The sequence below is a fragment of the Coturnix japonica genome, chromosome 1 (genome assembly GCF_054131305.1).
Source record: "Coturnix japonica strain WE chromosome 1, WE-NBRP24, whole genome shotgun sequence".
Classification (NCBI taxonomy): Eukaryota; Metazoa; Chordata; class Aves; order Galliformes; family Phasianidae; genus Coturnix; species Coturnix japonica.
The window spans coordinates 121,945,521-122,048,639 of record NC_140663.1 but is presented as its reverse complement, the minus strand read 5'-3'; the positions used below and the strand labels follow the sequence as shown (position 1 = coordinate 122,048,639).

General features: G+C 43.2%; 1 protein-coding gene across 6 annotated transcripts; it reads right to left on the bottom strand.

The window, feature by feature from the left end:
* Nucleotides 1-1,900: 1,900 nt before the first annotated feature.
* NPAS2 (neuronal PAS domain protein 2) lies at nt 1,901-91,437 on the bottom strand. 6 transcript variants are annotated; one of them, XM_015850382.3, is made up of 21 exons: nt 90,544-91,437; nt 47,860-47,913; nt 43,195-43,343; nt 40,594-40,685; nt 37,277-37,366; nt 33,362-33,482; nt 32,267-32,380; nt 23,402-23,520; nt 21,650-21,732; nt 20,972-21,078; nt 19,671-19,818; nt 19,013-19,094; nt 18,481-18,622; nt 17,375-17,481; nt 17,103-17,195; nt 13,434-13,580; nt 6,900-7,094; nt 6,368-6,534; nt 5,911-6,003; nt 4,237-4,423; nt 1,901-3,250 (listed from the first exon to the last, which is right to left on the bottom strand). In XM_015850382.3, the coding sequence occupies exons 1-21, from the start codon at nt 90,822-90,824 to the stop codon at nt 3,074-3,076; spliced, it is 2,748 nt and encodes a 915-aa protein (XP_015705868.2). In that variant the 5' UTR covers nt 90,825-91,437; the 3' UTR covers nt 1,901-3,073. The 6 variants fall into 6 exon arrangements, with proteins under 6 accessions (XP_015705868.2, XP_015705909.2, XP_085407842.1 ...); XM_015850423.3 differs by lacking the exon at nt 90,544-91,437 and adding an exon at nt 88,896-89,054; XM_085551716.1 differs by lacking the exon at nt 90,544-91,437 and adding an exon at nt 64,273-64,370.
* Nucleotides 91,438-103,119: the final 11,682 nt, after the last annotated feature.

Sequence of the window (103,119 nt, the reverse complement as noted above, 5' to 3'; positions counted from 1 at the left end):
CAATTCCTCAAAGAGATTTTCTTTTCCTGTGGCTTCTGTCAGAGTAATTGAGATCCAAGAGTCATAGAACCACAGAATATCCCAAGTTGGAAGGAACCTACAGGAATCACAGAGCCCAGCTCCACACAGGTCACCTGGCATTCAAACCCTGAGTCTGACAGTGCTGTCCAAATGCTCCCAGCACTGGGGGCCGTGCCCACCGCCCTGTGGTGCAGCCCCTTTCCCTGACCCCCAGCTGCCCCTCCCCTGGCACAGCTCCATGCCGTTCCCTCGGGCCCTGTCGCTGTCACACAGAGCAGAGCTCAGCGCTGCCCCTCCGCTCCCTGTGAGGAGCTGCAGCCGCCATCAGGCCTCCATCAGCTCCTCTGCTCTGCGCTGAGCACACCGAGGGGCCTCAGACGCACCTCACACATCTTCCCTTCTAGACCCCTCACCATCTTTGTAGCCCTCAAGAAGTGCTACTTCCATGGGTGTTTTCTCAGAAGTGCTTATACTCCTTCATTACCGCTTCCCTTCACGAACTTTCTAGCCTCCGAATGGACAGATATCCCTTCCCATTTCTGAGAATAAGTGGATGGCATTTGTGAAGTGAGCCCCTACTTAGTTAATGTGCCTTCACTAGGGTTTGCTTAAAGTTAATGGAAAGAAGTTTCCTCAGACATCAGGTGAAAGAACCGTAGGGTTTGGTGCTTTAATCTTCATCTGGAGGGGTCACTCTTGCTTCACCAAATGTAAGAACTTAAACGTGAGCGCAGTGACTCAGATATCTGGGAGAGGTGACTGAAGCTAGTGGTAGAAACGTTTTCTTAGAGACCAGATGTAGGCTTAAAACACTTCCTAGAGACACATACTTACACATACATACTTGATTCTCTCATCTGCCTTCAGTACAAACTAAAATACCCGTGTACCAATCCTTGTTTCCAGCCAGTCCTGCTGTGGAAGCAGTGGGGTCATTTTGCCAGCAGGTTTTCTCCAGGAAATTTTTAGCTTTTTGTTTGGTTGGTTTTTGTTTGTACAGAATGCTTTTCAGAACCCAGGGCAAGTGAACTTTTGAAAGTTTCCTTTCACCTTTTGCAATTATCTCTGTTGTTTCTGTAAGGCATAGAGGTCAGAGATGAAGGCCCTGTGCAATCCCTGGTGCAGAAGTGTGGGAAGGAGAGAATGATTTGTGCTCTCTTGAAGGTTAGGCTGTGTCAGGCAGATACAGGCTGTCCTGAGGGGCTCTGGGAACCATCCCTTCAAACCTGCTGTGGCAGATGAAGACATTCCTACACCTAGTTGTCCACGTGTTCTCTGTTGGAGCTTGCTGCTCCTGCAGCAGAATTGCAGGGGGAAAGCAAGTCTGTGTTTTGGCTGCTCCCTCTTGTCAATTTGAATTTAACACAGAAGAGTCTGCACACGGATGCCCAAGTACTAAGTACTGAAGCTGCTGCATAGTGAACACGGGTCACAGCCTGGCTATATGCTGCATCAGACTGCTGTAAGCTGCTTGCTGTGCCCTGCGTTTTGTCCCAGTCTAAATCTGTTTGGTCAGAAGTACAGAGCAATGGCCTTCAGAGTTATAAAAGAATGTAAAATTAGCTGTCTTGGCTAGCAGCTATTTTAACTCCCTAAGCTATCATTCTCATTGTCTATGCCATACCCCAGATCCCATAGGATATTTGTTTTTGCTAACTGGATGCCAAATACCCTGTAAGGCTATAACTAATACTAAAAAATCTAAAGTGAGTCACGTAGTTGAACAGCCATAGGAAAATGTGTGCAAGTCCTGCAATAAAGCCTTTTGGCTATTTTATTTTATTCTACAAATAAAGACATTGTCCATTATTAAATGGAAAAAATAATAGCTGGAGATGTATATAGCATGAAACAGTCGTACCCTTCACAAAAAAAACCATTTCTGATTCATTAGTTTATTACAAAATATCCACTCACAAAAAAGCACAAGCACAATCTTTATACTTGTGAAATGAGTTGATATTTCATATACAAAATAATTTCCACATAATTCCATATAATTTTATTTTATATAGAAATAGGTCATTATTACAACAGCTGTACAATACACTACTTTTTATTTAATAATTACATAAAATCTTTCTTAGAAACATATCAACAGAAAACATACAAAAAAAGCGAAAAGTGCATTTCTTCTTTCCCCCCCCCCCAAAGGAAAATTCAACCCTAAATGTTATAATGAAGGAGATATGTAATAGTCTGCAGCATCCCGAGTCAGTGGGCCAAAACACAGTGCATATTTCTTAGAGACTTGCAGTGAGTGAGTTATTCAGCTTGAAGAAGGATCCATCTTGTGTTACGGGAGAGATGCGTGATTGTGCTTAGAATTTGAGTTCACCTTTTGCAATCACAATTGATACAGAAAACAGTCCAGTGTTTTTTTGTTGTTGTTGATTTGTTCTCAGTCCCGAAGAACAGTTAGGGTAAGCTGCATAATACTTTTCAGATTCTAAATCAAGGGTTATGAGCTGTAGACCATCTTCACCAACGACCAGGCTTTCTTTTCCATTGGATGTGCTAATTTGGCCGCAAGGATAAGGAAACAAACTTCTCTTTACAGAAAGTGCCTAGGTTTTGTCCTCTGTGCAGTTGTGCAAAATAATAACAATAATCATAATAAAAATAATCTCTTGTTCTCTCCTCAATAGACCTTTGACGCAGTGCTTTTCATACACAAAAAGAAGAACTGAAAGATTGAAGGCCAAGTACCTCATGTGTCTGTCAACAGTCTTTTGGAATTGCCGGACAGCTTTCCAAGTGACACACCAAGCTGGAACTCCTCCTCCTGTGCACCCAGTGATGATGGAGTTTGCACAGGATGGTGTTCCTCTTTGTTTCGCTCTGCCAGGACGTGCTGTGCTCACAAGACAGCACAGACTGAATCCGGGGTGCCGTCAGTGTGCTCTGTGCAGTAGTCTGTCCCCTGTGGCATCACAGAGCTGTGAAACAAAGGCTCGTGCAACAGCCGAAACAGTAAGTACAAAGTCATTCTCTCCTGCCCCATGTGCCCATTGGTTAAAGCTAATCGTGCATTGATTGTGCTGGTGGGACTCTATCGCAGTGGCTGTGATAAATCTGATGATTCTGATAAGCTATTGCTTCTTCTTGGTAGTTGTTGCTGCTGCTGCTGCTGTGTCTGATGATACCCCATATTTCCTTGCTGTGGTGAGTAAGATGGCAGGAGCAAAGAATCAGTTTGCTCATTGTGCAAAGAACTTGGTGTTTGTACCTACAGATAAAATAAAATTCACCTTGTTGTTTGATTCTTTCACACGTTAGAGCTCGTCGTCCTCAATGAACAGCATGCCTAAAAACATTACTCTTTTGCTGGCTTTTATTTCTGGGGCTGTGTGCTTGGCAAGGGGCTTGCTTACCTATGCTAGGAGGAATGGACTTGAATTGCAGCAGAGAAGATTACAATTAGGCATTGAGAAAGGCTTTCCAGTAGGCATGCCCTGCCTAGGACTTGCCATTTTTCTGTTTAATTATTTGAGGTCGATGATACTCTTTCAGTGATTCCAGTGGAGTTGTGATCAGGTTTTATACACTCAGTTCAGCTCCTTTTCAGACACCTAGAGAGACACATCTTCCTTCCCCCCCCCCCCCCTCCTCCCCCTTCCCCTTAGCTTTAGTATGTGCTGAATTAGGTAAAACAAAAGAAAACAAAACAAAACACCATGGTATTTTTCATCTTCGAATCACCTGGTGCTTCCAGGTGATCTGCTCCAATTCATCTTCTTTGCCTCGTGGAGTCGAAGAAATACTTTAATTTATGGAAGAGATCTGGATATCTGATCCAGATCTTATTTTATGTTGGTGCTGGTAATTAAAAATCATCTTTTGACTTGTAAACTAAGCAAATCTTGTACTTAATAAAGAGTACAAAATAAATCCTAAGGCAGCAATTTTCTCCGTCTAGAAATACACTTGAAATACATCCAGGATAATCTGATTATGTTTCCAATATGCAGGATTAGTAATTTCCTTTGAAACGGTCTGACTGTTCTCACTGCTCCCTCGCTATACTGGAAGGGTACACGACACTGTATCAGTGTCTTGCACATTTCAGTATCTCTGAAATGGCCATCTCAGCCGTGATCAGGCTCCCGCTGAAACTTACAGCTTGGCAAGGCCTGCAGGCCCTGTTTGCACAGCCCATTCGCCTCATTACTCTGTGCATGTGTTTTACACACTGTCTTCTTTGTCCTTCCCTACCTGCAGGTAGCGTTGTTGCTGATGCTGTTGGTGCTGGAGTTGCATAGGTGGCAGAGAGGATGACTGGGAAGGAGGAGTTGTGGCAAACCCTTGGTTTAACACTGCTTGTCCCATCAGAACGATTGGAGAGCCGCTGCTGGAAGTCTGCACTTCCAAGCTTTGAAACATTTGTTGGTTTTGAGAATATCTGTGTGAGAAAGAAGGAAAACAAGCAAGAATAAACCAGTAGAAACAAAGGCCTTTTCCTAGGATATGAGGTGGACATCAACAGTCTTCATAAATAATGCTTAGCAAAAGATTCCAGTGCATCAGATCTGTGCACGTGAGAACCAGCGTCACTGGCAGCACTGCTCTGCTTAATGTTGTGCATGAGCTGGACTTGCAAAGCAGAACACACTGCACCTCAAAATCCAGACCACAGTTTAGATTCATTAGGGATTTTAGTTTATGCGTGTCTTCAGCCACAGGTTCACATCTCAGGCTCATTAAAGCAAATGGCCTTTGATTTTTTATTAATAAGTTCTGAACTGCGGCAGCTGAGAAGTAAATACATTCCCTGTTCTGCTGCCTGTGCTCTGGTATGGCTGCCTGTGGTGGTGGGAATCTCCTGAAGAAAGATGGGTAGGTTTCATTACTTTCTAAGGTGCTTGCAGACATACTGTCAAGTATGGTCAGTAGCTCGTAGCTCCCATAGCTGTGGACCACATTAGAAGAACACAAGAAGCCTCTAGAAATCCTCTAGAATGAGAGACAGACCAAAACCAAAACACTCGGCTCCTCTTGCTGGGCTGCTTTTGCATAGCAAATGCCAAATATGTGCTGTTTTGCAGAAGGCTCAGGGTAAAACCACAATGGAGCTACTGCCAACCCAGCCTAATTCTGTTTATCCTGTAATGGGTGGTGAGATCATACTGTGCTGTGTGTTTTCTAACAGCTGTTCAAAATTAGGGGTTAGTCAGAAATGCTAACGTTTGGGCACTTAGGAAAGGATGTGAGCTCTGAAAAAGGGTCCTGTGAATCAGGCAGAGCACTTGAATGGGGAGAGGTATGTTTGAAGATCAGCCCTATTTATTGAGAGGCTTAAAAGCAGGTCTCAACTGCAGGTCTGTGTGTTGAAGGTTTTAATTCAAGGTAATCTTGAGCAGCAACAGTTATGTTTGAAAAAGAATTACTGAATACCTGCACTCCTGAGGTAACGTATGGAATCGCTTTAATGATGTATAAAGAACTGATCGTTTTGACAGCTCACAATTAAGGATGGTGACCACAAAAACAAAGAAGCGAACAGCTAAAGGGGAAAAAGATGTGTTTAATGACTGACATTGGTGTTACTCCAGTACTTCCCTGTGCACAGGGGGAGAGCTTTCTTGGTGCTGGTTATTTCAGCTGGGTCAGGACCGACTTTCTTTGGGTCAGAAGTTTCAGCACTGAAGTAAGTGCTGCGTGAGGAAGAAAAGCTCCCCAGCCTGGGCTTCTTAAGATACCACTGACACATTCTGTTTCTCTCTGTAATTGTTAGTGATGTGACCAGGCAGGTGAGGTTGACCCTGACGCTGGAAAACCAGGCTGAGCACAATAACATGCTCCTGATTATATCTATTTTGTCATCTTACTAAAGAAGGCTGTTTCCCCTCAAAAACAACTTTGGTATTTTATCTTTAACAAGCCACATACTTAGCCTGGGATCCAGCCATGCTGAGGTCTGAAGGGTGTCTTGCATTACAGGATGTGGGCATCATAGGCTGAATAGGCTGGCTGAGCAACAGTCTTGCACATGGAAAAAAAGAAAAAGTGATACTGCTGTAAGATAAAGACCATAAAATGCCTTGTTTTGAAAACCAGGACACTTGTAGATAGGACACAAGATTGAGCATAGGAGATGTAACCTCAGCTCTGCTGAGCGGAGGTTTGGGGCCGTGCGTTCCAACTGGGGTCACATGTGCGCCCTTCTGAGGTGCCGGGTTTCAGGAGGGGGAAACTTCTATCATTCCTGCTGGTTTCAGTGGGAGTGGGTTGTATTGCCTCAATATACTTAGTTGGAACTGGAACCTCACCCCCTCCCTCACTCCCACAGGGCAGCCTGAGGCGTTGGACATCTCAAGGCCATGCAGCAGTCTGTGTTGCACCCTACCTGAGCTGCTGGTCATGGCTGCAGCCAGCAGCGGATGCACTGGGACCAGAGCTGGGGCCAGGGCCTCGGCGGGACAGAGGGGTGGAGGGGCCAAACAGTGTGGCCGTGCTGCGAGTTGGGCGGCTGCTGCCTGTTGTCAGCTCAGTGTTCCTCTCTGCCTTTGGGCCCTGCAAGAGAGCAAGGAGGCGGCTGAGGGTCTGCAGTAAGACAGAACTGCTGTGCCAGGATCTCACAAGTCTTGGTTACAAACACTTGATGCTGTGCTTCCATTTCCCCATGCATCTCACATCAATATCCAAGCACTTCAACAGTATGCCATCATGGCAACCAGCGAGTAACTCTCTTGACTGAGATCTTAAAAAGGGGCTTAAGGTGAAGTAAATGCTGTAGGGACACACTTATAATCTGCATGTAGACAGAATAGGGAAGGAAATGCATCACTGCAGGACTGATGTGATTTTACTTGCTTGTCTTGTAACAGCTCAGTGTCTCTTTTCCATATGCGTGCTTCTGTAGTCAAATAAATGATTACCTGGCTCGATATCACACTTGCTTCCCTCAGTACTTGCTGGCTCGGTGTTTGTGGAGATGCAATTTGCCCTGGGAGCTGAGGACTGGGAACAAGCTGCTGCTGAGAAATGACCCCTGATCTCTGCTGCAGTGGCTGTGGCTCTGGTTGCTGAATATTGCTGAAGCTCAGGGACACCGCTGGCTGCTGTAGGAACATCTGGGAAAGAACAAGGGAGATGTCTTAGTGACGTAGACCAATCGTTACACGTAATGAAGGTAACGGATTTAAATCTAGAGATATTTCCTAAATTAATCACAGCTCTGAATTCACCGTGCATTTACTGTTAGTTGGAAATAAGGTATTTCCTGTGTTAATGATTCTGCTGTCTCTGGTTTCTTTCTTTCTCCTTCTAAAAGTGCATCATAACTTGTGAAATGTGTCCTGAAGGTAAAAGCCTTCACTCCATGGGGCAGGCAGGGCCTTTCTGAGGGCAGTTCACTGTGCATTTATCATATTCTGGGGCACCCTGACCAGAAAGCAAAGAGTAACTGCATGTGTTTTTAATCCTTTCATTTTTCCTTTCAACAAATCAGCCTGTCTTTCAGGCAAGGCTGCTATTGAATTTGTCTCGGAAAATTCAACACCTTCTGTACAGTTGGGTCGCTGAATGTATTTAATGAGGCCACAGCGAGGCCAGAGTTGTCCGTGTTGAATGGCTGTGTCCTTATCATTGAGAAGATGTGTAAACAGGCAGTCGCTGTCATTTATCTGATTTCCCATCAGGAAGCTGTCACCTGGTGTTCTTCCTAATCATGCCACGCATTCAGCTTGTGTGGGAGAACTAGAAGCCACTCTGCAATTGATTTACTCTCCATTCTTGCACTGCAAGATGAATCTTTCTTCTTCAAAAGCTGCAGGGCTTTGGAATCTTTTTGCTTTTCTAGAGGCTATTTCTTTTACTAGAGCTATACAAAAGAAAAAGGCATCTTTTAGAACTGCTCATAATTAACGCTACCAAGATATCTGCACAGTATTTCAAATCTATCCTCTTGCCATCAAGGACTGTACAAAGCGGTGCTTCCCAGGTAGTTGAAGGCATTTTTGGTTCAGATTCTGGTTCCACGCCACTACTACAAGTGTGGAACTCCATTAATATAAGTGGAGCTACCGAGAGTTTAAATGAAATCAGAATCACAATTGTTCTCTTCATTATTCATCCATCAGTCTCACTCACAGCAGTACGTCTGAGGTACACCCAGTAATTAGTACACCTTTATGCAGCTCATTGCTATATTAGCAGTTCCCTAAACTATCATGTCCCCTGTCATTTCTTTTGGAAAGAAAACCAAAAACCCACACCTTTCTCCAAAGAACCAACACAATGCATTGATTTTCTTTGCATAAGTGGGGACTGATCTACCATATTTGTGCTTATTTATCTGGCTTTAAAAACATAGTTTTAATTCAAAGATAATGAATCTCTGCCTGCCAAGATTTTACTCAGAAACAAGGTAGAGACAAATCTTACGTTAATCAGTTACTTTAATGAAAGAAGTGGGTGATTAATGAAAATGTTAATGGACCTCAAGCAACGATGCGGTGTGTTTCAGGTCCTGTAGACTAACTAAACTCAAAGATGCTTGACAGAAATAAATGGGTCAAGTCACAGAGTTGTGTCTGCTTGCAGCAGGTCTGAATTAGCTCCGAGTGTTTTCCTTTAAAAACCCTGCTCGCTGAGTTTGGAGCCGTTACATACCAGCAAGACAGATGGTCTTGCAACTTCTGCCAAGTAAATAGGTCTTATTATGAATAAATCAAAGGCAGAAATTATGAAAATTTGCTTTCTTGTTTATTTTTGTTATATAGAAGCTCAGCTTTGGACACGTTTGGTAAATGAACTTGATTAACTCCAGCAATGAAACCACTCTCCACTGATATAAAATGTTTGATGTAAAATTCAGAGGAGGCAGAGAAAGTGGCCTGATTCCAAACACGTCATGTGGACTGTGAGCCCACTCTTCCCAACAATGCTGGCACAAGGTATGATCTTAAGGAGCAACATCTTAAGTGTCCTTCCTGGATATGGTGCACAGTGTTGGTGAAAGTCCATCCAATGTGAACTCAGTATCCATCAATGCAAATGTTGGACAGGGTGGAACTTGCAGCAGATGACTTACTCTGCGGTGAGCTGTCTGTGTGCCTGCCTTACTTGGAGGCAAAGGCTAAGTAGCTTATCGTTGACAGGAAGCAGAGTAACCTACTTTGCAACTACCAGAGTGTGCCACTGGGTAGGAACGTGCACAGTTGGCAGCCACACTATGAATTTACAACCAAGTTTATTGCAGTAAGCCAATTTCTTTTGTTCCCGTGTTCATGCCCGGAGAGGCCTATGAGTGTTTTGTATCGAGGGATGAACTCCGTTGCGTTAAAATGGACAAAGCAGCATTATTACTGACTGAACACAAACGCCCTGCAAAAACAAGATGAGGGCAGGAAGCAATGGTATCATTTAACCTTTATCCCTACAGAACTGGAAGGCTCAAGACACCTCATAAAATAAAACTTAACTTGAGAGAGTACTGAAGTAGGGAGCTGCTACCTGCAAGTTAAGCCTGAAAGCAAAAACGTACTCCATTTGTGCAGAACAGTTTTTTCCTAATGTATCTCTTGTGATAGTCCTGCCTGAATTCCTCTGAAACTCTGCAGCTTTAAATAGCAACACAAACCCCATAATAAAGAAATCTTTTCCAGTCGGAACAAATCCAAACAGATAAATCAGCGGCCCCATAACTGCGCTGCCAATGATGACATGTCTTGTGGCTGATTTAGTGAACTGCAAGATCAGAGAAGCATCTTACAAATATTTTTTAATTGGCCAGCTTGTTAACATACGCAGCAAAGCTGCAAGGGAGGGAAGGGGCCCTCTGACAGCCCTTGAGATAGTCGTTCTCTGCAGCTAATGGGTGAATTGCACTGGCAAGATGTGAGGGAGACAGCTCTTTGACTCTTTGCTGCTTGGATAATCAGGTGATGACAGCTCTTTGTTACAGGAATCAGGACTCCCTCAGTAAAATACCTGCAGAGGAGAGAGGTGCAGCACTGGGGATCTGAGATTCACTGACTTTGAAGAGAGATTGGCTTGCAAATTATGGGTGGATATGTATGCTCTCATTTTCACTTCTTGCAAGCTGCTCAGTCTCAGCTCTTCTTTCTGCCTTCCTTTCCATCCACAATTCATTAGCCAGACTGTTCAAATCTGGCACAGAAAACGACATCCTTCAGACTTCTGAGGTTACTCCTGCTGCTGCTGCCCTTAATGCTTTTGTTGGTCAGGAAAGCAGTACCAGGGACTTAATGGGGTTTTGAGCACTTTGTTCGGGGCCTATGGCCCTCCTGCTAGCTTCATCTTTCATTGTGCAAGGCTCTTGGAAATAGTTACACATGCAGACAACTGAGCTTGACATCTGTCCGGTTGGGAAAGTGCTTTTGGTGAAGTGCTGCACTACATCTTTGAAGACCTCTGAAGGAAATGGAAATTGGGCTTTAATACCCCACGGTGCTACCTGTACGCTTTGGGACCATATGCTAATAAAGGAGCTAGTGAGTGAAAACCAGGGAACGCTTCCCCCTTTGTGTCCAGCCCACGGCACTCCCCCATGCTCACAAGCAGCACAGCCCCGTTCTCTCTGTGGAATATTAAGATGACCAGAAATGTGCTCCACAGTAAGGCTCTTCTGTTTGCTGCTACGCTTTGCAGCCTTGTTAAGAGACACGGGTTGATGTCTGCAGCCATGCAGCTCCCTCAGTGATGAAATCTGTTTGGCAGAGCACATGGTTAGGTTTCCGACTTCACAGTTTACTCCTGTGAGTCACAGAAGTGCTACAAGTGAAATTGTGAGGCTTTATTTTAAATTGCCCCTAGCCAAGTACGACAAAGCTAATCCCCAGACCCACTCCATCCTTGCAATGGCACAGTAATCTCTTTTTTCAATCTAAAGAAAGCAGGAGAAGTAAAAGCGTGACTGCCCGTAGCTTGCTGCCTCATGAGGTTGTTTTTGGGGGGACAGAGAGGCATTCAGATCCCAGAGCAGGAAGACCCTCCCCATCCAGCTATACAAAAACAAAATCTCCTTTCTGCATGTCAGAAGGTGCTCTCATTTTCTATTTTTTGCCTGGATTATGTAAAAAAGGGGAAAAGAAGGATCAGGGTATATAAATATTGAAGACTTCACAGAGGGAGAGCTATGTTTTTTTGCACAATTAGAAGGAGAAGTGAAAATATCACATCTCTTGATATTCATAATAACAATAACAGCTTTCAGACACATGCCAAGATTCTGAATATTCTGGACAATTGCAGAGGGACTTCTCCTTCCTGCTAGTCACTGTCACTGCAGAACCAATAGAGGAAATACACTGAAACTAAGCCTGGTCTGCCTGTATGTTTGTATGGGAACACGAACAGGGATCCTGCTTCCAGGATCTTTCACTGCTGTGCTGCCTTACAGTAAAGCACGTGCAGTATCTTAGGTGGCAATGTTTCAAATTTGGCTTCACTGATCCCTTAATTGGCTAAACATATAATAAACATATAATCCCAAATGGTTTTAATACGTGAAAATGCATTTCACAGGTGCTGATGAGAGGTGAGATTCTATTTCTGTGCAAGTCAGAAGCAGATTTCCCATTGGCTTTAGCAGGTCCCATGTTTTCATCCTGTGCTTAAAATGTTCTTTGAGACTTTAATTTCTGTGACAGAGCTTGTCTTCCAAAAATCTTGATAGCACAGTGTTCACAGTGGGTCTCCAGTGCAACTTTTCTAGCAAGGGTCATTTAGCCTGTTATTCATAGTTACATAATACAGGAACAGAGAAGTAATCAACCTGCTTTTAGGAAACCACCATAAAAGTGGATGATTTCTTACATTTGTCATTAAAAGAAACCTGAGATGTACTAAACTGAACATGTTGGTGCAGTAGGGATTAGAGGCCGTACAAAGCAGACATTGTACCAACTCTGTGCAGAGGATATCGAAGACATAAGGACAGCAGCACCGCTGAGTTTCACCCTGAAGGCTTGGGCTGGTCCAGTGACAAATACACTTAGACACCTCCCAGCTGTAAAGGAATGAACAGCAGCAGAGGTTTTGGAGGTTTTAATGTGAGAAGGGAATTAATCTCCTGTACTCTGTGTCCCAGCTGTGGTAGGGTTGGGGAAACAGGGAATGAGTGATCTGAAAGAGATGAGCCCTTGGGGAGTGCCTGAAGGAGGGCTGGTGACTAAGGGAGGGACAGACGTGATACTGAGCACCCTTGATGTCCCCATAAAACACACAATGGATTGATGGAAACTAATGAACTGGAGAGATACAATCAGTGCTGAGTATGAATGTGAACACGTTTCCATTACAGCTGCTCACTCAGAAGACTTAGCAGATAAAGTATTAAAACATTAGTCTAAATGACCCAAATTCTTCCACCCACCACTATGGTTGAGATATTTCGCCTCTTCTTCCAGAGAGCTCTTAATCTTTCCTGAAGTAGGCCACTCAAGAGGCTTTTGGAGTGCAACATCCTCATTCAGGTGAGTTGGCTTTCTCATGTCCACATGCCATAGCCCCAGCATGTCCGATCCATGACCCATGGGCTGCATGTGGCCCGGCACAGATCTCAGTGCAGCCCACCCCCTAGCCTCCCTACCCTTCACTATAAAGGCAGTGGTTCTTCCTGCTCGGCTGCACAACCATCACTCAGCAAGGACCAAACTATGTGCTGTTAACCATATCTGGGCTGAAACCAGGGCATGTGGTGCAGGGCAGTACTAACTCAAATGATAGCAAATAGTGTTATGGATTTTGATACACTGGCTTAACACAGTCTTGTGAACAGCAAAAAGTATGCAGCCATGCTTTCCATTGTGATAAAGGAATCTGAGAGCAGGTTTCAAGATTGCAAAAAAAAAAGAAACAAACAAAAACAAAAGGCATCAATGTTTTGGTATATTTTCAACTCCATTTTCAATCAGCACAAATATATTACCTGAAAAATTTCAAGTGGAATGTATAGAGTTGCAATCAGATACTGAATTCAAAGATCTGATCGTGTCTCTCTACTGGACTTTCATAAGCCACATTTTAGCAAATATATCACCACAGTGAGGTAGTGGGTGGGTGGGTGTTTCATAGCAGCTGTGGAACAGCGGGTCACCTCCTCTGGTGCAGATAATTTGGAACGCTTCTTCATGGCTGGTAAAAATGTGTAACTAGTGGTGCTGACTATGATGAAAAATAGTTTTTTGTAGCCAAGAATCAGCTCTATTGAACAGTGTTATTGTGCTCATTGTATGGGTTGTATTTACCATGGAAATAAATAGGAGGCATTACTTGTGAAGCATCCTAAGCATATGTGGCCCAGGGCAATTCCTCTTTACTCAATGCAACCCCAGCAAGTGAAAAGATCGGACACCAGTGCACCTAAGTCCTGGGGCTAATTTTAAGTCACCAGCCCTATCAAGTGCTTCACAGGAGGATACTTAGCCCTCCCAGCAGCAACGCACCTGCACACTGGAATCCTGGACCAGGCAGAGCTGCTCCTGGATCTTCTGGAGCTCCTCCTGTTGCCAGCGGATGTTGGCCTGCAGGATCCGCGTTCGCTGCTCTAGCTGGTCCTTGATGGTCTGGAACATGCTAAACTGGGCAGAGAACTTAAAAAAAAAGGAGGAAAAATTAGGCTTTACAAAGAAAACAGGCCTTCATGCAACACTATTCTGTAAGAAGTTATTAGTTTTTTGACCGCAGAGCACAGTCAAAGGGCTAAAGTATGTGTTTGTAATATACTACCATCTAGGCAGAGATAAATCTTTTCTATTTTCAATTTTACGCCCATATATTAAATTGCTTCACTTACAGTGATCTGCTTACAACTGACCCTGTTCTGTTAAGGAATTATCGGAATGCCCATTTTTGAGAGTACGCTGCTTTAGAATATCAAGAGCATCTTAACTGGATGGCAAATGAGTGCATTTTTATCACTGGCTTGTATTTGGAGCCCTTAGCACAGCATAGCTGTCTATTCCAAATGTGTTTTACCAATACTTTCATTTTTCCATGCAGGAACAGCTGCATTGCAATGGTTTATTCTGCTGTTTACTTACTATAAAATCATGCCACAGCTCGTCACAGCAAACGTTTTCTAGATTTCTGCCACTGTGCAGTGGCCAAGCTGCAAGAAATACTCATTAAGCTATTTTTACACATGAGGTAGAACAAATAGCTCGGCTCAGTGGGAGAAAGGCTATCCTAAACAATAATGTAGAATGGAGATCGCTAATGAGGGTCAAGAAGAAAGTGCGGCCTCCATAGCAGCAATGCTTTGCACCAAATGGAATGGCTCCATAAACAAAGAGGGGACAACATGGCCGTAAATACTCCGTTTTCTTTGGTGTCTACATGTATAACTCAATGTCCACCAAAACTCATTATAACTTTAATTGGCTTCGGAACTGTTGCATTGCACAACTTCATATTCCAAAAGTAAAAAACACACTTTGAGACAAACCCACAGTGTTACGGCTTCAAAAATAAATCAGTGTGCTTTTCTGTTATCAGGGCATCTAAGAATCCAAATTGTCTTTGAAAAGACGCAGTGCTGGAAGCATCCAGGAGAAAAGAAAGGAGAAAAGGAAAGAAAGAAGGCATTTTGCTATGACTTGTTGAACTCGAAGATGGCGCATTGTTCCCATGGCTGTTTTTTGTAGCTCTATGCTGGTGGGTGAAGCACACAAAAATGTATTGCTGTTGATTTTAAGTCATTACTCCATTGTTTTACTCAGCATCTTTTATAAGTAAGATATTTGGTTTCTCATTTCCCACTTAACAGCAACAGTAGTTAGCTGGTCTACCAGATGAAAGCTGCTAAGGAAAAGGGTGAAAAACTCCTTCCTTGCTTTTTCCTACCCTAAGTTTACCGATAATTTTAGTGTTGATCCCTGTGACTACAAAGCTTCTATTGTTTTTGTGCGGTGAGAAATAGCAATTGACCTGTACCCCAAAGTATTTATCTCAAGATCGTCGACTGCTCTACTAATTAAAGGAGAAATCTGTAATTATATAATACATTAAAAGAGCTTAACGCAAAATGTTCCACAACAAAGCACTGCACTGCTTTAACTTTGCCATTAGCATCAGATAAAGTTGATATTCATCTCACTTAGGTAATAGCAAACTTCTTGGGATCCTCAGAAAAGTGCATGGTACAGGTGACTGTACCAGCTTCCCAGGAACAGTCAAACACGACAGACTTAACCTGTGAGATATCTATTATTGCAGAGGATCACAGTTTAATCAAGGGAGAAAAAGATCCGTAAAGAACCACGCAAGCTGAGGTGTTCCCTCACTTGCAGGGTGCTGAGCAGAAGAACAGATGCCTCGAAGACATTCTGTTCCTGCAAGTTTCATTAAAACGGTAGCTGGGTAAAGGCAAGACACTCTATTTTTTGCTTGGTTTCCTAATGAAATGAACCTTTCAGTTCCTTCTGCCTTCCTACTTTAAGCCCAATGCTGGAGACGTGCAGCAGAGTTGTGAGAGCCTCAACAGCACCGTGCTGCCGTGATGCCATGTGAGCTCTGGCCAGGCAGTAGGAAGGAGGACCCCCTACTGCACAGCCCTGCAGGGCACAGTCCCTGCAAACAAGGTTTCATTGGCTTTGAGGTTCACAGAACAACTCGTTCATTCTCGCTGCTACCAAACAACACCTGTGTAATCCCAGACGGAGTTATTAGTGCTGATTATTATTCAGTCATCAGCATCCGCTGTGTTGTAGGGGATTTAATTTATTACAATGAGGGAGACAAACAAACAAATATTCTAATAGGGAGCACTTTGTTTAAGGCAAACCACTGACACTCAGGCAGCACCTAGTGCTGTGCTTTAAGGTTTGTTCAGTAGGCAAGGTTTGCTTCCCCCAGTTCAGAAATTGCCAAGGGACTGAGCCTGTAACCATGCAACAGAATGGCACCAGGGTCTGGTGGCAAAGATGGAGCTGCAGCACCAAAAAGTGTTGTGCTGGGACAGGGAGGCAGCAGGGCCTTTGGTTAACAACCAGAAAGCATCCCTCCAGCAAGGGCTGCGGGATGGGAGAATGGAAAGCAGAAAAAAGTCATGCAGAACATGCACTGGGTTACAATAAATAAACTAATTGATGTTTGAAAGTGCATTAATGAATAAAGGAGAGGGATATCTGTAAAAGAAAATGAATGCTCAGAGCAGATAATTGATATGCTGTTTCTTCACCGCATGCTGGTGTGGAATCGTGAAAAGAATATTAAATACAAAAGATAAATGAGAATTTGTTATTTTAGAGCAGGGATCCTTTTTATGTTTTATATGCTACTGGAAGAAGCACTGAGATCTTGCAAGATAAGACCATACACAAACAGCAGCAGCAGCTTAGGTCCAGGACTCTGTCATTTCTGAAATCAGAGGATGATGGGACGCTCATCACAGCACAACCACAAGGCACAAACAATGAGATGGGAACACGGTGCGCCAATTCGCTCCTTCAAAATCTACTGCAAATCACAGAATCACAGAATCATTAAGGTTGGGATAGATCACTAAGATCGTCTAGTCCAATTGTCAACCATCAACCCAACCAAATGAGACACCAAGATGGCTTTCTGAGCCATCACCCACATGTGAGATACAGGCTTAAAGATTTAAGAGGAGGAATTTGTCAGTGTGGAACATGTCCTGCTGTTGCTGGCATGCTCACAAAATGGGTGTTCTTAGTGTGCCCCTTACTGCAGGCTGGTTCTGCCTCTGTGCAGCCAAACAGGTGTTTTAGGAGGGCCTTAGTTAGCTTTTGTTTTTTTCATTTTCATTGTGACCTTGATTCTGAAGGGATGTGGAGCAAAGTTGAAAACTGATTTCCCATCTCTGCTTTCTGTCATCCTGCAAAGTAGACGTGGGAACCTATATGCACTTGGACTTCTGCTGAGAATGGATGCAGGAAAATATTTAAACACACAAGTGTACAGTTCAGATTACTTTCCCACAGCATTTTGAGAGCTTGAGAGCTGGTGGATTTTTGTTTTTAGCTACGAAAGAGATTGTCTAAAAACCCTCAAGGACCTGGACTCCTGTAATGAACTTACTTATTGGATGAAGGGAAAAAGCAGCAGGAGAGAGGCAAGTGACCTATTCCACTTCCCACCCCCCAACTAACCTGTGCCAGTGGTGCAGGCTGACTTTGCAAAGTTGCTTGAGGCAGCAACTGTTGTGGGAGAAGCTCACATGAAGGTTGAGAAGGCAAGGGAGCCTAGGTTAAAAACAAAGCAAAACAAACAAAGCAAAACTTTATTTATAAGTTTGGCTCCTTTAAATTCTATGTTTCTTCTAATGACCTGGCATTTGTGCAAGTTGTTTGGATTTGGTAAGCTGAGTACATGGCACGTGCCTTCTGCCTTCTGCCTGTCCCTATGGTTCTCTGGAAGTTACCTGCAGTGCAGTAGGCTGGCTGAGCCTGTGTGAAGCTAAGTCCTGCTGCGTGCTGGATGTTCTTTGCAAGGGAGTGCTCGCCTCTGCAGTTAGCTTTGTTGGTGTAGCTGCAAGAAAAGTGAGTTCTGGTGAGTTCTCACAAACTGCAGATCATTGCCATTGGAAGTCAAGATTATGAGACCTAGCTAAAAATGGTTATGGACTGGCTGAATTCCAGCTGGAGCTGAGACTGTTCTTGTTGGCTTCAATAGCAGTAGAATTAAACTGATAAGGAGAGTCTAGGCAAAGACAAAAGTCAAAGAGACAGATTATGGCTCTATGCTCCAATAAGTGGAAGAAAAGGACCCCAAAGCTCCCTTTGTATGGACTGAATAACTAGATTTAGCTCACTGGCTTTTCTTCTAGGCCAAGAAGCAGAAAGAGCACATAAGGTGTACCCAAGTCATGGCTGGAGCATCCTGAATCTTAGCCAGAATTCTTGCCTCAGGCTGCTATTACTCAAGTAAGTCAGGAGAGGCCTTGCTTTGCTCATGGAGGCATCCTCAAATCTGAAGACACAAGTCCTTATTTTCATAAGAGATCTAAATAGCAAGTCTCATGGCTAGTCCTGCTATACATTTTCCAGTGTATGGAAGGTTGCATTAGACCTTCCTTCTTGTATGTTACCATTGCATTTCACTGTCAGTGAAACACATGTATCATCAATACCTCAACAATAACTATTACATTAGCAGCTGTGGCATATAGGCACTGTATGGGATCTGTTGAATCACAGCCTGAACCTCTGATTGGCCACCTGAGGTGAGCAATGGGTCAGCCATGGGAGCGCAGGTGAAGGCAATTCAGCTGTGTGACCGGAAGGGGTGGAGTCTGGCTCCACCTCTCCTAGATCCCATTTAAGGGCTGACTGCCACTGGGGAAGAATCTGTTTCTGGAGATTGCTCCTTTTGGAGTTTTCCCTGTGACCTTACATGGGTGAGCATTTTTTATTTATTTCGTATTATTCCTTTCTAATCACACCACTCTATTTATGTTGATTCTATAGACACACGTTCTATAACTTGGCAAAATGTAAAATAATACAGCAACCCAAGAAAACAACTCACATGCTGGGTCAGACTTGGGTGTGTGGGAAGATTTTGGTGAGCTCCTGGATGACACCGAGGGTGTCCGGCTAACACTGAGGATTGAGGCACCAATATCAAGCGTGTTAAAGTGCTGTTCAGGATCCAAGCTGGAGCCACTGTCCTAAAACAAACAAAGAAGACAATAGCTATTGCATCTGTTGGGGAAAAACATTTCAAAATGCACCTACCAATACTTGCATTCTCAGTTCTTTGTCTTGCCTCTATGACTTGAACAGAGCTAATCACAGGGGGGCCAAGAGAAGACCTGGGCAACAGTGTCTATGTCCCTTCCAAGCTGCACCTACTTAAAGTGCTGTCCAATGAGCTGTTGATGAGGTGAGCTTTAATGAACGTATCCTATTTAATTTAAAATTATTCAATTGAGCAATGAATTCTAAACTTGTTAGGGAACCTACCTAGAAAGACAGTGCTGAAGTCTTCAGTGATGTTAGCATAGGGAAAAAGTTGTGATTCCTGTATGTATTCATGAAAAAAACCTCTCTCACTGTACCTTTAGTGCTGAGGACACAACCTCTGAGGACACTTCTTCCAAGCCCATCTCCTGTCTCCTCTCCACCCGCACATCTGCATAACTGAATATAAAATACAGTTCTGTGGATCAAAGCAGTGGTCATAAAATGTGCTTCGAGCAAATAGAGGAACGAATTACTGTAAAATTTTACAGGCTAAATGAACAGTTTAAAAACTCACTTGCATCAGATCAAACTGCATAGCATTTGAAAGACTACATTTTAATTTTCATTTCTTCCTCTACCTGTCTTCTTGAAGTCAAGAACTGGATTAAACAGGTGAGGTCAAGTTCACATCCTAAGGCTAATCTGTAACTTCACTGAAAAGTTTCCACACATCTCTTAAAACACATCAGGACTTAAGGAACGGAATAGTTGAGGGATCTGTCTGTTCCCTGTTTTTGCAGATAATGGAAAAGTGCAACAGTTACTCTACTCCTAAGCTTGTGGACAACAGATGAAGCATAGCATGTAGTAATGCTTAGTCCAGTTGTCTTTCTGCAACGAGCATTTTGTCTTTCAGAGAGCTCAGGATTCATTTTTTGTTGCACAAAAGACAGGTCTTGTATTGAAGAGCAAGAGTTTGCAGTTGTGAGGATGCCTGTATCTTACTCTTTTATGCCCCACTGTTTGACATACCTTACCACCATATGTGTGCAAACAATGAACTCGGGCTTGGAGTTCCACTGGTGGTATGTGATATAGTAATGGGTCTGGAGCCAGATCCACTGCTGTCCTTTGGTCAGAAACCGATAGCAGCACGACTTCCCCTTGCCAAACTGCATCACTGTCAGGAGAAAGCAGACACAGCTAGTAGCACAGTCATCAGTGTGAAAAGGTCATGAAAGCTGAGAAGTGGGACAAAGCTGTCTGTGGCCCCACTGACTCCTTAGCATCTTTTGGGTACCTTCTTCTGGCAGTCTGAACAACACATTCTTTAGCAGGACAATTAGCTTTAACACTAATGGGCACTAACACATTAATGTCTGCTACAACTTAAACATAACTCTTCCTGGCTTATGTGCTGATCGCACACTCCCTAATGAGGCACCTGGGATTAGTTCTAGCACTGATCATCTGAAGACCTGTAGCAGAAAAGCACCGGATAAAAACACTTGAGGAGATGAGTTTTCTGTACAGATAGATGCTAGTGACTGTACAGAATGAAGTGAATACAGGAGATAACACTGTGCAAACACAGAAATCATTTGATGCTGGAAGGAAATTCACAGATAGTCAAGAATTTGAAGGGTAGTAAACTGTGGTGTATTATAGACTTCAAGGACAAAATTAATCTCTGCTTTTGTTCCAAGGGTTTCAAGGGGATCCCAAACATGCATGTATTTAACCTTTCTATATTTTAATGTCAACTTATACAAACTAATTTTGGCTGGATATTTTCAGGCCACCCAGAGGCAGTGAGACTGAGATGTTCCACTCAGATCTATAAACAAATATTTGATTGCCTCCTTTTCTTCACTTCATAGAAGAGCTTTCCAGTTAAATCTTAGTAGATTATATTTAAATAATCACAGGTAGTGCCAAATACATGGTGAACATAATGGTAAATAGTCTGCAGGAATTGTATCTCCTCAGAGATTGCTTGAACTATTCCTGTATATTTCTGACTAATAAAGCAGGAGTCAAATCTGGCATATTTTATCCATTCAGTTAGTCTCACTAACTTCTGCTTGGAATAGAGAAGGCAAAAGTGTTCTCCTCAGAGATAAAGGAATTGGCCTCAATCACAGCTGATCATCAATGATGCACCCAATCTGCTACAACTCCACTAAGGCGCACAGCCATGAAGCAAAGGTGTCATGGCTATATGCCTGTCTACCTCTCCCTGTCTGAGTTCACATCTACCTTAACAGCAGCTATATGTCACTGAGAAAGGTATCCTGGTTAATTCACAGGAACTTGGGCTACGTGATACTTACAGTGTTCGTGGCACCTTGCGAGCAGCTCTAGGTCATCTATATGGTAATAGTCGTAGCCAGAAGTACCCAGCACTTCAAAAGGCAAGTATCCTATGATCGGCGGTGCTCTGCATTTGGGCACAACAGAAGTGAACCCATACAACCACAAAACAAACAGCATTTCTGCATGTTGACAGGGATGTGACAAAAGCCCAAAGAGGGAGCACCTTCCCCCCAGTACAAGGCCTGTGACAGCCCTTCCTTTACAGGGAAAAAGTGCTTGTGGAAAGTAACTTGGTTTCTAAGGGGCCTTCACATGAGGACCTTTGGTATGGGAAGTCATAACTAATTGGGAACTGCACATACAAACATGGGCTGGATTTTGAAGGAATTATTTCCACATTTCTATGATAATTGTATATTTTTGCTGTGGTACATGCTTTGTTCCACTGGTATTTTTAAAACAAACAAGAACAAGCTAATCCCAAATGCAGCCTGGGAAACAGTGCAGTTTGTTTAAGAAGATGGAAAAAAATAAATGCAGGGTGGAATAGTAAATGTTAGCTTTTGTGTTAGCGGTAACTCTCCCATTCACATGATTTAGATGTGAAACATGACACCTTTTGAGATAACTGTGCTCAGGAAAATAGTAGTAAACAAACACAAAACACAGTCAGGATCACTCTTCTTGTCACCCACCTGTGATCCAGGAATAAGAACTTCCATTCCAGACTGTGTCTTGATGTGAATTCTTCTAAAGGCTCTTCCACGATGCACATCTCCTGTATGGTGAATAAAACCAACTTAGTGAGAGTTGCAGCTTCACACCACTACTCCTTCTAGGTTTGCAAGCTATAAATACACAGTACAGAAGAGATTCATACATTCCCTGCTAGTTCCAAAGAGCAATCCATCACACTTGTTTCTGTGTCACTGGTCCCATTCCCCTCAGTACAGTCTTATCTGACTGCAGTTCCTCCCACCTCATCTGATATCTTCACCACTCCCACCAACCTCTCACTGGATGTTGCCTTTGTTGGGCATTTGTCCCCTGTTTCTGAGTGGGGGAAACAAGGCCTGGGTTCTTCCTGGCTTCAAGCACAAAGGTATGGGATGACACTGGCAGTGAAAGTTTCTCCTGTAGATGAGTCCCCATCAGTGCTGTTCAGGACTGCCTGTCTGCTTTCCCCTGATGTCCCCCTGCTTCTTGGTACCGTATCCCACTGGGCCATGGGCTCAGCAATGCCTTCCCATCATATCCTCCACCACTCCTCTCTCTGCTGTTGCCTCCAGGGTCAGAAGTTTTTCAGGCCACCAACTCCCTTTGAGGGGAGAAGCTGATGTGTGGTGTCATCAAGCATTCCTTTTACACTTATTAATGCTGAAGAAAGTGAGTAAAGTTGTTGGCCGCACAATGGCAGAAGGTTTCATGCATAGCTTCAGTTAATCTCTCGCAATTTATGCCCAGATCCATGCTGATGCAAGGAATACAGTTCAAGAGTTGCTCAGGTGCAACATGAGAACACTGTTATGCGAAACCAAAGTGCTCAGCCAGTCAGATAAACAGTTCTGCCTCCATCTGAGAGGAGAGAGTCAGGACCAGGAGTTAAATGACTCATCCAGGTGACCTGGAGAGATCAGCGTTTAGGATTTCCTGGGTGCTTTGGCAGCTGATGTCTCCCTATCCTTGTGTCACTTGTCATCATGTACAGCCCGTTTTGATTCTGTGTGCCTTTTAAGATTCTGGCAACTCAGCAATGAGGGAATTGCTTTCAGTGTTCTCAGAGAACCACAGCTCTGTCCTCTGCTCCTAGCATGACTACTGTGGTTAGATTAATGGGAGGTGTCCTCCTACAACCAGCAGGGACCCTGTGTGCTGGAAGGGCCATGAATCAGTCAGGAGAGCCCTTTGAATCTCTGTGCAGTGACGGGGCCATGTGAGGGGGCAGTGATTTCATCCAGACCATGTCTCAGATGGGCTTTTTAACCTCTTAACCCCTGAGGACAGGACACCTGATGCAGCAGCTCACATTTGTTAATTAGGGATCCATGGTGTCAGGCATCAGGTTGTGCTGTCTACTCTTTCCAGAAACAACCATTTAACTATGTAGATCTGGGAGGAGGTAAACTATGAGCAGTGACCTGAAGACACCATGGGACACAAATGAGAACCATCTGTGTGCTGTCCCATCAGAGGAACAGAACACAAACAGCATATCTGCAAAGTGACGTTGTGGTTCCTCACGCAACCAGGATTCACAGTTCCTGTATGAGAGGGGCAGAAGAGACACCACTTCTGCAGATCCCAACTCACCCTGATGATCCTCTTCACTGGATTTCTGTGCATGAAATGTGACAGCTGTGATCCATTCAATTAGCAAAGTTGAGAATTTTTGCACACCACCATTTTGATAACTCCAGGAGAGTTTGGGATCAAGGACATGCCCTTACCTTTAAAAACTGAGGCGTTGCCAAACGAACGGTAGCAACAAAGCAGATCTGCTTTCCTGGTGATGCTCTGTAAGCCCTGGGAACAGCCTCATCAAAGCCATTGCAGGTGGAGTTAGGCACTGGCAGGACAAAAAGTGGGACCCAGAGTCATGCTTCATACAAGATCTGCTCTCCCAGCATATTTTGCATACTTGAAGCATACTAGTTTTAATTTTATTCATGGAAGTGCTCTAAAAGCTTTTTAAAGCTGATATGCATATATATATATGCAAGTCAGTCATGTTAGGCAGAAAGGCATCAGACCTTAACTTCAAGTATGAATCTTACAGGTTAATCCTGATAAAAATAAGGCCAAAGCTTATCACAGAGTATAAACCAGCTTTCTGCAAAGAAACCCCATACATCCAATTGCTCTTTTTCACCACTCACAATACAAATACATGCTATAGCAAGCCTAGTGTGGACTACTCCCATGAGACTGGGAAAAAGGCATTGGCAAGAGAGGTGGTGGAAGCGGTTCTTTATGCTGTCAGTGGACAAACTTGGAGGACCAATGCCAGCAAGGCTTCAACAAGCAAGCAGAGCCTGCCCGGGATTCTCAGCTGATGAAGTGCTTGTTCCTGTTCTATTTCTGTTCGTGTTGAAGAAGTACAATGAGCACTTCATATATGGCACTATCTGCCAGAACTAGGCATTTCTTGTGGGTCTACAGGTGTCTCCTAAACACTGGGCAGAACGAAAAATGGTGTGATGCAGCCAGAGTATCTGTGTTTTTATCCGTCTCTCTTGATTGTATGGTTTTTGTGTTACATTGCATGTCTGTTAGTACATCCTACCGCAGAGATGTATTGCCAAAAGAATGTGTTGCCTTACACTTGCCCACAGTCCCATGTTAAAATGACATAATGCAAATTCGTCATCCAAGTTTGAGCTGTTTAGTGATGATAATCCCACTCCCATGGGACTGTAATCAACTGTGTGATAAGCTGCAGTGAAAACTGAACTTGCACTGTCCCACTTGGAGGCAGATGGTCCCATCCAGCAGCCAGAGGTCACCAGTAGGAGTTCATCTAATGCTAATGGTGATTAATGCTAATATGGAGCTCCTTTTCCGTTATCCAACTTTACCCATTCTCTTTTCTTTCTATATCCAACTTTATAAAATAGTTTTCTACTGTTTATTTCCTTTTCATAGGGATGAGCACATCAGCTTCTGTGAAAATGAAGGGTTTTATATCTGTCTGGAGAGGAATTCACTAGCAAATTTTATTCAGGGATGTTTCTGCACTGGGCTTTAGTTCACTGCCATAAATTGTAGAGACTGAAGAAGTCTAAGCTTATTCATCAGATGTGCTTCTGGAACCTAGAAACTTATTAAAAACCTTAGCATAACAATACACAGCTGATAACAAGGATAACAGAATATAAGACAGTAAAGTAAGTACTCCGGGGAGAATTCACACCTGTGATTAACTGACTTAGACCACTATGTGCACAATATATTGTGCCAAATGGGAGAAGAAAGATTCCTCATCTGAGAAGGCAGCACAGATGTGAACATCCACAGAGACTTCAGCTCTCTTGCAAAAGAGTCTTGAGGGCATGGCTGACTGGATATTAAGATAAAAAATATGGGCAAAATTCTCCTTGTTTCACCAGCAAAGCACACTTGCTCTGGGGACATTCTAGGAATATGAATTTCCAGTTCTGCTCCTGGGGTTATGTGCATGTAAGAGGGCTTCTACAGGATTATTAGCACAAGAGGAGGAAAAAAGAAAGAAGAGTTTGGAGCTGCCGAAAACAGGAGAAGCCTTAGTAAAGAGCTCCTGGTTCTGCTCTGATGAGATTATTTCATGCAAGCCTATTGATTTCTGTAGTCCATCGTGTTTGAAAAATAATGTTTAAAAATTAATGATAAGGCTATAAACTCACATTAAGGACATTGTAAAAAAGTTACTTCCAAGCTTACTACCTAGTATGTCTTCTGAATTGAAGTCAATGGGCCAATTTCTCTCTACAATGGCCAAGTTCAATAGCAAATGTTTGTAGGCTGGGATCTATGAAAAAATAGGGTAGGATAGGATAGGATAGGATAGGATAGGATAGGATAGGATAGGATAGGATAGGATAGGATGGAACGGAATGGAACGGAACAGAAGAGAACGGAACAGAATAGAGTAGAATAGAATAGAATAGAATAGAATAGAATAGAATAGAATAGAATAGAATAGAATAGAATAGAATAGAATAGAACAGAACAGAATAGAATAGTTCAGTTGGAAGGGACCTTCAAAGACCGTTGAGTCCAACCTGACAACTTCACCAGAAGTTACTGAGGGCATTATCCTAATGCTTCTCGAATGCAGACAGGACACCAATAACCTCTCTAGGAAGCCTGTTGCAGTGTTTGAGCACCCTCACAACGAAAAAATATTTCCTAATGCCCAGCCTGACCCTTCTCTAGCACAGTTTTGTGCCATTCCCATCCTGCCATTGGTTCCCAGGAGCAGAGCTTGGCTGGCTATTCTGTCTTTATTGGAACCCAAAACATAAGAAAAAAAAATAAAATAAGCACGTTCAGCCTCCAAAGTTCAGGTATAATAAGTTAACCTAGTTACTGACGCCATGGGCTTGCAAATGACACCAGATCCAGGAGAACTGCTGGAAGACGAGTGAGTTGCGCCAAAGACAGCAGATGGCTTTTTTGATGTAAACTGTTTGATGTAAATGGACACGAATCAGAGACATTCTATTCCCAGAAGAAAGCAGAATACATCCCTGAACGTGGCATTTACAAAATAGGATTACATTTCCAAGAAGTTAATGCAATCCTAAAAGGGTAATAATTGTCATATAATATAGCTGTATAGCATTTTTGTGATCTCACCACCGAGAATGTTGAACTTAGAGGTGGTAAGGGAATAAGCTCGAGGAGATGAGGTAGAGCTGGCCTGGCTGAAAGTCCAAAGCATGAATAGCCTCCATGATGTAGGCAGATAACCACCAACTTGAAATGTGAATCTCGATCTGAAAATAAAAGCTACCATGACTAAAAGTAACAAATGCACATGACTTATTTCTGGATTAGTTTCCACCTGACTTATTCTGTTGATATCTGTTCTTTCCACAGCTCTGTTTGCACAGCCTATTTGCCTCTTCTCTTGCAGTTGGTCAGCAAATTCCAACTTTTTCTGTTTCATTGAATCACAGAATGATTGGGGTTGGAAAGGACCATAAAGATCATACTGTTCCAACCCTCTGCCACAGGCAGGACTGTCACTCACCAGGTCAGGCTGTCCAGGGCCCCATGCAACCTGGCCTTGGGTACCTGGATAGCTGTTGATATCTTTCAAGTTAAATTTAAACAAGAGACCTGCACACAGATTTTAAAAAGATATCCTGATGTAATCTTTGAAACACACTTCCTAAAAATCATACTTTATCATTTGGTCCACTGGAAAGAAAAAATGCGCACAGCATCATTGGGTTACAAAGTTCAATAGTGAGCTCTTTCAGAGCACAACAGAAAAACAGTTTACATAGGATGAAGTCTAAGGCTTTGGTGATATTTACACCTAGAAGTCTTGGAGTGCTTTTCACAGGTGTCTAATGAAAATGTGGATCAGGCTATAAGCAGATGGGGTCAGGTCAGTGCGGGCACGTATGTTTCAAGATTAAATGATTCAGACAACGTATCTTGAATAGGGAATTAAAAGACTGTGTGAGAAAACTAAACACGCAGTCAAAGGTGGAACAGTTGTCTCGTGCTTATCAGTTATCTGATTGTGCTCCTTGGCATGAGATCTAATAATTTTCTTGGTTACCTATCAGATCTGCTGCTAGAGCTACTGCACAATTCTTTTGCAGTGGAGGTATTAAAGGACCTGCAAATATCATGTAAGAAGATAGAAATAAACTGATTTGCTTGTACACAGGGTTTAAAAATAAAAGGATGAGGAACATTAAGGACAAGATGTTAAAAATAAGTAATGTATAAAGCCCTTAGCTACCACAGATAAAAAGATTTTTGCCCTCAGGGATTCAAATCATGCCACACGAAATGAATGAAAGCATGCTTAAAAAAAAAACAGATGACACATTATTCTGTTAATAATAGCACAGCCGCGGGTTGCTCGGTCATCTTATTTTAACTTGGGATGCTTAAGACATATTCTTTCTGTAAAAGCAAGCTTCTCATGTATGTCATTTTAAAGACAAAATCCTTCTTTCCTGTTTTGCAAGTAGATGCTAATGTTTAAAGAACCAGTTTTAGTGACTGCCAAACAAACTGAATGGTAATTTCGAAAACGATGAGCAAACAGACCAGCACAAAACCAACAGTGTTTCACACAAATGAATTCAGACCACGGATAAGCAGAGCATTCAGCAATTAATATATGTAATGAAGAACTCTAAAGTACTAATGACAAGCAAGACTGCACTCAATAGCTTTGAGTGAACAACAATGACGGTCTCCATACATCACTGTCCATTCGGATCTGCTCTCTCCTTTTTCCTCCTCCTGCTCCTCATGCTGCTATCCTATGTGGATCTAAACCCCATGCAGACTGTTTAGGACATGAATTTTTTCACTGATGTGCCCACAGAGAGCCTGTCATAAGTGATGCATGTTGCTAACTGCAGCTTCTACTACTTTCTTCACAGTAAATAATAATATGTGGCTGTCAGTTCTCATCAAAACATTCATTTCGAGTTCTTCCTGTTATCAGATGTTTCTGCATATGCTTGTAGAGGCTCAAGATCAATGTGCCTTCTGTATGAATCTGTTTATTTCCTTCAAAATGGAACTCAGACTAAGTTATTCATTCTGGGAGTGTGTTTTTTCTTTTCTCCCTGGCATAATCATTTCCTTGATGGTTATTGTTATCTCCAAGAGACACATCAGATAACAGTAGAGCTATCTGCTATTATTAGCACCCAGTAACTAGATAATTCCTGAGTTTCCATATAATTGGGAACAAAGATGCGCGGTTTTAAATCCCACTATAATATTTAATTATACTACTTGATCATGAACTCTTTCCATAGAAGTTATCTGCTCCTTTAAGAGGAAAACCTCAGGCTTTTTGGCTACAAGGCTACATCTGCCCCTTTAAAGATGTCGGTGGTCCTATTTGCTTTTGGTAAGCTATTTGGAAGGCAGACCTCAGGCTTTGCCCCTTTCAGGAGTGTTTTAGATAAGTATGTCACCTCAGGAATACGATACCAAAGCCAATATTTGGTTATATGATTGTGAAAGATCTTCTGTTTTTAAACGAACAAACAATTTTTCACAGGGGGGATAAATCCAGCCTGCCTTATCTTTTCTTATCAGAGTGAGCTATTAAGCGGCTTTGTAACATAATTTGTTCTCACCTAAATTGACATTTCATACTGGAAGATAAACATTCCCTTCAACTTTTTGGAGAATTATCTTCATTACTTTTTTCCCCTCTCAGCCCTCAGATGAAAGTGGCTGGGAACCCCCACGTTACACACTGGTAGCGCTGACCTGAGCCTGCCCCTTACCACATCCTGCTGTCAATAGGGGCAGCGGTGGCACTCAGTTCCCTCAGATATCTGATGGATTCAGCTCTCTGGGCTACAGGAAAGGCCTCAGTTAATTTAATGGTGATAGTCCTGGGATGGATGTGGTCCTAGGCACCCTGCCCTGATTAGCCCTGCTGGTGCAGGGGTTAGGCCAGAGGGACCCAGGGGGCCCTGCCAGCCTCAGACATCCTGTGATATACTAGAAGGCGTTCCTGTTTGAAACAAAGCAAAACAACAACAACAAAAGCCAGCCAACCAAAAAAAGCCCCTGTAATCTTTTCCCCTGTGATCAACCAGGCCTTTCTTAACAAAAGAGATGGAACTCAGCCCTCCTCTTCTGAGTGGCCCAGAGACCATCTCTCCAGGGACTTCTCAGTCTTCTTGTCAGGTTACAGCCCTGCTTTTCTCATTGAAGCTTAATTAATGATGATTATATAATCCTCCCAAATGGAAAATCAAATCTCTTGTATTTGATTTAGCACAGGCGGTGACTCATGCAGTTGCTCGGCACAGCTTGCACTGCTGCTTGGCTGCTTGGCCCCTCTTGCCTGGGTACATCTAATTTGAGGGGGTTCACTCCTGTGCAGGCAGCTTGTGCCACATCCCTGGTGTAGAAACAGCTGCCAAAACGCCTGTTCAGTAGGTATCACAGAGCACACGGCCATGCCCAGAACAAGCCTAGGTGGATGCTGCTGTGAACCTGGCTTGGGCCAGAGCAGCTCCTCTAACTTCCAGATACAGCTGACCAAAGAACTCTAGGGACAGTGATCTTCTGAAAGACTGAACACATGCTGGCAGCAATGTGAACTTCACTGGCAGTTTCTGGGAGCTGCATGTGCATCCCCTTGCCCTGCACCATCTCTTTCTCTCTCTCTTCCAAGATGGGGGAAAGCTACTCCTTCATGGGCTCTGTGTAGGCTACACTAGGTTGTACAAAAAGCCACCATGGTATAAATCAGGTATTTATTCTTCTTTAGGGAAAAAATAAATCTCACTGGCCTCTTGGTCTTACAGTAAAACAGCCTTTAAAGCTGAAGAGGGAATTAGCCCCACAGCTCCTGATGAAGTTAGGGAGAGCAGCTAAGCCCCTAAGACTGTCTAAGTCTCAGTCCTTCAACTTAATCCATTCAAACCCATCCCTATATGATGTTCTTGGCCATAAGTCACAATGTGATTAACAGAGAAGGTACAAGGGAGGAGAAATGGACTCTGAGACCCCAACACACATCACTCTCTTCCCCTAAGTATTGCTGTTATGTCAGCAATGAAAAAGAGTAAAGTCTGAGAAAAGAATTCAAGGAAGGTTATGTAAGAGGTTATGTAGAAGTTGGATAAAGCTAGTGACATTTCTGTTAAAGAGGACAAAAATGTACCTACCCTTACTTCAAAGTACTCAGTGAAGGCTGAGAAGAAGAGGTTAGGACTGTCATTAGGATCATCCCTACCACAACAACACTAGGTCAGTGGGAATGGGACATCTTAGTGTTCAGGGGAGACCCTGAGCTGGTGCAGCTGGGCCATGTAGACAGAGAAGGCTCAGGAAATGCTCAGCAAATTGTAGAAAAACAAAGGTAAAATTTGGCATTGGGCAGCTAAAGGGAGCAGCAGAAGCTTGTATTTAGAGAAGAACATCCTGTATCCGTCTCCCATGCGTAAAAACATGCTCACACTTCTACTGCTGTGAAAAGCTACAGGGAAAAGCATTCTTGAATACATTCATAAGGAACATCTCCAGCTAATTAAGCTTAATTTGCAATTTCTGTGCTCTGCTACCTCATTTTTTTTTATCATAGCCTAGCTTTTGCAATGGGGAGAGGGAGCACTATCTCACAGACCAGGACAAGTGCTATGCCCTCCTTCCTGACCAGAGAGTCCATCTGGAGCAGACTGGGGAGGAAACTGGAAGAGGCGACATGAAGTGGAGGATTTAGAGAAAAGTGGCACATGGAAGAAAAAGCAGAAAACTGAAGCAGAAAGCATGTGTCTTATTTGTGAGCTATAAGCTGGGGTCCTTGCAAAATGATTCTGTATCTTCTGAAACCAATATGCTCGCATTTAGCTTGAGTGCATAAAGCTAGGGGAGATATCTGGAACAGCAGAAAAATGCAAGTTGTATCCTTCTTTTGAGAAACAGCCACTGATCCAAATGCAGCGATGTGAAATCTCTATCAGGGAAGAGGGCAGTGTTAAAATCACATGAAAATAAAAGGCTGAGAATTCTTGAGAAAATGGATCAGAAATTCCCCCGGTAGAAACGTATCCTTATGAGTCAGCACCTGAAATCCGGTTTCTGCTCTAGAAAACAGAACAGCTTGGTGTGTGTGTCTGCCACGCGGCCGCATTTCGCTCCATTCAAACTAGAAAGCATACAGGCGGTTGCATTTTTATACAAATACAGCCCCAAACCGTATGGCACCAAGCAAGAAATACATGCCTTCATGCTGCACGTAGGTTTCTATTCTAGTCGCGTGGCTCAAGACCAGAAAGTTAAATGGGGACAGGGACATTTCTTCACAGTGTGGTGTGCGGTTTCTGGAAAGCACAGTGGGGAATTTTTGCTGAGGATGACCTATTTGGAGCAATACCAGCAACTTTTGAAATGCCACTCCAGAGTTCAATCAGACAAGTAACTACAGCGAACTCAAGCAGGCAGGAGAGGGGAAAGCGATAAAAGAATATTTCATTTCTGACACTAATAGCCGTGGAGCAATCTGTTTGTCAGGGAGCACATGAGCTAGAAATCTGTCCCTTGTCCCTTGAAAGATGGTTTCCTAAGGAAGACCATGCTGCAATGCGGGCTGTGCCAAGTGCATTTCTCTCCCCGTGCTGTGCTGGGTAGGAGTGGGAAATGGCAGCCTGAGTGGAGGCCTTAGGGCACTGCACTGTTGCCCTTCCCCGCAATGGCTCTGTGGGGATGAGAGGGCAAATCTGATAGGCATTTGCTTCTGGCACAGGCTGGGATGTGTGTTCCACATAAGCCAGTAGATAGGGTGGCACTCCTCTTGTGTAGCTAATGGGTACAGCCATAGCTCGCGGCACTGGGGAGCACAACCCAACCCTCCTCTAAAGCTGGTGGTATTTGCAAATTTGCCAAATGTCCAGAGCAAACAAAGGGCACGAACAACAGGAACTGACAATTTTGGCCATTTTCTCATCCAGCTTTTGCAAATCAGCTGTTAGATCCACGCGAAGCAAAATCTGCCCCACAACATTATAAACAGCCCTTTCAGTACAAGCCTGTGTTGTTCAATGGAGCAATACTTACAGATCATTTTACATAGCTAAAGTAACATTTATACAACAATTAAAGCTTACCATTGCTGTAAGACCGAAAATTTCCTACAAATTTTATGTATTCATATGTTGGAAATTCCTTTGGGTTCAAACTTCCTCTCAGAAGATGACAATAAAACTCTAGTTCATTGTCAGCTGGATTGTTAAAAGAAGAAGAAGAAGAAATAAATATACTATTTAAGCTAAACACAACCCCAATCTTGCAGCACAAGAGCAGTGTGTTACCGCTCAGAGTCCTACACACCAAGGTGCAATAAGTGGCAGGGCCAGAGCCAATGCAAGAGCTCTGGATGCAGCTGACCTATGTGGGCCTGTTCTCTTACACCGTCTTCACCACAGCACTGACACAACGTTGGTATACTGAGGTACAGAATGGGATCCTACAGCCATGGCTTTTTTTTTTCTGTTTAGGTTTTTCATGACTCACAGCTGTTTTGCATCTTGTGTTGGAAAACTATGCCTAATTATTTCAAAAAATCCATTAAGTTAACTTCAGCATATTAACTAACTATGAGCTGCAAGATTTATGTATGCAGTAGATTAAGCAGCTGTACATCTCACGTTATTGTGTGCTTTCTGCTTCCCTTCATCTTACCTCCTAGAGTGAATAAGGTTGAGGCAAATAAAAGGATTCTTAAGAAAAATAAATTCAATTTGAAAAAGAATTATGATGATTTTACAGCTGCTTTTCAACTACAATGCAAAACAAAGGTATGCACTGCTAGCATATCTCTGAATGGCATCTTATTTTAACGGGCTGAAATATCAATTAAGATGTGATTTGTCTCAGGCAAAATGTTACCACTGGCTAACCTATTTTCCTCAGCTGTCTCAAAAGATGCTATATTTAATAATTAACACAACTGCAAGTAGACATAGCCTATAAAATAGATGCAACGAGTTTAATTTAAAAATAGTACCAAAGGGTCGTGCCAGGTGGCAAGATCTCTTTGAAATGCTATGAGTGTAAGTTTTATACTGTATGCCTCGTTAAAAACACACAAATAAAACCACACCAAAAAAAATCCACAAAAAACCCCCACAGCTCCTTCTGTGAGAAGTTTTTTATCCTACCCACACCTTTTGATTTACTGAGGAAGATAAAATAAAACTTACTTTTTAGGTAATCCGATGAGGCAGAATCTGTCATAAGCATACAGGAAGATAACATCTTATAAATTTCAGAATGTTCTTGTTCTGGGAGGAAATTTAACAAATTCTGATCCAAGACATCACACTGCAAAAACAAACCAACAGAAATATTGAGAAAAAACTGCAATGTCACAACAAGCATCACAGTGACATCCACATTGCAAGATGAATCTTTTGTCTAGGAGATGTTCTACCATGGGCATCGATTTGTAGCACTGACAGTCCCCTAGGATGGGGAACTGGTGGCCAAGAAGGCCAACATCATCCTAGATGGTACCAGAAATAGTGCAGCCAGCAGGAGCAAGGAGGTGATTGTTACTCTGTACTCAGCACTGTTAAGGCCTCACCTCAATGCTTTGTTCAGTTTTGGGCCCCTCACTACAAGAAAGACATCAAGGCCATGCAGCGTGTCCAGAGAAAGGCAATGAAGCTGTGTTGTGTCTGGAGCAGAAGCCTGATGGGGAGCAGCTGAAGGATCTGGGGTTATTCAGTCTGGAGAAAGGGAGGCTCAGAGGAGATCTTATCGCTCTTTACCACAACCTGAAAGGAGGTTGTGGAAAGGTGGGGGTCAGCCTCTTCTTCTGCAGAACTAGAGATAGGATGAGAGGGAATGGCCTTAAGTCACATCAGGGGAGGTTCAGACTGGACATTAGGAAGAATTTCTTCTCACAAAGAGCAGTGCTGCAGTGGCATGGGTTGCCCAGGGACATGGTGTAGTCACCATCCCTGGAGGTGTTGAAGAACCGTGTAGACGTGGCACTGAGGGAGGTGGCCAGTGGGCATGGTGGGGGTAAGCTGACAGACTTAGATGATCTTAGTGGTCTTTTCCAGCCTTAACAATTCCATGAATTCATGGTGCCAGCAGCACAAGCCCTCTGGAGCTGAATGTCCAGGTGTTTCCAGCCTTGTGGTCAGTGGGTAAGAACCCAAAATGAATCCAACACTGGTATGGGGACTAGGGAACAGAAAGAGGGATTTTCTGTACAAGGCTATGACTGGTCCATAATGGATAAGACAAGAGCATGTCACAAGGTTGCCAACAAAAAAAATCTCCCTGTATTTGGTGCTGGGACCAACGTAATGCCCAACAAGCCTACCTGAAAGGAAGTTGCGAGATAAAGTAACCTTCTAACAGCATTAATTTGTGCTCATCTCACTGTAGACTACCTAGGACTGAGCTGACATACTGACACAGCTCCGTGTGTCATCAGAGCAGCTGCTGGCAGACTGCACATTTGTGCTGAAAATGTGTTAGCCCTGTATGAGACTGGCAAGTTATTAATCATCATCATTTATTCATGTATTTACTTAAGATTATGCTTTGGTTTCCCTCTGCTTTCCACTCATGCCTGCTGCTCTCTATGTAATTTTTATTTAGGGTAGGGAAATGCAGTGAATATACTTAGAAAATTAGAGTGGGACAGTTTGTACCCTTACCTTGATGCGATAACACATTAATTTATTCAATTACAAGTATTTATTAAGTGTGCTTGCTACTTGAATACTCCTTTTGTGAAGAATACTTGAAAATTATTTATGTGATTTCAGTATGTACCTCTTTAATACGCAACCCCTTGATATTGCACGTGATACAGTTATATTTAAATATTCTCATTATGGGCACACAAAATATATTACATTGTCCATGTAAATTTGAGAATATGAAGCATGAGCATCTGAAGGGAAACTTCTGCTGAGTGCTGTTCTAGGCTTATGGCACAGTGTTATGGCAGATGTGTTGGGCCAGAGGGACCCAGAGGACTCTGCCAGCAACAGGCAGTCTGTGGTTCTGTGCTGCCCTTTGTCTCCATATTGTGATCAAGTGCTGCAGTATCCCTTCTGTTTAGGGATAGGACATAACAGATAGAATCTACTTCACGTATTTCACAGCCCTTGCTATCTTTCTCCTGAGTCCAGGAGAAAGCAAGCAAGCAGTGCTTCCTCATGTGGGCTAGAATTTGGCACTCTGCTATCTGCATTTAGCTGTTTTGTGAAGCAAGGCTGGTAAGAAGGAGGAAGGGCTACCCCCTTCCCAAGGCCTGCATGGTTTCAGGGGTGCAGTGTGTCAGCTGATGCTAAATGCTTGGAGTTGTGACCAGATTTACAGTAGTTCACTTCACTTTAACTACAGTCAGTCTAATCATATTAACTAAACCTCTCTTCACATCAGCCGACCCTGGGAGAAGTCTCCAAATCTTGCAATAATAGACTATTTACAATTACCACAGAGGCAGCTGGTGTCTGAAAACGCTCCATGGAACTTAGGGAAGCTGAATAAAAGAGAATTGTATATATATATACTCTCAGCACCAGAGTCGTCCATGATTTTAATGAAAGAAAATACATCAGATCTGTGGATAAGGGCCCTCAGAGAGCCCTGCTTTGCGCTCTACCCAATTGTGCCTTCATTTCTGCGCTTGTAGCAGCAGATTTACACAGTATCTCCACTGTGTCCACTAAGATCAATGTTTGTAAGCGCAGGGCTGCCCCCACCAGCTCAGGCTGCCCAGGGCCCCATCCAACCTGGCTCTGTGCACCTCCAACAATGGGGCACCACAGCTTCTCCGGGCAGCTGTGCCAGTGCCTCACCATGCTCTGAGAAGAGAATTTCTACCTAAAATCTAACCTAAATTTCTTCTTTTTATTTTAAAACCATTCCCCTTTTGTCCTGTCACTATCAGCTGATAGTGTAAAAACTTGTTCTCCCTCCTATTTATACTCTCCCTCCAAGTACTAAAAGGCTGCAGTGATGTTTCCCAGGAGCCTTCTCTTCTCCAAACTAAACAAGTCCACATCCCTCAGCCTTTCTTCATAGGAGAGGTGCTCCAGCCCCCTGACCACCTCTGTGGCCCTCCTCTGGACCCACTCCAACAGCTCCACGTAAATCAGTAAGCGTATGAAAACACAGCAGTTTGCACACAGGACGGCGTTCTCTCTGTCTTTGATTTGAAGACAAATGTCAGAAAATAGTCAACCACTGGGTCCTCAACTGTTGACGATTAAAGAAAACTGGAGCAGATAGATTTAGTTCAATCTGCTGTTGCATAGCAATATTCTTGCATTTACCAGGAGCTGCCGCCTTTCATCAAGTTCCTTTCGCCTCAGAAGAAAATAATTGTTGTTCGTATTACAGGAAGGTAGCGTGTGTGAAATACATTTGGCTGAGTGGAAAACAGCACGTATTTGGAGAAAAAGTAAATAAGAGAAAAATAATTGTAATTTTCCAAAGAACATGGGAATGGTGGCGATGAAATAATGATTTGGCAGGTATTGTTTTCTCCTGGGCATGCATTTATTTGAGACTGAGCTACTAAAAAATGAGTGTTTGGATTAATCCTTCATTACTGCACCATTCCTACCAGAGCAGCCTTAGCAACAGGAGCAGGATCCAGCGCAGCCCCTCTTTGCTGCCTCCACAACAGCATCTCCAGAAGCAGCTCAGGTGGGGGAACAGTTGCCAGCTACCTCCTGCCCCTCTGAGTGCAGTGGGGTTTATGTCTTGTACCTCTCTCAAGCAGAATAAAGCCCTTAACAAGCTCCTCGCTGGGCTGAACTGGCTTAGAAATCAGAGATGGAAAAGATCAGCCAGGTCAACCCATCCCTTCCCTGGCCAGAGGAATCCCACAGAGCTTTTTCCATTGAAACCCAAATGCCTCATAGCAACAAAAACTTGAAGTGCATGAATCACGCTGAGAAGGAGCAGAGGCGATCAACAGCAATGACTGGCATAACGTAGGGACAAAAACTCTCCCTGCGTTTGCAAGAAAACATTCCCTCACCCCACCTCCCACCCTACTGTGTCTGTTTTTAACATGGCAGGGCCCAATCCTATGGTTTTTAGTACAAAAAAAAAAAAAAGCTTGTGCCAGAGTTACTCACTGGTAAATGCCCTAGAAGAGGTGTGATGCTGTCAGACACGTAGATGATGCTCCCACCTGTGGTTACTGCTATGATGAAGCCGTCCAATGCCTAAGGAAAACATGTAAGTGGAGAGTGCTTTAGTAGGGAAGAGGGGGGTAAACAGCATGTCTCGCTGTGTGTTGATCAAAACCGTTTTACTTCAGCACTGTATTGTTGTTGAGTCGTAGGAGCGTTATCTCTCGCTGCAGAACAGTAATTCTCTGATTTTACAGTCTGATTTAACTTTTACAACACTCTTTGTAGTCTAGCAAAACCTACTATTGAAGCAACAAAGGGCTCACAGGAATATTTCATGTCTCGGTTTTTAAATTAATCACACATTTTAATAATGCAAAATGACTAAGACTGGATCCCTTGGAAGTTATTAAAATGAACATTTGAGCTCTGTGTAAATATCAAAGGACGATGAAAGGATGCAGTCCTATCTCGAAATGGTAGTTCTCTGCAAAACCCATAAATCTCAGTTTGTATTAATGTAACGTTGTATATTACTGGGCTTTCATGTTAGTAAAAGCAATGCAAATGATCAAATAATCCTTAGTCTGACTTTTAATTGAGTGATTTATTCTAAAGGTCATGGTGCTGGATTACTCATTCAAAGAGAAATTCCCCCTTCCACAGAGCTCCTTCCCCACTTGGGTCCCACCTTGCGGTGAGCCCCCTTATGCTCAGCACTGAAGGGAATGTCTTATCCTGGTCCTCTGCACAGCAGCAGTTTCACCTTCAAAATTAGTTCCTTCTTTATTTGGAGCTGCAAAGCTTGGAGATCAATCTCCTTCTAAGTTAAATCTAGGTAGATTTCCAGATTTAAAGCAACATTTCACCCACTATGAGCAAAACACCTCAAAAATTCAGAGTCGATAGCAAGTGCCTCATCATGACTGAGGAACCACTGGCAAAGTGCCTCCAGGTGTAATGGGTCAGTACGTTCTCTGCCAGGTCACTGGTGACCAAGAGCCGCATAAGTGCCATGAGCAGGACTGAAATTTCAGGTGTACTCCAAAGACAGGTGTGTGGCCAATAGCCTGGCGGTGGTGGCACCGGGTCACAAACCCTCAATGTAAATCTGGGCACCCCTCCAAGGCAGGCTTGGATCCTGTGAGGCGCAGAACATACTTCTCCCCTGCTGACTTCAATAAGGGTAAGAATTCTGAGAGCACTAGAAATGCTAATTGTATGGTAAAAAAAATAAAATAGGAGAGCACCAAGCCTTGAATAAAGACACAAACATATGTTCCTTTTTTCCAGAGAATGCTGAGCACCCACAACTACTTAAGTCAATGGGAATCTGCTGGTGCTACAATCCTTTGAAAAGCAGGTCAATAACTTATACCCCAGTGGAAGAGTATGTGTTTAGCATTTCTGAAAACCCTCCAGCTGCTATAGTTAGTTTGATTTTGTTAATCTAAGTGCAGAGGATATGTTTTTCTTTGGTACAGTACATTCAAGCTGTTTTCTAAAAGGCATGATATCTGTTAACCCTCAGAAGAGAGCAGTGGTTTCAGAAGGCAGCTGGATCCTGCGTGTTACTATGGTGAAGGATATTTTTTTAAAAATTTTTTTTAAAAATCTAGTCTTTATTTCATACCCAATGCAAATCATACAAAGTGACTCACGTCAGACTTTTGTGGTAAGATCAAATTAATATGTGCACATATAATTCTGTGTTTATTTACTTGCAGTCCCCTTCCAGCCTGAAGATGGCACGTGGCTCATCAAAGCTTTCTCTAATGCAACAATCATGGATGGATCAACAGATCTTGGTCCTCGTGTGTAATTTTCTTACTTTTCATTCAATAAAAAGGGGTTGTTTTCAGGAAAGCTGATGTAATTCTATGGTAAAATAGGATTCACAGAATCACAGAATGGTAGGGGTTGGAAGGGACCTCCAGAGATCGAGTCCAACCCCCCTGCCAAAGCAGGCTCCCTACACCACGTCACACAGGTAGGCGTTCAGGCGGGTCTTGAATATCTCCAGAGAAGGAGACTCCACCACCTCCCTGGGCAGCCTGTTCCAGTGCTCCGTCACCCTCACTGTAAAGAAGTTCTTGTGCACATTCGTGCGGAACTTCCTATGCTCCAGTCTCTGGCCGTTTCCCCTTGTCCTGTCTACACCACTCCTTTGAGTCAGTGCCTGAAAAAGCTTTTCCCATTCTTTGATTACAAAACAGGAAGAACTTTGAGAAGTCTTGTCCAAATGCTAATAAAATAAGATTAGAGCACAAACAAGAAAAAAAGAAGTGACTACTGAACATCTGTCTCAGTAGGACATTCCAATACCCAACATCAGCTTGAAGGACATGGAAACTCACAGTACCAGGAAGGTGTTTTATAAACTAGAAAGCTTGAAAGCAAGTGTTTTTTTACTGTGCAGCTGATACAAGCAGAATCAACAGACATCTACCAACATATTGGTTCCTGAGGGAACTGTCTTAATGCAGACTGAAGGAGCAATGTACGTCACGCTCCTGAGCACCAAATAATTGGGAGTCAGTGGTCATGGGTACAGCATGAGCGAAGTAGCTCTCAACCCTGAACATGGGGGATCCCATCACAGTCAACTTCATCATGTTTACTATGGGAGAAGATCATCGTTAAAGAAGGTTTGAGCTGTTACTAAAAGAAAAGTACATTTTAGCATCTCATTTGCATTTCATCTCTATGTGCATAAACGCCATTGAGTCACCTCCCTTCAAATCCCAGCTAGTGTTAAAAGCACCTATGGTGTAATTTAAAGATAATTTAAAACCTATCATTGCAAAATAACCCTGCTCTCTATTAGAACAAAAAGTGTTTGATAAGGGTCTGGAAATTCATTACAGTGGAAGTATTAACTGCATCAAGCCTGCAGGAGCTGTCAGGTTTTATCTGCTTGTACAGCACCTAGCACTAAAGGAACACGATGCTGCTGCTTTGTAGGTGCTACTCTTGCATAAATATTAACAATAGTGCATTATGAGTTCAGAAGATAAACTGCTTCATGCCCTTTTCCTCACCCCTGGTTGTGAAAACAAAATGTAATCTGTGATTCTAATCTCTCTTTTGGACTGTATTTCTTGGAGCTCTGTCTGCACCTTTGCAGGGTGCTGCTGCAGCAGCGCTGCTGGTGCGAGGGTGAGCAGCAGCTTTATGTGCCAGCTCTCACCCCTTTGCTTGATGGGCAAACGCAGTGGTACCTGAAACCTCTTTTGGAGCTGCAAACCACATTGTATTCTAGAAGCATGGGCATTTCCACAACTGCTAGGCAAAATGAGCAGAGCCGTATGCGTGTTCACCTCCAACATCAGCTGGGTGAATTCCTCGTTGCTGAGAAATGAAGGCTTCCAGTCCTGCTGAATTTCAGAAATCTCCGTCTGTGCCGACACTTCTAGACAAATAAAAGATCAAGATGAGGTTTGACACATGCCAAATTGGTATTTACAATGTGCTGCTTAAAATTTAGGACAGCCAGGAGTTAGAGTTCAGCCTACAGCCACTGTGTCAAATGAGGAACAGCAAGAAAATCCCTTTGGAGAAGACCCAAAGCCCCATAACCCCAAACACCAGAGGAATTTTGTCCATTCACCAAAATGCAAGTGATATATGGGCATTGCATCGCTTATATTTTGGGAAATGTAGGAGTTGGAGCACTGAGGTTTCCTCCCAGATCTTGTCGGAAAGGGGTCTCCCATGCTCATGCTCTCAGAGGTATCTTCCATGTCCACGTAGATGGTGCACAGGAGGATGGACCTGCTGCCAGCAAAGCCCGTGGATGAGTGGTGCCTGAGTGGAGTGCAGACACACCAGAGTGACAAATCATGACTTAGCAGTGAAACATGGCACCGTACCAGGGATAGCTGGGCACGCTGTGGTAAGCTCCAAAAAGCTTTGCCTGAGAGTTGCATTACCAGACTTGTCAGGCAATGTTATGGGGTAGATCTTATGATTTACAGAGTCTGGTGCTGGTTTTGTTCACTGCTCACTCTGTTTCTCCAAATGGGCTTCGTTATTCAGTGCTGGTAGCGAGGGGATGCTGAGTGCAGCCTGCCGTTTTTCCTTTCAGCACCACCTGCTAATTAATCCTATTGATTAACACTTACAGAGCACGCAATACCCAATGCTCCTTATTCCAAGCACATAGGCAAACTGGCTAGGGAAATGAAAATGGCTCAGTGCTATTAAAGAGAGTAAATTTATAACATTTCCTATGCACACTGTCTCCTAGAAATAAGTGAAAGCTCTGTTCAGGTTTATGAGTGGAGACACAGTGAGTTCAGCTTGCTGTCTGCACTGCTGGGGCTGTCACGGGCAGCTGGGATGGTCTTACATGGAGATATGAAAACCCAGATGAAAGAAAAGTGGAGATCAGCCCCAGCCAGATTTGTATTACATAGTCTCAAAGTAGAGGATGCTTTCAGCTTGGGAAAGCTGATACACACAAAACATCAACTGCTAGAAGAATTACTTGAGATTTGTGAGATTCTGTGGATTATAAAGAAAGAGACTGTTTACGAAACCAAAAATTCTAAAAGTTGACCTCCTCCTCTGTTATAACTAAAATCTTGGTTTAGCCTACTAAGTGAGAGGGAAATGCGATTGAATAAAGCAGATCCAAACTACTCTGTAGATAATCAACATTTTTAAACGGTGATGCTTTGTATTATATTGTGTGACTACTAATCTAGTTTAAAAATAGACAACGTTTACTGTTTTTAGCGAGTGCACAAAACCAGTCACAGTTTGACCCAATTTCTGTGGAAGGATTTATGACTGTTTGATTTCTTTTACCCAGTTGTTCTCCTAGAAATGAAGTGCCTTTTGTAGTAAATCATTTGGGCTATCAGCCACACTTGTCTACACTTTTTCAAGACTTGTATGATTGCTCTTTGCTTGGCTTTTATAACTGAGCATACTCACACTTTGCTTAACTCTGTCTTGGGGAGCTAAAAAAATATGTTACTATTATCACTCTGTAACAAATAAATACCCCACTTTGTGGGACCAGGGATGTTCCCCATAGTCGCCTGCTAAATTCTCAGCCTCTTCCTCATGGAACGAGAGCAAGAGGACCTCAAGTCAGTACTGATTTATAGAGGAGAAGCACTTTATCAGTCTTTTTTTTGCTGCTGGAGGATGTGCACGCATCAGGGGCCCTTCCATGTGTGCTCATTGCGCTGAATGGAAACGAGACCAATGGGGACAGAGCAGCAGGGTCAGGGATTTCTGCAGTGTCTCAGAACCTTTCTGAGACACCTCACTGTCACTGTATTTGCAACCTAAAACAAGCTCCTGCCTTTCCAAGGCCAAAATTGCATGCAACAGCATGCTCTATAAACATGACATAGCTTTCTGCTTGGGTAAACCAAGCAAAGCTTTCTGTGGACACAATTTGCTGACACTGACTTCAAAAAACTGGGGCCTTTCCCAGTTTGAATTTTCTGCTCTCTGTGGAAATAGAGTCCTACAGAGTACACTGAGGAGCAAGGGGCTGATCAGACTGTTTCTGTACTTTTCTGTAGAGAAGCTGAGGTGATTGCTTTGTTCTTCTTCTCAGAATATTGCCAGTTTCAAGGAGAGGAATCTTCCCTCCGGCCCCATGCTCCTCTCGTCCAAAGCATCCCTTTTCTTCACATGAGCTGCAGGGCACAGCTGCCTCCATTCCTGACATTCACCCCCTTCCATAGCAGGTTGAGAGCCATTCTCAACTAAAGAGCAACCAAGGATATGGATTTGGGCTGCACAATGACTGTAAATTATCTTTTTAGAAGCCATGAGATAGAAAAAAATACCTTACGTTGGCATTTTTAAGCCCCCTGAGCCATTTTGATAATCGCTGAAGGAAACAGGATTTTGTAACAGCGCCTGGCAAGTGCATGATGAGCTGCTGTAACTCTTACCATTGTGTTTCTGTAGAAAGCCAATGACTTTTTCCAGCACAGTAGTTTTGTCCATTTTACGGGTGTTGCCTGGAAGCATTGAACTGAGCTCCTTGATGAGAACATTGAACTGATCACGCCTCTTCTTTTCAGACTTGTTACGCGAAGCCCTGTAGATGGAGAAAAAAGAGATGAGAGGAGAAAGAAGAGAAATCAACACGCACCTCCTCTTTGTAATGCATGCATGTGGAAATCAGCATGCTGTATGCCTCATTATGTGAAGACTGGCACTGGTAAATCATTCACAAAGGAGCAGAGTGGGGACTGATGAAACTATGGGACATACCCATCTTGGCAGTTTTAAGAGGAGAGAGGAACTCCAGTCCTTCAGCTTAGCCACTGCACTGGAATGGGGTCCACCTAGAGACTGTCTCTTCATGTAAATCTTTGTGCAAATCCTCTGGGTACATCTAAGCTGGGTTACAGAGAGCCATGGGGCTGTTGTCTTCCAGTCATTCATATCAGGGAGCTTAGCAGAGGCTCCCACCTGGCTCATATGCCCCCTAGCTCAGTCTCATTTCCAAGGGCACCAGGGAGTAAAGGAGGGATGGCTGATGCATGCATCTCATCTCAGCATGGATGAGGGTCAAGGCCAGGACATATACCTGGATGTGGGGCTCAGAAGTGCTAGCCTGGTCATAGCTTCTGGCCTATAATGCCTGAGTGCCACTGGGTGAATAATTTTAGGTCCAAATGTCACAACTCTTCAGGTGTGAAGTGGTGACACCACAGCACTCAGCCAGTCCTGCCTGTTTCCATTGCTGGCTCATCAGAGAAAGCCTACTTTTGCTGTATTTGAAGAACTCATCAGAAGAAGGGACATGATTTCATCTGGGGTTTTTTAGCAACTTCATGACATTGTCATTAAGCTGTTGATAATCTTTTCAGCTTGTGTACTTTATTTATTTTTTAAACATATATGAAGCTATGCACAAATAAAGGATTCTGAATGATCCCTAAAAATATGACAGTCTTTCTACATGAAGACTATCACTCAGACTTCTGTAGCTATGTCAAAATAAGCATGATCCAGAAGATGTGTTTGTTCTTCTGAGAGGTCACCAAGCAGCAAGATTTGCCTCATTAATGACATAAAGTCCTAAAAATCTGGTTATATGTAGGCAGAAAATCAAAGCCAAGAGGCCAGTTCTCCTTCTGAGCATCTCATCCCAGCTAATTCTGCTGTACCTTGTAAGTTCTGTCCACACACTGGTGAAAATGAGAGCAGAATTTAGCCCAGCATTTACATCCCCCCAAGGACCAGTCCGGCAATAAACATTTTCAGCAGAGAAAACACTGCAGAGGCTTCTGGATGTTACTACCAACAGAGGGCTGGGTAATTTTTGTTTGTCTTGCTCTCGACCCTGAACACACTTGGAGATGCACTGGATAGAAGCCAGCGTTTGATTATTTTACAGCTTGGAACACGAGAGATTGGGTGGATACTGCCTGACTGATTCCAGCCTGTTCTTATTGCAGTGCAAAAGGCTGTCAGAACAAGATGTGAAAAGCTCCATCCTTATCCTATTTCTGTACAGTTCAAGGGGACTTAAGGAACGTCAACATTTTACTTTCTCATAATTCAGTCCTCAGTTCATTTTAAGCTCAAAGGGTCTTGATCCTCCTGAAAATAAAGTACCAGCCCTCTACAGGGAAAGTGTTGCTTTGCCAAAATAAAGATGCTTTGACAGAAATATAAAGTACCTATTTTTAACACTTGACATTTAATTCACATAGGAAACATAAAAACTCCTTTAATAGAAAGGACTCTACCAAGACCTGAATCGATGATCACAGTCAAATCTTAAAAAAGGGAAAAAGAGGGGGAAAAACCCCATAATTGGGTCATCTAAACTATTAAAGTATGCTTGTAAATGCTTTAGTTCAGTCCAGTTGTAAATGCCTTAAATAATGCAGGTTTCATCATTTCCCTTGGAAGATTACTCCCTCGCCTTGTTTACTTCATTGCTAGGCCATCTCACTTACAGTAAGCCAAAACAGTCTTATTTCCACACCGCTCATCCCAGTTCTCCTCCCTCCCTGCTACTCCAAAAAATACGCATACCCAAGGGGGAAGGAGATGCAGTATGAATAAAATCTGGAATTGTAGTGAATACAGCTAGAGGCAAAACAGGACAGCTTGAATTCAGAAAGATCAAACCCACCGATTCAAAAGTGATCTCAACAGCCATTTTTATTCTCACATTCTTGCTGCTTATTGTCTTAGAGGCCGATATTTGTTGACCAGCAGCTACTGCACTATGCTGATCTACAATGAAATGTGACTTTACACTAAATTTCCTGTTTCTTTTGGCTGCCCAGTGGATTACATTACACATGCATCAGAGCAGGTAGCTGTACCATATACTTTAATCCAGAGTCTTAAATTTACATGTTACTGGAGTGGAAAATGGCAACTGCCGGTCCTAATTTATTAAGTGTTGTCTCAAGGTTTACTCCAAGCTGATTTTGGCTGGAATTTGCAGTTCAAATTAATTGCTAAATATACATAAATATATGTATATGTATGTATGTATGTATATATGTATGTATACAAATAATTTTCTATTAGTTGAAAGAAACAGTAAAAGGATTAAGAGAGAAAAAAAAAAAAAAGAATGCCTTTTGTTTGATATTAATAGATCTATAAAATGAAGTACACTTAATCTAGCATCAAAAAAATTGAAAATGAAATTACAGCTTCTGATCTCCGTAAGAGCAGAATGTTCAGCCAATGGCTTCTCCCACATTTGTCTTTCTTTAAAGCTTTGTAAGGAACCACGCAGCTTTATAAATGAATCTCGGTGGTTCTCATGTACTGTAGTAACTGTAGACTTCTGTGAAGCCTCTTATGATCAGGCTGGGGGGATTCAGAAAAGATTCTTCACCAGAGGGTGGTGGGCATGGAACAGACTGCCCAGTGCAGCAGTCACAGCCCCAAATGCTGCAGTTCAAGGAGCATTTGGACAGCACCCTCCAACACAGGGCTTGGATTTTGGGTGGTGCTGTGTAGAGCCAGGGCTTGGACGCAATGATCCTCTTGGATTTCTTCAGGATATTCTATGATTCCACAAATACAAACTTAGCTTCCAATTTAGACTTATTTCTAAAAACCAAGAAGTACTTAAATTGCAATTTGAAGAGATGATTTCCTCTTTACATCTTGAAAGTTATCTTTTCTTTCATCCACCTTAGAGCAGGCCTGCCCCAGGGCACGTCAAAAACTTCCTCCCTGAACAAACGGCATGAAAATCACACCAGATGGTGATGACAATCGCCGATCGTGAGGATATGCCTAATTCTATTTTTGTCCTTTGTGTGTTCATTTAACGCGTTTTTCTTTCAACAATGCTAATATCTGGAAAATGAGGTCTTAAGCATGATGAGTGGTGATGCCAGCTAGATGTGGGCTGCCCACTGCCCTCCACCTTCTTGACCCAAGGAGTGCAAGTGCATCTTACACTCCTCAGGTCCTTGTGCACTAAAAAGACAGATGTGACGTGATGTGACAGGAAGCATCCATTCCCCAAGACCACCCTGCCTGCAGGTGTTTGTGTTCTTTGTGGATGTATTGGCACAGCCACATGCTGTACCGTGCCCCTATTTTATCAGTCAAACCCCACAAAGGGCAAAGCAGGTGATTCCTTGCAGCCCTGCATATATTGGAGGAGGGAGCAAGGGAGAGTGGCTGAGTGTGGCTGCAGTGTGTACTGACCTATATTGGGGAGAAAAGGCTGCAGGGAAAGAAAAAGAGGAGAAGGAATCAAAATAGATGAAACTGGATCAACTAGTTGTGCCTAGACTGGAAATTACTCTCATTAGGGGGAACGAGAGGAAAAAAAATAATGCATGCAACCGGAGGCTCCCTCTCAAGCAATTAGATTGCAGGCTGCAGTATTGATAACGCTCCCAGAAAAATAAATAAATAAATGGTTTCCAACAGCCTTTGTGACACTGTAGATGCCAGCCAGATTGGACAATTATTAGCGTTTTATTGCATGGCTCTTCTGCCTTGAAGCATAGCCCTCCCCTGCCCACAAAGTGCTCACAACAATTTCCTGCCTACGTATCAGCTGGGACTTCATCGTGGAGCAAAGAATATATGGAAATAAATGTTTCTGCCACTTTAGGGCTGACACAGCACTTTGAACAGCCTTTCTCTGTTAGGAAAATAACTTCTGTGTGTTCTCATCACCGTAAGGTAGACATTGATGAGTAAATGGCCACCATACTACAAAAAACACCCCACAATTTTAATGTTCCTTTCCTTTTGCAATATGCTTCTTGTTAAAAGAAAGTCATGTATTTTTATACACTCTGTGTATAACGTGCTACAGCAGCAGGACTGCGTTGTTGGTTCTTCAGGCCTTGTGCTCTGCACTAGTGTGAAAAAACACACCCTTCCTTTTTCTGACCATTTCTACAGGAAACATTGGTAAGTTATTTTCCTCTTACAGGGTGGCCAGGACTTGCAATCTGTGATATGGCAGTTTTTCAGGATGGGCTTGGCTTTATTTCCCTTTCTTCTTTTTGATTAATTGATTTGAGATAAAGCAGCTTCTGCAGCATCAAGCACCATTAAGCTCACCAAGAGTTAAAGAGAGTTCAAAAAGGAAAAGTGCTCACCTCTTTGCCCTGTCTTTCTCATCTTCATCCATTAGATTGTCTAAGCAGTTTTTCCTGAGGAAGGAATGAGAGAACCATTATGAATCGTCACGTTGTTAGCTCTACTTTCAGGTTAATCTCAGAGTCACGCAATTTCATTCTAATAACAGAGTGATGATATCCAGGTCAGATAAATGTGTCAGCAGTGCTTTATGCCACAGTCCGTGATTTTAAGAAACATCCATCGCAGACAGCATTACTCCTCAGCGTCACACTAGCTGTAGGGGCTGCAGCCAGGGATCAAGGCTCCCAGGCATAACACTGCGTGCCAGCACTGTACAGAAACAGACATTTCTCAGGGGATTTTCAGTGTCGAGGATGCTCTCTGCCAGCTTGCAGGCTGGATGAGCCCTAGGCTGAGAGCAAGTTGAGGAGGCATTAGAGGTGCTCCTATATTCCCCTCAAATGCTTCCTTCAGCCCCTCACTGCACCCATTTACTGAATGGGCAGCATCACACTGCTGGGCTGGCCCAAGCATCTTTACCAAAGGCACGGTGTAATGACACGCAGTGATAGCACTCGCAATAATCAGCAAGTTTTCCATTTCATTCTTCCTCAAAATGTAGAACATGAGTAACGCTGGAGAGGGGAGGAGGGAAGTTAATTGCTGCACGTTATTTAAGCCCATGGTATTTGCCACCTATGAGTCACACAGGAATGTGCCTGTTTCCAAACTGCCTTATTAAAAATCAGGAATGAAAAGTTATCAATAGAAAGAACAGTGGACAAATTCCCTCCTTCTGTCAGTGGCACTTTCACAGTCCTGTTCCACATGCTCATTACTCAGTGGTTAGCTAAGAACACGGAACAACCCTGCAATTTTTCATCAGATATAAGAGAAAGGAGAAATTAAAGCTACGAGTCACTGACTGGAGGGTAAAGCTGGTGTTTCACGGGACTCTATGTGTCGATGGAGCAGCATAAATAGAAAATATGAAGGCTGAAGGGCTGGCAAATTTAAATTGCTGAATTCCATGATACAGAAAATAAATAGCATGATGTAGTTTTTAGTTTTTTTGTTTGTTTGTTTGTTTGTTTGTTTTTTCTTCATGTATTTCTTTGGCTTTGAAAACAGACAAGTCAGCCATAGCACAGTCCGTATTTTAGACCAGGAAAATTTATAGGCCCAGTTAAATTTTCTTTACCAGCATTCTACAAATCCTATGGGTGATTATTCACCAAATGACAAAATGGGGCTGGCAACCCAACGAGGGAATTTTCAAATAATTCACGCAAAAGTGTGATGATAAACTCAGCAGGATTTTTACTGTTATTTGCTCACTTGCTGAATCTGCAATGCCCAGCTATGTCACTGGAGAGCAAAGAAGGCGTTGGCAGTACAGCAAGGGCTGGCATTTAGGACTCTGTTGTCTCTCCTTGCTAGAGCTTTCCTCACAAGGCTCCACTGCACAGGAGGAAGTTTTTCACTCAGAGTTTTTCACTAGTGATGCACTGGAACCTCCTGTCCAGGGAGGGTGTGGATGCCCCATCCCTGTAGACATTCAAGGCCAGGCTGGATGTGGCTCTGGGCAGCCTGGTCTGGTGGTTGGTGACCCTGCACATAGCAGGGGGGTTGGAACCAGATGATCATTGTGGTCCTTTTCAACTCAGGCCATCCTATGATTCTGTGATCTAGGACATGATATGAGGCACACGGCAGTGTCAGCAGAGGACTTTCTCTGAATCACCGATGATCCTCCTATGCTGCACCAGGGGCTCCTCTGTTTGCAGCAGATCCCCAGCAGAAAGCAGGAACATGGGGGCTAGAGCTCTGAGTGGTATGTTTTCCTTTTAGTTTTTCTCTATTTTTCAAAATGAGTGCTTCTTCAGCTAGTGGGAAAACGGGGCATCCAGGAAACAAAACCATGCACCCCTGGCTTGGTCATCACATGGGGAATTACAGCACCAACATCTTCCCCCATTCATTCATTCATACTCACTAGCTGCTTGGGAAAGGATTAATACAGGGATGGTGCCAGCTCTCTGCAGGGACTCCCCAGAAGAAAGGCTGCATGTGTTTATTTTGATACACAGTTTTCCCAGTGGACACAGAGCTCACACTGTAAAATTCCCTCGGTCCTGATCAGGATCACCTCATGGTACTCTGGAAGCATGTTTTTCAGTGAGTTAGTGAGGTTAGTTTCCCTCCTTACTGTCCTACTACTGCTCACGAGGATATACTGTAACATGACTGACACCCAAAATACACGTAAGCAGATGTTGATTTCTCAGTAAACTGCCACGTGGCGAGCTAATCTCATCTCCTACAAATCAGTCTGACATTTAACAGGAATTTTCTATCACCTTCAGTTAATTCAGCTGAATTACATCTCTCTGTCGATAATGATGAAGACAGAGATGTGAATCTCTCCCAGAGGCCCCGGGCTGTGCCTGGGGTAGCTTCGTGGGTACTCACAGCACTTGTGTTCCTCCAGCCCTACAGCAGGCAGTTTAGGGGGAACGATGTGCTCTTCCTCCCCTTTCCTCTCCCTCATGGTGGGTTGCCCCATGAGTTTTCTTCATGATAGAGATTGTCATTTGAGAACGTGCTCTGCTTTTTCAGTGGGAGAAAGGCAGTCTGCAGTTACTAGAGGTCATGTAATGCTGCAGTTGTTATGGGAATCACTATTTTTACAATCAAAGGAGAAGTCCAGCAGCACGGTGTGAGTCTGGGCATAGAGCTATGTCTGCCTTTCCCTGACAGTGTGCAATTCGGTCTTCCTTTCGTCAGTGGTTTACTACATTCTGTTTGCAATGAAGAAGATGTTGTTTATGGGTTTCCAAAGAAGATCCAACACAAAAAGAAAAGAAAAGAAGAAGGAAACTTTTGGAGGAAATACTGGACCTCGTGTAACTATGGGCTTCTCCACATTTCACACATATATTTACAGTGAATCTTTACATGGTGACTGGCTTAAAGCAAAACAGACATTAAAAAAATAATCCAAATGCAGACAATGAAAGTGATGTAATTTGACAGAAATGAATACTCCACTCTTCCAAACTGGGGTTGGCAGGGACTGCTCACAGGTAATGCAACTGAGTGTTATGAAATTATAATGAGGATAAGTAAGGGGTCACGCTGTACTTTGTTTTTAATCTTTATTTAGCAAGCAAAGGTATTCTTTTCTATCCAAGTGTTGCACCTATTGCTGTGAGCTGTTTGACAGCTTCCCCTGTAGCCCTGGTGGCAGTTTGAGTTTGGGGTGCAGGATATGTGAGCCCCCTATAGGTGCAGCATCATTTGCATCTGTCTGAGCTAGGAGGAGCACAGCTGATGCCAGCAGCGCAGTGCTGCAAGGAGGGCAGCCAGGGTGAGCGCAGGGCATCCTTTATCTCTAGCTTGTGAGCAAGGCGTAAAGTTTGTACAGAGCCTGGCGTCCCTGACGAAGATCAGGACATGCATGCTTGTTATCTTCCTTATTATGATTGTTGCTGAATGGCTAATGCCACTCAGACTTCAGTGAGCAGTATAAGTGAATCCCTGGGTCCAGCCCCACGCTACTCTCCCCTCACACGGCTGCAAACAGAAAGGCAAACAAATTAAAGTAACATTAATCAGCAAAGACTGCCATCTGTATAACTCCGAGCACTTTTCCGCGTGCCCGTCCCCTTCCAGCAATGCTAAACAGGATTAGCCTTCCGTGGGCGGACAGGAAAAGTAGGTCAGTTCGGTAACATTGCTGCGTGTGATGAACGGAGGACGTGATTGCAATGGTCTGCTCACAGCCTGCTCTCCTGCAGAGTGGGACCTGGGCTTGTCACATGGCCCTGATGAGGGAAAGCCTGTTCTGCTGGGGAGGACAGCCCCTTCACAGAAGGGTAACGCATGTATAGAAAAGCAGAGATATGGCAAAACAGGGATGGTGGGATGGAATTGACTGGTTTAACAATGAAACTGAGGCACGGGGCACTTAAAGGTTGCATCATTACTGGTTTGGCATATGTGTATTCCTCCTTTCTTATAAAATTATGCAGAATTGTGCTGTAACTACTGTAAAATCAGGAAAAATAGGACTTAGAAAACTAGGGTGCACAGCCTGATTTTTGTCAAAGGTTGTGCACGAGCAATGTGGCAGGAGATGGTAAATCATCCTCTGGAGTTACTGTCTCTGTATTGGTTTTATTGGGTGTGTAGGGGTGGTGTCTGGAAAGCCAAAGTTCACCTACAGTTGACACTTGCAGAGAACATCAGTGGCAACAAGAAGAGCTTGTTCTGCAGTACCACAGCATTAGAAAGTTGAATAAGGAAGGACTGCTACAAAACTGGACGGGTGGGTGGATTAATGACAGCAAAGGGATCACAGAATCATCTGAGTTGGAAGGGACTTTTAAAGGTTATTTATAGTTCAAACCCCTGCAATGTGCAGAGAAACCTACAACTAGATCAGGTTTCTCAGAGCCCCATCCAGTCTGACTCAAGGGACAGAACTTCTACTATCAGTCTGGGCAACCTGTTCCAGTGCCTCACCACCCTTACTGTAAATAAAGTTCTTCCCTATATCCAATCTAAATCTCCTCTCTTTCAGTTAGAAACCATTTCCCCTTATCACAAAAGACCCTGCTAAAGTCCATCCCCTTCTTATTTACAGTCCCCTTTAGATAGTGAAAGATATGTCTGAGGTAGTGATGCCTTCGTTGTAGCCTTCCCCCACAAGGTCACCCAGGACTCTGTGCTGGAAGCAGGATCATGGAGGATCTGAAAGACCAGCAACAGCTGAGGGTCAGCTCAAGGAACATAAAATACCTTGAAGCAACTTGACCTATACAAGCTGGTGAGGCCTGATAGGCTGCCTCTGCCAGTACTGGGAGAGATGCCGCTGTCCTCACTAGGCTGATTTCTCTCATCTCTGAGAGACTGTGGAGACTGAGTGAGGTCCCTGATTGCTGGAAAAAGGCTGATACACCCATCTTTAACAACAATAACACAAAATCAACCGCAAGGTAACAGGAAACAACAAGCCAGTCAGCCTTACTTCAGTTCCTGGGAAATTGTGGAGTAAGCCTACCGACAACATCTGGACACATGACACAGAACAGTCATCGTGGATTTACCAAGAGTAAATCATACCAGAGCAACCTGATTGCCTACTGTAAGTCACAGGATTTGTAGATGGGAAGGGAGTACAGGGTGTCATTTATATTGGCTTCACACACAAAGGCTGGGCTGCCATCAGGGGATCCTAAACAGGGTGGTGGAAAGAACTGACAGGAACCTCATGAAATTCAACAGGGACCACAGCCATATCCTGCATCTGGGATGGAAGAGTTTTTGATGCTGGTACAGGCTGGAGATGGACTGCTGTGGATCAGCCTGGGAGTCCTGGCAAGCTATGCACGAGGTGGTGGTACACCTTTGTACCCTGGGTGGCATGAATAGAGGTATGACTTGATTGAGGGAAAAGGTTATTCCCGTTGACTCAGCACTTGTTAGACCATGTCTAAGGTAGGACTGTCCAGTTCTGGACACCTCAACACAGAAAAGATTGGATGAAATTCATCAGAGGGCCCCCAGGGTGTGGAATCTAAAGTACTTCCCCATGAGGAAAGGCTGGGGGAACTGGGATCGTTTACTGCTGACAAGGGATGGTTTTAATTCACCAGAACCTACAGAGGGTTGATGAGATAGAATCAGGCTCCTCATGGCAATGCAGGATGGAAGAGGAAGAAATCATGTGCATCAACTGAGAGAGGAGAAACTTCTCCCATGAGCACAGCCAGGCATTGGTGGAGACTGCCCAGAGAGGCTGTGCTGTTCCCATCCTCGGAGGCTGTTAAGACCTGACAGGGCATCCGTGAGCAACACAGCCTGACCACAGAGCTGCCATGCTTTGAGTAAGAGATTGGACTGGAGACTGACTGTGGTCCCTTCCAACACGAATTGTCCTGTGGTTCTGGATCTACCCAGCTGGCTACTACCAGGGACATCCTCATGCTCCCTGAATAAGTTCCTACACAACATATATTCTTGAAATCATTTTAATGCTTTTTCTCTTCTATTCTACCAAGACTTTGTGCATTCACTCCTCTCCAGTGACATTTTTCCTGCTTTATAAACCTGACATCAAGGAGAAAAGAACGTGAGGTACACATTTTAACATTGCATCACCGTATGTTAAGCATCTGTCATGTCATCTTTAGACACCAATTTAAAAGAATATTCACTTCATTATGGAATTAGGAAGAAAAAAAAAAAAGAGAGAAGAAGAAGAAAAAGCCCTGTCGTGAGGAAGGCCCCTAACAGCAAAAGAAAAGTATTTTTCTCTCTCTGCTTCTCATGTTCTTAATCTGTTTTAGGTATTTATAAAACTTTAATCCTCGCAGTATCAGAAACCCCAAACGTACAAAGATTTTAACATGTACTTAACTCTACACTGCTGTAAGAAGTCCCCTATGTGCTTATATTTTTGCAAAATCCAGGCCTAAACGTACAGGTAGAGCTGCACAGATTATTTTGTGATTATTAGCTCTGAAACCTTCCTTCCCCTGAAGGAAGATGGTCTCAATTATAAAATATGCTCAGGCAAATATTTAAATTAGTAGAATAATCTAACATCTGACCTATGATCTGACGGTCAAACGCTCAGCCAAAACAGGCAAACTGGCAGGATACATAAATATAACACTCTGAAGATTTATTTGTTGGAATCTCAAGGATTGTTGTGTTGTTTGGCACGAACTAACTGGGAAGCACTGACATAAATAGAAAATCAGTCTTTTTTGATGGGACTGTTGTCAAAGTCTCTGTCTTTTTTTTTCTTCTTTTCTTCCCAGCAGCAATAGCCTTGACAAGATCCTTCTAATCCTTTCCATCCAATTAAACAGGCTACAGTTGCACTACGGTGTAAAGCAGAATATCCAAAAGCTGAAATAGGTTGGTCTCATTCCTCCCACTTTTTGTGTGTTTGTTAACTATTTAGGGATAGCTCTCAAGGAACAAAGTTACTCTTCTCTCGAAGGATCTGGGCCTGGATATAACCTTATTAACAGTGGAGAAATTTACTTCAGAAGGGACTTGTGAATTTCTGACAGTGCTGTCAAAATTTACACTAGCGTTGATGGTGCCCTCTCCATGCTTAAGATGATGAAATTTGAGGCCACGTGTTTCTGTGGAGATTTCAGCAGGAAAGCGAAACTATGCCAGAAACTACAGGAGAACTCCAATTCCTTTCTAGGCTTAGGTACTTAAACACATGGCAGCTCTCTTTCCATTTAGCAGGCCCTGATGTGGAAGTTTGCCCTCTCTTGGCGGCCTTGCCTTTTCCCTGCCCTTGTGGCACTGTGATTGCTTCCTGGTGGGCCCATCTCAACAGAGTGAAGCCTGGGACTCAAGCTGGACAGTGAGTGCTTTTCTTGGCCTTCCCCATCCTCACAGGTGTCCCAGCATGGTGACAACCATGGGGGACTCAGCCGCTCTGCCACAGATGGGGGCTGGAGGTGGGAGGACAAAACACAACCGCTACTGCACATAGCATGCAAGAAGCAAGAGCTCCCCTGTCTCGAGAGAACGCAAAGCTGTAGCCTAAATCTGCTGCTGTACAGGGGAAAAAGCATCCCTGCATGATATAAAGGAATACAGATATCAACACCAATAATCCCATCACTTTTGTGTTAACAGCTTGATAACATATCTGCTTATAACTCAAACGCTGCACTAAATTTTCTGCTCTATAGTAACTATCATATTCCTGTCAGCAGAACTAAATATTTAATCATCTAGGGAGATGAATCATGAAAATCTGTTTTGGGGAGATATTTTTAAACGGACACTTTGTTGTCATTTAATTTTGAGAATTTGCTGTCTCTGCCATCTCTCGGGAGGGACCTCGTAAGCCTGTGACCATACAGGCTATTGCCCTGTACCACCTGTGGTCTCTCTTGCAGGTTAATCATGTAAGCTAAGGGGTTTTAAGGTCACCTCTGACAAGATCAAGCTCAGAGTCTGGCTGGACACTCCTAAGCTTAGAGAGGCAGAGTCCAGAGATGCACAACCTGCTTGTCTGCAAGGACTTTGTGACTGGATGCTCCCCCGGTGCTGTCCAATAGTTTCATGTCTAAGCCTGTAATCCTACCAAGAGTTCAGACACAGCATCAGACCAAGGCTGCACCCATGTTTTGCACCATTTGTGACCACAAGTCTCTCCCAGCGCAGGCTGAGCCTTGGTGCCAGCACATCCCATCAGTGTGCCAAGTGCTGCTGCTCTCAGCCCTCTCCTGCTACCAGCGGTTCCCATCTTTACACCAACAAAGTTTCTCCAGTGTGTTGTAAAATTCAAATCAGGTTTTACAAAATTAATCTCTGAGGAAAAAGGATAATTATTAAAGAGCTTCATTAGTGCTTTGCAATCTTAATTATGATAATTATATTTTTGTAGCTAATATAACTGAACTCCTGCTTTTAAATCCCATTAATAAGCATTTTAATCTTTCTCCTACTGGGACAACAAACCCATAATGTTGAACTTTATATTTACATAGGACAGTTTTAAATAAAAATGATGCGCTGCTGTTTACTTAGGGTTTCTGTTCCCTTTTATCTGCACTTTGAATACGCATCTTCTCCCGAGACACAAGAAATAAGATGAACTCAGCATCTTGGGCTCAGCTTCTATTCCTGGCAATGGGAGAGTGGGTGAAGAGAAGAGCAGCAAGTTTCAGGAACAGTGCTGCAGTGGCCAGGCATGTGGCAGGATGAGACGTCATGGGATCATAGAATGGTTTAGGTTGGAAGGGGCCTTTGAAGATCAGCTAGCTCCAATCCCCCTGCCATGAGCAGGGACATTTCTTAGTACATCAGGCTGCCCAGGGCCCCATCCAACCTGGCCTTGATTGCTTCCAGGAATGGGGCACCCACAGCCCCTCAGGACAGCTGTGCCAGCACCTCACCACCCTCATCATGGAAACTCAGAGGAGCCCAGCTACCATGAGGAGCCCACCTGCACCTTGCTGGCAACCACTACCACTCTACCCCACGGCCCTACTCCGCGGCACTGCTGCAAGGAGCCAGTGGAGCTCTGCCCGTGCTTAACTCTGGATGAAGTTCTTCAAACAGCATGCTCTGAATTGTGTCACCTCTTCCATGAATGCAGCTGGTACCGGCCAAAGCCGATATTCATCTGGTGTGTGAGCAGGGAAAGGCACCTACCCATCCAGATGCTGGAAATCTTGAAATGTACCAGCAAGTGACACCAATACAAACAGCCTTTTCTGAGCGTGGTTTATAATCCCTGACAGAGTAGAACTTGCTGTGTCCTACATTACAAACCGCCCACCACCACCCAGTTGCAGTGGGCTGGAATTCTTTATAAATCTGATTGCAGACAAGTATTTCACAGTTACTAACACAGAGAGAGTAAAAGATCAAAGGTGGAACAGCATACAAATTCAGATATCTCAATAAAGAAATGAAAACAATAAAGCATATATTAAATATTATCTGCCCATTAATCTCTGGAATAAATTCAGAAAACTAATTAAAAGCTTCTACACAGATAAATTATAAGCTTCTTTATTCAATGAGCTCAACATATGAACAAACAGAGGTTTGTGTTGATACCATCGTTATTAGCAATTGCATTAAAGCAAATGATTTTTGTTGTGCTACTGGGAATACAGTGATTTGAAAAGCAAAATGCTAAGAGAGAAAAAATTCAAATCTTTGCTGCACCGAACTTATCACATTTCCTGTTCTTTTTAAATTCATTTTGGGTAATGATAACTCTTACAGGTCAGCGTGATGAAAAATGATGACAATGAAAACAAGCAAAACCCGAGCAAACAAATAAATAGAGCATGAGAACAGACTAAAGCCTGTACAGTACCAGCAGAAATTTCTGCATAACCATTCTACAGTGCAAATCCAGCTTTAATGGGCAACATTGTCTTCCTGCATGGGAAATTCTCCAATTCATCAGTTGTTACTGAGCCTTGTTTCTCTTTTCCTGCTATCGGTGTCAGCAGTAGCAGGGGATTTTATCTGAAATTCGTAGGGAGGTTTGTCTCCTCAACCGTAATTGATAGATATTCTATTTTTGTGGTGAAACAGCTCTGTGTTGTGTGACGTGGCATTGCAGTGCTGCGCAGGGAGCTTATGAGGCAGCCAGTGCTGCTTTATGGGGTGCCCAGGGCAGAGCCTCCTGCCAGGCAACTCTTCTGAGGGGTGCTGCTTGGAAATAGGGGGATCCTGAGCAATGCTTAAGACTACAGATTTTATGGCTGAAGTTCAATATGAATGCAGCACCTGAAATAATTAATTTAGATACACAGTTAATCCTGAATCCGGTTATTTAGGATGCATTAAAATTATTTTATTATCTGGCCCCTGATAATAAGATATCTTCTTGAGGCTCTTATGCAAGAAAATACGTGGTCAGACTTGATTTTTAAAGACAAGATGCATTCTGGTGACCCAGTGCTGTTTGGCATAAGAACAGCTTTAAACTGATGAAATGGAGTAATGAGAGCAAACTATAACTGCTTTTGTTTATGTTTTTTATTCGTACTCAAGCATCTCCCTACTTCTTACTCTACAGGAAACTCTCTCTATTGACTAAAATGGAACAGAGGTTTCAGAATGTCTCAATATAATGTCCTCTCGAACACAGGCTAAATGCAGGATATAGTCCAGAGAGTATAAAGTGCATTTAAATGTTAGCATAATCATTCAGCTGCTGTGTTCCAGAAACGGAGAAGTCATTAAAAGCCCTATAGCAAAGCATCAAATTATGCCTCTGCCAAATATTAACTTTGAAAAGAAAGAATAAAGGCACTCTGAAAACCATAGTGAAGCACTGATCTGCTGATTCACCTCATGCTCATCTACTGTGAAAGTTAGAATTGCAAAATAACAAATCTTTTCTGTGCCAAATGATATTGGTAGGAAAGCATGTTTTGGCTATGATGGGCTCTTCTTTCAGTTCTGAATGTGCGTTTACCCTTCCCCCTTGCAAGCAAATTTGCTGTCAGAATGTCAGGCTGACTTGCTGTTTTATTTGCCATCTGTGTCATACTTGTACAGATACACTAAGTATGTGTCCCAAAAAGCCTGAATTGTTGCATGTTCTTACATATCATTCATAATTACCAGGGGTAAAAATCACGAAGCCAAAAAAAAAAAAAGACATAGATCTCTATTCATGCTAAAGAGCATTTTATTTCAAACACAGTGCCATTGCCATTACTGAAGCACCACAGATTCAAAAATAGGACCTGAACGCCTTCAGCATACCATGATTTTTGCAGGTGATCTAAGAAAATCAGCTCTAGCTACTTTGCAGACAGATTCTTTACAGTGTATCTATACTTCAGTATGTTTATCAATGACATACCCAGGGGGATTGACTGCATCCTGAGCAAGTTTGCTGATTGCAGTAAGCTGAGTGGTGCAGTTGACACAATAGGAAGAAGAGATATCATCCAGTGTGACCTGGACAAGTGGGCACATGAGAATCTAATGAAGTTCAATGAGGCCAACCTCAATGTATTGCACTTGGGCTGAGGCAATCTCAGATATGAGTACAGACTGGGAGAAGAACTCACTGAGAGCCTGACAGTGTTATTAGGAAACCAGGAGAAAAGCTTTTGTTATGAGATGGATTGGGATTGTTGGTCAGGGGGATGCTGTTGTTGCTCTTGTCTGTTGGGTTTCAAGCAGTCTTGAGGATATCTGTAGAAACTGTAGCAACTTTAGTGCCAGCAGAAAAGATATTAATTTATAGAAACTATGACAAAAGTAGTATAAAATCCAATATGACAGCACTTTATTTTCATACATCCTACTGCCACATTACTATGGGGGTATTTGGGTATGGGGATTTTTTTTTTTTTTTTTTTGCTTTTTTAAATCAGAGCAATATTTGGGTGTTTTTTCCCCCAACCGTTCACCTTGCTTTGCATACTTCAAAAGGCAAGCTGCTGAAAAAAGCTTTTCTGATGGTTCCTATTGTTTCCTACTTCAAGTGAAAAAAAAAAGTACATGGTGTTAAATCTGAACACCAAGACTTTGTGAATGTGTAAACTTCAGAACTCTAAACCTTTCAGGCTGTGCCAATGTAAACCACCCCAAAGTGCAGAGAATTAAGTACACTTTATCCTTTCTGTCTACGATTGAACGTGTTCCAGTACTCCTAAAATTGGCAGCAAGGAGTCTCTCAAATCCCTCAAAGCAGAGCAGAGCTTTTTCAAATGGGTGTCGGAAAAAGAGGGCAATCCTCATCCAAATCTCAGCCCCATCCCTGTAGTTCTCTCCTTTGAAAACTCTCATCTTCTGTTTTGAATCGCTTCACCCTTGAAGACACAGGACAGGAAGAATAAACCCTGTATTTTCTAAGTGAAATGCTCTCTATTCCCTTAATGAAGATGACACAGAAATTTTAATGAGCACTTTTGCAAGGCACATCTGCCTATATATCACTCACCTTTTTACATGTTGCTCCACTGTTGTCCAACCTACCCACTGTCAAGAAACACAAATTTCTTGCTCCAACTTCTGGCAGCCAAAATGGCTGAGATGCACATTTTGGGAACCCAACCACAGGTATTTTGATCTCCTCCCTGCCATGTATCCTCTTCCCCATGGCACCCCAAGCCAGCACCTCCTCCCATCTGCAAAGCCAACTCTGACCCCACACCCCTTTCTCATCCTGGACTCCATGCACAGTTCAGAGGTTTTGCACCAGCACTGCCATCAGTGACATGCTGCATGTATTAGAGATGCGTGTCTGGGTACTTGTGAGCACTGCCAAGCCACCTAAAGCTTGGTGAGCATATGGGCAACAAGGTGATGGATTGATGGAGTTTAGCTGCTGCTGTACAGGTGGGCAAAAGGGTCTAAGCTAGGTTTGGCAAAGGGAGCTGGAACAGGAAAGCCACTAAAAGGCTTCACACATCTCCTCCTAACTCAGAAATGTTTTACTGGAATGAGCAGCTTCAATTTGTCCACAGTCTAATTCCAGGCTATTTTAAAACTGACATTATCCCGAGAAATAATGCCGAGTCCTAAACTGCACTGTGAGGCGTGCAGTAAATTTTTAGTCAGCTAAAGAGCAAAGAATGAAATGCGAGAGAACATTTTTCCTGATATATTTTTTTCTCTCGCTTCATGGAAATATTGATGGGAAGGATAGTACTACTGCTGCTGAATGGTGAATCGCATGGCTATAAAGATACATTATGTGCATCAGTCCAGCAGGCAGTTCTCTCAATCTCACCTCCTCTGCAAATGCAGTTATCTTGCTCTGGCACTTTGCAAAATCCTCTAAATTGCTATTAAATTAAATACTTTTAATTTATGGAGGATTTTAGCTCAAGTCATATTTCTCTGCCACTAATTATCAAGTATTTTACTGATGCTGTGAAAAACATTAATAAATCAATCTAAATGAACTCCTACCTTCCCCACTGAACTGGGGCTGCACGTCATCAGCCACACTCCAACCTGAGAAGGTTATATTTCCTTTGGATTCATCACTAATCTCATTTTGAATCATGTATTTCCGAGTGGGCTCAGAGCAACATTTTTAAACATGAGATTTTTAAGCTGGTGATGGGAGTATGTTTGAGTTGCATGAATATGTGGATGGATTTTTAGACGTTTTCTGTGATTCAAAACAATTCCCCTTTTGCAGTGTTAAGGTTGGCTTGTATCTTTCTTCCTCCCTCCTCCCCCCCCCCTAGAAACAGTAATTACACTTGCTATCTTTCAAATAAAATACAACTTCCAGTGTATTCTTAGACACCATGGGGCTCTGGGGAAGGATTGGTGGAAACATGTGTAGTGATAAATCACTGAAATTGAAGAACCTGTGGGTGTTTAGAGAGGTAGTTAGATGACTAAATACGGATTTCAGTGCCTAACTCTCAGCACCCAAAATTGAAAATATTGACCTTGATATGCAGTCCTGGTCTTCAGTGTGCCTTAACGTGGTGGAAGAATTTGGAAAGCTTCAACACAGGTAAGTCATGTTCCAAAATACAGACTGAGTAGGACTGTATTAGTAAAGCAGGCAGGTGAGATCTTCCCATGCTGACAACACTACTGGGGACAATTCTTATTACTCAAAACAGTGTTGTCCCAGAGAGAAAAAAAAAAAGCCTGTAATTTCACATACCAGACAACAAAAGTAGATGTTCCCATTTCACCCACTGTTTTCTAAAGCCAACACAAATCTTGGCAAAGGAACGTATTTTATGAAGTTACGCAGACTGACTTAATGTATTAATCTTTACAGTGACACAGATTATTAGAAACTCAATGATATGTGGAATGTTTTATGATGTGCTTTCACTCTGATAAATAGCTAATCACCATATATTTGTGACAACAGAACATTACAGGAAGCAGTGATATGTGCTCTGAAAAACACCATCGGTCCTTTTATGCCCTCTGCATAATGTTCTGTCATCTGTGATGCCTAACTTTGCAGCGTTGCATTCAAAAACACAAAAAATGTTCATTATGAAAACCCTAACATTTGTCAAACGCCCCCTTTCTGGTCTTTTGTGGTGGTGTTTTTATTTCCCCAAGTAAAAGTGCATTACATGCCATTTGACAGCTGGTAATTGTATGCGTATTGAATTAAAGCATTGATTTTAATTTTCAAAGTCAAACTCACTCTCTTTTAGCTGAATGAATTACTTTTTTCATTAGAGAAAATATTGGTGCTGGACTTCAGATACAGGATCAGAGCTTACACAGCCTGTCCCCAGGGATATTTTCTACTGCTCTCTTTTTGAAATATTGAAAGGTTCTAACTTACCCATTATCCAGGAATGAAAAAAAAAAAGAAAAAGAGAATAAATCTCCAAATGGTTAGCACAGCTCCTAAATTCATTGCTAGCTTTCAGCTATTTTTCCATTGCATTCCGATTACCTGGCTGCTAGGATGGGTTTTTTGTCATATAGGATAAGAAATAAAAGGCTGGGCAAGGTGTGGATGAGAAACCTTGAAAGAGATGCAGGTGCTGCTAGGAACTGCACAGATTATGCCATGGATATTAATATGTATTTCAGTCAATAGTAATGCACATCTAAGAAGACTGTGGGAAACAGAGGCTCTCTGATACTTTCCTCTGTATTATCCTTCTCATAGATCCAGATACTTTTCTCTCTCTAGTCTGCTACTGAGGGGCTGGAGTGCAGACCACAACAGATGCTCTCATGTGGAAACCATAGTGGGGAAAAAAAAAAAGAAGGATCATAGGTTGTCATCCCAAAGAGATGTTCAAAAAAGGACCGTAGTTTTGCGCCAAGTTTCTGAAGACAGGCTTCTTCTACTGCTCTCTCAAAACCTAATCACCATGAGCCAGGTCTCTGACCTGTTGCTCTTATCATGCATTCAAAGACATCTGCTGCTTCCTTATTCTTAGACTATCAAACCAATTATCTCTGGCTCAGTCTGGATTTTGTTCCACTCTGGAGTCTGAGAAGCTGTTCAGCCTGCCCTGACATCAGCCCCTCCACCAGGGAGAGCCTCCTCCTCCCCTTCTCCAGCATTGCCCCATCCAAGCTTGGCCTCCTGCAGTGCTCTATCGGGATGAGGAGACTGGGACTCTCTACCCTCACTCTCAGCCCTAAGGAGGAGACCAGGAGGCTCTGCTCTCACATCAGTATGAAGCAGCAGCAAGTCCTTTGAAAGAAAAGGGGCTAAAGCCCTGTAAACCTGGCTTGGAGTTATGGCCTAGTCGTATATGCTGAGCCACTACAGCAGAGCTGGAAGGAGTGAGAGCTGCAGCTGCTGCCCTTCCACAGACAGGTATCCTGCTAATAAGGAGTCACGTTTTGGACAAGGAATGTGCCCACCTACAGCTCCAGCCACCCTAGAGACGTGACAATTGGGCTGAAGTTTTTGTGGTCATACCACTACTCCTCTATTTGCTGCATAGCGGGCTGACAAAAAAGGCTCTCTACAGGATTTAAGAATTAACTTTAATAATCTGTTTCTATTCCTCTGTGCCTCAAGATCCCATGTGCATGCTACAGCTTTCTCTTATTTCTCTACCTAGCGACTCACTACCTTCCTTAAAAGCACTGTTACAAAGTCCACAGATAAGACTTAATTCAATCCTATCTGAATAAAAAAACCAAATTGTATGTGGAGAAAAGCAGATGATGTCCCATCATGCATTTTTGCAGCTCTGCTGGTACACGTAGAAGAAAATGCTGGTTCACATTAGTTACTCTGGATCTTTTCTCCTCTAAAACCTGTGATTCTTTTTGCAGCTGTGCATTAAAATGGGTTTTCTCTGAGGCATAATAAAAATATCACAGTAGTGACATACATCATCTTTTGGACGCCATGTTATGTGATGAAATTTTTCACGGTACACTTAGTTTGCATTTGTCCAAAGTAACTGAAAGTGAGAATGTGCACTGACCTGCTCCAGAGCAATCGTATTAGCCACCAATAATGCAGAAGATCACGTGCGTCAATTTGACTCTGTGCAGCACAGTGTGCTTATTATTTCTGCAATAAACTGTGGAAGAAAATAAAGTGTGAGAGCGTTTCAAGCATGTCTAGCTGTCCTATTGGTATAGTATTATTTTAACAGTAGAAGCAGATTGGGGATATATGTGCAGCTCTTTTCTCTGTCTGGCACAAGACGTCTGTTCTACCAAACACTTTTTGTTTTTAATTCTTATCTTAGCCAAACTTTTACAGCCTTTACAAATGGCCAGTGCAAATGCTGATCTCTATTTCCACATTTAGACCAGCTACTGTTATACTGCTTCCCTTTCACTGCGATAAAGGAAGCTACCAGTTCAGGAGTTTGTTGCATATTTAAGGGGTAGCTGCTGTTCTACAAATGAAGGGAGTAATTGATGCAATTTCTTTGCTGTACAGCTTTTGCTCATCAATACATTTAGTCTGTAGAAACTGTGGGTGCAATTGTGGATGAGGCGAGGAGATCATGCATGCAGTTCAAATATTTCTTGGTACCAGAATTTGGGAACCTGACACTAATCAGAGCCATGTCCATAATTAGGATTTTCTGAGAAGCTGAATCTCCCTGGAAGGCGAAGGTGAGCCATACAGAAGCACATAGGATTGTTATGATCTGGAAGTAATAGGATGATAGCAGATCTTCATGAGCCGTTGAAAGAATCATGAGCATTTATGGCCTCTATCCAAGGACAGGAATAATTGGGGAAATTAGTGGCCTCTTCTAGAAAAAAAAGGTGCTGGCAGCCCTGGGGTGATGTGGATTTTATATACGATTCTTTTGTCACTAAGATTACACAAGCTTCCAGCCTTGTCTTTGCAAAATATTAAAAGATTTTAAATGGGCTTTACCCTAGAGAGACAGATTCCAAAACGATGTTACACAAATAAAGTGATGAATGGGATGCCTATATATCGTTTATTTCCTCTTGGAATTGGTGACCTTCCATCACTCAGTAGTTTCCTTCACACTCCCTCACTTGTGAATTATAAGTTAATCAAGAGCACAATGGAACAATGCATGCATAGCCTGCTCGCTGCATTCATCTCTCTCCTCAGGGTGGATTACGGATGTTGAAGTTGTAATGAGTTTTCTTTTAGTCCAGTTTTGACCTCAATTCTGACTTTACCAGCAAAAATGTATTGTGTGAGATTACACAAGATGTATTTGGAAAATACACTGGTGATCTGGGAAAGGGTTTGAGAAGCAGGATTAGTTTAAAAAAAGTAAGAGCATCTCCTGGCTTTCATCTACTCTGACATAAAGAGAGGAATGGGAATGGAAAAGAGGTCTCCTGTACTATCTCCTAAATCCTGCTCCTGGTTTTGCCACAGAGAATGATTTTGATGCTATTTCACACTTATCAGTGCAGAGGAAGCAGTATTTCAACATGCCGATCTGTTTTACAGAGCCTGAGCCTGGGCTTGTGGGACTTCCCCTCAGAGGGAATGCAATGCATCTGTTGCAAATATTTATTTTCAGACTATACAGATACACAATACCAGTGAATGGAATACCAGGAAAAACTGTTCTCACACAGCTGATAATACCAATGGTAACAAAGAAGGAATTATTCTCATTATAAAGAAGAGTTGATCTGAAAGGTAAAGAGAGGTGGTAATTAATTTCCTTTAATAGTCACACTGGGATCTCCTGTAGTGTGCGGTCTGATGTTAATAATATATTTTCCCCCCTATAATTAATGTTCATGTTCTGTTCCTGGGGGATTCTTCTCCACTATCCTCAGCATTGTCATTACTCAAGCACACACAAGCAACTTGCACACCTTGGTGCTTGCAATATCTAATTCAAGCTCTACGTCTCTTGCCCATATCTGATCCCCTGCCAGGTGAGTGGCAAATGCGACCACTGGAACATGCAGCCTCAGGAAATCTGGGAAATAATGAAGCATTTTGCCCTATTTCAGAGGCAAGCTAAATGCTAACGAAACAATAGGATAGCACAAAGAGCAAATGACCCCCTCTGCCTGTCCTGCTTTCTGAGGCTTGATGTTCAGTGAGTGGGAAGTGAAGACTGGCTCTTGGCTGACCTCATGGAGTCATGAGGCAGAGCCACAGCAGAGCAACTAGGGAAGGCCTAGGACTTCAGAGCAGCCCGTGGCTCTCAGGCTGGGTGCAGAGGGCCAAGGCAGAAAATGAAGCCAGAGCAGAAGGAGCAGAGCATGGGCTTCTGCTGGCTGGCCGCCAGTCTCTGGCATAAACCAAAGCCCTTCTGAAATAGTTGCTCCGTGCGCCAGAAGCCAGTCAGCAACAGAACTGCTCTAAGATCCTCTCACTAAGCCACGCTGGATGTTCCTTGGATGCAAACATGGGCATGATTCTGCCCTTTTTTTGGAAGGAAACAAATCTGAGTGATAAGCTGGTCCTTAACAGAAAGAGCTTAGAAAGGACTAGGTAAACAAATGCTATGATGATGTACCAGTTTCCCCTGGAGTATTATACTGGTTTTGGCTGTAGGGATCCTGCAGGACAAAGTCGCCATGGAAGTTACTCTTTTCCCTTTACATTAAATTTCCTTGAGCTTACAATGCATGCTGATTTGCATTCATCGCGTTTTAGAAGATAAAGGAGGATGACTCTATGACTCTCAGCAGACATGGTAGAAAAGGAGAGAACATGACAAAGAGCTCAGATATATTCTTTGTGTTTCTGAAAGACAGCAGAGATGCATGTTTAGGAGAATACAGATGCAAATGCCTTTTTTTAAAATCTTTTTTTAAGGGGCAAAAACTTCCCCAAAGTAAATGTTTCCAGAGGCGCTACATCCCCCACTACTCTACCCTCCATGGCTGCTGTTGCCGCCCACTCCTAATGCACGTTCCCACCTCAGTACATCTAGCCCTATACACTCTCTGATTTCAGCTACAGAAATGTAGCCCAGACAGAGATTTATGCTTTCTCGAAATGCCTTCAGGTACAAAACCTAAAAGTTTCCTGAGCTTTTCTCCCCTTTAAGGAAAAACTGAAATACCTCCATGTTTCATGTTAAGACTAAATTTTATTTACCTCTTTATGAATAAGAACAGTATTATACCTAATTTTGTTTGCGCATATAAAATTCTCTAGACGTATGTCTGAGAAAAAAAGGGCATATTTCTAAGAAAAAGAGAAAAAATCCTGGCTTTTGAGCACTGTCAGAAAGGCCTAGTATTAAAGACAGAGCTGTAATGCACACAAAGTGCTTCTTGACGTTTCTGGCTAGTTGACATATCTCTAAAGAAGTAAAATTAATGAGTAAATAACCAGAAAGATGGAAACAGAGAGTACTGCTATTACTGACCCATTAGCAAGCGGGTTCCTAAGATTCAGAGACACTACATAAGCAGGCTTAAGGTCAAAATGCATAAATTCATATGACACAAATCCATCTTTCTAGAAGAAATGTTTGCAAAATCAGCATTCGTATACAGGATATAGCTAATACAGCATAGTGACCTCATAGTAACCTATCTGGAAATACTTTATCATATAGAAAATACTTTGAAGGGTAAAGTTTCAGCCACTGTTTTAAACACTGCACATTCTCCTGTTCTATCTGACAAAGTACGTTTCTCAAATACATTCAGATCTTTCTCATACACTCTAAGTTTATATTTCCTATTTTGCACTGGAAAAAAAAATGAGGAGGGAACGGAAAGCAGAGATAAAATGTGTTGTTGAAGGTTTCAGTGAACACCTGCATCCAGTTCAACCTGCATCTGGTTAACGGGAAATTGAAATACATCTTCTCTTTACTGGACAAATTTGGATTTTCTGAAATCTTCAGTAAAAAGTAACTAGTTGTAAGATACATAACAGCTCTGCATATTAGAAGTGTCTCATACGCACATAACGTAAAAGTTACTTGCAGGTAGTGTCCATTGGTGTAGACTTTTCCCAGAATAAGTAGTCCTAAAAGACCTAATGTGACTGTAGACCTTCTAGTATCAAATTTGTGGGTGCCCCATCCTAGGCTTCACGTGGGAAAATGGTCCTGCTGGGCAGAGCAGCAAAGAGACTCTGAAGGCTGTTTTTAACAAACTAAGGAAAATAATTTTACATTTTTATTTACATTGATTTACAATGCATCCTTTTGTCTCACACTCTTGTACCCACCTGGGGAGCCTGTGTCTTAGGGTGCACAGGTTCTGCTCATACCAAAAGCTTGCTAGAGGGTAACTAAAGTCCCTTTTAACACCTGTACTTTATGGATTTAATATGCTAATATGAAAACCTGTCTTGAATATCTAATCCTAAAATGTTTTACTTTCTTCTTCTGTTCTCTTAAGTAGTTAGTCCTACTAATTCAACTCCATCAGGATGAAAGGCATTAAACCAAATGTCTGGAAGGAATTAATTTAAGTGCTTATCAAAGACTGGTAACATCAGTTTTCACTGGTAAGTAAAACGAATGCATGTGAACAGGAATTAGATACATTGATTCAGCTCTATTGTGAAAACAGCTTGGAGATAATGCCCAGGAAAACATGCATCATGTTAATAGAACAAGTACAATGACCCTGACTACACCGACTGACTGCATTTCCACTTTGTCAAAATCAGTGTCAAAATGCCAACGACAGCATAAAGCTTGTATTTGTTCCAAGAGGTGCCCATTTTGCAATGGGGCTTTGGGGGAAAGAAAGAATAATCTTCATCCATAAACATTTCATGATTCATATCTACAGATAATACTATACTTCTGCATAAAGAGAAGTAAAAAATAACACAGGACAATGTTCAGAGACTGTCCTTGGACTATACTTACAGCTTCTCCAGCCCCACAGGCAGATTTTCATCAAGTCTCCAGACTTGAGTTGCTCTCATCTTTTGATGGCATGACCAGAACTGAGGCTAGGGCTGGGGACTGGTGGGGGATAAAAAGCAAATGGTAGAGCCAGGAAAAACAAAGCTTAGGAAGCTCAGAGAGTAGGAGTGCAGTAAAGCAGGACCAGCTCAAGGGCTTTCTGAGAATCATACACTTTAGTTTCTGTTAGTCTAGTGCTTAATGTCAGGGACAAAACTAGAGCTTGGACGCAGAGATCTGTATTTATTACCGGATCTTATCAGACTTACCAATATTCCAGTTACAAACAACAACAAAACCTCACTGTTGGCTTCCTTATGCAAACACAAGACTAAGCCTCAGCCTGGGTCAACATATAGGCTTCCTGTACTGCATCCAGTTCTGGGGCCCCCAGTACAGGAAAGATGTGGAGCTGCTGGAGAGGGTCCAGAGGAGGGCTACAAAGATGATCAGAGAGCTGGAGCACCTCCCTAACAAAGACAGTCTGCAGGAACAGTGCTTGTTCAGCCTGGAGAAGGGAAGGCTGCGAGACTTCATTGCAGCTTTCCAGTATTTAAAAAGGGATTATAAAAAGAAGGGGAATCATCTTTTTAATTGGGTAGACAGTGATAGGACAAGAAGGAATGGTTTTAAGTTCAAGGAGGAAAGGTTTAGACTGGATGTTGGGGGAAGTTCTTCACAGAGAGAGTGGTGAGGTGCTGGCACAGGCTGTCCAGAGAGCCTATGGATGCCCCATCCCTGGAAGTATTCAAGAGCAGGTTGGATGGGGCCCTGGGCAGCCTGGTCTAGTGGCAGATCTGGAGGTCAGTGGCCCTGCCTGTGGCAGGAGGTTGGAACTTGATGATCCTTGGGGTGCCTTCCAACCAAAGCCATTCTGTGATTCTCTCATTCTCTCATTCTTCCTCACTACTCACCCTTGCACAGCATAAACTCTTAAACTCAAAAATTGCAGCTGTGGGGACTCTTTTTTGCAGATACGTAAGATTTTATGGGCTATTATTAGCTTACTGAAATTAAACTGCTGTTCATATGAAATGATGTGGAACAAGTATGGATTCCCTGCCTTGCCAAATGGACATGTTCCAGCAAGGGCTACCCGGCACTAGGTACAAGCGTCTGGAAGCTAATGAGGATTCACATCCACATAGTGTAGGAACAATACTGTTGAAGGCTGCAGCCCTACTTTAAAATGACAGAAGAAGTAACAGTTTCTTGAGACTGCCTCTCTGCCGCTGAAAAGAACTGTGTCTGGTCAGTGACTTGTTCAGCTGGAACGAATGAGCAAGTGGAGCATCAATCACTTATGTGAGATGTCAAGCAGCTTACAGCTTTCTAGGCTTTGTTTACTTACATGCAACATACGTTAATGAGTGAAGTTTCTTATCACTCTTGCCTCTATCATCCTTAGTTATTTGAATCCCACAAAGCAAAAGCTCTGATTGGAATGTCACAGGCTCTGGGACAAACCTCTTCATGTACCTGGCTCCTCCTTGACCCATGTGACCTCAGGTCAAGTGTCCAGTATGCAGGCTGAATGACTTCTAGCAACATTGGAAGTCCTTGGAGGCCCACTGGGCTGGACTGTGTACAAATGCCACCAGAGCAAATGGCTTAAATAACCCTGGAGCAGATATGTGACACAAGAGTACACTGAGGCTGAGGGCTAGTGTTAGAGAAAAGGTTAAAGGAGGGGCTGGTGGACATGAGGCTGCAGGAGTGTTAAGTGGTAAATCCTGAAAGCTTGGCAAGGGTGGATGAAGGCAGCTGGTATTGGGACTGAAGAACAGTATGTTAGTTATGCCGTGGGGAAAAGCACGTGAACCCTAAGTACAGTATGGAGCCAAACAAAGTCAGTAAAAAGACGACCTGCAGCAAAGCTGACTAGTCCTTGTTGTAGCCCATCAGGCCTTGTTGGCTGTTCTGCAGACCAAGTACCTCAGACCCATCTGTTTTCAACCCTAACCCTCATTCTAAATCTAATCCTGCCTTTAATTATCACCTGAAAACTCCTACTCCTCAAGATTAACAATAGATTTGGTCCAAAGTGTTCACTGATGGATGTTGTGAGAGATACATAGTGAAAGTAAGGGCCATATAGCTATGGATAGCCATCTGATCAGAACTGAGAAAGCAGAGGAGAGAAATTCATTACTATGCCCAGCAAGTCCTTCTGATCCAGAATGATATACTGTTGGTGGTTATGGCTACATTTAGAATGTAAAAGAGATTTTTTTTTTTCACAGCATCTTTCTCTTCCTTGCCTGCAAAAATATTAAGCATCACTCAGTTTTTGTCCCATTGGAGAATTCCATTGGAAATCCTTCATGGTGATGTGGCTGCTCAGTGCTATCTGTCTGTCAGGGCTGTACAGCATTACTGTTCTGCGCCAAGAGGCTCCTATGGAGGTTCACTCAGTCCTACACTGGCATTGCTCAGTTTCTTTAAAGATAAAGTAGGTGTTACAGCCAAAGCCTGAGGGTCTGAATAGCCACCTTTATATCTTGCTTGAGCCCTGTTTGCCACATAAACTAGCTTCCTGGCAGCGGACTGGATGCTTTTAGAAGTGTGGAGATGGGAAAATGCAAAGGTAGTATTTCTGCTTTAGGGCTGTGCAGGAATGCCCCAGCTGGAATGTCCTACATGGAGAGCAGCCCACACGCAGGGCAGTGAAAGAGTTGCTGTCTTAGCTGCTGTAATGCACATTTGACTGAAATCTTTGGTTCTGAAGAAGCTGCATTTTTCTGGCACATTTCTAGGAAAGTAGATTCTCAGTTTGCTGGCAGGTAGGAAGGAAGAGTTAAGTTTTTAAGAGCACTGAGTGGCACATTAGCAAGTGTAAATGCATCCAAAAAATGAAAAAGGACTGTACTGCTGCTTCTGATTCACTGTTCTGTGCCAAATAACACTCTCTCAGTCACCTTTTCTTCCTCAAAGAGAACAGGTTGTGACAGATTGAAGTCTTCTCCCCTGCTATGTCAGGAGCCTTTATGTGACAATTACAACATCATTTTTGTTTTACGATCAGCTGAAGTCAGTTCAAAACAGCACTTCACCTCACACACGAAATAGCATGGCTTCATGTGACAGGGACTGCAGTTTGGCAGGAGCAATTTCTCATTTACAATCTGCTTTCTTCTGTCTTGGTGTTTTCCACCCAATGCAGAGTAACTTTAGTTTTGAAGTCAGTCAGGCTTATCTGGAGGAATGACTCATCTAGGGCAATCAGAGTAGCTTGCTCCTGCATGCTCTGAGAAGCACTCAAACGTTGAGCAGTGGAGGAGGAGAAAAGCTACAAATCCATGACAGGGAAAACCTCGGTCCTTCCAGATAAAATCTGTGATATTTGTCAGCAGCTCTGGTGAGTAGCAGTGCTGGCACTCAGAAGGGGAATTTCTTTATCTCCTCCCTTTCCATGGTGATTTCCCTTGTCTCTTGTTCCACCCAGCTCACATGCCACAGGCAAAGCTGGCCTCAGAAAGTTCAGAGAAGCCAGCTGGCTATGTGTGAGCCCCCACATCAGGGGATCCTGTCGATGTAATCTACAACACCATGTTTCTAGCTTTTTTTGTATGTCGCCAGTATTGCAACTAGCCAAGAGCAAGCCTAAATGCTGCAGCGTTCACTGTGATTTTCGCTTCCCCTGATAATTCACTCTTCATCCATTTAGACCTATGAAAATAATACAGCATTTCCCATTAGTAATCTCTCCCACTTGTGACTTCTTTTCTTTGTGGCCGGAGGAGATGAAGTGCTCGGTTACCCCACAAAAACCTCTCCAGAGCAACCACCATGAATTCAGGAAACCTGGCGCTCAGCCCATACACTTTTCCCAATTCCGAACAGTTCCTATTTAATTTCTCTCCTGACTGCTTTTCCTTTTTAAAATGTTTATCTTTTAAGGCTAAATGCATGAAAACACACTGTTTCTAGGTATGAGAGGATGCATGCAAGTATGCCTGAAGCCTGCTTCAGGCTACTCCTGCACAGACCCAAGAGCTGCCCACACCGTGGTCAGAGCCACAGTTGGTTGTAAGCAGGCACCACCAGCAAGCAGCTCCATTTCATCTTACTCCTAAATCTTACACTAGGACCGGTTTTACAGGTGCAGAACAAATCACTGCAGATGCAAGCCCCTTAATTTAAATCCAGAAGGAAGCAATTGCACATCATAAACCAAGTTCTGCAAGCTGTGAAACTAGTACAAGCTAATGTCTTACTGGCTGGTGTCAGAAAGCTCTTGTGAAGGTTATCTGGGTTCTGTAGGGCCTGGCATATATTGTCACAAAACTTAAAGATAGCCTGTAGTTTTGATATCTTTACCTTTCTCATGAATTTAAATGATATTGGCCAGCAAATTTAGAATGTAGCTAGAAAGGCACATGTATAACCACATAAAACATGACCAAGTAATCCTTTATTCTTCTAAGAAACTGAGCAAAAAAAAACCCTTTAATTTTGAACTCAGTGCCCAAACCAGGCAGGTTTCCAGGACCCTTGGCTTACATGGGCATTTCACTGTGAGAAAGAAGAATGAGCTAAACATTCAGAAACAGAATTGTACAAGCACTACGTGGGGGATTCAGGGCTAAGAAGAGTCTCTGAAGTCACTCTAAGTTCTTCCTGAAAAATCATCCGGTTGCCAGATTGGGCAGGTCCCTCTGATTTATGTATGTCTTGGGTTCTGAAAACCTAACTGAAGGGCATTAACATTAGGCTGCCATACTTCTAAGAGATAAATTACAAATGAGAACACTGAGCACATCTCAGAAGTTATGGTATTTCCTTTGGATATTCGATATCCCATACAGCCGAGTGCTGCCTCAAGACTGATGAAAACTTCTACTGTATGCTTGATTTATGATCTATTTGGAGATTAAAAAAAAAAAAAGAAGGGGGGGGGGGAGGGGGGTGAGCACTTAATACTTTCATTTCTTTGTTTCCTCTTATTTTTTATTTATTTTTTAATAACCAGGCCACAGTCCAGGAAAAAAAGCAAGGTTTGTGGATATGTTTATCGACCCTTGCACTGTGATTTAGTAATATACATCAGCTGGTACTTACTCTCACATAAATGAAAACCCGATGAGGAAAGATATTGAGCACATGTTCTAAAATAAGTATATGCTTTAAACATGCTATTAAATTGCAGTACTTGTCTTTCCTCATTTTCTGGATTTTTCCATTTCCTTTCCTGGAGTTTTAATTCCTCTGGGGCATACAATAAAGTCCTTGCTCAGACAAAACTACTTTTCTATTTACTTTATGTCGAAAACTGCATGAGACAGTAATATCCCCAAGACCAGAAATTTCTTATCATTTAGGTCTACAAAATAACATTGTTTTTTCATAGAATCATGGAATCCTTGAGGTTGGAAAAGACCTCTCAGATCAAGGACAATCATGAAACATTAGCCATGATAATCAGCTAAATGTGTTGAGACTTTAACACAAGGTGAATGACCTAGAGCTGGAATTTGGTGGCCTTTCTCATTATTACTCTGTGTGTATTTTCTGTTTATCCACTGGGAATACTTGTGAGACACAGTCACTGTGATTAAGAAGGCCAGAATCTATCCCCATTGACAAAAGCTTATTTTAACACTTACAATTTCTTTTGTACAGCTTTTGCTTTGACTAGCAAGCACTTCATCAGGTGAGTCATCCCCTTTCACTGGGTCTAAAGCTTGCACAGTTTGATCTGTTAAGATTTATGGGCATGTATGCATATACCCCATTAAGCTACACCACTGAGGGGAAGGATACAGTGTTGGAATAACTAGAAACTCGCTGTGAGCAAGTAATACTAGAGTTGGGCTAGAAACACATTGTAAGCATGCTGGCAAAGGAGATGATTCCTCTGCAAAGGGATCAGAGCTGGGGCTGATATTCAAGCAGCTCTTTCTGGAGTTGAAATCAGAAGCCTGAAAGTGGTGTCCCAGTTTGCCAGGCAATATAATGGGGAAGTGGGCCACACTGGGGAAGGACTCACTACCCAGTGGGAAAGATCTGTTGCCTCTGTGCAGAAGGCACTGGGGCTTTGTATTCCTATCCTACCTCCACCTTACCCTGATGACTGCAACAACGTTTTTCTGAGTGCAAAAAATATCCTCACAGATATACAAAATCACGTAATTAAATTGAAGCAGTTTAATTTTAAATTAAAATTCATAATGCCTTTCTGGAAGGTTGCAAAGCCAACCTAAAGTAAATGCTGATCAATTCTATTTTCTTTTTCTATTACTTGTCAAGTTTTTCTTTCATCTCACACTATGAACCAGAGAAATGCCTGAGTTTTTCCCTCAGACTTTGATCACTGCATTACCATGACAACAATGTATTTACTGTAGCTATAATGGACAGACTTAGATGTCAACTGGGTCCCTTGAAAGTCCATGGGGAGCTTTTGGTCTCCTTGTACCACAGTAAATGAAAGAATGATTCCCTCAACTGAAGAGCTATCTAACAGGTAACTTGTATTTGCTCTCAAATTCTGCCCGCTCTGCCAGCAGTGTCCACTGCCTTCCATCAGTCTTAAATCCACTGGTTGTTTTAATGATATGGGAAAATGGGTCAAACTTTTATTTATTGGCATGCTTTGTGCTTTGCTGACTGAAGACCATAATCCAACAAGCTAATGCATCAATCAGGATGTGATGCATGGACATGGTGAAGGTGTTTACTGTTACTGTTTATGTTACTATTCTTTTCAGAGCATTACAACCTTGCACAGCAAAAGAGAAATATGTAAGGCTTTGTTCTTACACAGTTCACAACTAAAGGATGGTATTTTTGCACGTATAAAGGTTTGGTGCATAAAAATATATGATAGAAACAAGACCTATTATGCTCCTGAAGACATTGATACATGGGAGTAATCAAGTCACTTCACCAATAAAAAAACCTTTCAGCAGAAGAACAAGCTTTACACCTTACTGAATTACAGATACAATACAAAACAGCACACGTAACTCCTACTCAGGATGCAAGAAACAGCTTTGTTACAGCAAGCTACTTAACATTTGTGTTTTCTTACAGTAAGGACTTTATGTACAAATAACAAAATCCCTTTTGCACAAGGTTCTGCAGGGAGTAAAGTATAAATACATATACAATTTTTCCACAATGCCTGTCAATCTGCTCCTAAAAGATGCAATTAGAAGATCAGAAAACAAAGTTAAAAGCCTGTTTGATCTCAAGAGTTTGGCTACATACTGACAATTTTGGAAATAATTCATATCAGAAAGAACTGTTGCAGCTTTATGTAGATCTGAACATGTACGACTTACATTTTCTCAGATGTAAAAATAGTGTGTAGTTCTTTAAAATGAAATTGTATCAGCAGTCATAAAGATGACTCCAGATACTAGTAGAGAAATTGTATGTCCATTAAAACCAGTTAACATTTTTTAATTTAAAACCTTGAAAAGCTGATTTAACCATACCAAAACATATCACAGCATCAGAAACACCTGAAAATGAGCAAGAAAGTAGCATTGGGTGCTCAATATTTATCATTTCTCCAGTACATATATTTCAAAATACAAATGCCAGATTCTGTAGTAAATTTAATATTTTAAGCCACCTTTAAAGCTACATAAAGTCTTAGAACAAAGTTTTTAGGGAAATACTTTTCCATTAAACTAAATACATTTTTTTTCTTTGACCTGCCTCAAGGTCCACAAAGGACCCCTCTTTAAAACATACAAAGAGGGCCAAAGCAGTCAAACTACTGGAAAGTTGTGAACAGAGCAAGACAGGCAATAACAGTGAATGGCCTCACTGCGGCCACAAAATTCTGTGTGATAAAGGCAAAAATTTGGTCACGCTGGAGTTCAAAGGAGCCAACATTTCATAGTAAACATGCTTTCCACTGCTTGCTTGGTGCAAAGTAGATCTGAATCCAGAAGACATTTATTCAAAATACCCCAATGTGAAGGAAACCATGACCCATAAATACATTTGTGTTGTACGTATCCTGTTCTTCCAAACTATTTTGTGGGCCTATCAGCAGCCACAATAATGGAACTGGACAGTGCTGCTAGAGGTGGTAGCTGTTGGTCATTCCCATTCCCTGTCTGCATTACATACGCTGATTCTGTCCTTCATGGCCTGGCAGTGTTGTGCATAAAGTTCTCTTCTTAGCACAACTTTTGTGCCTTGCCACTTGAAGACAGTAAATTTTGGAACTAAAAACAAACCATGATCTTAATTTTCTTTTTTTTTTTTTTACTCTCACTCCCAAAATAAAGAAGCAATAATTTCAAGAGACAATGGAAGAACTCCTCTACGCAAAGCATAGTTTGGAAAATGAATCTACAAAATGATCAAGATGAAAATCTGAAGTCTTGAGTGTTTTACTAAGGCTCATGTATCCGGCTGCAGCAAATGTGAATTTCATTTTGTAGCTATGCTTGTCAGATCTCCCTCACCTCCTGCCTTTTCTAGCGAGTGACCTGGGTATAGTGCTTGCCTGGAAGCCTTGCAGGATCCCTTCATCTAGGAAAACTTCTTTCCGCCACACAGAACTTTCCCATAACCAAACCACTTGAACTGAAATTTTCCAGTCTGGTATCTTCCTTGAATTACAACTATTCATGATTTTAGCCAAAACATTCAAAAAGGAGAGGTGGTACATTCTTGAGAAATATTTCACTATCTTGCTTTGCAGGTGTGTGTAGCCTTTGCAACAAGGATATCCCCAGTTAAAAACCAACTGGAACCCAATGTTTAATTAAATTGAAGTTGCCACCCTGTTACACTGTTGACTCTTCAGAATTGGTTCAGGCCAGGATAAGTCAGCTTTGGTGGCACAGAATTGGTCTCGCGCTTGACCTGTCCCCCAGCTTAAGCCAGCAGTTGTGCAGTGACTCAGAACTGATTGGGAAATGCCAGCAAATTAATATGACTTAAAATGACTGGTAACAAGAAACAACAACAACAACAAAAAAAAGAGCGTAGTGCAATCATTAAATCATTAAGTATGGAATCATAATGAATATGCAGGAAGTGAATAAATTAAAATCACACAGGCAGGCTTAATTATACTATTTCCTAATTTCTGAGCGCTTGACTTTGCATCCATAGTGGTTAGCATTTAATGCAGCTTCTGCGAGCACATGACTTTGCTAGTGAAAATCCTCCTTACTGGGCATTGTTGTGACATTTCCAAAATACCATGAGACTTCCAGTCACCTCAGCTAACAAGCTCTGGCAGCTGCTGCACCAATGCAGGTAGTGATAAAGGGAAGCAGCAAGAGGCAGGGATGAGGTGCTCTTCCTATGGGCTTTGTGAGCATTTGCTAGCAGCAGAGAAGTGCTAAGTTTGCCAGCACTGGGTTTCCATTCCAGGTACCCAAGTGGGCATGCAGTCCCTGTCTGTCCCTCTGGTCTCCAGCTCTTTCCACACCTCAGACTCCCCACTCAGTCCAGCCTCACATTTGAGGACAATCATCTGCTCATCCCTATTTCTGGCTTTCCAAGACTCGGGAACTTCCCAAGCAACTCTGTGCATTACTCCTTGCTTTCCAATCCCACTTCCAGTCTTTGCTCAGCTCAAAGATCTCCTTGGCTTCTCCTCCAACCTCTTTCTCCCCACTATGATGCATGCAAGTTTCCACCCTGACCTTCCTCCTCCCAGGCTCAGGTCCACATCTGCCCTCTTTCCAGCACTTTTCCTTCAGTTGGCCACAAAACCTTTGCTTTGCCACATCTCATACTGGGGGCCCTTTCTCCATCCCTCCCCTCTTGTTTCTCTCTACTGCCATGACCTGCATCTCAAAGCTCCTGGTCTCCCTTGCTCCACATTCATTCTCTGTATTCCCTCTCCTGCTGGTCATCATTTTCTCATCTTCATCTCTCCACTCACCAGCTTCCTGTGGAACAAAACACGGCCCCATTTATCTTGTCTTCCAGGTCACTCATGAAAAAATATTTGTTGAATGCTGTAAGGTAACTTAAACCCACCACAGCTCCAAAGGAAGTCTTGCTTCCCTTCCTTGAACCCACCACCACCATTTGTATGTCTGCACCATGAACCAGTTTAGGAAAACAAAACAGCTGAAAATTAACCTATCCACACACAGAACAGGTTAAATTTCAGCAAAATCAGCTTCCTAGTCTTGTCTACAGCTCCTGGAAAAGGGAAATAACAGAAACGAGTATTCACATTCGGGAGTAGGACGGGCTCATCTTCTGGCAGAGCAAGAGCAATTCTGAAACAGAATTCTCCAAAAGAAACCTAGAGACTAGCTGGGAAACGAAACTAGGGGAAAACATCCAGCAAGTCATTAACTCCAGATTAAAAAAGCAGAAAAAAAGGTTGGCCAGAATGGAGTTCCTTCCTACCTTGGATTCCCTATAATCTTTGAAAAAATACATGCTTCTCAGCTCCCATGCTACTGTGATGACTGCTCCCTTTCCACCCAACCCATCCCTGTTGCAGCATATGTGTGAGTCAGAGTGGGGAACTAGTCAGCCTTTAAATATGCACTTAATCTTTCCATATTCAGGAGAAGACTTAGATAAAATTCTGAGCAAATGGGTAATGAAAAGCACGTGCCTAAGTATTTACCTGAATAAAGTTGTTTTGTTGAATTTGTGCTGAAATGTCAAGCGCCTGTCAGGCACGCTCAGCATCTTCCCCAGCGCTACTGCACACAGAGCCTCTGCTATGATAAATGCTACCCTCCCATGGGGGATATTGTTTTTTTCCCAGAGAGTAGCCCAGAAGGAGAGGAGCCATCAGATCAAAGATGATGCTTACCTCTTACACCCCTTGCTTTCCCGGACCAGAAAGGGGAGATCTAGAGACAAGATGAAAAACAAACTTTCCTAAGAGAGCCATGAGAGATTCCCCATCTCCCACATAGCCTTTCAAGCAGCCCATAACACAGTGAGGAGCTGTCTGTGACGCTTGCTTGGAAGCTCACAGACTGAGAGATGGAAAGTCACCAAGTGCAGGAGTCAGGTTCTTTATCGATGTCTCTTCCTTTCTGAGCTGCTTTGCAGATTGTCAGTGTACAGGAGGGATTTCAGACTGAGCGCAGCAAGCTGACCTTTTCTCATACGTGTGCTGGCTCACTGGGGAGAAAGCAGAATCATCTTCAGTTCGTGTGACTGAAGAAGCCGTGGATACTTTGGCTAGTTGGCCATTACTCATCATACTTGGGAGACCATGTTGTTTAAGCTGAGACTTCTGAGGGTGAAGAAGAAATGTTTCACATTTTACATTATCTCTTGAAAATATGAAAGCTTGCTGCAGTCCTTGGATACAATATTTATGAATTGGTCTTTCAGCCAAATCCACTTCTGCATAAGGATACACAGCTGCCAGTACCAAGAAGTATGGTACTTCCCAAATATATCTTTGCCATTTTTAAAACCACTCTAGAGGCTTGAAAATAGTATTTCTTTCTTTGTAAGTTAAATCTCTAGGTCTGGTGTTTCAAAGAGAGCCTGAAATTAGCCAGATTTTTGTGTTTGTTTGTGCACGAGAATAATTGATTAAATCAACACAAGCGTAACTGATTATACACTCTAAGAACAGTGCTGAGGAATTCAGCTGCAAAACGAGCGGTATTGTGAAGAGCTATACCCAATTTTTGTGCTCGCATCTCATATATGGAATCCCCTCTCAATTACGCAGTACCAATTTTGAAACGTCTCGTTACCTTCCACCACTGGATATAAAAAAATTGCATAGAAGAATATTTAAACATGCATGACTTACAAAAAAAATATCATCCTTCTTTCATTAACCAGCATGATGACCCTGTAGTAGTTCCACAGAGGGAAAAAATCCGCAGAGAAATATGGCAAGTCTAATGCCAGTGATGATGTTGCAAATACATATATTATAGACCAGATAAACAAAATGTGAATTCCAAAGTTAAACACTGAACTTACATCCCCAGGTACTCATATCCCCAGGTACTCTGAAAAATAACCTATCTTGAAAAGAAATTGAGAAGACTACCACATTTCATATTTGGTCAACAACAATAAATCTATTGTTCAGCTATAGTTTAAATCATTCTTTGGAAAAAGACAGTTCTGAGCAAAAGAAATAGCAATTGCATTAAAGAGGCAGTAATGCCTTTTTAACTGGCATTACACCGTGCATCTTGCCTGTAGTTTTCAATACATTTTAGGTTTTCCAGAGCAACAGAAAATTGGACACCGTGAAACAATATTTGTAACCTTTACAAAAAGAGAAAATGTGTTTGCTTATTTGAGGAAGAATAAGCAACTTTGGCATTATGCCTTTTACATTTAAAGGGGATGTCTAGAGTAATGCAGATGCTGAGGAACTGTGAGCTGGTGGAAGTACTTTGAAATTCTATGCTATCCATTAAGAAGGCACACAGTCTTTATTTACTTCACAAGCTTGAATGGGGTCTTTTGGAAAAGAATTTGAGTATCAGTTCAACTTGCAATAAGATAACAATGCTTAGCACTTTCAAAAGGCTTTCTGTCTTAAAACCAAAAATAATTAGTAGGTAGAAGTGAGAGAATGGCACTGCAGAGGCAATAGCAGGAACAGGGCATACAGGGAAGGCACAAGAACAGCTGGAAGCAACACTGCTTTGCACAAGAAAATGACTCACAAGGCTCAGCCACCAAGGTGGATCAACATCCAGAAGAGGTTTCACCATGACTCCTCTTTCAGCCAGTCAGAGTCACAAAGGCTGGAAAAGACCTCCAAGTCCAACTGTCAGCCCACCCCCATCATGCCCACTAACCATGTCCCTCTATGCCACATCAATGTGTCTCTTGGACACCTCCAGGACTGGTGACTGCACCACCTTCATTTGCAATGGTGTATTTAGCACAGCACAGTCCCCTGCTCGGTGACCCCTTCAAACACATGGTTGTGAATGCACCCATTGCTGATCACAGCCTAGACTTCTCTATTAGGCTGCCCTGCTTTGAAGACAAGAGAAGTGATGCACAAAGGCATTATGTTTGTGGTCTAAGCTCATATTGTTGCACAGTACAATTATAAACAAAATCTATCTATTTTGAGATTTCCAGTTTTGTTGTCATCAATAAAACCCTTTTTACACAGACTTTAAAATCCTGAAGTATTTTCTTCTGACTGCAATTCTGTGCCAAATATTTTTGTCATTTCAAAACCCAATTTACTGCTACAGCCCTGCATGAATGCTTCAGAGGAACTTTTAAGATCTTGCCAGAATACAAGGGAAGATTACTGAGATGGATTTTGTGCAAATAAATCTCTGTCTAAATCGCCAATTTTATAAACCTGAGAATCACCCTAAGGCAAGTACGTGGATATAGGCATCTATATGTAGAAGTAATCTGAAAGAGATAGTTGAATTCCTTGGTACATGCATGATCTATAGCAACTCTTAACATGACTGGAGTCAGTGAAGGTGGGGCTAACAGTAGAAGTGAAAGAGGGAAGAAGAAAGGAAGAGAGGGAAAGGGGAGAAGCAGAAGGTTCTAACTGAAACAAATAATATAAAAAAAAAAAAAAGAAGGTTTTCGTGGAGAAAGCTAAAGATTAAAATGATGTAAAAGAAGGAAAGAAACAGATAAAATAAAATAAAATAAAATAAAATAAAATAAAATAAAATAAAATAAAATAAAATAAAATAAAATAAAATAAAATAAAATAAACCAAAAAGGACAAAGTTTAGCCCTATTAGAAACTGAAGCCAGTAATTCTTTGTCAAACTAAACTCCCCTTGATTTCAGTGGGAGTTTTGCCTTAATGAGGACAGTAGGATAGGCACCAAATGCAGCTTTATTTCTATACTTGACTAACAGCAAGATACAGCAAGATATTGTATTGTTGAAAAAGACTGTGCATTTTTGAAGAAATATGGATATTAGGGACCAGGCAGTTTAAGTGTAATTGCCACAACCAGCTGGGATACATCATTGTGCATCAGCTTACAATAAAGCCCTTCATGCTGTAAGAAAGAGAAAAGATGAAAAAATGGAGTCATGTCACCTTGCAAACAACCAAATTAAAGGTCCAGAATCATTCCAGGAAAGTTTCCATTTACTTCAGTGACAGCTCTGAAAACAAACAAGATTCTTCGGTCCTTCTTATTAAAAAAATAATACAAATACAACAGTGAATACGAGTGACCTATTTATTTTGTATCTGCAATTGCTCTTGCTGAAATTGTTGGAAATGCACCCATGTGTTTCACAGAAGTATTCTCTGATTAGGCTGTTCTCAGGCAGAAAGACTAAGAAAGTGTATTCCACAGATGTTGCACTGATAGAGTGAAAACTAAATCGGTGAACAAAATACTCTTCTGACCTTGGTAACCAAAGATAAAGCGACTTTTAAAAGCCAGATGCTCATCTGATGAGCAAGATGAAGATTTTGGCTAAGTAGTGGTCTTAATGGTCCGTGAAGAAATCGTATACCTTTATAAATCATGAATTAAAGGAGCTCTCACCAGAAGAGTGTAATTGGGCTGTGGGTATGTCAAATGCAAAGCCTCCAGTTTAAAACCTTTTACTGTTTTAGATGTCAAAACCAGGAACTGGCAAAATACCACAAGTAAAATCAGTAGAATTACCAATAAAAACAAGGCACTTTTTTAAAAATAAGAACTACAAATAGCAGAAAAACACCCCGCCTCCACCTGATCACACACTAATACTCATTATCTACAGGACACTGCAAGAATATCAGTCTTATCCATGATATGAGAAATACTGCGTCAATTCTCCATGACATATTAAGGAGAGTCATCCCACTCAAACCAACAAGTCCAAGATGTACTCATAGTTGGATTCATTCTGCTGATCAGACAACTGGCAATTCTCACGTACTGCAGTCACATCCACCTGTTGATTGAGAGATTACAGGTGGGAGCTTCCTTGTTAAAAGAGCCCTCCAGCCTAATGACTTGACACACCTAAGGGTGAATCAAGATAAAAAAGCTCGGGTTGAATCATCCATCAGCGACAAAAAAGGTAAAGTAAAAAAAAAATCAAACTCAATTATTATTGTTTGCGGGAGTAAAATTATGTTAAAGAAATTCACTGCCATCTGTATGCTTGTTAAAGTTGATTTTCTCGATCTGGTTTTTCTTCCCTCCAATTGAACAGTATTGTCTATTTTTAAAGAAAATAAAAGCTGCTTGAATAATAATTTGTTTTTCCCAAGACAGAGGAAATCATAGTGATGGGCTTTAGGAACGGTTACCGAATTAGAAACAAGAATGAAAAACAAGTATTTTCCTGTTCAAGGTTTTCACTTTAATGTGTTTTTATTTTCAACTCGATTGAGTGCTGACTATAGAAAATTCAAGGCTACCAGGACATTAAGCTGCTCAACCGACTGAAAAGTTTGATGCTCTTTCTAAAAAGTGAAGCTTATCTGGGAAATGAAATCAGTGTCGTTGCTCCGACATAGCTCTTGGGAAGAGAAGTTAATACAGCTTATTAAATAATGTTAAATGGGATCCAGCAGGATCTGCAGAATCCAGGAGTGCTCTTGGAGCTCCTGCTTGCTCCCCAGCTGCTTATGCAACACCGCTCTCCCGCTCAGCGTAAGGGCCTGCCATTTGGTTACATAAGGCATTCCTTAAATACATACAGGCACTCATACAGTTCAATTACACGCTGCCTTTGAGTTTCATAGAAGCTAACACAGAGGAATTTTAAGAAATGACCACAACAACATGCACATTGCCCAATTTCAGGTTGTTTCTGTCATTTTCATATAGCAAGTTCTCATCTAGAAACTAGTACGTAGCACCAGCACAAGCTATGTGTAAATACTTTGACTGCTGCTTTTCTTTAACCAGTGCCTGAATGCTGTGGACAGGTGAAGAAAATGACTGTCATACAGATTCTTCCATTCTTTGGCTGGAATTTCAAAGCTTACTCTCTAATAGACAAATAAAACTAATTTCAGCACTCTCAGGCCAGGAAACAAGACCTCTGTGCCTCAAACCCTCTCTCTGATCCTGGGCAGCGGCTAAGGCTGGGGCAGGCTGTGTGAGGCATGTGGAAATACAACAGTCTCCTAGCAGAGACTCCTTCAGCCTGGCATTGTAGCTCAGTGTTCAGTGTCTCTTAGTGGAATTGCTTCTGTGAATGTAATTGCTCTCTGAACCCACTTGAACCTAAGGAGATAAGACTGCCATCCTTGGCATGATTGCATAGCTAAATAATAGGACACCAGGGAGCGAGCTTGAGCCCTGTACCCTGCTTTTCCAGCCCTGCTTAAGCTTTAACTCACACCCTGGCTCTGCTCTGGAGCAGATCAACCAGTTTTCACAAACCAGCTCTTTCCACTCAAATACACCATCACAGGGCAGGAGGTTGCAAGCCACCACGAGTTGCTTGTGCTAGGGTCCCCAACATACCTCATGCAGTAGAGCAGGCACAGCTGGGGAACCACCTGGCCCAGCCATGGCCAGCCATGATATCAAGGAGTGCATAGAAGAATACAGAAAATCAAATGCAGTATTTCCTGAGTATATTCACTAGGCTTCCAAGAATTTGCAGATCAAAGCTTCCTAAGCGACAGGCAGTGGTTTTGTATTTAATAGCCGGTGATGGATTTCTCTTCCATGAACTCATCCAGTCACCTCATTAGCTGATGTAACCTCTCAGCATCCACATCCTGTGGTGAGGAGCTCGGCATTCAACCACGCTTCTCGAGGAGCCACCTCCCTTTGTCTCAGGCCCCACGACTGCCTGCTTCACCCGGTGCCCTCCTGGCTGTCTCTGACAGCAGTCACTCTCAGCTTGCCTCCTCCATGCACTGCAGGATTTTACAGATTTCAGTTTCCTTTCCTGCCAATCATTGCTTTATTAGCCTTGTCACTACTCATGCAGAAGCCGCATTGTTCCTCTGATCACCAACCTCTGAATCTCTGAATCTCCTCGCTCCCACCATATGCTTTTGGAATGGAAGAATCAACACATATAATCTCAAAGATGTGGGTACACCTATAGTTGCTGCAGCGAATTAATGATCCTCTTTTTTATTTCCATTGTTTTGTTTAGTTTTCTACACTCACATCCATATGTTGCTTGGAAAGTTTTCTGAGTTGTTTATGGAAGATTTTATCTAACTTTCTGCATCCTCACATCGACTCATGGCAATGTATTTCTATGATTTTCTCCTGGGTAACATAGACTTTCTTTCATTAACTGTCAGTATGACATATTACATATGCAAATACAAAACATATTACATTCACTTGGCATGAGGATACTCAAAGAGAAAGGATGGTTTAGATGTCCAGGTAAATGCTGCTTTGTCATATTGGCTCTTCTTCCATGTTTTGAAATAACTAAGAAGTTTCATACCTGAACTTCCAAATTTCCATTTTGATCTCAAGCCCATATAAACATCCTTCAGACTTTTTTCCCCCATATGACAGAATCACAGAATCACAGATTGGCTGTGGTTGGAAAGGTACTTCAAAACCCATTCAGTTCCATTCCCCTTCTGTGGTTGGGCACCCACCAGCTGAGGCTACCCAGGGCCCCATCCAACCTGGCCTTCAGCACCTCCAGGGTTGGGGCACCACAGCTTCTCTGGGCAGCTGTGCCAGCACCTCACCAACCTCTGAGTGATGAATTTCATATAGATGAGGGACGGGACAAGGGACAACAGGAAGGTTGTTGTCTGAGAGCAGACAGAAAAATGTGTGGCAATGCTAATGGATGCTAATGGATGCTAACAAATGTCCAAGCTCACCAGTGCCCTATATGTTGGGAGAAGTTTATTCTCCTGAAGCCACGGGTGAATTTTGTCTGGTGCCAAATTAAAGGCAGGCAGTATGCAAGAAACACAATCTGCCATGATTCTTGAATAAAGGAATAGAAGAGTCTTTCTGTTCCAAAGTGTTATTAAACACGACATTTGGGTTGGACTGACGCATGCATCATGGTTTGCCTCTAGGGGAAGAGACACAAGAAATGAAGTATAAAAAGCAGCTCATATCCCTCAATCCCCTAAAGATAGACGAAATTTACATGTATTGGTAAAAGAAAGGTATGTCCCCAAACCCCTCAGCCCAATCTACCAAGATCCCTGAGCCATGATAAGAAAAATGCAAGGAGTAAACCATGTCTGCAGTTTCTCAGATGCTTCAGCACAAGCCTACAGGATCACATCATATCACATAGTCCTTCCTGCCCTACAACTGTTGCATGTCTGAAATCAGCTGGTGATACATCAATATATACATCCTGCGTGGCACATAGCAGCAGGTCCCAACAAAGGGTCCCAAAAAAATGCCCTCATAATGCCACTACATAATAAATCCACCACCATCTCTATGCTCTGCTTTAACACTATTACATGGCATTTCCTTTGCAAATTTCAGTAATCAGTCTCAGAACAAGAAAGGCAGTCTCAGCTGATGCTGATTTCTGTTAAACTTCCAGCCTGAATTAAGTTAGCTAAAATACAAATATTTGCACGGCCTCAGCCTGGTTTCTCAAAAAGAAGCTGTAATAAGACCAAGGATCAACAGAAAGCTAAGCCAAATCCCAGAAAATGCCTGGTTTTCATACAGATAATGATCTCCCTGCAAAATTTGCAACTTGAGTGCATCTGTCCTAAGAGCCTGAAAGCAAAACATTGTTAAACACAAATGAAAGTTACTTAAATCCTAATGTCCAGCTTAGGAAGAAAGAAAAGCAGTAAAGTACTCATAAAATACACATTTGAATGCCATTCTCAGTTGTTTTACATTTACCGTTTACCAATTGTACAGAGACGTCATTTGTTTGCTCTAAACTTATGGCTGTGCAAAATGTCCTGTCCTTAAAGAATGCCAAGCTACAAACTGGAACAATCAGCCTCTGATCTTCATTTTCCTACTTTGAGGCAAATGTGTTATGATGCAGCATCAGCTCCATGATGACATACTGTTTTGTTTCCACGGGACATCTCTGTGTTGACTTATTCTTAATATACTGAGCTATAAATTCTTCCTGTGGAAAACCCACATCAGATTACTGCAGGATGAGATGAATCCTGGAGGTCCACAGCACAAAGGCGTAGTGTGAGACTTAATGGGGACAAACGCAGCTGCCATCTCGTCTGTGGCAAAGCCCATGGTTAGAGGGATGTGGTGCATGATGAGCAAAAAGAGCTGCTCCTCAGAGCAAGGAGACCAGAGACTGATAGAATCACACAGTATCCCAAGTTGGAAGGGACCCATAAGGAGCATTGAGTCCTACTGCCAGCTCCATATAGCAACACCCAAAACTCAGACCATCACTGGATGGCAGAGCAGTTCGCATGGAGGAAAGAAGTAGAAGCAGGGGCTGAAGAGAACAGAAGGCTGAGTGAGAGGGAAGATGAGAAGGACAAAGAAGTGGTAGTAACACAATCCAGTCACTGAAAGTCTGGAAACCACTGGTTTTGCAGGCCAACATCTCTTGTCCCTGTCCACCACAAGACTCTCACTGTGTGTTTTTGTTCACCATTCCTTCTCTGGGTCTGTGTTTTCCCCATCTGTTTCCATTTCCAGCCCTTCCTCTACACCTTGTTGACAAACTTTGTCATGTACCGACTCCACCAAGCCTTCTCACTTGATTCCAAGGTCCCTGCCGTTCACTTCCCCCACACCTCCATCACCAGTGCTGTTTCTCCCCCCTAATCCCACGCTCTCTTTCCCCATGCATGCAAATGAAGCAGTTTCCCTTTCCTTCCCCACCCGGTCTCCATGCCAGCAGGCACATCCAGACACTGAAGCTACAGCCCCATGCCCCCTCCTTTTAGTGCTCACCACAGCAGCAACATCTGGGAAGAAGACCTGCGCAGGGAAGCCCATTCGGCCCTCCAGCCACAAGCAGAAGCGCTCCCATCCTTCCCAGGAAGACAAGCTCAGTGTGTCATAACAATGAGAGCATCTCCAGCAGTGCCATGGGCAAAGCCCCAAATGCCCACCACTTCCAAATTCTGGAAGATTTTCATAGGCTCAAAGTGACGCATACCCCCGTCACAAGGTTGATCCCGAGCCAAGTATCTTTTTCCTGCTCCAAAACACAAAGCCACAAGAATTCAACTGTTTCGATGAAAGTGTTTTTCAACAGAGCCAAAAAATACGCGGATTCATGGAGAAACAAAGATCAAGGTCTCCTAAGGCAGGATGGGATGTACCTAAACCATCTTTGTCAGATACGTGGTCAAAGAATGCAATTTCCTCTCACCACACTCTCAGAAATAGCTGAACCATTTTATCTGAAACTTCCTAAAGAGATTCTGTCTTCGGCAAATACTCAACCCGGAAAATGTCAGCCTACTTTTAAGCCTAGCAAATGCATAAGCACCTGAAAACAGAGCATTGTATTAGAAAGCACAGGGTAATTTTAACTGTAGACAACATCTCTGCCTATGATAAAATAACAATACATTCGAGAGCTGGGCTAGAAAATGGGACAGCTGCAATTCTGCAAAGTATAACCTATGGGTTCAGCACTTCATACAGGCAGGGCAGCACCTTTATGAGTGAAGGAAGGCAATTTTAAGCATCCCTGCTGGCTACACGGGTCGGAGCAGGGCTCAGCAGGGCAGCGGGGCCACGTCTGCGAGGTGTGAGCACTGCTAAGTCAGCGTCAGCACACAGCCTAACGCCACGGAGCGACACAGACCAACACTCACTCAGAGGTGGAAGGGAGATGGCTTCCCGCTTCAAGATGCAGCCACTTGTTGAGCAGGCACTGAGAGCCTGGATAGAATCATAGCATCACAGAACGGCTTGGGTTGGAAGGGACCTCAAAACCCATCCACCTCCAACCTACTGCCGTGTGCAGGGCTGCCACGCACTAAGTCAGGCTGGGCAGCCCCGCAGCCACGAGTCCCGCAGCCCTTCTGGAGACTTAGAGCCGCGAAAAGATTAAAGTTCCTCTGCCGGCCGCGATGCTCGGAGCCGCTCATTATTTCTGAGTCACTTGAGTGAAAGTAAGCTGCCGCCCTGCCGACAGCTACGGAGCGCCGAGTAAAGTTTATGGACGGGCGTGCTCCCTAATTGACAAACTGTACGGTGACCGTGCAGGAGAAGGCTCAGCTCACAAGTACCCGTGAAAGAAGCGCTGTGCTGCCGCTTAACGCTGCCTTCAACATTCCCCCATCACGCACGCAGCGGGGAAGCGAGCCGGGGCTGGGTGAGCGGCTACAGCGAGCACCGCAACGCCTGCTCCCGTGCAGACGTCCCACCGGGCCTCAAGCCGAGATCCCCCCCGACCTTACCGCAACTTTTCCTCCCCCGCACCAGCGGTGAGAAGATGACCCCGCATCGCTCGGGAGTCCCGGAGACAACGGGAGATGCCCCGATCCCACCTCCCACCCTCCCCATCCCCCCGCGGCGCGGTGCCGGTGGGTTCCGGGGAAGGGAGCGGGCGGGTTCCCCGAGGGGCCGCGGGGCCGCGTGTTACCTGGGCTGCCGATGCTGCGGGAGCTCGGCGGGGAAGCCCCAGCCGCCACCGCCGCCGCCGCCGCCGCTGCTGCTGTCCGCGGTGGCCACCTGGGTGCCGGTGCCGCCGGGCTGGATGCCGCCGCTTCTCCGCTGCCTGCCGGTGCCGCTGCGGCAGCGGCCGCCGCTGCTCCAGGCGCGCAGGAGGCCGGGCTCGGGAGCCGGCAAACTCTTGGTCGCCGCCGAGGAGCCGGGGACGCCGCCCGCCTCGCTCCCGGTGCCGGGGCCGGTGCCGTGTCTCATGGTGCGCGGGGCCGCCGCATGCCGCGCTGCCGCCGCCGCCCCGGGCGCCGCGGGAGCCGGGCGCTCCGGGGCCAGGGGCTCGGCCGGCAGCGGGAGGCCGCCGAGAGCCCGGGCTGCCGCGGGGGGGCCGGGAGGCCGGGGACCGGGGGGGCCGCTGGCTCGGGCTGCCGCTGGTGCATTAAGTTAGACGCGCGGCCGGGAGAAGCGGGGCGGCCTCGGGGGCCGCGGGGCCGGGAGTTGACGGCGAAGTTGGAACCCGGCGGGCGAGGCGGGGGGGTCCCCCGCCGGCCACCTCCATCCCCCGGCCGCCGTTCCCCGCTCTCAGCCGCCGGCGCTGGGGGGCCGCGCCCGGCGCCCCGCGCCCATGGGCGGCCGCGGGCCCGGAGGCTGGAGGCGGCCGATCGCCCGCGCCGGCTTCCCCGGAGCTCGGAGCCCGCGACCGAGAGCCCGGCAGGGTACGCGAAACGAGTCAGAGAAGGGGAGAGGGACCCCGGCTCCTGGCTGCCCCCTCCCCGCCGCCGAGAGCCCGGGCTTCGGGGAGGGTCGGGCCGGGAGGTGGGCAGCGAGAGGGCTGCGGAGGAGCTCTCCCGCCCCGGCTCCGTTTGCACAAGTGCAGGGAATGTTCCACTGACCTACATATTTTTCCAAACATACGTGACCTTTTTCTCTCTCTCTCTCTCTCTCTCTCTCTCTCGTTCTGTGGGAGGAGACAGGCGTGGATCCAAGAAAATGAGAAGCTGGAAAGAGAACGAAAGGGGAAGCAGGGGAAAAAAAAATAAAACCTCAACCAAAAAACCCAGCCCTGAATCAGGGATGGCTTCACAGCGCCTCAAGCAAATCCGGCGTGCGGGCTACTGGACGGGTCCGGAGCGGCATCCCCGCGCTGCACTGCCGGCTGCCCCCGTATCCCATATCCCCACATCCGCATGTCCCTGTATCTCTACATCTCTATATCCCCATCTCCCTTATGTCCCTACATGCCCCCATCCTTACATCTCCATATCCGTATATCCCCAGATCCCTAGATCCCTACACCGCCGTATTCTCACATCCCTACATCCCCTTATCACTGACCCCAGGACCGTGCCGTGGGACCCCCGGCGGGGCAGCATCCAAGTGCAGCCCAGCCCAGCCTCACTCAGCGGCCGGGGACATCCCCCGCCCGCAGGGGACACCCCACGAGCTCGGAGTAAGTCCCGGCCTCGCCAGGCACAGGCAGTAAGTCCCGATGTAGTTATGCAACGCCGCACCGGCAATTAGAGCAAAACCTTGAGAGAGAGCTCTATTTTTTTTTTTTTTTTTTTTTTACCCCCCAAAGTAGGTCATTCTTTTTATTCCTCTCTTTGCATCATTTCTTTTTTTCTTTCTTTCTTTCTTTCTTCTTATTTTTTTCTTTTTTCTTCCAATTTCTCCTCCTGAAAAGTAGCCGGTCGGAGATAAGGAACGTGTCAGAGCTGGGTAGCACACTCCCTCACTGCCCATCCCAATGGCTGGGAGCGCAGCCAGGGGACAAAGGAGCTGGGCAGGAGAGCACCTCCAAGCCATGCTTCCCTCGTCCCCCTGCCACCATACCCTGTGACTACGATCCCCAAAGCACACGGGAATTGTCACAGGATACTGTCACACTCTTCTGCTGAGCGCCTTCACACCATCCTTTCTCCAGCGGGTGTGACTAATGTTGAAAGGGTAAAGTTGTTTACTTTTAACCAAGATTAAATAGAAAACTTTGCAAAGCTCCTCCCTTCCGTTGGATGGAACCCAGCAGTTTTTTTTTCCCATTTGGAAATTGTCAAACAGTGGTTAAACAATCCTTTGGCAAACAAGTAGCACCCGAGGGAATAAAGCATCAGATACATGGGGAGTGGAATAAAAGAGATCGCTGTTCTGGAGGTATTTCTCTTGTGTTGCACAATGAAGTATAACACATCATCTTCAAGCCTTGTAAGGGTAAAGAAAATGACCCTCCTAGGACAACATACCAAACAAAGTGATGTTTTGGTCCTGTTGAAAGCATCTCAGAACCCTGCCCCAAAACCATCTACAAAGATGACAAAGGGAGCATCCCGAGGACAGTACCACAGTGGGAAAGGCAGCACTGGGACATGCATGCAAAACTGTGGCTGCATTGGGTTTTAATGCATTCCCCATGAATTTGTAGTGCCTTCACTGCACAGATGGGAAGTGAATCTGGCTAAGGTTTATTTCCTCATTCATCCCCTTAGGTTACTGGTGTGTACTTGAATTACGGCCACGGCCAGCAGGTTGGCTGGAGGCAAGGCAGGGTTTTCCCATCACATACCTGAGCCTGTTGTGAAACAGCAACTTCTCCAAGTCCATGGACCTTCCTCCCATCCAGCTGCCAATGGAAAATAACTGGATGCTATCACTGCTGTGTTTGGTTTGGAAGCCAACCAAGGGACTCTGCTGGGTGCCACATATAAGAACACTGGGGAAAGAGCCCAGTATTCAATTTTAAGTCTGAAATCGTTTTATAATCACAAAGTACTGGTAAATTGCTTCTCAGCCAACAGGAGCCTGCAATCCCAAGTCACAGTCCCTTTGTTTCAACTAGAATAGGCTGGCCAACCACGGCAGCCCAGAAAAGATGCACCAAGGCTACCAATGGACTGCCATCCACCAGATAGGTGCTTCATACAATCATACAATTACCCAGGTTGGAAAAGACCTTGGAGATCATCAAGTCCAACCGCAGCCTAACCAGAACCCTAACTCTAACAACCCTCTGCTAAATCATATCCCTGAGCAACTAAATCATATCCCTGAGCAACTAAATCATATCCCTGAGCAAAAAAAGGTGCCTCCCAAGGTAGGAGCCACAGGGGGAATGGGAGATGACAGCAGCTGCCCCCAGGACATAACTGCTCCAGTGATCTACACATGGAGCCTACTTTTGGGTTGGTGGTTGTGCAAGGAAAAAGGGCCCTCAAATAAACGTCTTGTGATCAGTGCGAATGGTGCCACAGTCACTGTGGGAGAGGGGGCATGCTGGAAAAAAAAGGAGCCTCCAAGAGAAGACCAGTTTACATAGAATATGGTGCTGTTCTCTGACGTTTACAAGTAAGAAGGAGATGAGCAAGGATTAATTTAATCAACATTACCCTTGCATTAATTAGTGTGCAGGACAGACAGATGTGGGGAGCTTCTTCCCTGTGTAATGCACTTCTGTAACCAGTTCTTGCAGGGATTTCTACAGAGAGAAGCAGTCTTTAGAGGATGAGCATTATTTCTCATTCTGCAGCTTACAGGTTCCTGGGAGAGGGAGAGGCATAGTTATCACCTGGCAGTACGCCCCTGAACCAGGTGCTACAGAGAAATGGGAGCCAAATGCACCCTACTGTTGCTGCCCCAAGTGCTCTAGGAGGATGTTTGATGAATCCCCATCTCTGTGCAGCTAGGAAACCAAGCTGCCTGTTTTCCTTCATGGTTATTACAAAATAAGAGCCAATGTGTTGATTTGAACTTAGCTTAGCCAGGTTTATTTTGAAGGAAAAAATGTATCTATTCCGAAGGGTCTTCCTGGAAAGACTTAGCCTTATGTACAGCCTACCCGAGAGTTTAATTCTTTAGTTTATTCAAAAGAGGGTGTGCAGGTTTTCTTTAAGTCATTAATGCTAGGAGGAGGCAGGAAGAAGGGCTGAAAAATCAGTGACTAAACCATGAATAGAATTCATGTCTGGAAGGGTAGGAATTGTTTCTGGTTATGTAGAAAGCCCTGAATCCTATCACTGCTCAGCAATCTTGTCAAAACTGCAGGCCGAATGTCTGCAGCCTTCCTGTGAATCAAATCTGTTCTGCAGCACAAGCTAAACGTATGCACTCAGCTGCTGCAGAGCAATATGTGTACCAGCCTGGAGAGCCCAACCTCAAGGCTGTAGAAATAATCATTTCTGGTGTGGGATGGACAAGATGGTCCCCTTACCCTCTGGTTGTCCTTTGTTCCTGTCAGCCCAGTGCTATGCTCACTTATGCTGAGATGGGAGCACCCTTCATAGCAAAGTCTTGGTCCAGAAGGACTGCACTGGTTAACGTAAACAAGGAACTATGCCCTGACTGTACCTTGGGAGAAAGGCTCTGAGGTGAAATCAGGCTGCTAAAGCTTGGACAGCTTCAAAAGATTTTCAAGAAAGTGAGTTTCAAACTCAAATCTAGCAGTAAAGGATCTATTTCTCTCTGGAAGTCTCAGTGAGACAGAAGATAATGAAGGGTTGCAGTGCAATAACTGAAATAAGTACAACTGGGAGAGGCCTCAGTGCAAACACAGCATCTTTGGTTTTACCTTGACTAAAGAAAGCAATGGCATTAATGGATCTATGGATCTGTACAAATATTTTAATTCTTGGCAGGTTTCAAAGACTTCTACCCTTTCCAGAAGCTCCAGGAAGGTGTAGCTACCACTGCCTTTCACCTTACAGCAGCTGCTTGATCCCTTTCTCCACTGACTTCAGGAGGATATGGGTTAGGCCTGTAGCTGCCTCAGCTCAGGGTTCTGAATACTTTTTCCAAACTCTTTATTACTTGCTCTGCCTCTTTTTTCTCTGACTACTGTTCTTGCTCACAACTTTGTTGGCACAATACTTAACTACGTGCTTTCTCTTTGAAGTACTTCTCAGCTTTCATTGATTCTCTGCAGCACTCTGCTCTTGCACCTACCTTCAGCTCAAAATATTTAACATAGATTAGTGAAACTTGAAAAATCACATGTGAAAGTTACATAAATAACTGAAATAATACAAAAATCTTCAAACTTGTGGGCATATAGATTTGGCCTTGCATGTAAATCTTATCACCTATGATTTTCAAAAAGTATCAAGAAAATGTATATACCTGGACTTAGAAGCTTAACTTAAAAACATTAGCTGAGCAGATTTTGCTCCAGGATGCTTGTAGCATACACTGTGAGATCTTTCTCATTATCTTCTCTTACACATGATAAAGGACTCTCATGATCACTGATTTTGACCTCCTGCACGTACAGGGCGCAGAATTTCCCAAGCACATCTGGCCAGGTGTCATATTGTCAACCTAAAGAATGTTGATCTTGACTTAAAAAGCCTTGGGCTGCTCCATATCAGCTCAGGCTGCCCAGGGCCCCATCCAACCTGGCCTTGAGTGCCTTCAGGGTCAGAGCACCACAGCTTCTCTGGGCAGCTGTGCCAGAGCCTCACTGCCTTCTGAATGAATAATTTCCTCTTAACATCTGACTTAAACCCCCCTCTTCTTGTTTAAAGCCATCTCCCCTTGTCCTATCACAATCAGGCCATGTAAAAAGTTGATTTCTTTTCTGTTTTGTCAGCAGCAGTGGGCTTCTTTGTGGCCTGTTCCTTCTTTTTTTTTTTTTTTTGTCAATGTCAGCTTCTCTTTGTGATACTCATGCCATCTGCAGTTCTGCTTTTGCTGTGAGTACTCAGGGATAGTACTGAACAGCAAACACAACCCTAGCAAGCAATTTCCCTAATGCCAAATCTAGAGAGGTGATTCTGTTGCTTTTGCAAAGCCAAAGCTTTGACTCTGACATCTTAGAGCTGTGTTCACCATTGGTGAAGGCTGGTGGGGGAGGCTGTGCTGCTCTGCTCTCACGGAGCACTACAGAGGGGAGGAAGCAGAGGAAGAGAGAGTTATGGAGGTAAATATTGACTCAAGGAAAGGAGACGTAAAAGAGAATGTGGGAGAGTTGTAAATGAGCCAGAGAGGATGGAGAGAATTCTTCACCAACTGTAATTAGGTTAGATTTCAGAAGTAATTGCAGTGTTCCAGCATCAGCAGATCCTGTAGGCAATATTTGCCCTCAGCTGTTCTCATGGAGAAACAGGCAGGGCCTGATCCTGACATCGCACAGTAATTGTGCACAGATGTGGGCCCGCCGCCCCGCTGATTCGCTCCCATTGACAACTGGAAGCGGGAGCTGCGTCAGGCTGGGCCGTTCCCAGCCAGACACAAACACAGCTGTGTGTGTGTGGACACAAACACACAGCGCCTTTTGTTTCTCTTGTCTAAGTGGAAGAATATGCAGTTAACAGAGCTGCCTGCGAGGGGGTGTTTTAGCAACCTCATATGTCTGGGAGATGGAGGAGATGAGGGTGAGGTGGTAGCAGAGCCTGGTCAGGGCCATGTCCACTGAGCAGGGTGTGAGGAAGCTGTACAAGTGCCATCCTCACCCCATAGGGTGAGTTAGAACCTGGGGTGCCAGGCCTATTGCCCTTGCAAGTCCTTTAAACGTGTAAAACCAGATTATGTAGGCTGTCTGCAGGGAAAATGGATTTCACCTGTAAGCCTTTTGCAGAGGTTTTATATTAGCAGTTCATGCACCATCAGAAAATCAATTACCATCGGTATTACATGCAGATGAACAGCACAGAGTAACGGAGAATTCATTTTACACAAGGCTTTTAATGAAATGCTAAATACAGCAAAATGTTTTCCAAATGGTTCTGTGTCAGAGGCGGGTCTCTGCAGGGAAGTCTACACCTGTGCGATTCAGATGAGGACTGAGTCTCATACTTCTTGGTGCTAACATTGGTCAAGTACTTATTCTGCCTGGGTGGAATGAAGAGGACAGCAATCTGTCACCTGCACTGAGCAGAACCAAGTTTCACGCAGAAGAAGATGTTTTCTTTTTGATGCAAGAGTTTCACAGGCTGTGTTATTGCAGCGTCAGTTACTGCAAGACCCTGAAATTGACCCTAAAACTGAATTACTCCCTTGTTCCCAACACTCTTATAATCTTTTCCTGTTCTTAATGCCAAAGCAGTCTGCTGATTAGATTTGCTGAGTGTATTTCAGCAGATCATTGACATCAGCACCTTTTTACAAACAGACATATATGCAATAACAGCCCTATTCCTATCTGGGTCAAAGAAAGGAACTTAGATAGCTCTATCAGGAAGCAATTATGAAAAGCAACTATGCAGGGCCGAACCAAAGTATTCTGCCTCTATCTGTGACCAGGAAGAGATGTGTGAGGAAGTGAGTAAGAATAGCAAAATCGTTCACTTTCCTGGTGCGCTCTCTCAGCTGTCAATAGTTTATTCTCTGAAGCCCTCCTTATGCCCATGTAACCACTATGGGCAACATCTTCCTGCAAGGAACCCTGCTGCTTAACTATACTCTTTATGAAGAGCCATCTGGTTCTTACTCATTTTGGACCAGCCAGCTTTATTTGGTGTCTCCTCATTCTCATGTTGGAAAAGAGAATACTCAGTTCTCCTTTACCTTTGTTACGCTGCTCGTGGCCTTCTAGATCAGTGTCATAGCCCTTCTCCATCAGTCCTTTTCCAAGCTAGAAAGCCAAAGGCTGCTTCTTTGCTCCTTGTATGGAAACTTCTCCATGGTTTTGTTTACCCCTTCTGCTCTTCTCTGATTGTTTTCCCCATCACCTTGAGGATGAAGATTGCACACAGTATTTGACAGGCAATCCAAGTGGGCAAACACTAAATCATTACTGCTGCATGATGGTGTTCTCTGTTTTACTCTCTTTTCCTTCTCCAGTCATTGCTAATGTGTTACAGTGGCTCTTGAGTCTTTAAGATCTCAAATTCAAGGTAAACGTCAGTTACATGAGCTCAATATTTTTTTCCCCATTTACGTTTTTTCAATTACCTTGTTAAATCCAATGTTAAATAATTAAATAAATAATAATTCATTAGTTTATCTAGATGTTTAGCTTTAAGGAAATAATATGATAACTGATATATTATTTCTAAGGAGAAAATAGGTTCATAGAATCATGGAATGTCTTGGGTTGGAAGAGACTTCAAGGCTTATCAAGTTCCAACCCCCCGGCTCATATCAATTGTAACTTCCAGAATTTCTGGAAGGGCTATATCTAAGTCATGCACGTCCACACATACACACACAGAACATTCTGAAAGGGTAATGGGGAATCCATCAGAGAGAGCTTGGACAGCAAGAGGAAATGTTTCAAAATCTTCAGAGTTCTGAATATAAATATAGGCTAAAACAATAATAGTAATAATAATAATAATAATAATAATAATAATAATAATAATAATAATAGTAATAAACACTGACAACTTCCCTACAACAGAAGGTACTACCTTCTTTTAATTGTTTTTTGTTAGATCTAAAAGCCATGAAACCACAAAGAAAACTAAAATAACAGCTGAGCTTTTCTGCCAGTTGCTCTAGCAATCCATTACTTGCAGGAAGGAAGCGTGTTTGTTTAAAAATATCCTCCTTGCCCTTAAAGATGTAGTCAGATGTTTGTATTACTTGCAAACTGTTGTAAACATAATAATCATCCAGTTTCATTTTCGTTTTGCAGTTCTTGCTACGTGTATTACTTAATGTTCCACAGATCTGTGCTGGTGTTATCAAGTAAGATTGACATAGTGCTGTAGAAAACCAGCAGCAATGACCTAATTTGTCTCAGTCTTGCCTCCTCTCCTTCCAGGGATACATATTTCTCAATGGGCTTTACCAAACAAACCACAAAAAAACCCATAGAATTCACAGTGTGCACGACACACCACGTGTGTGCAGTAGTGTGATGGTGAGCATGTCTCAGTCTCTTGACTGGTGAAACTAAGGCCTGTAAAAAATTGATGGAAATGCACTGATGAGGACTTGACCCAAAGGGACCCACGCTGCTGTAGGCAGAGTTGAATTTCTACCTTAAAATGCTTCTCCAGAGTTAGACCTAAGTGTCCCCACCTGCTTTGCAGGAGTGAGTGAAATAGCCAGAAAGCTTCATTTCAGTTGAAGTAACCCTTGCCCTATCTCTTGCGACAAGCAGGAGTGGCATTCAGCTTTCAAATGCTGATGGCACCATGGCACTGGCAGGAGTGTACCGGCCTGTTTTCTACTTCTGAGATGAGCAAACAGCTCTGGCTCTTCATCACACAAACAGAACTTCACATTTTCTAAACCTCTGATCTGAAAATTTTCAGATTTCCTGCTGCTCTGTCTTGTTTTCTATCTTTGAAGGTTTTCTGTGGCTATGCAGACATTTCTTTGGGACACGATGAGCTTTTGACTTTTCCCTTTCTTTGATTATTTTTAGAAAGAGAGAAAGCAAAAAATCTTTTCTGTGAGCACTCCTGCCCTAGGCAGCTTCTATTCACAGTGGAAGCTGAGTAGCAGTTTGCTATTCAAACAGAAATCTGTGTGTGTTGTACAACTGCAACAGCACAAGATGGACATGGAAAGATGATATGGAGTCACTCCATACCAGCAGGGAAGGGACCTCTTGGTAAGGCAGGCAGAAAGAATGGTATGGGTGATGTATTGTCAAGGTGTGCAGAGAGGATGAATAGGCCACCAGAAGATGCCTGGAATGGAGTATGAATAGAGGAGAACAAGCACCCAGGATGAGGCGCAGACAGTTGGTGGGAGGTACGTTTGAAGGCTTGCAGGGATTCAGTGTGCCTTAGCTCTTTGGTGAGATTTGAGTGTAAGGCTGACATTCAGGGAGCTGCCTTTCTGCCTCAGGCAAGTCACTTCACCACCCCACATCTCAGATTTTCACCACACCTCTTTAAAACACTGATTGCCAAATCAGCATCAGTGATGAACTGCCAAGAAATGAGAAAGACAAATTATGCTGGGACTTAAGGATGAGGAGAAAGAGCCCACATCTGAGAGAAAGGCAAGATGATGCCGAGTGTTTTAGAGGAAGGAAATGAGATGACATCAACTCCATTCAGTTAGATCTTAAGCAGAAGATCCGACATTGTTATGTTCTCAGATCTAAATGCAAAAAGAAAGCTGCTACAGATGAAGTACAAAACGTGCAGCACGCAGCCAGCACGGCAAAGTCGTTGCCAGGTAGAGATAAATGTAGGACAGCTGAGTTACATAAAGCCGAGTTCTGGTCTTTGGCTGCTAAAGAAAGACAGAGTGTTCAGCAGCCCCTCCTGTGTGATGGGATAGAGCACAAACTGCCTCTGTAATTCTGCTCTGAGAGCAATGCATTCCAGAGCTGCTTTGTGAGGTTTTGTTTGTTTGTTTGTTTGTTTGTTTGTTTGTTTTAATAATCCAAATCAGATAGCCTATATCATCATGGATATATTCAGGTTTGTTTTCAGTTCTCCTGTCTTAGATGATGCATCTTACCATGCACAGGGGGATTACTTTGTCTACACAAGCGTGGCTGCAAAAGATGAGTATGGTGTAAACACAGCTCAATGAGTGAGAGCTGCGGTCTCAATCTCAAGCCCTGATCACTTTCTCCATTCAAATGGCCCCACAAAATCACACTCCTGTCCTACATACTTCACTCACCTCCCTACAGAGGCAAATATCAAATCTACAAGTCAAGTTTTAAGCTTGTTAAGTTTTAAGTTCTCAAGACTTTCAATGACTCCAAGCCTTTTGGAAACTGCAGGTTGTCATGCAGACGTAGCCATAGCTTTTCAGAGAGATTATCTACCTTCTAAAAAATATTCTAAATAATAATAATAAAAAAGACTATCATGAAAATCTCAAGAACTCACTTGGTTGTTTACTTAAAGTCAAGCTTTCACGTGCCTCTATTGACTGAGAAGGGCAATTTCAGCCTAGGTTGCTAGCAGATGTTATAGAAAATATCCAATGAACTGTGTACATCATAAAGCACCATCATAAAGCTCTCCTGAAATAATCATTCCTCTCACGGAAGGAACACGCATTGATTGGTGTGAGGAAGACTTGGAGATCCCGAGGATACCAAGTCCATCAAGCACAGATTAATTATTTATTACTCTACAAAGTTTAACTGAAATTGTGAATGAGTCCATTTCCCCATTAAGCTACTCCAAATTTTGGCCTCCATGTGCCAGCTGGATGTCTGAGCTTCTGCTGTCATCACTGGAGATCTAAGGAATAAGGTCAGTAGAGCCTGAGGTAATCCAGCTAAGAAAAGGTTGGAGTTTACTTATAATGCTATGAATTCTCCTTAACACCATTATCTATTGACCAAATTTCCTCTGAGTGTAATGGAAGTTTAAGCACCAAGCTTGTGTACAGATATATTTACTGCAGTGCCCTAAATTTAGGCATCTGTAACAGCAGCTAAATCCCTCTCTGAAGGGCTTATTAGGTCAAACTCGTCTGGGCAGGTGTCTGGCCTTCTGTTCTGCGTGCATTACTTCAGTGCACAACTTCTCATACTGTCAAGACTGAACATTGAAGTGACAGGTCTCAAAACAGAATAAATTGCTTCAGAATATGCTTCATATAGATGAAATGCATTTGAACTTTCAGACTCCCAAGAACTAAAATTAAATATGCTAAAGAATACCTGAATGTGCCGTAGAAAGAATACGATCCTGAAATAGTCTTCTTTAAATAATGGGGCTGGTTGCCACTGACATACATCATAGTGTCTTAAGAAGTCAGCGTTAGGCAACATCCATCTAACCGCACACCCTATTTTCAATACAGACTATTAGGAAGTAGTTCTTGAAGGAGTCATCCTTCCCATTCTGTGCCCTCTCTACTCCCAGCAATCAGCAGTTCAGACTCGTTGTTAGAAGGAAAACATCCAGGAAATTTTGTGTAGTGCTCCTACTGTTTCCCTCCTCCCTGAAAGCGTTCAAACTCTTTTGGAATCTGTCCATTGCTTGAATTCCCTCAACATGTGTTTCTTCAGGTTGAGAAATTCAGGGCCTACTGCTGTGACAGTAAACCTTGTAATTAAAATTTAATGTGTGAAATAGGTATTCCTTTGTCTGCTTCAAACATATTTCTCAGAGATGTCTTGTTCTACCATCATGAGAAACAGTGAAGCGTAGTGAAGTTTCATTTCAGACTCACCTTCCCCATCACTCTTCTGGTTTTATGGATGTCTATCATATTCTGTCTCTGCTAGAACAAATGTTGTTTATAATGAGTTGCAAATGCTTTATGTGACATTACTGTATATGAGAACCAGCTGCAGGGACTTGAGTAAGAGCTCGCTGCAGGAAGACATCCCTAATGAATATAAAATATCTGGGGGGGAAAAAAAGATCTTAAGAGATCTATACCAGATTTTCCCCAACAGAGTCCTTTGATTTGTTCATACATTCTTAGTATGGGAATTTGTCAGTTCCTGTGAAACAATGAGATGTGGGATGTCCAGAACATTTTTTCCCATTATTCTTAATTCTTACATGATATCTAAGGTATGAGATCCTTAGCTATTCAAAGAATACCCTCAAGCCAAATGCATTGCTAGTGGAATCTTCAGCTCTCATCTTCAGGAATGAAACGTATACCTTTTAAAACAGAAATATTTGTAAATGGATATGGCTAACCCCTAGCTCAGATAAATCCCATCTATGTATTTCTCATCAAA

Excerpts from the sequence above, each read along its gene's own strand:
- NPAS2 (XM_015850382.3), bottom strand. The coding sequence starts at position 90,824 with ATGAGACACGGCACCGGCCCCGGCACCGGGAGCGAGGCGGGCGGCGTC. Across the intron at positions 40,686-43,194 it reads CTTTCTACAGAAACACAATG|AAGTGTCGGCACAGACGGAG; the intron begins GTAAGAGTTACA and ends TTATTTGTCTAG. Across the intron at positions 17,482-18,480 it reads ACCCAAGTCTGACCCAGCAT|CTACACCAACAAAGCTAACT; the intron begins GTGAGTTGTTTT and ends CTTTTCTTGCAG.